The 104655-nt window shown below is 29.7% G+C and overlaps 1 protein-coding gene and 1 non-coding gene across 2 annotated transcripts; both read right to left on the bottom strand.

Annotated features, from left to right (window-relative positions):
• Window positions 1–5062: 5062 nt before the first annotated feature.
• On the bottom strand, window positions 5063–82575 carry LOC129916976 (tubulin beta chain). The gene is made up of 7 exons (XM_055997262.1): window positions 81975–82575; window positions 34579–34813; window positions 29609–29838; window positions 14668–14835; window positions 10755–11019; window positions 5889–6211; window positions 5063–5816 (listed from the first exon to the last, which is right to left on the bottom strand). The coding sequence occupies exons 1-7, from the start codon at window positions 82029–82031 to the stop codon at window positions 5727–5729; spliced, it is 1368 nt and encodes a 455-aa protein (XP_055853237.1). The 5' UTR covers window positions 82032–82575; the 3' UTR covers window positions 5063–5726.
• A 7173-nt stretch (window positions 82576–89748) lies between these two features.
• Window positions 89749–89821, bottom strand: Trnak-uuu (transfer RNA lysine (anticodon UUU)). The gene has a single exon. It is a non-coding gene; the product is annotated as a tRNA-Lys (tRNA).
• Window positions 89822–104655: the final 14834 nt, after the last annotated feature.

Genomic DNA, 104655 nt, shown 5'->3' with positions numbered 1-104655 from the left:
CTTTTAGCAAGAAGAAAATTTGTTCGAAAAAAATGTTGCGCATACGCCACAGTGACAGTGAGCGTCAATTTTAAACTTAAAAATTTATACAAAATTTGCAAAGAATAAAATGTTTGTATTTGTACAGTGTTAAAAATGATAAAATAATCGAAAAATTCAATTTACTTTATGTTAAAACCGAAAAAAAAAAAACGGAGGATTGTCGAATTAATACATAGCTATGCAGTGTTGAACTAATACCTTGCCACAGGAAAAACTTTATTCAACTATTTAGTTCATAACTGTTTACCTTACTTCTTCTTTCAACCTAAAAAGGCTGTGTCATTGTTATTATTAAAAATGCGTTTTTGATATTTTTTTACTGGTACCATTTTTATGAATTTCACTTTAAATTTATTTTAAGCACAATCACGATACATGATTAAAAGTTTCGCTTAAATTTGATTATTTGTTCACTCAATTGTCTCAATTTAACGATATTTCATTAAAAAAAAAAAAATTGCTTCAAAGTGTTCACTTATAACAAAAAACTAAAATAAAGTAAAATCATAAACCAAAGCCTATTTCTGGGTAGGTATATAATTCCATTTAAACTTAATTATGTATGCTCACTATTAAAAAGGTCCACTATTCACAACACATGGAATATGAAAATCCATTAACGATACCCCTGATACACCCAAAACCATAGGCTATTTTATGCAAAGTAAATTTTGTAAGTTCTCACATTTAAAGCATTTTATTCGGGTCAGTTAAAAAAAAAAAACTTTAAAGTAGGCCAAATTGATGTTGGAAAATAACTCAACTAAAAGGTTTCATTTACCTTCATTCCATATTTTTACCTACCAAAATGAAAAACTCAACGTGCTTTAAAACTAACCTCCTACATGAAACCATTTTATACACAAAAAAAAACTGCTCATTTAGTCGTACTTACCTTTTCAAAAATTGTGTAGGTTACTCTTTTAGGAAGGAACATAAAACATAAAAAACAAAAATAAATTCCATTCATATTTTCCCTGAGATTAGGCCTGTCTCGTTATTTATGAAAACATTTTTCAACTCAAAGCTAAATCTCTACATAACCCAGAAAAAAAAAATAATTAATCAAAACATTTTAATTACCTTACACTCGAGTCTTGTAAAAGATGGATTTTTGTATGGCTCTGAAACACACATACCATCTATCTCTCTCTTTTGAATATACCTTGCCATTGGACTATCAGGACCATTTATAGGAACAAACGACTACGACCGACGCACTACGAGACAATGTCAGAAATTCCTTAAATATTTACCATGACATGCGGTGCGGGTTTTAGGCTTCAACTTCAAGGCGTGCAGCCAATATTTTGTGCGTTGGAGAATTTTAACAACGCTACGTCCGAAAAATATCCTAAATTATTAATGAACATTTTTCGTTGTTTCGCCCTCGTTCAATCATTGGGCGTTCTTTTTTAATTAAGAGGCCTTTAAAACTTAAGTATTCATGTTATGCTCTCTGTGTTTGGGGAAGTAGCTGGAAAAAATACCAAAACCCGTTGAAATGTTGCTTGGATTTTAATTTTACTTAACAGTTTATGTAGTTATTTTATGTTTTTGTAATAACGGTTTTGTTTTTGTATATAAACTTTTTGGCAGGCTGAAGGATATAAGAACGGGGAAGGAGCTAAATTTTAAGGGGGACAGGTGCGGTATGGCTTAGTTTTATGTATATACGAAGGATGGCCTACATTTTCAATGCGGGTGAAAATTAATTAAAAAACGCTTTAACGAGCAGGATAAAAGGGTCTTAAGTCTTCCTCGAGGACAAGTCAGGCAGTAAATCTGCCATTTATGTTTAACTTTTGAATTAATCATTGTTATCTTAAGTAAATCATGAAGAAACTTTACGCAGCTGATGGAAAATTTTGCGAGAGGGTTGTTGTCGTCGTTTTTGTTATTTTCCAAAAGGGTATGAGTTTTCACAGAGAGAGACACTCTCAAAGTCAAGAGATTTATGAATTCTTTTTGGATTTCAGTATACGCATAATATTTTGTTAAATCTTTGAAAGTAAATATTTTGTGGTATTAATATTCTTCATTGACTTTCAAATTAAAATATGGTGGAATGCGTTTGAAGTGCTAGGGGCTAAAAAGTTATGGAAGAAAAGATACACCAACTTAAAATTCTATGAATGCTATAGGAAGAGGCAAAAATTTAGGATATGAATTCTTTTTCCTTGAAATATTTTAACTTCTTATAATAACAAATTAGAAGTGTAATTCAAAAACGTGGCAGTGATATTCGGATTTGATGCTCTGATAATAATCTTTTACACAAATCACGAAGTTTTTTCGATTGTGTTAGGAAAATCATCATCATCTACGTTTATGATTTTAAATAGCTACTGTACGGTTGGAAAAGAGAAATGGGTGTCAGAATCTCAAGACCATGCAAACAAAATATAATGATAGTGCCAATTATTTGCAGTAATATTTCCTAACTTGGATCGAGTCTCGTATAGTTTTGACATAAGCCATTTATAAAATTTAAATAAACTCAGATTCTGGAGAAGTAATAATAGCCATGTTTTATTTGGTAACTTAGTACTTAGCTCAGTAAAATTTTGCACAGGAAACAACAACAAATGATTGCTAAGGATAAACGAAAGTTATTTATTTGCTGTTTTACAGAGAAAATTTTTTTCTAAACTTATACATTTTTGACCCTTAAACAATGAGGATTATTAATAAATTAAAAAAAGTATTCAATTGTTGTTGTAAACAGCATAAAATATTTACTCAGTAAAATACTAAGTACCAATAAAACACGGCTAATGAGTGAAATTGTTGTAAAATGTTTCCCTCCCATGTTTTTCAACAACAGATTCAAGAATGGGATCAGGGATCTATGTCGTTAGTTTCAAAAGGACATTAGTACTGATGACGTATTGTTTTCAAGATGAAAATGCGTTTTTTAGTTATCCTTTCTCAAAAACGTTAAGCGTTAAATTTAGTATCTTCAAATCTATTAGAAAAATTTAATTTTGTTCAAAATATGTTTATTGCAAATAAAAAAAATTTGCATTAAAAATAATATTTCAATTAAAAAAATTAATGATTGCAACTAAAAAATATTTGCATTAAAAAAAATATTTGTTGCAACCAAAAATATTTTGCATTGAAAAAAATGTTATAGTTTCTTCTGAGCAGGCTATAGGTCTTAGTTTCGTTTACGTTTCTCGTGTAGTTGCACGCTTTATCCAAAAAGGTCATGAAAATATTAGTAACAATAAATAATTTTAAAAAATGTTCTTGCAACTGAAAAATATTTGCATTGAAAATAAAATTTTTGTTGCAAATACAAATATTTTGCATTATAAAAAATTTTATTGCAATAAAAAAAATTTCTGCATTGAAAAAAAATCAATGCAAAATGTGTGCAATAAATATTTTTTTTTCATCGGATTTCTTACAACTTTGCCTATTAGATATTCAACTATAATATTCGACCTAATTTATGACCAAGTAGTCAAAATCGAATAAAATTGTACGAATACTAAAAAAAATTTAATGCATTTGCATTTCATTTTTTTTTCAATGCAGAACATTTTTTTTTTTGCAATAACATTTTTTTAAATGCAAAATGTTTTAATCGGCAACATAAATCAAGGCTTAATTCGGTTAGCGCAAATAGTAGTATTTCGATCAAAACCTGGACAAAATTATTTTTTGAAGTAAAACAATTTATGTTTGCTAGAAATTATTATTTATGCAATGAAAGGCGGTTTTATTTAAATAAGTTGAAAAACTTTAAAACGGATGTGATAAGAAAAACTAAAAAAAATAGTATGAAATTTAATACACACAAAATGTGAAAAATTCAAATATCTAAAATATTAGAGCTTCTAGAAAGAAACCATTGTGATTTTTAGGCTTAATGAATCCAAATGCATCAAGTTCAATAACAAAAATTTCTGGAAAATGTTAACAACCAGTAAAAAAAAAACGTAGGGCGTATGAGTGTTTTTTACTCAAAGTGAAAATTTCATTCGCAAATTATTTTCTTAATCGCAAAAATTCGCACCCAAATTTTTGATATTAAAATAACAGAATAGTCAAAGTAATCATAAATCTATGTATCGAAGCAGAATAGTAGGGTATACTTTAACAAAGCACTTAGACTTTAAAAAAAAGCAATAAAAATATGAATATGTGGCAAACTCTTTTCCCACTGTCATTTAATTGAACAAAAAACATTAATTATTCACAAAACTACTCTTTAATTATTATTCAATACCTGCAATTGTATTTTTCATTTGAAAATTTTATGTTTAAAAGCAAAATCTCTCACAATCAATCTCCTTAGGTTCATTTTCTTCACTCGGAGTTGAACAAAACTTGAGAATTTTTATATTAAAAATTCTCAAGTTATGTTCAACTCCGAGTGAAGAAAATGGACCTTACAATACTCACCAAATCACCAAAAATTACAAAAAGAATTCCAGAAAATAAACAGCTGACTTTGAACTTGCTTTGTCACACCAAACACTTTACCACAAAAAAAAGAAGTGCATCATATGAGCCCATGTATAAAATATTTACCATCCACTTTGTAAAATATTTAGGTATTTCAAAATTTTGATTTTTAGAAAATCGACTTTTGTCCAGATTTTCGATCAGAATACTCCTATGTGCAGCGAAACATTTCTTGTGATAAATCCTTAACTTTAGGTTATTTGTTCTTGTATGCCAGGTAGTGGTTTGTTCTAGGTAGTAATCAGCGAAAGATTTGCTTCATTGTTGTCCCTTTTACACACTTTTGTATTTTTTAATGGGAGATGCTGAAAACTTACGACTTTTTCGTTGGTTATATAGTTTTCCGGAATCTGCAGTCAAATTTTCTTGAAATCTTATATCATCCTTATAAGCTTTGTAAACACTGAGGCGATTTAAATTAGCTTTGTGTTGACGAGCACGAGTTTGTGCTATTTCTTATACAAGTTCTTAAATGCAGCTTAATTAAATGTTTTGAAAAACCTTTAGCCTTAATTAAAAAAAAAATGAAAACAACTCCAAGTATTGATATTTGTTTAATGTTTTATTTGCTCTTTTAATCTTGTCATATTATATAAAATAATTTTTTTGTTATACTTAAATTTCTGTTTAACTTTTTACCTTGCTGCTGTAACAACTTTTTTTTTTGAAATAAAAGAAACTCTTTTACAATAAAACAGTATAACAGTTATTTAACAGTAAAATTAAGGCGAGGAAAATAGAAAGAAAACAATGAAAACAAAAACGGTATGAGAAAAAAAAACGAATCATATCTAAGTGTATGGTAGGTATTGGTTATTTTGAACAAAAAATAAATTAGACCATAATTGTAAATGTCATCGGAAAAATAAATTATAATTTACATTCTTATGATAGTCCATTACCATTCATATAATACTCAAATGTATTATTTTGAATTACATCTTCGATTGTGGTAATAATAAATCCATTGTTTTAGGAACGGGGGAAATTAAAGTCAAGTAAGTTTGAATGAAGGATGCATGCAGGAAATATTATATTGTTTTTTGTTTCTGTTTTTGGACTATTTTTTATCGACTCATTTTACACACACACACGCTCACAATTTTATAAAACGGTGGAGGCTCTTCGCATATTGAACACTGGAATAACGACGAGTAATGAACTAAGGATTGAGCATGAAACGATATGGATTACGGGGGGCCAATTTACAAGCCATTTTGAATTTTATCATCGAATGTATCATGTTCTTCTTCGTGTTCCTCATCAAATTCAACATCATCATCAGCTGTTGCCTCCTGTTGAAAAGAAAAACAAAAAAAGTCATTAAAGAAATGGTACACAAAAAAAATCGAGTGTTATTTTCATACTTGATACTGTTGATATTCCGAGATCAAATCATTCATGTTGGACTCGGCTTCAGTGAACTCCATTTCATCCATACCTTCACCGGTATACCAATGGAGGAAAGCCTTTCGGCGGAACATAGCAGTAAATTGCTCAGATATCCTTTTGAAAATTTCCTGAATGGCGGTTGTGTTACCAATGAATGTGGCTGACATTTTAAGGCCACGTGGTGGAATATCACAAACGGCAACTTTCACATTATTCGGAATCCACTCGACAAAGTAACTGCTGTTTTTGTTCTGGATGTTGAACATTTGAGTGTCGACTTCTTTCATTGACATTGGACCTTTGTAAAATTAAAAAAAAGAAAGAAAAAAAAAACACAAAGTGAAAATGAATATATTTAATTAAAACACTTGTTTTTTTTTTTTTGTATTATTTAAGATAGAAGCTACAGAATCCACTTGAAGTCATTTACAACTACTAAAAGGGCATTTTTTTTCCATACAATGGTGATCAGTTAATTTGAGGGTGGTTCGTTACAAGTGTTTCATCTAAAAATGAAATGATTTTTCTTTTTTATAAATTTTGGAAATTTGCAAGAGTTGTTTAAAGTTTCAACCCTACTATACATAAAATATTTATTATATCAAAAAATAAGGGAAAGTGAAAAAGAGTAACAAGCTTTGATCAAAATTTAAAAACATCCTTAAAAAACAGGAGTGAGTGCATCTACAGTGAGTAAAATGTCCTAACCTTCAAAATTATATAAAACGTAAAAACCATTTTTTTAGAAAACAAATTTTGAAAATATGTAAATATTGGACACTTGTTAAGTATCCAAAAAAGCAAACTGCTGCTTATATTTTAAAAAAGTAATTTTTTTTTTATTTCAATGAACAAGTTTTGAAACATCATCTCTCATATTAAGGTATATTTTTAAAACCTCTAGTTTGAGTGTATATTTTTTAAAATTTATACAGCTTGGATGCATTTTATGCTATTTCAATAAATCAAAAAGCAAATTACAAAGAATTAAACCTTAATTGCCAAATACGCTAGTAAAAGTTAACACGGCAGTATCAATAATCCCACTTACGGTTTGTGTATTTATATATTAATGATAACATTAATAAATTGTTCAGTGATACAAAATTTACATTAACTCTTTTTCCTAAAAAAAAAAAAAATATTACGTATACACCACAGTGACTTCTTTTACTACAAAATAATTTCAATTTTATGTGTTGCACTAAGATGATAGGTGTCTTCAGTCAATGCAATCTAGGAATTTTTTTAAACGAGTACTGAAAATATGAACAGTAATAAGGTTGATTTTTCAACCAAACATGAAACTAAGATGGTTAAGAATGTGAAAAAATAGGTCAAAGTTGCCACCTACATTTTCATGCAAATAAAATTTACCATCTTTCAAATCATTTAGATGGTAACTAATTGTTTATTTTTTTTAATTAAATGAAACCAACACGATTCCAAAAAATGAATATTCGTGTTGAAATCATCAACCTGTTGACAAATTTTCAAACCCGTCAAAAAAAGCAAAATGACAACTTTAATTAATTAACAAGTTGTCAAGTAACTAGAAATTACTTCCCAAGAAAGTAAGTCCTTTTTTCTCAGAAAAAAAATATTTCATTTTTCTTGAGTTGGGTATACAATAACCCGCTTGCCATATATGCAGACAGTAAGTAATTTGCCATTTGGTTGATTTTATACAACAAAACGTAATTTTGTCATTAATTTACTCTGATTAATAAGCGTAATTTGGTTGATTAAAATCTTGTGCTGGTGGATGGTTTCTCTTTCTATCAAATTTAACCCAAGTCAACTTAACAAACCAACCCATAGTCTATGCTGCTGTTGACCATCTGGCTTCCCAATCATCAGGGTTGGCATTGGCATCATTTTTTTTTAGTTATTTTTGTTTACCAAATTTTTGTACTGTGGAAATGTAAGTATGAGTCGGACGTTCTTACTCTTACTGTCAAATTAATTGAGAATTATTTAAGAAGTTGGTCATTCCTATTAAATAGTACTATTTTAAAATACTTTTAAATTCGAAATTCGTTCATTTTCTGTACCAGACAAAATTTTGGGATCAAAATTTAAGGTAAAACTTCAGAAAATTGATACTTTGCACTTGTTTGTATGGCAACTTAGAACTTACTCAACGACTTCACTTTATTCCAATTAATTAAGTTTAAAACTTTTATATTAAGGATTTTCATCCCTGGTAACAAAACCCTTCAAGTGAACTCATTTCCATTTCTTACATTAAAAAAAAGCAATTCGTTAAAATCTAGAAGATTCTAAAGTATATCCTGTTGCTTTTAAACATTTAACCCCCATGCTGCTTTCTGTTAACTACTCTCCCCTAAAGTTCCTGGAAAAAAGAAAACAGAAAAAAAGTATTTATCTCACGACTGCCATCTTAGCCTTGTTTGTTGTGTAATTTATTGTAACGCAGCGCCTATGCTAACGACCCTGTCTTCCCGTTCGAAGCTGCCAGTTGACGGACATTCCTGAATTGTACAATTGTCACCAGTTGTAGTGGCGTTTATTTTTCATTTCTCTGGTTCATTAATCATTTTCTATTTGGAGCATGAGCTCTGAGCTTAACAGACAGGGTGCTGCTACCTTATGTATTTAGTAATAGCTCGTTAGTATATAAAACAGAAGTTACCTATACCTTTTGTAGATATACAACTTGACATAAGTTGAGATACGCACTTTTAACTATTTGACTGCATTAAAGTTCATGCAATGATGGGGAGGGGGTGATGATATTTCTGGTTTTAGTTAGGTTGTTGGTGACATTCTGGAAGCTTTCGTTGGGTCACCATGTTAAATAAATTAGTTTTTAAGGTAAATCTACTATTTACGGACTTTAAAGTTAGGTAATCAACTTGAAAGAAAATGCGTTCTAGAGTAGTATCGTGCACTTTGTTTTATTTAGCTAATTAGGGAGAACTCACAGCGAATATAAGGGGAATAAGACGGGGATGAAAGGTATTATTGATTGCGGTCGTTTGTTATGTGCCTATGGTGCTACGTGATAAGGTTAACTACCACGATTTTGTTAAAAGTAATTTTGTTATTGTTAAATTAGCTTCATGTTAAAACCATCAGTCTTTTGGAATTTTATTCTATTCAAGGCAAGGTTTTTAAGAAAAAAAATTATTATTATTGCATAAAATGAGTTTAGGAGGCTCGGAAAGCAAAAAACGTTCAATTAAGTTTTGTTGGATAATATTTGATGGTTTAGTTGCTGACAATAATGCCAAAATAGAAGTTTTCATATGTGAAAAAAATGGGCAAATAAAATTGATATTATTTAAGAACAGAACAGCTAAATAATGTAAAGATATATTTGAGAGTTATCAACTTAGGGGAAATATTCATTTATAGCTAAAGGCGAATCTGAACAAGGCATCACTAGACTTATCGGCAAGGCAAATGCTGCTTTCGGGATGCTGTTCGCAGTATTTGGAAGGACGATTCTCTCAGCATATATAAAAACCAAGCTAGGACCTCTTAAATATGGTGTCTGTTCTGGGTGCTGAAAAAAGTGTGTGTTTTGAGAGTTTTTTTTTTCAATTGAAAGAAAGTTGGTAGCAAAAAACTTCTTAAGTATGTTTTACTAGCCAAGTACCTATTTAACTCTCAAAAAAAAAAAAAAAACGCTTTGTATGAAAATTATCTCAAGAGCCCGCATAAGTCCAGCTGTTTGGAATATTTTCACTTGAAAAATGATTTTAAAAACCCAATATTCCGCATAGAAATTTTGAAAATATTACATTGTCACGCATAACGTTACTAGTTGATTTTTTGTTTACTCACAAATAGAAAACTTCATTATTGAGAAATAAAGAATAGAGAGTAGAATGAAAATTGGTTTTTGGAATAGTCCAATTCTTGTCGTTTTTGAATAAAGTTTTTGTTTCAATGAATTTTGTTCTAACAATGCCTGAACACACAACAAATCAATCAAAATTTTGAAGAAATAGTTTGGAAATTCGGTCGTATTTCAGTTAAATACAATTCCATAGCTCAACATTGCCGAATTTGTGGCTTTCAAACTGTTCTTACAATTGATTCAATAAGACTGAGGTCAAGGCTTTATGGTGGTCACGACATAATTTGATTTCCAAAGCAAGTTTTGAGAATTTTAACGACTTTTTTGGGGTCCTCATTTTTCTGGAAAGTGAACTCAGCCCAGAATTCGGTCTCCAAAATTATATATTCATATCATAGTTCTGTTTTTTAAAGGGGGTGCATATTTTTAAAAATACCAAAACAATTTTTCTTCTACAATTTTCCTAGTTTTAGGATATAGAATTTTGAAAACCGAATGTTTTTCAGAATTTTTGAAAAATAAAAATTATGGTTTTACAGAATTTTAAGTCACAGTTTTTCAGATCTATAGTATTTTGAAATGCATTATTTCTGATTTACAGAATTTTGAAATAATGGAATGCAGAGTTATTTTCATACCGAAGTTTTGCTGCAAATACAGAATTTTGGTGATAATGAGTTTTTGAATATTTGTTGGGTTGGGGTAATAACTCTCTAAGTGGCAAAATTTGTATTCCAAAATTCTGCATAACATAATTCTGTGTTTAAAAAAGCTATAAATCCAAAATTCTGAAAAATTAAAATTGGACATTTTAAAATTCTAGAATAAATTTCTAAATTCTGTAAGTCCATAGATATTTCGTATTTCAAAATTGAATAAAAAATGTTTTGGTTTTGCGTTTAAAATAAAAAAAATATATACTTTAAAAATTGATTTGGAACAACTTTTAAGGATATTTCAAAAGCTATGATTGCAACATATTTCAATTTAAACATATTTTTGAATAACTTACCTCTGAATATACAGGCAACTGTAAGATAACGTCCATGTCGGGGATCGCAGGCAGTCATCATGTTTTTGGCATCAAACATTTGTTGAGTTAATTCAGCAACAGTTAGTGCACGATATTGTTGTGAGCCCTTAGCTGTGAGTGGAGCAAATCCGGGCATGAAGAAATGAAGACGTGGGAATGGAACCATGTTAACAGCTAATTTACGAAGATCTGCATTCAATTGACCAGGGAAACGAAGGCAGGTTGTTACTCCAGACATTGTGATCTAAAGTTAATTAAACAAAATTCATATAAATACCATTGATTGATGATATAATTGAGATTAAAGTAAACATTCAAAGTGGTTATTTTTTTTTATTTCTGATATGTAAGTATCTTCTTTAATATTTTTTTATAAAAAAAAACCTGAAATGTAACACTTCTATGGAATGTCCATAGGTATATATATATATTGCAGTGAATTGATTAACATAATTATTATTATTTGTAGTGTGGTCTATTCGTGGAGTTGACACAGTTTTATCACCAGGTATTATATATATTTTTTCTCATAACAAAATAATATTGATAAGTCAATTTATTGATATTGATACCTGGGTTATAAAAATAAAATTTAATCTCATCCACAACCAACCACAACAGGTTCAGCTTCAAACGATGTGGATAAATAAAGTTATTGATTTAAATACAAAATTAAAAAAAAAAAAAAAAACAATTACCTACACATAATTCAGAAGCAAGAATAACCACTTTAAACGTAAACTATAAATATAATGGATTAAAGTAATATAAAGTAAAATAATTGTGTGCTTTAAATTTGCATTACACTTAAAATAAACAAGCAGAGCTTTAAAAAAAAAAATTATATTATTTTCATTTGCTGTCAGTAAGTTTCTTGCGTTGCGTTGCATTGCTGGTAGATCTGAAAATAGTAAATATAGCTAAGAAAAAATATTATAAGAATTGTATAAAAACAAATATAAATAAGCATGAAAATTGCTAGGTGAAAAAAAATTAGATTTCTTCTATGGGAATGTTTCCCTCCAATCGATACCATACTATCATAGAATTGGATAAATTAGATAAAATGAATATTATGTAACACTAGGGTTTTGTTAGAAATTACCAACAAAAAATTCCCTTAAAATACACGGAAGTTTGCATTTTTTAAAATTTGTTCAGGCTTGCTGAATTTTATGCTCAAAAAACAAATTACTCAAAATTGATCGACCTATAAAGTCGTCCTGGGAACGTTATTGTAACTTCCATTAGTGAGAGAGAACAGGTCACGACTTCGGTGTTATTTTCGAAACGGCTAATTTTACAACAAAATTTTCTATGACGAAGTTGTAGAGCATTTAATTTCCTACTAAAAAGTTCTGAAAACAGAATCTATATTATTTATATTTCTCGAGATAGAGATAAAAAGCTTAGATTTTTCCATAACTCTCAAACGATTTGCTAAATTTCAACGAACTTTTTTAAACAAAAGTTTTTAAATGAAAATTGAGAAGAAAATAATTTTTGGATTTGAATTTTTTTTTTGAAAAATCGATTTTTGTTTTAAGTTTTGGTTTTGGGTGTTGAATAATAATTGCTTTTTTTTTCAAAAAATTATACATACAAAATAAGTTTTTTTTTTTAAACGGCTCTTAAGATTTTGAAAATATGTTTTTTAAAATGCATTTTTATAAAAAAAATTAAAGTGCATACTTTGTGCATTTTTCATAAACAAAGAGCAAAATATGTCGAAATTAGACTTTTTTGCAAAATACTTTAATAGATTCCATTACATATGTACTTTAAGGGAATTTTTTCACTAATTGTACAATACATAATTTTTTTCTTCACGAAAGCAGAAAGAATTTTGTGTACGTTTAGTTTCAACATATCACCTGTAATTAACCATCTAGATTCTAGATACAGCAACAGCATCTAGTAGATAATTTTCATTACCAACAAAAGAAAGTATTTAATTTAGCACATGTTGCAAATTATAGTAAATTTTATTTACTTTTAATCTGAAATCTCTGAATTTTAAACACTGCAGATGTTAACCACCTGAAAATGTAATCAATTTAAAAACTAAAATTTGAAAACAAAATTCTTTTTTTTGTCCACCTTAATCGACTTTTAAACCATGGAACTTTTTTTCCGAGGTTCATTCGGTCTCTACTAAAGCTTTTTGTGGTTACTGATGTATGTAGTTGATGTAGAAAGCTAATACACTATTTGTATAATTTGAAAGCGAAACAATAAGATCATTGAAAAAGTTTTCTAACTCGATAAATTGTCTACAATACAGAAAAATGAATTGTTTTTGTGTCAGTAAATACAAAATTTATTAATACTTTTTTATTTAAAAAAAAAATAACCGCTCTCAACCATGTCTGCTGCTTGAAAACAATCAACAATAAGCTTAATTTTTGTCATTCTATTTGCTTTGCACCATTTTCGAGTTAACTTTGTTTGCTAAGTTCAATACACTCTTGTTAGAAAAAATATTGTTTTCTTTATATTTCATTTGTTATAAATGCTTTTAAACATTCATTAATTTTTTTATTTGCTGACATGCCTACAAAAATTTTTTTATGACAAAGTTGTAAAGAATTTTTGTTTTGTTTACTCAATTTTTTTTAATATTTTCCTAACGTATGTCAGTAATTTTTAAATACATATTCCGAAGCAGTTTTAACTTATATTTAAAATTATTTGATACCAGTTTTTTTTCCAAAATTTAATTAATTGTCAAAAAACTTGTATAAAACTTATTTATCTGCATTTAGTTTTGTCAAATACTATTTTAGAATCAACAGAACTGTACAACTGTCTCTTGCAATGAACTTTTACTAAAATCATCATAAATTGTTTTAAACATTTTTTCTTCGTTTTTTTTCTGATTTTTTTTTCAAAATTTCCTGTTTTAAATCTAAAAATACAATCCTGAGAATCATATTATAATCTTATATTCATTCTGTTATTGTTTTGTCATTTTTTCACTATTTTTTTGCCTATTTCTCCTGTTTGTGAATAAAATTCAGAAACAATAAAATATTTTTCAAATCCCTAACAAATAATATTCTTAAAATATTTGTCTTTTATTCAAAATCCTTATTCAAAATTCCTTTCTTGTTTCCTATCTGTTTTTTCGAAGCAATATCTCAACATAAAGATTCTTCAAATATATTTAATATTTCAATAAAAAGACATCAAAACAAATCTAAGCAATATCAAAAATTCATTTTGTTTATATTGAAACACATAAAATACCAACGTTCTTATGGCTTGCGAATAATCATAATTCCAGATATGAAAATATGTAGGTATTGCTCACAAAATTAAGAACGTGCTGAAATAGTATAGGTACAAGAGAAAAAGGAAATATCTGGTTTTGGCAATTAGCTTATAGGAATTAGTCGCAAAGCAAAATTGACAAATCACTGGAATACACTCATGCTATATTCGTTTTGTATACACACCTACATATACAAAAATAGATATGTCAAACTACCTACACAGAGCGAGCGTATGTAGGTAGAGATGCGTGTCTGTAGCAAAAAGCTATATTAAGCAAGGACGACAATTTTGTAGACCACAAACAGAATAAGAGAAAGCTTGTGCATCAGCATCATCATCATCATCCGAAGAACAACACTAACTTCAACAACAACAACAACAATTGAAACTTACTGATAGCAAATGATTGAGATCATTGTAGGTGGGTGCAGGTCGCCGCAACTGATTGAAACATATATCGTACAGTGCCTCGTTGTCGATGCAAAATGTTTCATCTGTGTTCTCTGTCAGTTGGTAGGCCGTCAATGTGGCATTGTACGGTTCAACTACTACTTCAGATACCTGCAAATAGAAAGCACACACAAAGGTTGTAATGAGTTTTTGTTTTGGCACTTACTGAAACCAGGTGATTGAGGTCACCATAAGTGGGCGATGAGAGCTTCAGCGTACGGAAGCAGATATCGTATAGAGCCTCGTTGTCAATGCAGAATGTCTCGTCCGTATTCTCAACCAGCTGATGGATAGACAATGTGGCATTGTAGGGTTCAACAACTGTATCCGATACCTGTAAAATTATATAAAGGGATGATGAATTAGATGATTAGTGGGTTAGTTTTTTTTTCTTTTTTTAAATAAGCATTGAGCATAGGTTATTTTGAGAAAAAAAAGTTAAGTTAAAGTTTATTTTGTAATTTGGCATTTTTGTAATATCATCGCTTGATGAAATGCGTTTTTTAATCTAAACTTTGATAAATTGAAACGAATTTACTGGAGAAAGCTTAAAGGTTTTAACTAGATGATTAGATATAATTATAAAAAAAATCTTTCCAAATGTCATAGAAAGCCATCACGTATCTTAGTTAGCGCCCCCTTTTATTTTGAATTAGCTGAAAATACGACTTCTCAAGAAATTTATCGGCTTTAAACCAGTGATTGCTTTTCAGATACTGGTCTAAAGAACTGACTCATTTCGGTTCCGGATAAAATAGAATGGCTATCATTTTTTTTGTTTCATTTACATTTTGTGTAAATATTTTCTCCAGGTGCGGAACTATTACCTATTAACAATTCATTATCTACACAGGATGTCGTTAAATATTTTGTATAAGGCTTTCATATCCAAGTTTGGAGATCCAAAATCAAACTTCTTATTGAATTTGTAACTTTTTTCTTTTTCATAGTTTCCATGTTGGTTTTGTCGTTCTACCATTTTTTTCTAGAAAGTTTACCACCAGTTCTTTTTTTTTTTTTTCTTCAGATGAGATCATCGAATAACAAAAAAAAAAAGAGAAACAATTATTCATTTCAAAGATAAATGAGTTTGTTTTTCCGTTTTTGTTTGAATGACAAATCTTCGCATTGCGTCATAATTATGTATTTGTTAGGTTATTGCTTTTTTAAGGTAATAATATCATCATGCTAACCTGATTTCATGTGTAAATAACTAAAACGAATTTTGGACATTTTTATATTTGAATAGTAATAGTGTATTTTGTTGTTTCCGGGTTTTTTTTTGTACCAGGAAAAGTGGTGTCATAATTGTTTAATTTGTCAATTTATTAAGCTTGAAATAGTTGTTGTATATAAATGACAATAATAATAATAATTTATACAAAAAAAATTATTTGAATTATAAGCTCTAGGCTAAAGCCCAAATTTGACTCACGTTTTAATCTATTTGAGAAGATGTGGAATAGTGTGAATATTTAAAATATTGTGAAAAATTTTGATTGATTTTCAGCTTAGTTTGGTGAAAAATATTCATCATGGAAGAATTCTTTAAAAATTTACTGTTATCGAAAAAAGGTAAAGATTTTGGAAAAGAGATGTCAATCATTGATTTTAAGGCTGCTTAAATGCCCAACCTCAGATTAAAAAAAATTTTTTTTGAATGATTTGGTTTCTACAGTTGACCTTTGCAAAATTTGCCGTTTTATATGTAAGTTAGTTTTATGATTTTCTTATTTTACATCTCCTGAAAAATCTCGTGTTTTTTGAGTTGTGGCACTTACTTTCACCATTATTGGCGCTTTCAAGGTTGTTTTTAACTATACAAAAATCCCAGTTTATTATTCAAAAATGCCTAGTTAGAACAGAAACCTTAGTTTTATTTCTTTATTTTGAATTTTTATGTTCACTGTGGCGTGTACGTACTTTTTTAGAAAGATTTTTTTTTAACTTATCGGAATTGAAATAACGTAAAATAAATAAAAAAAACTCTTATGTACCTATAGTGTTTTATGTAACCTATCTTTTAATCTGTCCTTTTATTGACATGAGAGAAAAAGGGAATCCTTCGATTAACGTGAATCGAATAGCAAAATAGGGCTATAAAAGTCTTGCAATTTTCCAATATACCAAATAAAGAGCGTTTAATGTTAAAAATCACAATTGGATTAAAACTAGAACTAAAAAAAGAAATAAAAATAATATTTTTGGTTAATTTTACAACATTGAAAAAATTTCATTTGGTTCTATTCTACACTCCTGCTCAAAATTAACGCACACTTTTTTCTTCTTTAGTTTAAAATGGTCTTATTTAAAATGGCTTTGAAATTCTTTGATGTATTTTTTTGTGTTTGCTCATTGTTTAGCAAGTCGAAAAAATGCTAAACTTCAACGGTGTTATCAACCAAAAAAAAAAAAGATAAACCAAATTCAAGGTCTGAAAACTGATATTAAAATAATTTTTGTTTTTTATGAAAAAAAAAAAAAAAAAATTTTTAAATGGAAGCAAGTGACAGTTCTTTCCAATAATTTTATGCAGTACTTCGTATTGTCTCTTCTAGGATAGCGCATATGACAACCTGGAGTCGTCTGTTCATTCCACTAATTAATTTTTGAAGGTTTTGTAGTAACACTTCTTTCACTGTAGTTTTCAATTGATCAAGACTGCTTGGAGGTGGATTTCGGTGGCGAATGCATCTTTTCAATATTTCAAATCCAGATTTCTGTGTGGTCAATCCAAATTGAAAATATTCTCAAAGCACTCTAGCATGCATTATCTTGCATCAGACTAAACTGTGGACCAAATCTAAGGGTGATTGGAACCGGATGCTGATCGAGGACATCAGTCAAGTATCTTTGGGTACTTAACGTAGGACTAGGAGGGCTCACTAACTCCGTAGGTGTTGTAAAGCAGAATTTACTCCATGAAAATGTACGACTTTTCTCTAAAAGGTTCGCTGGTTAGCAGACAGACTTCAGCAAATCTCTCCCCAAATCTTTCCCACAGTCATTTTATTCCATACCTTGAATTTAAGATCACTACTGTCTCATTTGAGAAAATAACCATGGTACTGTGGCATAAGTGCGTTAAGGAGTGTATAAGAATAATATTTGACAACTCCTAGTTCTAAGACCATTTAAGAAATCGAATGATAAATATTAAAATTTTCAGTTCATTGGTTCAGATAAATAACCTAAAAGCAAAAGTAATTTATTTATTAAAAAAAAATTTCCAGGTATGGTATTAAATATTATTTTCAGATAATTGAGTTTCCCTTAAATTGAACTCCGTAAACACCAACAGAGAGTGTGTGTCGAAGCTAAAAGCTATTATGTGTTTAATTATTCATATATTCATTCTATACGTCAAAAGTCCGTATAATGTACAAAAGGATATCAACTTGTTATTGTATTACGTTATTAATGATTATGATATAATTTCTTCATCATCCAAAATCAAGAATATTGCTGTGTTTTGTGTTTGTGTAGATATGTATATCAAATAACGTAATTATTTCTCATCATGCAACACAGTACCATAATTAAGAAAACCATCATAATGTATAAGCAAAGCAAGAATACCAAACAAACTGTCAAAGGATTTTCATGGCATTATGGATGACACATGACTATAAGCCAGCCGCCGTTTACTACTCTCAAATGCAACTATTATAGAAGGTGCAATGCTTCTTCTATTTAAATAATTCAACAACAATTTGATTGGATTGCTTTAAGATGCACTAAGTAGACTTCCTTGCTCTTGTTAGCAATCATTTACCTATACACAGTTGATATAGCACAGTACAATTGTAAGCAAATGTAACGTCTTCGTTAAGCTTAACCTTTAATTGTGAAACATCGTTTTCGAGAATTCCAGATGAATATTTGTAATTCCATTGATTTATTTGCATCTGTCAATTTTGTTGGTGTGATCCTTTGTCTTTAGTTCAAAATGTCTGCAGCTGTAGGATAAACAATTGCAAGTAGCAGCTTTGTCGGTTACAATGCGTTGTCTTATAATACATTGAAAGGGTCGGCCATCTGAGGAATAATATTTGATTGTTCGATACCGAAACAAGTTTTTACAATTCAGGTTAAAATATTTGATACACTCTATTTTTTTCGACAGAAAAAATTGCTAAATTAATTTATTTAGCAAATAAAATTATTTGGTTAAATAGACCTTTAAAAAGGAGAGAAGTTTAAGATTTTGATTCAATTTTTGAACTTAGTGTTCGAAATTATCCAGAATAAAAAAAAAAACTTAAAAAACATCATTTAAGATCTATATCTAACCAACTGAATTGTACTGTTTATGCGTGTTAATTCAAACAGGATATAAACACCAAAATAAACTGATTTTACATCTACACAAACACAAGTTCAGTATGCTTGTATGAACAAAGTTTTGAATAATTTGGTTAATACATGAAAGGTGACCGGTGTTATACTAATTGAGAGAGAGCTAGCCATTCAATGTGAAACAGCTGAATAAGTTTGTATAGAGATTATGAATGCTATTGTACGATGAGATGTATTTTGGACACGGTGATGATAGCACGAAGATAATATGTAGATTTGATATGAATGTGTAATAAGTACGAGTGTACTACTCTTGAAAAGATGACCTTAATCTGATTCATATAGAGATGCTTTTTGTCTGTGATTATTTGACTGTGTCTTTTTTGATTAAAATGAATGTTTTGATTTGAGAAACATTTTCGAAAATTAACAATTGTTGAAAGATATAATTGATAATTAACACGAAGGAGTTCTATAAGTGGCTGGATGTTTCACAAATTACAAATTTTCGAGAAAATATTATTGTTTTAGACAGAAATTTTGATTACTTAATTGATTTGTTAAATTTTAATTAATTCTACTGAAAGATGGTTTGATTTATTAGTTTAAACACATAAAACAAAGAATTACATATGTATTTCTATTTTCGTGATCTTTTTCTTAATATATTAAATTCTAAGCGGGTAAAACAATGTGTTTTTTTTTTAAGTTTTAAGTTAAAGAAGTTCGAATGACTTGAAACTAAAAAGTTTTGGGCCATTATTTCATTTCTGAAAGTGTAGAAGCCACTAGGTACATTTTAAATAAGGACTTGGCAAACAGAAGTCAGATTTTTGTTAATAGTACAGACGAAAATTTTGGGGTACATCGAGCAATAATTACAATAATTACACTGGTCAACAAAATTGAACTTTTTTTTTGCCACAAGAACCAAGATATACTTTTCTAGAGGTTTTTGACGTTGTGAACTCGAATCAGAAGTCAGAAAAATTTGATTGGCCTCCGTTTTTGAGATATTTTCGTTATAAAATGTTAAAAACGTCATTTTGGCTGTTTTCGAGCTTCTAATTTTATGTGGGGTAATTCATTATAAAGAAATTCGTGCCGTTGATTATAAGAACAGATATTCTTCTTTCAAAAACTGTTTAAATTTTCCCGATATCTTTTTTATTGCTCGAGATATCTTAAGTTTCAGTTAGTAAGATAAAGAGAAACTAAATTTAATCTAAAGTTTAAGTCCCTGGGCATACAATTTTTGCCACAAGAATCAAAATATATTTTTCTAAAGGTTTTTGGGGCGCTAAACTCGAATCCACAATCAGAAAAATTCTATTAGCTTCCGTTTTTGAAATATAACAGTTATAAAATAAACATTTTTTTGCATTTTATAACGGTAATATTTCAAGAACAGAGGCCAATAGAATTTTTCTGATTGCGGATACGATTTCAGCAACCCAAAAACCTCTAGAAAAGCATATTTTGGTTTTTGTGGCAAAAAATTGTATGCCCAGGGACTTAAACTTTAGATTAAATTTAGTTGCTGCTTCTGAGTCAAAGACCGGTATTTAAATGTTTAATATCTCGGGCAGTAAAAGAGATATCGGAAAGATTTAAACATTTTTTGGAACATAAAAACCAGTTATTATAAACACCTTTATATTTTTTTTCTAAATGAATTACCCACATAAAAACATAACCTCGAAAACAGCCAAAATGACGTTTTTCGGCATTTTCTAACGGTAATATTTAAAAAACGGAGGCCAATAAATATTTTCTGACTTCAGATTCGAGTTCAGCACATCAAAAACATATAGAAAAGTATATTTTGGTTCTTGTGGCAAAAACTTTGTTGACCAGTGTTATTATTCACGGGACTTTGTATGTATTTTATTTTCATTGATATAAAAAAAAAACATTACGCTTTTTTCCCGCACTCTCAGTTTTTCAAATCTAAATTCCTATAGATGATAGAATACAAAATGCTCGCCTAAATTTTCAAAAATTTTATGTCAAAAATAAGTTCTTCTGTTTTGTGGGCTATTCTTTTCTAATTATCCTATTTTAACAATACCAGTCGACGTTTCGGGTATGCTTATTCTGGTATTATAAAAATAAGATCATTAAAAAAGACCTAAAGCCCACAAAACAGAAGAATTTATTTTTCTTAAAAAAGGTCACGCAAGAAGAAACAGTTGTTTTATGTCAAAGGTTTGATACTCTGTGTTTTTAATGTTAAAGTGAGTATTTTTTATTTTTACACTATTTCCCTATAGAGGAGAAAGGGCAAGAGGCAAATGGGGACAGGAGCGAATGTGTACATAAACGTTTTTAGTCCACTGGTTAAACACTTAGATATAAAATTTCCATATCAAAATGATTAACCAGTACGTTAGAGAACATTTTGATAGGGCAAAGCCATATCAGTGTGGAACACATTCGCTTCTGGTCTTTCAAAAAAAAGTCTCAAGAATTTTTACGGCAATAAATAGCATGCTCTTCGGGCATTAGTTAACCTGTGAAAAAGTCTTGACAAAAAAAGTTTAAGTTTGGTTTTGCCGTTTGCCAGTAATATAATCCTTGAACACAAACGAAGTTGGTACGTATATCAAGTTAGATTTGAACCTACTTTCGGTGTGAGATTCCACCCTTAAAAACCATTAAATCAAAGTTAACTATCAAAATACCTATCAAAATGACTCTAAATTTCAAAAATACCATTTTGAATACTATATTCAACGACACACAAAGCTTTGGGGGGAAATCTATATAAAGCTCAATCAAATTGAGGTACACCTCTAACAAAACAATCCAAATCTAAATCATAAACAACAAAAACTCCATAAAGTTGCGGATGAACAAACCAATGTTAGGTAATCATACTGGTCAAAATCGAATTGTCTACATCATAAACAGCAGCATTACTCGAAAGCGGGGAGGTGGCGGGCGGGCGGCTGAGGGAACATCACAAACTCCTGGCGTACTCTACATTGCGATACAACTCTACTCTGCAAATGTGTGGCACATGTGCCCATAAATTGTTATACCACCATATGCAACCCCTCCCACTTTAGGATTCTCAATCTTCTTTATCGATGGTACAATATCAACGGTTAACCCCAAAACTGCATATTCACAAACATAAAATAGCAAATTATGCAAAATGCGGATAAGCTCGATAATTGAAATTAATTACCGTAAACATTTTCGTTACGTGCGAATTGAATATTTTATGCTTTATATGTGCTCGCATAATTTAATTACGTTATCTAAATTGACCGCCATCCGTGAATGAGTGGCGGCGGCGGATGGCCTTAATCATTTTCAGCAGAAAATCCCTCCACAAATGCCATTTCCATTTGATTTTATTTGACTCAAAATTTATTATAGCCCCGAGTATTGTATCTCAGAATTTTTTTCTTTTCTAATTTTATTTCCACACAAAATATAAATTATTATGTACAATTATTTGGAAAAGCGCGTCATATTTCCCATTATTATTTCTATTATTATTATGATTATTACATTTTGAAATAAATATTTTATATTGAATTTGTTTTGTTTTAGCTTTTTGCGTTTTTGTGTGTGTGGAGGTGTGCAGACCCAAGACCCTATGTCACGTTCGTAACCAAAACTATGCTGTGTTAACCACAACCACACTTGACCAATATTTAGTAATTTATTAGAGGAATTAGACGATGTCAAATTAGTACAATTAGTAATATTGTTAAATTAAATCAAATCAATATAAATATAAATTGTTCATGTATGTAGATTTAACATGAGTTTTCCATAGGTATACATGCCAATAGGAATTTGAATTGCATTTGTGGAGTAATTCGAATCGATCATAGAGTGTGTGAAGGGTATGGCGGAGATTAAGGGAGAAAATTAGAAAAAAAACACAAGCACACGCGGATATTGTGTGTGGAATTATTGATATTATTTTGAATTTGTTATTTTTAATAAAGCCTTTGGTTTTAATTTTGTTTTTTTGATTTTGAAAAAAAAAAAACTTAACCGCAGGCGGTTTTGTGAATGTGAAATGCCTCAAACTCATTAATCCTTAGTACTGGAGGTTATTTCAAATTACAAGTGGATATCATGTGGAATAGAAAATATAAAACAAAGTATTGCCAGATGCAAGCAAAATTAGCCTTAAATATTTGGATTTGTAATTTGTAAAAATTAGAAGCATCTTAGTTTTAAAAAAATCTGTCACAAAATCTCAAGAAATTTTATAGTTTGAAAGTTTTTGTGTAATATTTCGAAAAGAAACTTGCAGTGTTTTTAAATTCCATAATAAATTCCAATACAAATCTATATAAATCCTTTTGCTACTGCACCAACATTTCACTTCTCACTTTTCAATCTAAGCTTTTCAAAACTCGAATATTTCCATTTTTTTATGATAAAATATAAATTTTTGGGAAAGGCTAGTTGAATACATTTTGGCTATTTTAAAGTCCAGTGACTGTTTGATGTCTTTAAAATTGGTGCAGTGCAAATGTTTTCTCCAAATTGGATGTAAGCAGATAGAAAATGTTGCATTTTGGCTAGGATTTTACAACCCAAAGGATGAACTTTTGTTTGTTGACAGGGGCGTACGTTGAGTTGTCGGGGCCCCGGAGCAAGACTAAATTTTTGGGGCTCCTTTGATATAGAAAATAAGGACAAATAAAAAAGTACGTATACGCCCACTTATTTTTTTGGGACCCCTGATGTACCTATCATTTGTTGGTCGCTAAAATTATGTAAGTAATATTTTTTGGGGCCCCAAGATAATATGAAATTTTTCTTTCAAAAAAGCAATTTATCTTTTTGAGACCCCTAAGGTGATACTTTTTTTTTTTGAAATATTATGTGGCTGGCTAACAATTCACTGAAAAATATAATTTGTCTCTCTTGTGTCCGAAGTGATTCATTTCAAGTATCTTATCTTTTTGCTTTGATACTTTTATAACCAGTTGCCTTCTCTACATTGTCTCCTTACAGGTTCCTGGCGTATTGGGGGCCCCGGGCACCGCCCCACTTGCCCCAATGGTGTTTACGCCCCTGTTTGTTGATAGAGATTTGAATGAACATGTCGGGAATGGCAACAAAGATTATGAGATTTGGTTTCAAAAATGGTTTCGGTACGGAGCTAGAAATCTTCCTGGTAGAAAAATTCTAATTATGTACTTGTACCGGTCACATGGTATTACAATCCGATTTCTTACAAATCATGCACTTAGGTGTACTTCTGACAGGTAAAAATACTCCAATTTGTATGAAATGGAACAAATTTCGGGAACGTCGGATACTTCCATAGGGCCGAATATGTTTTTCAAACCAAAGGAATGGAAATCAGATCAACTACCATCTGGTATGTTGTATCATGAAGGCACTAGTAAAAGATTGCAAAGTGGTATTGGGATAGAAGCGATCGCTCAAAAATACTGTCTTCAAAAATACTGGTCTATCTGAAAACGGTCTCAGGTTATAGTCGTATTGTTTGCGAATGCATCGAATGCTTTCCTTGAGGAACTTTAAAAGAAATAATTTCATTGGTGACAGATGCATCTCTTTCTTAAAGAATTTTCAGAAATTTTTTTTAGAAAGACTTAACTCAGCGAGAACCAACCCAGTTTTCTAAAACGTTATTCCATTCTTCATAACATCTGCACTCTTACAAGCATAATTCGTTTGATCGTACCTACTTGGAAAGTTGCAAAAAACTCTATCTCGCTGGATGTTCTCATATCAGGTAAGAAAATTCATTGTAAGTTTATTCAACGCCATTGGTTGTTTTTCCGCGAAAAAAATCCAAACTGTAAAACCTATCGAAAATTATAACATACAAAACCTGTAGATCATTTTTTTCCTTTTTTTTTTCCTACTGAAGAAGTTATAATATCGAACGTAACTTAAATTGACTAAAATATCAATTTCTGCCAATGGTTTATACGCTTTTTGTTGTTAATATTCATCAACGATGTGTATCTAACAAACGTATCTCCTATATTATGGCATTAAACTCTTAATACTTAAACAAACTACTACATACATAAATGAAATCTACTCATATACAAACATTAATTCAAACTTCTATTATTTCTGAAGAATCTCTTGTTTCGTTAAGGTCATATTGACTTATTCAAACATCCATTAAATTAAGTGTCACTTGAATGTTGATTCAGTCATTTGATAATCTTTATCATCACACTTTTCACTCGTTAACTTGTTTGTCATCTTCAAGCAAATAGTAAATATCTAGTTTTTTTTTTTCAAATTTATAATCTAAATTTATTTATTTAAAAGCATGATTGTCGTCAGTCAATGTTGTCACTGAATATATTTAACTCAATCATAGTATAGTTTAGTGGCTATGAATTCTTTCAAAACAAAAATAATTCTTATCAGTATTGATAACAAAAAACAGGTAGGTGCCAGCAAAATTTTATATCAATTTCCGTATTTTTGATAAGTTTGTGAAATATTATTGCATTTCAGGGAAAATTAGGTCAATTCAATTGAAAACAAATCGAAGGTTTCAGGAAGATATCCTGAATTCTGATTTGACTAATAATGAAATTAAAGTTTAAAGGTTTTTATAACTCTGTTAAAGGAGTGCTATCAAAACGTAAGCCTTAAGCCTCTTCAAAATTTATAAAATTCTAAAAAAAAAAAACTTCCATCGCTAATTCCGCAAGTATAGTTACTATCACGAAATGTTTTGATGATTTATTATGCGGACCGCATAGCGTTACCGCATTTCACCCTTCATTGGTTACAAATGTGTTTGGTAATTGTAAAATTTGTTGACGCTAAATCTCATACGACAGGTGGTGGCAGGCATAGCAATACAATGATGGGTTGTGATGGAGCATTGACCATAATTTATAGGCCACCCATCGATTGTCCAGGAATATAATATCCAACACAAAACCACTGCGGATAAACATAGAGATACATCCAGTGTACGCGTTTAACCACGTCCTCCAGTCGTCGTTATAGTCGCTGTATAGTCGTCATCGTCATCACCGCCGCTCGCCGCCCGTCATGATTGTCGTCGGTCGATTGGTCTCAGCAGCAGTCATTGTTATTGTCATTGATCCCCTTTAGCTATACACTACACAACGAGAAATGTCATTGGGATTGTCTTGCGGTTACGTAAGGGTTGCGTACTTCATAAATCAATTGCAATTAACTTATCACAAATTGTAAGATTTAATGTTAAGCTTCTTGGTTGTCTTATAATAAAACTGACTGACAATCGAGAAAGACACAAAGGAGAGAGAGAAAGAGTGTCTGATAGGGATGGGGAATGGGGTTGGAGCCGCCCACTTTGATGATGCTCTCGCTATTTCTATACATAAAAATATAGTTCACATTCGTGACACAATCCATTTAAGACTTTCTCAATGGGAGCTCATAAAATTGGGTATTTAAACTAAGAGAGAAGTCTTCCTACTATATAATATAGGGAATGTGGTGGTCATAAATCATCGTTTAATTCAATTAGATAAAGTATACAGTACCTACATTTTGCTGCTACTGTTGCTGCCATGGCTCTGGGTCAATTGAGCGTTAGGTCAAAGTTAGGTAAATGGAACGTGGCGAAGTTGACGTTTAATAGGGTAGGGTATATAGCACTCTTACTCTTGTATATTTTAAGTATTCTGTTTTTGCATGATGATGGTATTTAAGAGTAAACTCGTAAACTATAGTCTTTCGAAAATTTCTATTTTAATTCTTTTCCTATATATAGCTTGTGCTGGCTGCGTTGATTGATTTGATTCAAGAAAAGACAATGGTTTTTTAGGATGGGGGACCATTTAAGTGACGTCAGATAAATGTTTGAGCAATTTCATTTAAGTTAAAGCAATTTTAATTAAGTATTGGTTTTATTGAGACTTATTTGGAGAAATTGTCAAAATTGTTTTGTTTTAATTGATTGTTAAATAATTTTTATTTTTTTTTTTATTTTTCTAGTATAGCGTTTAGGATTTGGGGGCAGATGTTTTACTTAATTAAGATTCTGTAAAGGTTCTCAGGTTATTTGATTAGAAGCGAAATAGAAGCTGTAGTTTTTGCTTAGATATGCTCATGGGTACAAAAAATGTTTCAATGTTTTTCGATGGCAAGTCTTTTTTTAAGCGAAGCAAGTAGTAAAGAAGAATGAAATTTAGAATTCGTATAGGTACAAAAATCAAATTTGAGACAACAATAATATCAAATATACAGTTTTTGGCTTTTACACTGCCTTAAAAAATTGAATTTTTTTTGTTGTTCTTTAAGATTTTCTTAATTGTTCATCACTTAATTGAATTTGATGATTAGGTATTCTTTCTGACTTTATATTCAGGAGCTCAAGTTTCCAACATTTTCCAAACTAAAAGTGTTGTTTTTGCAATTTTCAAATATCTTTACATGGTGCTTAATTTGTTTCCTTATTTTAAGCTTTCATAGTTTAGTTTGTTTTCTGGTATTGACATATTTTTGAGAATGTAAAATAATATAATTGGCTAATATATTTGCTTTCAATGGATTCCCAAATCTAAAGTTGGTACTTATGCTTATTGTAAACACCATTCCACATTTTGAACAAGTGATGACGCAATCATTACCTCTGAGTTTGACAATCGAATTTGTTTAGTTGGAAATTTCTATTTTATTTTATATTTTTCGATTTTTCAGTTAAACAAATAAAATTTAAAATGTGAAAAAAAAAAAATAAAATGTTAAAATGGTTGTATTGGTGCTGTATTGGGATGTTATCATTTTTCAAAAAGAAAAAATAAATAAGGAAAAAAATTAGATTTCACTATTTTTCAAAGTGTCAAAAAATAAAAAATAAGCTACTAGGTTTTTTATTACAAAAATGCATTCCAAAATGCTTCAAAGCGGTCTGGCGGGGCGAAAGCTGTAAAAAAAACTTCTGGTACCCACATTTTGAAATCAGGGGATTTTTTATGATTTTTTGGTGTATCATTTATTCGGTTAATACCTAGCAAAACGCCAAAAGTTGATTTTTTACTGCACTTTGGATGCGTCTGGCAGAGAGAAGGCTGAAAAATAGCTGGCTCAAACTTATATTTTCTAGACCTAGAATAGTCATAGAATGTTAATTTGTTACCATCATACGGTTATACCTTACAGAAAATAAGCTATTAGGTTTTTTATTACAAAAATGCATTCCAAAATGCTTCAAAGCGGTCTGGCGTGGCGAAAACTGAAAAAAAACTTCTGCTATCCACATTTTTGAAATCAGGGGATTTTTTATGATTTTTTGGTGTATCATTTATTCGGTTATAAAAAAACGCCAAAAGTTGATTTTTTGCTGCACTTTGGATGTGCCTGGCAAGGGAAAAATATCACTGCCAGACTTTTTCCGTTGACATACTGTGGTGCATATCTAGATATGTCCACACTCGAATTTCGGTTATACCAAAACTGTCAAAATATGCTGCCGGCTCTCGGTCTATAACTTTTTAAAAATACTTTAGTCAGGACCTAGTAAGTTTTGAAGGAATGGTTGAATATAGTAAAAAAGCTTTTTATTTTTCTTTAATAAACCCCCAATATCTGGATTTAGGAAAACAAATTGATTTGACTTTCAGCCATGGCAACAATTCTAGCATTGGAAATTTTCAACAAATTGGAGTGTTTTTCCATATTTTAGAAAGAAGACATTGCTCCACTTTTCAAGTCTAGAAAAAGGCACCACAAGTAGCAATATTAAAATTTTGTCACACAATATTTGTTTAACATGTTTAAAAAATTCACAGTATTTGTGAATTTTTTTTTATACATAAATTAACTCCGGAAAGTGAAGCAAAGTAACCGTAGATATCAGTATAAGACATTATGCAATTAATATTTAATGGGTCACTGTGCCGGTTGTGTGTTTTTTTTTTGTATTTTTGTTGTAAAAGTTTTAACCTTTTAACTAAAATGATGCAAAATCAGGGTACTGAGTTGATTTGGTAGGTACTTTGACTTTACATGTTTAAAAAGCTCGAAGCAATTTCAAAATTTCCCAAAACGATTGAAATGTAAACCGTGGGCAATATTATACAAACAAAACAATACAATAATTTTAAAAAGAAATTGACGGGGAAAACATAGATTTGGCTGTCTGCGTATTATGTATATCAAAAAATTGTGTAACCCGAAGACAACAGTTTATACTTTGCCTCAAATAATATAAAAAAGAAAACCAAAATTGTTAAAAAAAAATGTCTCCCATTACAAGTTTCCTTCGACTTGATACTAAATTTATGTTTTATTCAAACCCAATTCCAAGACATTTGTTCTAACCAAAAGCCCAATTGAATTTAAATTAAAACAAAACAAACAACTGATGGAAAACCACAATTGAATTGATTCATCTCCAGAAGGCACTACACACTCCTCCTTCCTCCTCCCTCCTCACACAAATACAATTGCTGCTTCTGGATATTGTTACTTACTTTATTATACTCGTAGTCATATACTACAACTGCTGTACATTGTTCACAGAAAATCCAAATCAATTTGTTTTTTGAAATACAAATTTTAATTCAAAATACAAAACACTGTTATAGATTGTTAGAGAGAGAGAGTAAGATAAAAACAACCATCAAGAAAACGATAATCAAAGATAAATAAATTCGTTTCAAAATTTCAAAGCTTAGTATAAGTATAAAGATATAAATTCGTACAGTATAGAGATGAATGGACAAGACATACAAACAGACGGACAAATGTGTATCGGTACCGGTACCAAACCAAGAGCGAACAAATTTTCGTATATCTTTTGTGAAATTCAAAGTTATTATCAAACTCACCTTCGGGGATGGAACAACAGAGAATGTATTCATTATTCTATCAGGATACTCTTCACGTATTTTCGATATTAACAGTGTGCCCAGACCAGATCCGGTACCACCGCCCAATGAGTGTGCCAGCTGAAAGCCCTGCAGACAGTCGCATCCTTCAGATTCACGGCGAAGTACATCCAATACGGAATCAATTAACTCAGCACCCTCCGTGTAATGGCCTTTTGCCCAGTTGTTACCTGCAAAGGATAAAATATTGATTTTGTCATCATGTGTTTTTTTTGTTTTTTTTTTCTGTTCTGTTTGAGTTGTTTCTTTGGTTATTGTTGTTGTTTTTAACTCTGAAAAAGGTTATAGTGAAGGTATCAAACTCAGAACAACACACATTTATATCTAACAACTAACATACCATAGGTATATGAGATTGTTAAGAACTAATTGAAGATTTCAAATTTTTCCTGTTGACATGGCCAAATTTGAAGTCTTCATGTGAGTTAGTAATATACCATGGTTAGCGAAACATATGTTCACTTCCACTGAATCTACCTACCTACCTCTTCTATTAAACATTCGCTATTACTAGGGTCAGCTTTTTTTTTTTTAAGTTGAAGCTGAATTTTACCAGGAAAATTGCTTTCAATATCAAGTTGGGTTTTAAGGGAATAATCGTTTTGACAATCGTTAGTGTCACCTTTTATTGTAATGGTAACAAAACTACAATAACACTGTGCAAGTTTATTCAAAAAATTTTTTGACACAAGTGCGGTTTTGACTGTTCCCCCTTTTTTTCGGAAGTTTTTTCAATAATTTTAGGAATTTTGCCCGGTTTAAAGTCATTTTTCTTGTTTGTATTGCTATTTATTCGACTCAAACGTAAATAACTATCAGCATAAAACAAATAAACACTTTTATGCAATTTATTTAACAATTAAGCAAGTTTTTGTTGAAAAAATTAAAAAAATTTGGATTTTTTTGCATTGTTTTCGTTTTATTATGTTTTAGTGGAGTAACTAAAGCAAATTACAGATCCAATTCTTATAATTACTGTTACTAAACGTCGGTAATGAAAAATACTTCAAAACCTATGTGTTACAAATTGCCGGTGTTGCCGTTTTGTTTTTTAAACTAAAACTAATTTTTTTTCAAAACTTTTTTTTTTAAATTTCATAAATAAAACGATGTACGATTATTTAGATTATTTACAGAAAAAAATTATATGGGAGTGAAGGATAAGAATAAATCGTTTAGGCGGTAGAAGCAATTTTCTCACAAATCGGCTTAAAATGTATAAAAAGGTATTAAAACACAACGGCAACGGCATTCGTCACTAAGATATACATTTTCAAGAAGCCAGTAGTTTATGCTGGTAGTAAATAAAGAAAAATGACTTTAAGGCGGGCAAAATTTTTAAAATTATTGAAAAAACTTCCGAAAAAATTTTTTTTTGAAGTCGTACCGACAAATCGAAAAACTAATGATGCCAATCGATTTCTCAGGTCCGAAATAGAGGGAAACAGTCAACAGCGCATTTATCAAAGATTTCGACTTGCACAGTGTAATTATTATAAGGGGTAATTTTCATTCACTTAAAAACGCAAAATATATTTGTATAGAGTAGAAATTTATTTCATTTCGAGTTCATAAATGGAATTTTTTAGAATTATTAGTGTTTGTTTTAAAAAAATTAATTAAAATTGCCCAGAATTGGGAGCGGGTCATAATTCTGCTTGTCAAAATTCTGTACGACAAAATTCTGTAGGGTCAAAATACTGTAAGACCATAATTCTGTACGTCATTACATTATACTGTAAATTATACAAAATTCTGTACGCCAAAATACTGTATGGACAAAATACTGACTTGCAAAATTCTGTTTTGTAAAATTCTGTACGGAAAAATACTGTATTTTCAATACAGTATTTTTAAAGAAATTTCCTTTAATAAAAAAAACACTAAATAGTAACTTTAAATATATGTAATTTTTGACAGCAAAGTTGTAATTTTATACAAACATAATTATTAAAGTAAAAAAGTAAATCAATTCTAGGAACACAAATCAAACTTTTCTTAAACATACAAAATACATTTTACAAACAAAATGTCAAAATCAATATAAATTTAATTTTTTTTCAATCCGTTTTAGGTATGCAACGTGGTTTAATTCAGATTGTTTTTTTTTTTTTTTTAAATAAGTGTAGTTCTATTTTCTCTCTCTTTTTTCCGTAGCTCCTAATAAAGTACCTTGATTAATTAGCATTACAAGCTTGCCTCTTTATTAAGTTGATCTCTTAGAAATGCATAGTAAACCCTCTTTTAAATATATCTGTATTTCAAAATTCTGTAAAAATGCTGTAAAAAATATCAAAACGATATTTTTTACACTTTTTTACATAATCACTTTTTTACATAATCAAAACGATATTTTTTACAGCATTCTGATATACAGAATTTTGATGTACAGAATTTTGAAATACAGTATTTTGACCAACCAGAATTTTGCTATACAGAATTTTGACTTTCAGAATTTTGTTCGTACAGCATTTTGCACATACAGAATTTTGACATAAAGTATTTTGACATACAGTATTTTGAATACAGAATTCTGCAACATACAGAATTTCGACCCCAACCCCCCAGAATTTACTGGTAAAAAGCCAATTTATCATTTGATCGTATTTGAGTTCATTTTTTTATGAGTTTTGACAACGTTGTTTTGTCAGTTTTGTTATTGTTGTTCGGCTCTTTCAAATAATCATACTTGATGGCGCTAGTAAAAATGCAAGAAGTCTATTAATTTGAAATGTTGATAATCTAAAAAGCCTACAATTGGGTGAAGCTAATCTAATCACTGTACTGGCTTCTGAGCTCGTATGGTCTAGGTTCAATACTCAACTGTGACGGAAAAAGTTTTTCAAATTAAATGAAAAATTACTAGACTAAGCACCACATACAAATAGAACTTTTATTGTCGGGGTATTTCGCGAGAAAGTTAGCTGTAAAAAAAACTATTCAAAAATTTTTATTTTGGATTGCTATTTACTAACCATATAACAACTAATAAATTTTAATCTATTTCGAAACTGACTACTTACGATAAGATTATTTCTGAAATGTCAACCTGTAGAATTAAGAGATAAATCAATCAAGTTTATAATGTTTTAGCGGACACAGAAAAGTAATTGGAAAGACTCAAAACAAATGTTATGGTCAAAAAAATTAATTTTTGTTACAGAAACCACTTTTAACTGATTTCTCGAAGAAGATAAAAGATATAGATTGACAGAGAATTTGTCAACCTTAAATCACCTCTTATTTTCTAATTTTCGTTACCCAGTTTTCGAGATATTTCGATACTAAGCTTTTTTTCGAGACTCTCAAAATACCAAGAATTAAATTTTCGTCGTAGTACCTACATGTTTACGTTGAAATTTTGTCGATTCTCAACTTAAAATTGTATAAAGATTATAATTATTCAACCGCTTAAGCTGCAGTTTTATATATTACGTATCTTAAAATGACAATTTATCTATGTAGGTTTTTGTTAGTAATGTCATTAAAATAAATTTAAGCACTTAAAAAAAACTGATCGTAAACAAGTGATTTAAGTATCTTTATGGTTTGCTTAAACTCTATTGATATTCTTTTAACTTCGGATTATCATTTTTTCTGGACTTAGGACCAAACAGTTTTTGTTGGCAAAAAATTCCAGCTTCTTCAAATTTTTACCAATTTAAGATTTTGATGTTTTGGAATGTTAGAAACATGTGGTTAAGGTTAATTTTCTTGACTGTATAAGCTGAAAAATTTATCGAACCTTATCTGTAAGTTTTCAACCAAAATGTTCAAATTTGTACCTAGGTTGAAATGGTTAAAAAAAATTCTTATCTAATTTTCAACCGATATTCATAAAAAAAACGTCGTCTGGTTTGGAAATAAATATAGAACAGCATGTTGTTTTTCAAACATATGATTTTAATTGATGTCGAAGTTTAGTAATACCAAGGAAATTCTATAAATTCCAAAATATTAAAACAAAAAATTAAATTGGTGAAAATTGGTCAGGTAAAATCTGTGTAATTGCTACTTTCTATTAAACTGTCCAGATACCAAAGGATTTAGATGATACAATTTCGCATGAAAAGGGGTACTCTTAAATGCTTTCTTTTCCATAAGTTTCAGTTTCCTTAAAAGCTAGGAAAAGTTGTCGATTTGTTCGTATTTTACTGGTAAAATTCTCCTTTCCATCTGTTCTGCTTCAGAAAACTAAAACTCTCGGTCAAGATTGTCCAGATAGACTCTGTCCGTCCAACTTACTATAAGCAGATGTGTATATAGTGTTGTATACGTTATGTACACTGTGTACACAACAAACAACAAGACACACACAATGTAATTGTCCTGCCATGTTCCTTGCAGTGGACAACTTTACCGCCTGGAGTTAACTAACCAGAGGCATAATTATTCTGGTCATAGATGGTACCTGGTTTCGTTAAAAGGATTCGAACGAAACTCCAGGACTACTGGTTGCCTCAGCTCTGTTATGAACCGTCACAAGCATAAGGAGGACAACGACGATGGACGGTTTGTGTGTGCGAAGCGAAGGTTTTAGTATACATGACCGAAATTACAAAGCTTCTTTTTTTTTCTATATATCCCAGTTAGCTGATTTTTTTTAATTCTCCCCATTTTATCTATCTTCCTATAGAGCTGGCTTCCCTAGAGAAATGGTGGTGGCAGAAATGAACACGTAATGTTCTTTTGTTTTTCAAACTCACCGTCATCGTCGTTGTCGTCGTCGTCTACGTATAATTATCGTCCTTGTTGTCGGTAGAGAACAACAACAGAAAAAAAAATAAAAATAACAAAAATTATGCTTTGAGGGCTGAAAATTAGCTAAGCTTATATACGAACGAACCAAAGACACACACACACATACAATACACAACATAGTACAACACACAACATCAAAGTGCACTTACCAGCTCCAGATTGTCCAAAAACAAAGTTGTCCGGCCTAAATAATTGACCATATGGTGACTGGCGAACGGAATCCATGGTCCCGGGTTCGAGATCGATTAAAACCGCGCGTGGTACATATTTGCCATTGTTCGCTTCGTTGTAATAGACATCAATGCGTTCCAATTGCAAATCGTTTTCACCATGGTACATGCCATTGGGATCGATACCATGCTCATCGGATATGATTTCCCAGAACTGCAATTTTATTAGAGAAAAATATTAGAGAAAAGAGAGAAATTGGTGTCTGTGTGTAGTAGATTAAAGCTGATTACATACATAACATTTTTATACAAAATAGTTTGTATGGTAATTAGTTTTTTTTTTTTTTTGTTAAATTATTTATTTTTTTTTATATAGGTATCACATTTTTTTTTTGCAGAGCTTTTAATTAATTAACTGATGGATGCGGATGGCAATTGAGACCATTTAGTCAAAAAAAAAAATATATATAATTACTGAGAAAAGTTATTTAAAGTTATTTTTTTTTTTCAATTGTTTTCAATTCTACGTAAAACATGAATATTATTATGTTTTCAAATGGACCGGATGACCGACCTTGTTACATTTTCTGCGATTGGCAATTGCATTCATTATGGTTTTTAATTTATAAATAAAAAGAAAAAACCTTTCGTTAAGCTGAAACAATTTGATTTAATTTTATCAAAATAATCGACCTAGGTGACCTACAAACACGCTGAAAGTAAAAAAAAATTATGGGCATGGAAACAACAAATAGTTAATGGGGACAGTTTAGGATGGTTGATGACGTTACGGCGTCATGGATCCTTTTTCAAAAATAACTAATAACATCTGGCAACAAGCAATAACAACATAATTCATCTAATTTCGAAATTGAGTTTTTTACACAATCTGATGAACAGTAGATTTTTATAAAACAAAGCGATTGCCATTTATTTTTTGAAAATGGGTCCATTATTCCAGTGGTGACGAAAGTCCAAAATTAAAAAAAAAATTTTTTGATGAATAACAAATTTGACAAATAAAAAAAAAAAAACTAAAAAATATCGCCCCTAGTATGTATTTTATAAAACAAAGCGATTGCCATTTTTTTTTTTTTGAAAATAGGTCCATTATTACAGTGGTGACGAAAGTCCAAAATTTTTTAAAATAGTTTTTTTTTGATGTTTTTTTCGTTTTTTGGCCATAACTTTTTTGTTTAGACAAATAAAAAAAACTACAAAATATCATCCCTAGATTTTGATTAATCGAAACGATTGCCATTTATTTTTTGATAATGGGTACGTTTAACAGTGGTGACGAAAGTCAAACAATTTTTAAATTAATTTTTTTGTGTTTTTTGGCCATAACTTTTTTGTTAAGACAATTAAAAATAAAAAATATCGCCCCTACATTTTGATTAAACGAAGGCGATTGCCATTTATTTTTTGAAAATGGATCCATTATTACAGTGGTGAAGAAAGTCCAAAAATTTTTAATTTAATTTTTTGGTGTTTTTTGCGTTTTTTGGCCATAACTTTTTTTTTAAGACAAATAAAAAAAAAAACTAAAAAATATCACCCCTAGATTTTGACTTGACGAAGCGATTGGCTTTTAATTTTTTTAAAATTAGATGAGTTTTGCTACTTTGGTGGCTGTCCAAACCTCAGCAGACAAATTCTCTGCAAAGTTCAGGATCATAAGTATCATCATTTAGTCAGATATTAAATTTTTGTATAAAGAGGTCTTAAGGTCATGCTATTTGCTTCGTGAATTCCTGATTCGTCATGAAGACTTTTTGCTTTTATAAATTCGTATTCTTAAAGAGATCTTGAAGTCATACTTTTTGGTTCTTAAAGTCCTGATTCGTCATGAAGAATTTTTTCTTTGATAAATTCGCATTATGTAACTTTCCGTAATCATTGTTATTGTATAAATTTTTGAAACCATTTTTACATGCAGAGGTTAAGTCAAATGAAGCAATTTTAATCCTTTTGAATTAAAAACCAGAAGGTGCTAAATTAAACAACATACCAATACATTTTAACACCTTGCCACACCTTTATTAAGGTCACACAAATTCGTTTGAAAATTTATATTATCTCTAAAATAAGACACCTGTTCCTAAGTTATTTCTATTAGTTTTGTCAACTTGTAACTTAAAAGCCTGCTTAAGCTTCTCAAAAGTTAAAACAATAATTTTGCAACTTTTGACGAACAGTGTTATATAACATTCTCTCTCTCTCTCTTTCTTTCTCATATCCAATTTTACGTGGGAAAACTAAAACTAAGTATTCGCGTTTTGGCAACATTCTCTCGCTCAGTATCAACTTCGTCTTAGAAACACTTCAAAGTAAATTAAATTCACGTTATCAATTTGGCAAAGCTATTTACAAGGTATTTGCTAATTAAATTCGTCTCAGGTGCATTCCGTGAAAAGCAGATCAAGAGAGTAATTTACCTACCCAACAATAGCTCCAGCATACCTTACACCTGCCGCACGTCTTGCCACCGACCACCGAACGACCGCCCGCTCCACTGTCATTCCTTGCCACCCTAACAGCCCCCCTAAAAACTGTGTTTTGTTGCTTTATATTCTCTTGTTGCCTCATCATGTTGTCTTGAAAGATAACAACTAAGCAAGAAGGCATTTTTGTATATAAGATAAGATGAGAAGAGTGAAAAATGAGACGTTCCGACACTTAAGCATCTTTTCAAGAGCAAACACACTGCTCTGATGAGATGATGAGTAGGGCATAGTATTAGTTGTATATATTTATATATAAATTTACCGCGACACAGTTTGGGGGTCGATAGGTAGATATATACGGGGAAGTTCGTCGTCGTCAGCGCACAGTTTACCCACTTCACAACATATAACAAGAGTCATCGTCGTCATATTCACATTTAACGATCGCATTACATAAAGAGGTTTTTCTTTGAAATACAACCTTCAGAGTTAATCCAAAGTTACACGAGAAATGCCTCCTTTTAAGACACTTGAAGAATTAAAAACAGATTTTTGTTTTCGTCAGCTTTGGAGAGGGGTAGTAAGTTGGTTCTCTAGTTTGGTTTGTTTGGTTGTTGGTTTGGTTGCTACAGAGAGGATGGGGGGAAAGCCATTGTGGAGAAAAGGCCTTTTGAAAATTCTTAAGTCGGTCGTAACTAGGGAACAGATTCTTCTGTATGTAATTTCATTAATGATGGCGGAAATTAGATGCTTTGTGTATGGAAATTGGTGTAACAAGCTTACGAGATTTTTTTTATACCTACTTTTTTTTAAGTTTTATTTTATTTGAAGTATGAAGAAGTGTAACCCATTTTTTTGTGGGAGACGTTGCGTTGTTGGTGGATAGGTATACTTTCTATTTTTTTGATTTTGGATGTGCATTCGTATGAAGAGGTATCCTCACGAAATTATTTTACTCATTAAGATTAAATCTGGTTTGGAAACTGGGTCAATTTTTTTCTAAGTGAAAATTTTAGTCAAAATATGTAACTTTAAACATTTATAGCTCAAGTTGAATTTTAATAATATACGAAGAGTTTTGACTGTATTAGATTTTTTTTTTTATTTCAACTCAAATAAATTTTCAAAAATTGTAAGTGTGTAGAAATTGATTGTATAGGTAATCATTATTTCAGAATATTTGTCTTTTCTTGGTTTGTAATTTTTTGTAATTATTTATCAATCAACAATCAATTCTATATTTCTAAAAAAAAAATAATCATTTGTCAGTTTTCGAAAAAATGTATTTCCATTTTTTTGTTCAAATAAAAAAAATCTAGGATAGAAAAAAATATTATTTACAATTTTGTTTTTAAATAAAATACTTTGGATCGTAAAAAAAACTGTTTAATTGAAAAAATTTGGAATGAAAATATAAAACAATTTAAATAAAATCGTAAAATTTGCTCTTCAAATAACTTAGGTCTTAATTTGATCAAATCTTAAAATATTACCTATTTCTTCAATAAAGACCGATTTTTAGAAAAAAAATTAAATCGTTTTTTTTTTTAAACAAGATTGTTGTTGTTTTTTTTTTTTGTTAACCAACTTTTAATACTTTTTTAAATCTCTTTTTGCGTTCTCAAAGAAAGGAAACACTTTTTGACAAAGGTCTTTGCAAAGCAGAATGAATTTAGCTTTTGCCAGATTTTGGCACAAAATTTGGAAAAAAAAATCTATTTACTAGGATTACTTTAGCTCTGAGCCCTCTTGTCAAGGGGCAAGGTAGTGTCTACCCCAGTTCTCTAGAAATTTTGGCACTACAAACTTATTTACAGGATCCAACTCAGGCCATTTTTAACCAACCTATAATTTGTATACCAAAGAAGCCAGAGTTTCTGAACTGGTATTTACTTGTTGTGCAAGCCTAAAGGAATCACTTTAGGAAGTTTCAGCTCATAAGTAGGTTTTGAAATTTAGGCTTAGCAGCCACCCATTTTCTGCACTTCTGATTTATAGCAGAATTTTGGAAAAAAAAAATGCAAAAGAAAAATATTCAACGAACATGTGTATTTAAACATTTGAAATGTATTAAACGAAAAGGAAAAAAAAATCTTCATAATCGAATATTAAAAGAAAAAATAATGAATTTTTAAAAAATCTTTTAAATATACATTTATACAAAATATTTTTGTATACATTTATAAAATGTCAATATTTCGATCATACTAATATTTAAACCAAAACACGATATACAATAAAAAATTTGCCAAAAGCCATTAAATCCTCCCCATTCCACTGAACAATTTTACCCGTCCACGACAAACACATATAAAATAAATAAAAAAAATAAAAACCAACATCATTGCAACTCATCCTCATATCACCCATATTCGACATCTGGGGAAAAAGAAGAATCCATTCAAAAACATAAAATGAAGAGCTTTGGGAAATTTATGAATTTGTACACCTGCGATTCGCAACGACATAAAATAAAAAAAAAAAAATCAAAAAAAAAAACTGATAAATGAAAACAATTTCAGAATCCATATTTATTAACACATTTGAAAAGCTGATGAATTCAAGATACTTTTTATATTTTTTTTTTTTTGTATATTCTGTTGCTGTACTCTCTCATGGTTAGATCTTGAGGCTATAAACCATTAAATATGGAAAAAGATTGTTCCTATTCATTCGGATACCAGGTATATGAATTAAAAATAAACACAAACACAAAAAAAAAAATGAAATAAAATGAAAACATTTCGTTTTGGTTTATCCTCGATTTATGCATAGAGTTCAGTTGAATAATTTTGCTTACCAATTCATGATATGGAATCGATGATGGATTTACGGATTTTTTTTTTGCTTTCTTTCATTTTTACCTGAAAAATTATTCGATAGACGAATGAAGTTGGTGAAATACGAGTACTTTTTTTTTTTTTTAATATTTTTGGAAAACGAGAACAATAACTGATGGCGATGATGGGTCATATTCATAGATCAGTAATCTAACCTAAAGATACATCTTTGAAAGATTTTAAGCTATCTGAATTATTGATGCATATTGCATATGCACCAGAAAAACTCTACTCGTGTTCCGGCTTAAACTTAAGGCGATTTTATTGATACCTCAGGTTCAATATTTTATTGATAGAAGGTGCATTGCATTGCTCAAGGCTCATTTCTTTGGGTATAGTATATTTTTATATTTTTTTTATAACAAATACTAATTTCGTAAAAAAGGACATCTGGTATTAAGTTTTATGAAGTCGCTAGTGTCGCTGCTAAATTAGCAGTTTCCCATTGTATTTCGTTTTTTTTGTATTTTGTATTTTATACTTTATATTTTGTATTCTGTATTTTGTATTCTGTATTTTGTATTTTGTATTTTGTATTTTGTATTTTGCATTTTGTATTTTGTATTTTGTATTTTGCATTTTGCATTTTGTATTTTGTATTTTGTATTTTGTATTTTGTATTTTGTATTTTGTATTTTGTATTATGTATTATGTATTATGTATTATGTATTATGTATTATGTATTATGTATTATGTATTATGTATTATGTATTATGTATTATGTATTATGTATTATGTATTATGTATTATGTATTATGTATTATGTATTATGTATTATGTATTATGTATTATGTATTATGTATTTTGTATTTTGTATTTTATACTTTATATTTTGTATTCTGTATTTTGTATTTTATACTTTATATTTTGTATTCTGTATTTTGTATTTTGTATTTTATACTTTAGATTTTGTATTTTGTATTTTATACTTTATATTCTGTATTTTGTATTTTGTATTTTGTGTTTTGTATTTTGTATTTTGTATTTTGTATTTTGTATTTTGTATTTTGTATTTTGTATTTTGTATTTTGTATTTTGTATTTTGTATTTTGTATATTGTATTTTGTATTTTGTATTTTGTATTTTGTATTTTGTATTTTGTATTTTGTATTTTGTATTTTGTATTTTATATTTTGTATTTTGTATTTTATACTTTATATTTTGTATTCTGTATTTTGTATTTTGTATTTTGTATTTTATATTTTGTATTTTGTATTTTATACTTTATATTTTGTATTTTGTGTTTTGTATTTTGTATTTTGTATTTTGTATTTTGTATTTTGTATTTTGTATTTTGTATTTTATATTTTGTATTTTGTATTTTATACTTAATATTTTGTATTCTGTATTTTGTATTTTGTATTTTGTATTTTGTATTTTATATTTTGTATTTTGTATTTTATACTTTATATTTTGTATTCTGTATTTTGTATTTTGTATTTTATATTTTGTATTTTGTATTTTGTATTTTGTATTTTGTATTTTGTATTTTATACTTTATATTTTGTATTCTGTATTTTGTATTTTGTATTTTGTGTTTTGTATTTTGTATTTTGTGTTTTATTTTATTTTATATTAATTAAAATATTTAACTAATTTGTTCAAACTTTTTCTCATGTTAGGTATTTTTTAATGTATTTCCTGTTACATATTCCTGTAGAATGAGTCTTTGAATCCTGATGAAACCTTAATTAACTTATTACTCTAATATCCTCATTTCTAAACTAACAAACAAAAACTTGACTTTACCAATATCAAAGAAGTAAGAAAAAACCAATTCCTTTGAGATCCAATTTCCGTATTTCCATACAAAAAAAATCTAATTTTCCTGAATTCTTAATAAAAGTATTTTAATAAAAGCCTTTCATTGCTCTGAATCTAGCAAATATAATAAACTCTTAGTTATTTTGTTCCACATTGGTAATTTGTATTGTCTTTGTCACTAAATGCAGGTGTGAGTTAAAGAGTAAATATATAGAAGAAATATATGAGAAAAAGAAAAACACATTACAGGAAGTAGTTAGTTACAAAACAAGTCCCTTGATTCGAATGAATATGTCGTCCCGTCTTTTTCTTGACACAAACTTTGTTTCATTAATTTGTCCATCTCATCTCTTTTTTTGTTTGTGTTCTATCCGCATAAGTAAATATTCGATCTCTGTAAGTTTCAGGTTAAATATGACAAAGAAAAAAAATATCTACTAATGATACATCCTAGCATCATATCCCAGGACACTAATGTGATGACATTAGTTAGGTATGTGTGGACTATACGATCTGAAACAACTCGCAACCGCACAATAATGAAAAACTAACAGAAGCCATGAGAAAAAAGAAAAGCAAAAATCAACAAAACAGAAAAAAGTAAAAGAACAAAACAAAAATAATGAGCTTCACAGAACTAAATGTTAATAACACCACAAATTATGGTCATTACTCGCAGTGGCGAAATTCTTCCAAAAAAAATACAAAAAAAAAGGACATTGCATGATAATACCTCCTCGAGTACAATTAGGTAAAATTAATTACACAGTACGAGAGATTGAGGCCAAATTATGAAATTATGAAAACAAAAACTTTACTTTTTCTCACAGAAAACTAAAAAAGAAAAATAAAAGAAAGGTCGAAACGTTATAAAACAAAAACAAAACTAAACTTACAAAAAAAAATAATAAAAAATATAAAAATCTATAAGAAAAGGATAAAACTTTTCCGTGTTATATACAGAAAACTACTGATGGAGGTACAGAGGGGAGCCTACTCTCTACTATATATTTTTTATGCGATGTGTATGTGCTTTTTCGTTTGGTTATTTTTTTTTTCTATTTTATTTTATCCAACGTTTAAGTTAAAATTAAAATTCCTGGAGCGCTTCCAACCCGACAAAAAACTTAAAACTACAAAATTATCCCCGTGAGCTATGGAAAGGGAGAAAACCATTCGAAAAGAATGATGAAGAAAAATGCCAAATGAGAGAAACAAAAGAAAAATCATACATAACGTTAGCGAGGTCGTCCTCGTCATTAAAATAAGGGTCCTCGATTCGTGTATAGAGTATATACACAGCAGTGGGATATCTCCATGGGTTAGGGTGGTTTAAATTGCAGGGTTTGAGTTGAGTTGAATTTGGGTTTGAGTTTGGTTTGGATGGTTGGTTTGTGTGTTAGTTTTTTTTTTCCAATGGCAAATTGAAAAGTTCACACAAAGCGATGCTATGACAGAAAGGACAAAATGTGTTTTTATATTTTTTTTTTGTTTCTTTTTTTTCACTGTATATATCCCCAGCCTTAAGTCTTTCAAATCTACCCATAACAGGCGGCATGGATGGCGCGGCATACAGTGCATCGCTAAAAGAAAAGGACGACACAGATGAAAGAATATAAGTTAGACAGTCGAGCGAGAAATGAGGGAAATGCATAAAATTACATTCTCGCAACTCGAGTATAAGACTCACGACCAACGACTGACGACGACGAAGAGGTTTGGAGAGAAGGATGTAAATTCAGTCTCATTAACATTTCCATTTTTTTCTTGCATTTGTTTTCTTTTCTTTCTTTTTTTTTAAACTTTTTTTTGTGAAAGTGAAATTCTGAGCAAGAAAAAAAATTAATGCTAAGCCAAACGTTTGATGAGAACAAAAAAAAAAAAACTGTCAAAAGATCAACGTTGTTGTAGGGAGAATACTTATTTAATTTACTTTTGGGCGCCACATCTGTCTGCCATAATGACATTTTTTTGTTAGTAGTTAGAAACTGTTTTCACATAATACACTACATCTGACTAAAAAAAAATAATTTTGTTAAATTTAAAACTTCGTTTCTAAATTACAATCTCTTTTTTTGTTTTGTTTAAGATGAACTTTTTAATTGATGAATTTTTTTCTTAAAAAATTCATTTAACTACTTTTTAAAAACCTTGGTTTTGGTAATTTGCTGTCGGCGTTAAAAACCTATCATAGATAGTATTGGCCCACGGGAGGGGTCTTGAAGGTCGAAAAACCTTAATTAGTTTCGGTGCTCATTTTGCTAGTAAAATACTGCAATCCATCGCGGATTCGGGCTCTCTTCAACTCCTTTGGCAAATAATGTGAAACTTTTTCAAATATTTTTCCCTTAAGAAAAATCAAACTAGTGTCGTAAAAAAATCAATTCAAAAAATGCATTTGAAATAAAAAAAAATTATTGCAAATAAAAAAAAATGCATTAAAAAATAAATATCTATTTGAACTGAGAAAAATTTGCATTGAAAATTAAATTTTTATTGCAAATAAAAATATTTTGCATTAAAAAAATTCATTACAAAAAAAAATTACTGCATTGAAAAAAAAAAAAATGAATGCAAAATGTATGCATTCAATATTTTTTTTTTTAATATTTGTCAAATTTCTTAAAATTTTGACTACCAATTTGACCTTATATTAGCTTCAATATTAGCTGTGTTTTATTTTCCTCGTGATTTAGATCAGATCATTGTATTTAGTTGCGAAACAATAACAAAACAAATTCCTGCTTTTGTTGTAAAGCTAATAAAAACAATAATCTGATCTGGATCACGAAGAAAATAAAACACAACTATATAGTTGAAATAGCTAATGTCTGCTAATGCTAATAAGACAGAGTAGCTTATGTCGACCTAAGAAATTTTTGAAAATTTCTTTTTCAATGTTATTTTTTTGAGGTTTTTAATTTTAATTGAACTGAGATTTTGTCTCTACATTTAAGCGTGAATCATAGCTGCATTTCTGTTATTTTGTTTTTAAATTAAAACTCATATGTAATGAGTACATGCAGATAAGAGTTGATTGGTTTTCAATTTTTTTGTTTTGGACTTAAGCTACTCTGTCTTAATGCCACAGATGTATGGTCAAATAAATTTTTTATTTGCATTAATTTTTTTTAATGCAAAATATTTTTGTTGCAATAAATATTTTTCAAAAGAACCAGTTTCAGTTTCAATAAATCTTTTTTTAAAGCAAATATTTTTTCGGTTGCAATGAATATTTTTTTTTAATGCAATTTTTTTTATTTGCAATACAATTTGTAATGAAAAGCAAATACTTTAATAATAAAATGATTTTTTACAACCCTGTCTGTTAGGGTGCTTCTTATATGGTCGAAAAAATTTGTTTTCGATTTTTAATGAGACACCCCTGCATTATGTTCTACCATATAAGCATATGGTATTTTTTCCGATTTTATTATTAAAATTCATTAAAGATTTAAGTAAAAACAAAAATGATCAATTTCAACAAATTTTTTTTTCAATCATTAATAGTAGGGCAAACAATACAAAGTACCCTTAAGACCCAATTTTTCAATCTTCTAATAAACAGTCACTTAACTGTCTGACGAATAAAGATATGAGGCTCATAAGCAATCAAACATTGAATTTTTCAATCAAGAAAAATCACTCAGGTATTCTACAGAATAACAAAAAAAAAAAAAATGTCAAATTCAAAAATATGCCAAATTAAACGTCATTTTTATTCCGCTGTATTTTTATCAAAATTTCTTTCAAAACAGCTAAAGATTTAATAATATAACGTATTTAATTATAATTACAAATTTAAAAATTTTCTGAGAAAAAAAAATAAAAAACAAAATTTGCTGTTTTTTTCAAAACTTTGAATTGTGGTAGCAGTCCTTAGAACGTGTTTAAACTGGACCAAATTTTAACCAAGGGTGTCCCATTAAAATTGATTTTTAAGTTGCACCCTACTGTCTGTTTTGAATTGAACCTTATTTCCAGAAAAGGTTAACTATTTCCGTAAAAAAAGGCCCAGGGGTCTCAAGTTTAAAGAAATAAAGCTACATAAAACTACCAATTTTATTTCAATTTTAAAATTTTATTATTATTTAAAACAAACCCTTAAGTTCTTAAACTTTATAAGTTTCTTTACCATCAACCAGTCTCAATAAGCAGAATCAACCCGTGGTATCTTACCTGAAATGAAAAATAGAAGACAAAAATTACATACATTTTCAAAAAAAAAGCACATCAAATAAAATTTGTCACTTCAAGAGTGAAGGCCTTTATCATAATGGCAGTAATAAGATGTCCAAGAAAAGTGTGTTCAAACTGTCCAAATATTATTGTACAAATTTGGCATGGACATGACATGTGACTACTACCAAAGATTATTTCAAATTTTGCGGTAGTAATCCAATCTCGCCAGTGCAACACTTAACTTAGAGTACTACCTAAATTTTGGGTTTCGTAACAAAAAACTAAGCTCCATATTCCCAATGAAATGTGTTATTTTATTATCACAGTGGTGACCATCATTTCTCTGTCAAATCAAAAATCCCACAAAATAATATAAAAACCAAGTTCCACACAGTTTTTTTTAACAAAAATCTCCCTCCATAATAGTTGTTAACAGAGTACACCTCTGTAAAACTGAATGTCACTTGCAAGTGCTTGAATAAAATATTGACTCTTACAAAAAAAAAGTTATGAACAAGACACGATATACAAGTAAAAATAAAAAAAAAAACATAAATACAAAAAAAAATCAACGATAACATCAAACCTCTACCACAACCACTATCAATAAAAAAAAAAAAAAAAACAGGACTCAAATCCTGAACATCGATAACCAAACCGACTATCACCAGAAAATATGTGTATTTTATTTTTTAATCCAACACTCTCCTCCCCCAAAAACCATTATATTCTACCAGCATATACCCCAGAATGGCGGCTATGACAATGTTTTGTGTGTGTTTGTTTTTGTTTTTATTTTCCAATTTTACTTGGGGTATTAAAAATTGATGAAAATGCACTTTGGATAAATTTAATTCCACCACCACCCCATGAGTGGTGGTCTGGTGTAATATTGGGTTTGGTGCAAAGTTAAGCCACAACATACGAAAACGACCCAACCAACTGGGGACAACTTGCAGGTGGGCTAGGCAAACCCAATGTATATGTATGTTTATGAGCATAGGGGAATATATATTGGAGCGATGGACATTGGTCGATGGTGTCATTTGTGTTGTGCACTTTTTTTTTTGCCGCCTCTTTTGATTGTCGTCCTTTTTAATAATATAATAAATTTTCACGTGTTATACTTTTACATACATATACACCACAAGAGTGTCCCTATATGATATAAGCGGTAACGATATTGCCTCAAAAGCGAGTCCTTTGGTATCTGGCCCTTTCGTTCACATCTATCTGATTAATTGGGGGATGCATATAGGGTATCTATATATGCATTTACGTTTATACTGGATGATGGTGTGGTCCTAAATGAATATTTCAAAATTATTAACAGTATAAACAAGGATGAGATAGCGATGGTCTTTGATGAATATAAAGGTGTGATGAATTGTCCGTGGTCAACAATGTGGACTTTGTATATACAGTGTAGGGAAATTTTGGATCAATCAGGGTCGGGTTTATGTTAAATGGCGCCCAACGTCAGATAGAACTCATTTACACAACGCTTAAACAATTATTATTTATTCGGTATTTAATAATGGTTTTTTCTAGAACACAGACAACTCATCCCGATTCACAAAGATTGATTAAAACAAGAAATTCAGCTCTTTTTTTTAATATTTCTACAAAACGCATGTTTAAGTATCATAATTCCCAGAATCCACCACTGAAATCCACAAAAACCGAAAAACAGACGATGAAAACAAAACAAAATACTTTGCATTAAATCATTTGATTACAGGCATATTATCGGTTAAATTTGAAATAAAAAATCCTTTTTTTTTGTATCTTCTTATTTATTCATCAATGTCTTTGTTCTATAGCTGTTGTGTGTGTTTTTTTTTATTATGCATTTCATATAACAATAACGAATTTATTGTAACAAGATGTAAGCACATCACAGACACAACAAATTGAAATAGATTTAAGAGTCCCCTTTTAATATTCCAATGTTGTTCTAGTTTAAATCTGTTTGAAAATGAGAAGAAAATGCAAAACAAACACACACTGGATTTGCGAAATATCATCATTTTTTATGAACTGCGATATTGCGACTACGGGAATACACAAACAGAGAGTATTGTAATTTTTAAGTCAGTGGGGAGGAGGATGATATCAGGAAAATATGTTGTCGATTTTTATATGAAAACGATATCTAAACATAAGAGAATAGATGCGCAACATGTACACAAAAGGGTGTTTCGCAAAATGTGCGTTTAAAATTGTGACTTGTACCTTGTAACTTAATTTGACTTAAAAAAATCTTCTTTTTAGAATCTATTGTTCATTCATCTGCTTGGCATTTTCGGATTTAAATGAGAACCTTCATCGTTACGGGTGTGACACTTTTTCCAATATTTTTATGATTTATTTAGCTTTCTATTCATCATAAAAGAATTCAACTTGAGTAATGGATGAAAAGTTGCGTTACTTTCAATAAACTTGATTTTTTTTTAAATAAATCCAATTCGTAAAGCCGAAAATGTTGCATGTTTGTGTTTGTTGAGCATTTTCAAAAGCTTAAAAATCATTTTTTTTAAAGAAGTAGGAGGAATTTTGAACAAATTGTTTTGACATAAAGTATTAATCTATTGAAAAATGTATCAAATTTAAGAAGAAACTTTTGTGTTTCATTTATACTTAATTTTTTTTTTTAAATTACTTCTATTTCAGTCTGATTGTTTGGAAGAAAGTTTGAATTTAAATGAATAATGAAAAGAGAAAAAAGCATATGTTTTTTTTCAAAAGTTTAGGAGCCGTTTTTAAGAAAATTGAACTTTTTTAAAATGAAAGTAACTTTTAGGTTTAGGCTTAAGCTCTTTATAAAAACGGAGAGACAAAATAACAGTCAGGGAGAGGCTTAAAATTCGGATTTAATTTTGCTTTTCTACATTATGATTTTCTACATTATCATGGTTGTCTTCAAAAATTATAACTTTCTTTGTAGGTGTCGTAAAGATATGGTTGATGTATATTTTTAAAGGATAAATGTTAAACTTTCCAATTAATTTTTTCGCTTTTTTATGATAAGTGTGTGATTTCAAGAAATCATTTTTATACTTTTAACTAAACATATATGCTTTTAACTACAAATTTATTATTTACTTGTAAGTAGATTTACAGAAAATGCAAAAGAGTGTTTAATTTATTCTCTAGACAGGATCAAAAAGCCTCCGGAATGGAATCGATCACCGACTTTAGAAAAAGAGGCATATAAGCAATTTTTTTGTATGTTTTTATTTATGAATAAAAAAAAAAACACCCTGTTTCAACTAGGTTATCATGGTTTTCCTTAACATTTGCTTTTGATAGCATCCAATCATTTCTAACGACTGAAATGCCTAGCGTTAGCGATAAGTTTTTGAAATATTCATACGAAATGGGGATAAAATATTCTTTATAATATCAAAAACCAAACAATAAGAACAACAAACGTCACGTTTCTGGAGAATATCAGGACTTTTTTTTTTGAAAAAAAAAAAGAAAAAATTAATGTATTGCGCTTTCCGATTGAAAACGAAGTGTGAATGATACTCACAAATTCATAGATTTATGCGAATGAATCTGTGTCTCTTTTATATTATTTTTTTTTTCTTGCCAGGGGGAATGCAAACCTACACATAAGAATTTCTATATTATGTTTTTGTGATAATATTTCTTTTGATTTTTTTTTTTTCAAGGGATTGAATAGAAGGTATATTGGAAAAGAATCCTTGGAAAAAAATGCAAAGAAATATAGAAGTATGCAGATATATTTTTTTTATTTATTGTTCTAAATGGGATTTGAAATATTTATTGAATGATTTGTGATTTTTTTTTTTTTATAAATTATTTAAACGAAATTCTTCGAGATGTGTCTTTTATTCTATAGAATGGATTTGATAGGAAAATTTGTATGGAGAGAACATACCTACAGATGTTTGAATATGTTTTTTTCTAGTTTTTGGTAAAATTACTAAAAAAAATAGAGCATCAACTATAAATATTAATTAAATGACCTTTAATTTCGGCGAAATGTAAAAACTGCTAACTTTATTTTCACACTTTTTTCAAAAGCCTAATTGAGGATTTTCAATAAACCCAAAACAATATAAATCCTTACATTGCATTTCAATTTCATACCCTCCACTAATTCACACAAAAAAAAAAAAAAAACCTAATTGACGAACTCATAAACGGTATTATTTTTCACAATAAAATTCATTAAAAAGTTTTTTTTTTCAATTTTTTTTCTTGATCAAATTGCTTCCAAATATTATTGCAATTTTAAAATACCTAACGTTTAACTGAAAATAAACATAATTTACAAATCCAATAAGTGTTTGATGAATTTTAAAATACAACAATATTTATAAATGCATCAAAAACACGCCACAAAAAAGAAAACATTTACGTATTATTCAAAAACTACATAAATATTGCACCTGACTGGCTTCAAAAATTTATACACATATAATTTTTACCCTTTATGCATTTATGTATGAGAGTGTAGGTATATAGTTGAACCAATGATGCAAGCACTCACATACAAACAAGTACACATACATCTCTCTACATTATCATCTACATAAATTTTAAATAATAATTTTATGCTTAATATCCTTTCAAATTAATTTATTTCATTTCCCTGATAGAAATTGAATAACAATTAGAGAGAACCTCTATAATCACGCGTGCATTAATTGCCAATTTCCAATTTTCAATTCACCTCCCCCCTTTTCACACTTTTCAATAATAATACTCTTTTCCATGTGATTTAAACTCCTGTGAGAGTTTACCTTTCATTTGCAGAGGACCTATCAGGACCTGGACCACCAACAACGATTGCACGATTTGTGGGAAATTTTCTGCTCATCTATAAAATAATTGCAAATTTATTTATGTGCACGTGAGATGATTTGCTTTTTGCAAAAAAAAAAAAGAAAAAAATTGTTTTTAATTTTTTTTTTTGTGGAATTGTTTCAAAGTAGAATTATTGTGGGGGAAATTAAAATCAATTGGAATGAAAACTATGTTATTAGACTTAAAGGTAGTGTTTTGGGGGATTTATGTGTATCGATTATCTCATTATCAAGTAAATAATAATGAAAACCTTTAGTTCAAGTGAAAACTTCGTTATTGTTTGCCCAGAACTTTGTGTTTGGTGAAGTTGGTTGCAGCTAAATTGCATATAATTATTGCCTTTTTATTTAATAATTATTGTTCTTTTTTTTAATAAATTGTATATAGAATTTCAAATAAAACAAAAAAAAAAATTAAAGAGCTTTACTCATTTATTGATATTTCATTAAAAAATTTAACTGAACAGTAAAAAACTTTTTTTACAACGTCTAGATTTGCTACAAAAAAATCTTATATTGTATACGAAATGAAATTTTTAAAACGCCTTCGCAGAGTGGGATGAGACTTTTACAGTTGAGAAGTGTTTCATTTTATATAACAGTAAATTTTCATAAACGGAGGCTCTGGATTCGACTTCACCACACCTAAAACCTTCAGAAAAGAATACAATTTTGGTTCTTGTAGCAAAAATCAGTGTTTTATGAAAAGTAAGGAATATTTTCCTATTTTTGAGTACGTATTTCTCCTTTCACAAAAGTTTTCGCCTACTGCTTCAAAAGACGTTTCTTATAAAACAATGTGTACCACATTACCCGCCTATACCAAATTACCAGAACTCACTCTATACAACTTATAAAGGTTTTTGCTATCACCTGTCTCTCAATTTAAAAAAAATCTTAAAAACACACTTATTTACAGCCTACCTATAGAGTCTAAAATGGCCCACCAAAATAAAATGGTTCGCTTGCTAGAAACAGCAGAATCAAACAGAATTAGAAGGTTTTGTGGATACAATTATTTAGTTTACCTGCACTATTATAGGTATACGAAATGTCATAATGCCATTATTTGAAATTTGAAATGTCAAACTGTCTCTAGCCATCTCAAAAAGTAGAACCACTATAATTTTGACAAGAAACCCTATAAAAATCATTGAATTTTGAAGGGAGCAGTTTTTTTTTATATTTAAAGTATTCCTTTTTGATTTACTAAAATAAGTTATTAAAACTTAATATAAAAAAACATAACGGGCAAAATGGCCTACCTAGCACTCGGCTAAAATGGTATAGTTTATCATTTTATATTAATAATGGTTGGTAAATATAAATGATCTACGGAGACAAGAGGCAGTCCTGGACTGAGGACGTATTATCATAAGCTCTTGATGCCGTCCAAAAAAACAAAGACATGCACTGGAAAAAAGCATCCAAAACATTACCTATGAGATCCAAGAAATATACTAAAGAGAAGAGCAACCAACAAGAAAAAAAAGTCAGAGAGCAACACCACCAAGCAAATGGAAAAGGAGCTACATTGACTATATTTTGCTTTTAAAATCACGTAATGCATTTTAACGAATTTTGACTTACTTTTTAGTCCTTAAAGTTCCTGAACCTATACTTACTCTAAAAGATTTTTTTAAATTCCTCCTAAATATGAGGTACCTAGCGAACAAAATTCAAGATTTCATACGCTGAATTTGAGTCCCAGAACCGACTGCGACAATCCAACGCACTAACCATCACCCACGTGGTACTATACAATACTTCAAGATATCTATTTGAATTTCACCAGTTACAAAAGAATTATTACATTGGCTGTTCTTGTAATGAGTTTCCACGTGAATGTTCAATCAAAAGAAATAATTTAAAACCCTCAAGGTTGTAATTATTGTCCTGATGACAAAAGTGTGAAATTTATATTAATCAAAAGGACCAAACGCACAAGGGTTCACAATGAAGTTCGAAAAATTCAACCTTCATTCTTTTTTTTTTTTTGTCGAGCAAGGAAGAAAAACAAAAATTGGGTCCGTTAACTGATCATGAAAAACAATAATGAAAATAAAAACCCTTTAAACATCATTTCGTCCTTTGAAGTAAAATGAAGTCTCTTTTGTAAAGAGGAGATTGGTCGAGTATAATTCAAAAATAAAAGGTTTCTTTCAATTCAACGTATTTACTTTTGTGCATGTGGCATGTCCATGTCCAATTGTCCCATTTTCATAAATCTTGATACAGGGTGACATCGATAAATATATCAATTTTTTCAATATCTTGAAATTAGAAGTGTTAAACGAAATTGAGGTCTGGCTAAAATCTACGGCAAGTAATTAAAGAAATTTGTCTTAATCCTTTTATCACTTTTGATTTCCACAGTTAATGTTTAAAAAAAAAAAAACAGAATATTTAAATATAAATAATACATTTAAAACACCCTGTATAGACAGACGGAATATTATTGCTGTTGAAGAGATAACAGTGCAATTACATGCATACAAGGCTTTCTTTTTTGTCGTTCCATTGTATCATTTACAAAGGTGTTGAAAAACAAGGTCGAGGAGTTCTGTACCTACGCTCTTTAGTTTTGTTGGTCCAATATTATGTTGGGATGCTGTAAGCTTGCAAGCCTTCGTTAAATATGTCAATGGTGGGTGGACATTGTTAACATTCAATGGATAATCTCATTTCATTTCGTTTTACATGTCGTTGATGGTTTTTTATGTTGTAAACTCTATGAAGTGATTTTTTTGGGCCTTCCGTAGTGTTTGTTGTTGGTGTGTTTTTTTTTTTCCTGAGAATGAATCACGTATTTTTACGTGAAAATTAAAATTTTGTGTTTGGTAATGCAATGCAAAAAGCTGTCCAATAAAATTTGGCAACCAACTCAGGATATAGTCAATCGCTTTCAAAATTATAGAGAACTTTCAATCTCTCAAAAGCGTGTTACCTTTAACCCTGCAGATGTAAAAAAAAAAACATTTTATTGTATTTTTTTTTTTTTCAACTAACGGCAATATCAAATATACGGCGACAAAGGAATTTACCATTGTACTGTGTAAAATGCACGCAAATCTTTTACCAACAAACGGAATGCCTGCAATAGCTTTTCAAGAAGTCTAACTATATTCACCACAAGAAAAAAAAAAAAAAAAAAAAAAAAACTCAACGACACGATGTGAAAAGAAGAAAAATCTATATAGTTTCCTTGTTATTACCCTTATTAGAGGGTAGCGACAGCATTAGCATGGTTAGTATAGTACCTACAATCTACATATAGTATAGCTGTGCATGGTCTTGTAAAATTAAATAAAAACGGAAATGAGGAAAGGTGCATTAGGTTATGTTGTGTTGACGATGATGTTGGTGGTTAAGGTATTGAAGTTTAGAGGTATTATTATTTGTGATATAAGTGGCGCGGCGCGACAATATAAAAAAGGGTGCATATTTTTTTTTTTCTTACAAGAATAAAGGGTGCCTTTAATTTAATTTAAGATGTTTCTTTACACTTAAATAGAATTATATGTATAATAAGATATTGAGGGGCTGATAGAGTTTTTTATTTTTTTTTTTTTATTTTGAGTGAGCATAAGTTCCAGATGTTTTGATCTGATTTTGTTTTATTAACCGACTTCCAAAAACGAGGAGGTTATCAATTTGTATATATTTTTTTTTTATTACGTTTGTTACCTCATAACTTTTGATTGGGTAAACTGATTTTGATACTTTTTTTTGTATTTGAAAGGTGGTGCATGCAGTGTGGTATTATTTCATTTATTCCAGTGCTGGCTTGTTCATCCTTGGGAAAACCATAATACATATATGTATTAGGGTGGGTCAAACAAATCGAAATGAATTTTTTTGATTTGGTACTATAAAAAATCGATTGCTAGACACCTCTAGAATATACACAGCAAATATGAACTCTTTATATTAATGGGAAGGTCCTCCGCTTCGTAATTTTCCATTTTTACATCAATTGACTTTCCTTTACATAATTCTTGTAGGAAATTGAACGCTCTACAAAAAAGGCCTTCTACACTTTTTTCGTTTATATTACCGTTTAATAGATATTTAAGGTCCAAAAATCCAGAAAATCTTTAAAAATTCGTTTTTTGTTCTTAATTTTGTAACAAATTGAAAAATTATAATAACACTGTGATAGTTCAAAAAACCGACAGAGGGCTCTTATGTCTACTAAAGATAATTCGAGTATGCTGAACACGATGGCGTTCTTAGTTTTTCTGGATTAGGTCAAATAAGAAAGATTTTTGCGTTTGAAATTTTGTTTGCACATGCCAAAACTGAGGGTATAAAACACCATATATTTTCCAATTTTTGATTTTTATCGATAAAAAAATGATGGAAAATCTATTTTTTGGAAGTATTATTCGTAAAAGAAGTTATTTGAAAAAAATCTGTCGAATGACTATTTAAATCATTATTTTTTGGCAAAAAAACGTCGATTTTTCTTCAAAAAAAGATCTTATTAACTTTTTTCATTTATCTAACCATTCTAAAGATATTCGAGGTCAAAGTTAAAAAAAATTATAAAAACATTTTTTACTATCCAGTTCACTAAAAATTTATTATTTTCAAATTAGCAAGTTGTATTCTTGTAGGAGCTTAAACGTTCTACAAAAAATTCCTTGGCATCAAATTGATTGCTTTAACCGTATAGAAGATATTCGTATCTTTATTCGTAATTTTTTATTAACGGTACTTGCCATCGAAGCATTTTTTTTTTTTAAACCTAAATTCTGCCCCAACTAATATTTACTTATACTAATTCTATTTATTATAAAAATTCATTCTAATAAAAGAAATCAATATGCAAACTTTTTTGGAGCTCAATTTTAATCAAGATGTTGATTTTGTTTTAAGAACGAGTTTAGTTGTCTTCAAAAATAAGAATTTTTAATTATTTTAATTTTTGGGGAAAAAATTTTCCGTAACACACTTCATTTGCAAAATGTTCTCAAAAATATTTACGAAATATCAAGAAAGGAAAACTTCCCATATGCACAGGTCACGTCCCTACTGTGGGCTTGATTGTTACTTCATTGATATGATCGAACTTAATATTCGATTTGCAACACTTGTTTTTTACTACTTAGTTAATATTAGACAATGAAGTTGAGTTACTGCTTTTTTATTTCACCTATATAGATTTCTATATACCAGCAAAAAATTTATTTGCAATTTCTTACTTAATTGTGTTAATTTTAGTTTATGTGAGAAATTTTTGCAATTTTACATTGTCTATCAAAATATCAAAAGTCAACATTTTACATAGCAAGCATTGAAAAATTAATAGAAATGTTGAAAAAATAACTTAATCTTTTGGCCATCAGTGTTTTCACTTTTCACAAATCGTCTACATAAGCGGATTTCGTCAGCAAAAATTCGTAGTACTTTTGTACTTAATGAAGTAGGCTCAAAGAATTTCTTTAAAAAAGGTTTTTTCTAATTTTGATTATTTAGGAGTTGTTTTCGAAAATATTTAAAAGAACAAAAGCATTTCTGATACATTTATGTACTTTATCCAAAACTTGGGTTATGTATTGAGGTACCTCGATTACATTGGGCCCAAAAACTGCATCCTTCATTTTTAAATCAAAAATCCGATGCTGGTTTGTAAAGATAAAAATAGAAAAATTGTACTAGTGTGTTTAATATAGGGCATCGGCTAGTGGCAGTATGAATATGCAAACTCTCACTATCTGTCTACAGAATACATTTTTGTATTAACTTTGTTTTCTATTTATTTGCAAACTCTCGAGTGCTGTTTATCAAGTGAGTACAGTACACATATTCGAAACTACTGCAACTTACGTTGTGTGCGTCTATTTTTAATCGGCAGGTGGTGGTGGTGGTGTTGTTGGGCCATTAGAATAGTAAATACAGACTAAAAGATGCATATTTGTTTAACAATTTCTTTTTTTTTCTATTTTGTTTCAAGCTGGTAACATATTTGAACAATTTTATGTATTGAAAAAGAGAAGAAGGTAAAACCTTTGCTTTGGGCAAATTTATTGAAAAAAATATAAAAATAAACAAAGTGAAAATAACACGGTGTAACACTCAAAATATACGCGGGCGGAGACCTATCAGGTTTTGTAGAGCTAGTCGCACTGAATACGAAACGGTATTTGAAAATCCCCTAACACCCCCAAAATCTGAAGTTACGGGCAAAAAACGGTTTTGTGGACCTTCACCCATTGAAAAAATTCTAGCTTCGACAATTTTTTACCCATTTTCGATTTTGTTACAGTTTCTGATAGAAGATAAATATACCTTTTCAACAATGTATAAAACATGTAACTCGGTTAAACCACTTAGAATTTATAAGCTGTCAAAATTCAAAAATTCCATTTTTTTCGTCATTTGCCCAACTTCGGCATCAGTTTAAAGTATATGTTTTCAAAACAACATGCTATTTAAAAAATATATTCATAAACTATATCTATTTCCCAATCAATCTAGGTATTTTTTATGAAAATCACTCCAAAATTGACTTAGAAAAAAAAAAATTTTCGATTTCAACCCAGATACAGAAATTCGAACTTTTAGGTATAGAACAAAAATGTTGTTTCGGCACGTAGTAGGATAACCTTGGCGCCAGGATTTGATAACGGGTTTTTATAGAGGAGCTCAGTACAAAAATTTTTTTCTTTGGGAGGGGGGTCTATCTCCCCCCGTTTAGGTGGGAGGGGCAGTTTTCTAAAAAAAAATTATCAAAATAAAAAAAAATTATTAAAAAACAACGGAAACACTTACAGTACTAAATGATACCATTCCCGAAAGGAAAAATTGTACATTTCATTCTAATTTTTAAATCAATATAACATAACCAATAGTTTTTGAAATAATCGATTTCAAAAATAAAAATAGGCAAACAAATTTTTTTTTAAACTCATTTTATACTATTTTTGTCCAGACTGTGAATTTTAGTAAAAAAAATTACTCACACAGAAAACTGCCTTAATTGATTCCTTATCGAACAGTGAAAATTATATGTTTCTAGGTCTTCTAGTTTATGAGAAAATTGAAAAATTATTTTATCAGATTTTTCTTTTTTCAAAATATTTTTTGTTTTTATTTGTTTTTATTTTTCAATTTTCTCGAAAACTAGAAGACATAGAAACATATAGTTTTCACTGTTCGATAAGGAATCAATTGAGGCAGTTTTGTGTGTAAAATTTTTTTTTATTAAAATTCACAGTCTGGACAAAAATAGTATTAAATGAGTTTTTAAAATTTTGTTTTCGCCTATTTTTAACTTTGAAATCGATTATTTCAAAAACTTATGGTTATGTTATATTGATTTAAAAATTAGAATAAAATGTACAATTTTTCCTTTCGGAAATGGTATCATTTATTACTGTAAGTGTTGCCGTTGTTTTTTTAATAATTTTTTTTTATTTTGATAATTTTTTTTTAGAAAACTGCCCCTCCCACCTAAACGGGGGGAGATAGACCCCCCTTCCAAAGAAAAAAATATTTGTACTGAGCTCCTCTATAAAAACCCGTTATCAAATCCTGGCGCCAAGGTTATCCTACTACGTGCCGAAACAACATTTTTGTTCTATACCTAAAAGTTCGAATTTCTGTATCTGAGTTGAAATCGAAAATTTTTTTTTCTAAGCCAATTTAGGAGTGATTTTCATAAAAAATACCTCGATTGATTGGGAAATAGATATAGTTTATGAATATATTTTTTAAATAGCATGTTGTTTTGAAAACATATACTTTAAATTGATGCCGAAGTTGGGCAAATGACGAAAAAAATGGAATTTTTGAACTTTGACATCTTATAAATTCTAAGTGGTTTAACCGAGTTACATGTTTTATACATTGTTGAAAAGGTATATTTATCTTCTATCAGAAACTGTAACAAAATCGAAAATGGGTACAAAATTGTCGAAGCTAGAATTTTTTCAATGGGTGAAGGTCCAAAAAACGGGTTTTTGCCCGTAACTTCAGATTTTGGGGGTGTTAGGGGATTTTCAAATACCGTTTCGTATTCAGTGCGACTAGCTCTACAAAATCTGATAGGTCTTCGCCCGCGTATATTTTGAAACCTCATTTTTGTAACACAGTGTAATGGTTTGAGATACTTTTTGAGAATTGTCAGTCTCTTAATAAAAATTTGTTATGACAGTTGTTCAATCAGAACCTTTTAAAAAAATTTTATTCAATTTTAGGTAGTTTTTTTTTTATTGGAAAGCATGAGTGCCAGAAAAACTCACCGCCGAAAATTTGAAAATTGGAAAATATACCGTGCAATTTTTCAATTTTGTAATATGGCTTTCGAGTAAATTGCTTTCTTTTAGAGAAAAAATATAAACGCAAGTTTAAATGATTTGCCTGTATATTTATGACCTATTTTTCAGGTGTCCTTGTTTCTGTAACAAAAATAAAAACCACTAAAAACAAATAACCAGCGAAATAATAATCCAAAAAAATAGGTATCACATCTGTGGCAAAACATTTTAAAATGAATTGATTCCAGTCATTTGATATAGGTTTGTGTTAGTATAAAGTTTCCTATGTGTGCCTTGTACAAAGTTAGATGATATCTGTATAGAAATGTTCAAAATAAAAATAAAATATTTAATAGTATCTGTGTTGAAAAAGAAGACGGTTACGGTTTTTTTTTTCTTCAATTTTATGAAGTCAATTTGTTTTAAAGCTTATAGCATGTCATAGAACACTACTCTTGTACATAATAACGATTCCTCCCAAAAAAAAGTGTCCATAAACCACTGTCCTTAGATTGGATTCCATTCGATTCTGAACGAAACGACAACGATGTCGTCGTCAAATAGTTTTTTTTTTATCTTTTTTTTCCATATGTGTGTGTGTGTTTATATTTAAATAAATAAATTGGAGACTTTTAAGTATAACTGTCATTGGTAGTCATCGCCATCAAACGAGGACATCATCGCATGAATGTGTGTGTGTGTGTGTGTGAAAATGCTTGTGAATGGCACAAAATATATACTATATCCTTGATATCCAATTTCCTAATGGACACATTCATGTTTGGTCGTCCGACAATTTGTTGAATTGCTAAGAGCTAGTTTGGTATATTCTCATAGGGATCTACCGTACATACATATATTTACCTTTCTACACACTCTTTAGTGTTATTTTCAAAAAAAAAAAAAAAAAAAAAAAAAAACTTCAATACGTTTGAGGGCAATAATACTTCTTTTCTGCTTTTTTTTTCTTTTTTTTATCATAAAACCAATAAAAAAGAGGCAGTTGATTCTGGAAACGAAAGAGACATCTTTCACTTAAAAATATTCATGTGGTCTTCAAAAGTGATAGAATTATTAACATGTTTCATCTAAAAATGTACATGTACACTTATTTGATGCTTTGAAAGGATATCATTGGTTACACTGTCAAAATTTGCATTATGTAGTTTGTAAACTTCAAAGTAGCTTTTTAGTAACAATATAATATTTTGAGCATCAACGACAAGTTGTGAGAATTTTGTATGAAACTTTGAAAAGAAAAGGTGCGAAAATAGTTAATTTTTTTAACGGATTTCTCTGTTTTTTTTTTTTAAATTTACCCCTTTCATTGGTAAATTCATTGGTAAAATACTGCCAATAGTATTATGATATAATTTGATTCGCCTGCGATAAACCAGTTTCGTTAGAGATTAAAGAACTTTAGCAGCTAAAGTTTGACTTAATTATAGCAGAAAAAAATAACTAAACACATTAATTGAAAAGTTCAAAAGTGCATGGGACCAAGAAAATGCTTTGCGATTAAAAATGTCAACTTTTTGTGGATGATCTAGATTCTAGACTTTAGAGTTTCGTCGGAGAAAATATTATACATAGGTTGGTTGCTGCCCATTAATGCCACGGATTGATCCGTTAGGGTAGTTTCCGAAAACCTAAAATGTTTTAATTTTTGGCGAATTTAAAAAAAAAAAAAATTATTTTTTAAATGTTTAACTTATTTCTACAAAAAAAATTAAGTTTCATTAAAAACAAAAAACATAAACAAAATTAGAAAAAAAGAAAAACAATTTCGATGGAGTAATTTCCAAGAAACACTTAAAAAAATAGGCTTGGCAGTGGTTTAATTTTTCTAAAACTATTTCTTAAATCAAAATCAGTGAAGACGTCAAAAGTCAAAAAATTCAGCCCAGGCGTTTTCGAGTTCATCATACATAGATAAAGCAACTTTATTTTATTGTATTATTTTAGTGTGAAATTGTATCTGGTTCGTTTGGCATTGGAAGCAATAAGCTTTCTCTTTTGCGGCTCACTATGTTATGTTCATACATAAATACTAAAATCGAGATTAAATAAAATGCACGACTGGGTCGCACGAACTTGCTCTTAGAGTTCAAGTTGCTTAAGTTTTTAGGACTTTTTATATAGTAACTTGGGAAATGTAGGTTATATAAAAACAAAAAAATAAAACAATATCTGAAATCAAATCGCCCCACAAAACAGGTATGCAGTTTTATTTGATATATTAAGGTGCATTTTTAGAAAAAAAATTTCAAAATCGTTAGAGCCGTTTTTAAAAAACTAATTTTTTATAAATAATTTTTTGAAAAAAAAGTTTAAAAAAAAAATTGGTATGCCATCTTGTAGAAATCACTAATCAACATCTTAAAACAAAATTTCAAAAAAAATCAATGTCCCGTTTTCGAAAATTTGATTTTTCAAAAAAAAAATTTTCAAATTTTTTTTTTAAATCCAAAAATTATTTTTTTCAAAATTTTATTTTTGGCTTATATTTAAAGTATATACATGCTTTTGTATAAAAGCAGTTTTGCAGAAAATCCGATTTGAAAAAAAGCGGTCCTATGGCAGGTACCGTTAAAAATGATTTTCAAAAAAAATTTTTTTCTTAAAAAGATAGACCTTGTTTAAAAACTAACATTTGAATTTTTTTAACAAAATCGTTGGAGCCGTTTTCGTGAAATTAAACTTTTCCGAAATTTTTGTATGACAGGTACCGTTATTTTTGGTCCAAAAAAATTTATTCCAAAAAACCCTCTGGAGAGTCGCCAAAAACTGCTACATAGCAAGTTTGGAGTCAATCGGTCCATCCGTTTAGGCTTTAGTTCCTTATACAGACGGACAGACTGACAGACTGACAGACTGACAGACTGACAGACTGACAGACTGACAGACTGACAGACTGACAGACTGACAGACTGACAGACTGACTGACAGACAGACGGACAGACGGACTTCCGGGACCCACTTTTTTGGCATTCTCTATCATCGTAATGTCATGGAAAAATGTTATCTCAACTTTTTTTTTGTACGATATATATATATTTGATATAAAGTACCTATTTCGCAAGTAAAAATAGGAGGAGGGAGAGATTTCTAAGACGAACATTTTTTGGATTAATTTCTCAGTTTTCTCTTTCTTTAATTTTGTTTCTTTTTTTTGACGTTTGTTTTTTGGTGGTGTACAGTTATAAAAGTGCTAAAAACATGAAAATTTTAATGAACATTTGAAGAAAATGTTATAATTTTGAACTTTCTTCACGAAATAACTTATTTTAAAATAAATTTTATCACAATTTAATATTTCAAGAAAAGTTGCAATTGTGTGAAGTTGCAGTTGAAGTGTTGGATTTGAAAATAAAAATGGATTCATGTGAGAAACTTGTCCCACAAAATTATTTTGCTCCCTTTCAAAATGAGATCAGAGATTTTTTTTATTGAAAGCAACGTAAATGTTCTTTATAAAGTTTCCTTAAAACGAACTATTGAAGTCAAAATTTGAGAATTTGGTCGAAACGCAGAGATACAAAATGCCTATAACGCAGTTTATTGACTTTTTTTTTCTACAAATGTGTGAAGCTCTTTTAAAGCACTTTTTGTTTCATCGAGTTCTGCATCTCAATGGTCGCCGTATATAAAAGGGATCTTATATGAAATCAAAAATGGTTAATCCCATTGTGATAATTAAGCTGGAATAATTTCTACAATTATTTGAAATCCATTAAAAAAAACTGTACTTTGTGAGTTTTTTTCTGTAAACAAAAATTTGAATTAAAAAAATGCCCAGATTTTGAATTGGGCTGAAAAATAAACTTTTTTTTTAAGTTTTACTTAAGGAAGTGTAAAAAGAGGAAAATAAATTAAGAAAATTAGACGCACACACACAAGCTGAGATATTTAACAAAAATGATACTTTTAAGATAGTTTTGTGTATTGGGGGTCATTTATAATTCTGTATTCCAAAAATCTGCATTTTAAAATTCTTCAAATTTGAAAAATCTGTATTCTGCAAATTTACAATTCTGTGTTCCAAAATTCTGAATTCCATAAATAAAATCATTATCCTGTTTGAGTCTTTAAATATCCGGTTTGGAATTTTATTCCTATTTATCTGCCCATGCAAATTTTTGATGAAAAGTTCGTGAGCCTCAGATATGAAAGTAATTTCAAGAAAGCTATGTTGTAGACATTGTTATCGCATACATAATTAGAAAACATTTAAATTATAATCTCTAAAGTACCAATGCAAACAATCTTCACTTGAAAAACATTAGATTCCTTTTGGATAAGCATACTCATCACTTAATCATTTAAAATATTTATAATAAAAGTTCACCAAGCAACAATGTTTTTTTTTAATTATTGTAATGCTTTTAACTAATAACAAACAATTTCCTCGGCCTCAATAAACCTACTTGAAATAGCTCTAACCTAACAACGCCAACGTATAATTATAATTATTTACATCAAGGGGTTAATGTACTACTTCATTGAACGTAAACGAACAGTTCATGAAAGGCAAAAGGCATACATCTATTCATACATAAATATGCATAACGTTTATAAGTTGACTTAAGTTTTGAATGAGTTAATCGGGCGTTTATTTCAATTGTTTTTCTTGTTAACATTTAAGTAGCATTTAGATATAATTTGAATAAATAAATAAAATTAGAATTATTAAAAACTTAACGCAATGCAATTTGTATAGAATTATTTAATAGATTGATGTGAAAACGTGCATATAAATATTTGATAACAAAATTTATTATATAATATTGTGATTTAATTTTTCTTTTAAATGAATAATTTAATTTTTGAATTAAAATGAAATAGGCTCTACAAAACAAAAAAAAAATAAAATTTCAATAAAAGCTAATTTCAAATATAATTAAAAATAAAGATAGCAAAAAAAAATAAAATGCATTTGATAAAATAACACGAAAAACAATTGATTAAAATTAGATAATATTTTAGATAATTACATAAAGCCTATTCGACTGACAAGAATTGAAAACAAAATAATCTAATTAGCTACATGCTAAAAATACCAACATTCAAACATACTCTCACGCATGTAGCTAATTCTTAATGAATGCATTTTAAATTTATAAAACGCATTTTTCCATGTTTTTTTTTTTTATTTTGTATAGATTTAATTCAAAAAATTGTGTGCAAAATGCCTCCCATAATAACTCATACGCCCCCTCAGCCCATTTCATGTAGGTAAATACTGTAGATGTTATTTATGTATCTAAAATAGATTTAATTTTTTTTTGTTTTAAATATTTTCAATTTTAATGCTGAATACATAATTTGTTATATTTTTTTTTGTTTCAATTTTTTTGTTGATAAGACAAAAAAAAATAAAAACAATTTTTATATGAAAATTTAATCACGTATTGAACTAATAAATAAAAATACGCATACATTTGTTGAGTTTTACAAGAGCATTCAATGGGAAATTTTAATTAGTTTCATATCAAAGAATTTAAATTAACTATGGTAATTGCGTATTCTGCTGGGGACACAGACGGACGGACGTTTTGAGTTCGTTTCGATCTTTTTATGCACCGCAAGCATTGGTCTTGTTTGCAGTTTTTTTTGTTGCATTATTTTTGTTTTCGTTATTCAACTGTATAACTTTTCAATTTTTGTATAGATATCACAATATGGATGACAAGTGATTTATTAAATAAATGTTTTTTTTTTGTTTTTGTTTTTAAACAAAATTAAACCTAAAGTATGTATTTGTAATTATGGAGTTATTTTACTTTTATAAAAAAAAAAAAATATTAAATATATTTTGCCTTATGATGCAATTGGAATATAATAATATCATTTTAATTGTTTAAAGAGTATAAAATCCATTCCATGTGAAAATGTGGTTTTATTTAGACAGTGTTGTGGTAAGTATTATACCATAAGCCAAACAGAAGTCAATTTACCTGAAATTAAAAAAAAAAAATAAAAAATATATTAATTAATTTATTATCAAAATAGATTAAGTTAATTATATCTAGTGTTTTTTTTTTTATTTGTTTGAAAATAAACCAAATATTGCAAAAATTTTATTTATTTTTGTATAATATAATTTATTACAGTGAAATTAATTAAAAAACTTTGCGGGGGATGGCATGAAAACCAATTGTGGTTGTTTTTAATTATTATTTTATTTTGTTCTAGAAACTGATTGGAAAAAAAATTCACAGCAGGGGGCAAGTGCCTAGTGATTAAAGGCGCTTAGTTTTTTTTTTTTATTTTATTTCATTTACACAAAATGTAAATTTGTTCAAACGAAAATGCAATTTTTCTTGTTTTAAAAACTTCAACGGCTTCTTCAAAACTTCGAACAATGTGCGCTTCATTAAGCTAAAATCATTTGATTGAACAGTAAAATTGTTAGAAAAATCTTTTTTTTGTTTTTTAAAAAATTAAATTAAATATCATCAACCTGGGGTCGAATTACGGCATACGATTACGATCATACGTTAACGTTTTTACTATTTCTGTCTCTATTTAATTATTAGAAAACGATAGGGACACATAGCAACCATTCGTTAACGAACGTATGCGGTAATTCGACCCCTGCTTTTAAAAAATTCATATATTTCTTTATCGTTATTTATTTTGATTTTAGAAAATTAGAGAATATATCGTTGGTATGCTGCCAAAACGCACTAAGTCATATTTTAAGGGTTTTTAGATTTAAATGCAAAACGGTTCAGAATGATGATATCGATCTAGTAAAATACCACACTAAGAAATATTTGGCGTACTTTATGAATTATTTGAGGTATATTTTTGCACGAAGTCAGAAAAAACAACTTTAATACAGGCACAACGCACTAAGTTGACTTAGTGCTTTTTACCTGTAACGCAAGAAAAATTAAATCAGTACTAGTTTATAGCAAGAGAAAGCATTAATGAGACTAAGTGCATTTTTCCTGTCTTCAAAACAACATTTTTAAATTTGAAAAATGACTTACAAAGTATCTTGTGAGGTAAATGTAAGAAAAAAGCGGTCAAATGTAAACAGATTAATACAAATTGTAAGTTTATCAGCGAGTAAAGACGACTTGAATTTTCTATATGAATCTTAATAACCTTTTAAAAATGAATTAGAATTCTCGTTCTTAACTGGCTTCAAATTAAATGTTTTCGATACGAAAAAAATAAACCGGAAATACTTCAAACTTAATATGAATTTGACCACAATTTTCGAAGCTTGAACGTTTTTAAGAGCTTTGTAAGAAAGGTGTTATTCCTGAAGTTTATCATTCTTGTTTTTCATCATTACCATCACAATGTTAGACAAAAGATTTCCTTCCAGAACTAGATGTATTAAGTGAAAGAGATCATTTTAAATTGCTTCCATTTTTAAAGCCTTCTTTTGTTAGTTACTTGTTTTTTATTCTTCTGCGTTGTAAAATTTCTGATTTAACTAGGTATAATTGAGATTTAGTCTTTACTTTTGTGCTATAATGTTGTTTCCTTTAACTTCATACATATGTCAGAAAAGTATTGATTACGAACAAATAATTGCAAATCATTACAGGTAAAAGGCACTAAGTCATGGCTTTTTCTACTTTTGTTCACATAATTATCATTATGGTTTTTCAAAAACCAAAAAAGTTTTTGGAAACTAATGTCAAAATGTTGAGTTTGTATTTAAAGTGATTATCTGACAAATAACAGTTAACATTGAATTTTCACAAGAGAAATAATCTTAAAAATCGATTTACTCAAAACTATGTTTTTTCACTTAGTGCATTTTGGCTGCAGAGCAACGATATGGTCTTAATTAGTGTTGGAAGAATAGAAAAAAAGCTTACACTGTTTCTTTTTAAAACAAGAAACAAGACTCACAAAATAGTTTCAGATGTTACAAGAACAAAATTTGGAATGACGCTGTTGAAAAAAAATTCTGTAAATTAGATTATTTTTTCAAATGCCAAAAAATGCTATATTGAATTTATTATTTGTATTTTATTTTACGTTTAGTAACTACTGAATTACTATAAATAACATTTTTGACACACTGCTTACCAATTTTCAAAAATGTTTCACTATTTTGGAGTCAAATTTTTTAGCAATAAGGTTTTAAATTAAAAACTTGAAATATTATTAAATTACAATGGTAAGAAATATTTATAATTTAATTTAATTATGCGAAAATTAATATGCGAAGTCAAAATCGGTAAAATTATGTGTTCAAATATAATTACTTTGGGGAAAATTTTTGGGCATTCCGCTTTCATTATATTTTTTTTTGGAAATTTGTTAGAAATTCGTTAAAAGCACATCTGTTGGGTTTCGTTAGAGAAGTTCAGAGCGTTCAGAGTTCAAAACTAAAACTAAAAATTTATTGAAAATCTTATTACATAGAAAACTGCAAGTCAACCCGACTCAGATGCGTACTTTTTTTGCACGTTTCGATCATGTTTATGATCGATGTCGATGTATACCACTCATTTCACGACATACAATGTCAATTCCAATGAATTTGATGGAATATCGTAGGTATATGAGTGAGAAGAAAGAATGATATACCCACATGTTGAAGAAAATTTATTGTATTTTACAAGGAAATATCTAAAGAATGTTACTAATAAATTATATATGCATAAAGAAAATACATGTCGGGATTGTCAATCATTAATGATCGCCGCCGCCGCATCATAGATGAATTTTAAATACTAATGTCACTTTTAACAGAAACATGACAAGCGAGGAATTCAATAAACCCATTTAATTGGAATTCTTAGAACTAATCTACATTGTGGAATTTAAGCTGAAAACAGCCTTTAAATAGGTTAGTGAAAGGTTTTTTTCTATTGAAAATCGTCTTCACTAGTTTGTAAGTGCCTTTCTTGTTAACTTCTAAGATCTTAATAAACGAAAATATTAGTTTTTGTAGTTATGTAGGCTTGTCAAAGTTAAAAAAGAATGGTTCTTTTTCTTTGAAAAATCATTTAGAAAATTAAAAAAAGTTTAAATCTTTTTAAGCCTCTAGCTTTTCTATGCATCAATAACACACATAACAAGCTTTTACATTTAACTTAAAACCATCAACTTTATGCCTTAGAGGCTAAATGTTCTCATTTTGATTGAATGCATTTCCAGTCGATTAGATACAAGTTTCAAAAGTTAATCAAAACACATTAAGGTTACGATGACGATGACGACGACGGGGACGACTACGACGTACGGTGCCTTTTAAATGATACAAAATAATCTTATTGTGTTGTTTACCCTCCTCACAAATAAAATACATTATCGAAACACAAAATTTGTGTTGATTTAACCTATGATGAGGCATTAAATAAAAAATCAAATATTCCCATACCATATGCCTATTATCTTCTTGTGTAAAAAGAAATCAATTTTACCATCGCGCTTTTCTTAAAAAAGAGAAAATATAGGAAACGGAAATTTCATCAGCTATCAGGGCATTATTTACTTAAAAAAAAAGGAAAAACGAAAAAAGAAAACAATTTTCCTTAAATCACTTTCCTGTGCCCATATTGTGTGCACCATATTGGGTCTACTATCTGTGTGGCGCATCAAAGGCGGCAATATGAACACTGCCGGTATTTGTGTGCTAGCTAAATGGATATATATGTATGTTGGTTTAAAGTGGGGTTCGATTCATATACAACACCCCTTTCCTCGTCATTGAAACTTGAAACTCCGCCGCCACCGCGTCGTCTTCGTCATATCGTCCTGGGCGCTTCACTAACACTGTTTGTGCATCATACAACAATTGAATTTTTGCATCGTTATATCGTTCATATCCTTTTACCAACAAAAAATACCAAAAATGAAAGAAAAAGAAAGTAAAATGATTACACAGACGACATGGGGGAAGAGGCGGCCGCGTGGAAGTATAATAAAATTCAGAAATCCTCCTCCTTGAAGGCATCATCATTTTTAATTTCCCAATTCTCCAGCCAGTCCCTATATATCAACCAACACACAAAATAAAAAAAAAACAGTAACTTATCTTTACTTCAGGAAAAAAAAAAAACCCTTAATAATGTGACGCTGCATACAGGGATGCATATGCAAACACAGGGCCGGGCTTACTAAATAAAAAACTAGGCTAGGCGAAAACTATTAGACAATTCCTTAAACTCCAACTAAGGCTCTCTTGCCGCTTTAAGAACAAATTCTCGATGACTGAGCTTATCGATAAAGGGCCTTGGGCCAGCTGGGCGGCTTTGGCGGTTTTCCGACTTACGTTACATTTAACGTGTTCCATTCTTCTAACGCTTTCAAAAAATACTTTTTGGTGAGCAAAGTGTGATAGTAAAAAACTTAGTTTTCCCTAAACTCTTAATAAATTAAAGCGCCTTCTTGTAATCCAATCAACACATAAATAACCGTCCCTGGGCTTTCGACACTGCATATATGCATTATAGTCCTCGCATACTGTTCCTGTTTCGAAAAAAAAAAAAATATAGAGACAGAGGGTCTTTGGGGGTTTTAGGACTTTGCGTTTCTTGACTGTTTCTTTTTTTCTTTTCTTCAATGCACATTAAAAATAGAGGCAGCATTAAAAAAGTCAACCTTTTAGGGGTATAACAATTTTACCATACGATAAGTTTAAATACATATATGATGGTGGAGTTTTTGGAGGAAGTGGGGCGAAAAAAGTTTACAAAAAAAAAAATCGCGTGCCATAAATATGGAAATTGCTTTCTTCATGGCCTGACCCCATTTGCAATATATTTTCATGATATCTTCTCCATATCGCATTTACATTAATTTTTCTTTGGTGTTTTTCATTTTTTTTTTGGTTATTTTTATCTTTTTTTAGTAATACATATTATTATTATTATTTTTTTTAACTTTTTGTATAAATTTTGCCGTTATGGTATGGATTTTTTTTTTCAAGTCTTGTTCAATTTAATTTTTCAAGTGACTTAACATCTTCTTGTCTGGGGATTTTGCCCTTGATAGAGAATGGCATTGCATTTTTGCATAAAACAAAAAATTAAAATATTGATTAAATTTAATTTCTTAAGTGGTTTTATGCTATATGTAATACAAACTGCATAACTGCCTGAATAAATTCAATAAAAAGGCATATGGAGAACGTGCATTCTTTTTAGATTGTGTCCTTTTTCATAAAAATGTTTGATTTAAAAAGTAAAGAAAAAAAATATTTCAAAGAAGAACTTGCTTTGATAAATTAAGATTTTTTGTTTAACGTATTTAAAAAAATGTTTAAAAGTTTATGAATAAATATTTACATATATAAACCACAAAAGTCAATATGCTTAACAAAAAAAGTGAAATAAAAAAAAAGTCTAATGGAGAGGAAATAAAGAATTGATATAAGGTATTTAAATAATGTTAAGCATCACGCAATCAATCAATAAAGGTGTCGCTAAAACCAAGTAGAAACCTGTTAAATGACCAACTTCCAGGAAATAAAAATTTCTATTGATTGAGTGATTGAGCATAGCAGAGGTATTTTTATGGTATTCAGACTGAGAAAAGAAATCGGTTCGAGTTAAATTCATTAAGTGCGTTTACATTCTAATGGAAATAATGAGGTTGAAATATTTTTGTTCCTGTAGTAGAAAAATAAAATACACGTCTGCGTTGCAAGTACCTTCTCTTATGATAAAAGAAGCTATTATTTCAAAGCTTTTTATGTAAATATTTTTAAGAGAATAATTATTATAAATTTAATTTTAAGGAATTTTATTAGTAGGTAAGCTTTTAGAAGGTTTTTTGGCAAGTATTTAAATGTAAAATTTAAATTTTCCGTGAGAAGCCAAATTGTTTTTTTTTTTTTTATGAAAAATTAGTTAGGTACCCTGTTTTAAAACAAGACACATAAAGCTGCCTTTATTCTTTTACAGCAGCAATAAAATACCCTTTGAAGATATTTTTAGTATAGGTACAATCAAATGTCTATTCAACCGTATTGGGTCTGTGGTTTTGTGTTTTGTTTTTCTTTCATTTGTTATTTCTAGTTTTTCAAAGTGTTGAATCTATTTGAAGATGTTAAACAAACAAAACCTTTTTTGTAATCAGTAGTTGTTGTTATTTTAACAATTTTCATACCTGTTACAAAAAACAAAACCTTATTCTTGCCGCCTTTTAAATTGAAAAGATTTTTTTTTCTGTTTTTGTCTTCCTTAATGATAAAAGAATCTATTTTTAATTACAATCAACTTATTTTAGAATACTTGGTTACCTACCTGTACCAATGATAACAAAAATGTTAACAAGCAATAATACCTCTTTGGTTCCAAAAAACTAACAATTGATTTTAGAAAACAATAACTCAAAAAGTTTTATTTCCTAAAATAGCAACATATATGTACTCCAAAACAACTCTATAATTCTGACATGGATTTGAGTTTATGATTCATCATAATATAAATCCCTCCCAATTACTATATATCTTTTTATTTTTCAACCAATTTAACGCCATGTTCGTGCTCCATTAATTTTTAAAAACAAACTTTTATTTCGATAGCAAAACTATTTAGAATAATTTGACTTCCTTTTATTTTATTTTAATAATATTTTGCTGCTGAACAAAAAAAAAATAATAATATTTAAAACTAATTGTTCCAAATATCAGTAAACTGACATCAGCTTTCATAACTTTCAAACACCCAAACAATAATAATAATTATTATTATGAACGAAATATTATAATAAAAATTAATAATATCATATTTATAAATATATCGTTGACGTCATTTAGGTTTATTAAATGCTCTATCACTATTGTTAATAAAACTATATATGAAAATTCATGTCATGAAGGTATGTGCACTTTTGTAGGTAACTTCAACTATATCATTATTATCTGGTAGCACATTTTTGTGCTGTATAGTCAGAGTCACGGTATTGAACCTAAACTTATACATTCACAGCTATAGAAGGTATCTACATAAAGCAGGCTAATGCTCGCTCTTCCATATAAATAAAATAATTTTAAAGGCAATTAACTCAACTATTCATGGACTTGCTGGAATCGGATCAGCAACTAACGAGTGACGCTGATGATAAATACAGGTTTTATATGTGTTTTTTTTGTTGTTGTTGTTGTTGTTTCTATTTGAGTTGTCACATGAGACGATGATGATGATGTGTCAGTTTTACACACATCTAATAGAACCTTGATGTGTATCTTTTTTAGTTTTTTTTTGTTTTTTGTTTTATCTGATGAAAACGATAGGTATATCAAACAAAACGACAAACCATCTGGGATTACTTTTGTCGAAATGAACTTAGACGAACTGTGTCAGCACTTTTATTTTTTTGTGTGCATTATAAAGAGGTTTTAATGGACAATGAGGACGGATCCATGGAGACTTTTTTAAAGTCGGTGTTTTATTTGAAGAATAAAAAAAAAAAATTTAATGTAACTGTTTACTAGGTATCGGTGCAATATCCAGTTAAAAAAAAATTAAACACATTTTCTAAATATGTGTATGAGCCAAGACAGAAAAACGAATGAAAAAGACATATTTTAAAATAAATGAACAAAAAAAAAAAGAACACAATTATGAACATGAAGTGAAATAAGGCAAGGCGAAATTCATACAACAAAATTTCGCTTCTTCCTATGGTATCGAGTCTTTGAGAGAAATTTTCAACTTTAGACAAGACCCGCATTCAGATTCCAATACAATAATAAGAGATCAAAATTTCCGGCTTTGGGCACGGAAATGATAATTCCGACTTTATAGAAATATTAGCTGAGATACCACAAGGTAGTGTTTTAGGACCAATGTTGTACATTTTGTTTATACGCGATATACATAAAATAAAAGAGAATGATTGTAGCTGACTTAAAATTAAATGACTTCTTCACAATATTATTCATTAATTTCCCTCGTGGGAGAAGCATTTAAGCAAAAATAATCAACTAAACCAGACTACAAGAGTTGACGAATAAAATGCAATTTTGATTTTATTACTTCGAAACAGTGTTGCCAGGACCGGCTATTTATAGCCAAACCGGTTCCTTCAAGTTTTCTCCGGCTCCTTCAAATTCTGATTTCCGATTTATCAAAATTTGACTCCTTAAGTTTTCAATTTGGCGATTTTTGGCTCCTTCAAAATTAAAAACTTTTATAATAAAAGAACTTGATTATTATGATCACGCCTTAAAAGTCTTCGAAGTAGAACTAAACTTCTTCAAAGTAGAATCTCACGTCTTGCTGAAAAGCGCAATTTTGAATGTACTTACCTATACTTTCATTTTCATTCATATATGAGGCGTTCAGAATTATAATGGGTCAAGTCACTTCTCTTTAGGTTGGATGTTTTAAGGTCTTAAAAATTAAGGGTTTCGTTTTATGTCAAATAAAATAAAAGAAAGACTTTGGAGGTATAGAGCTATCGATCTGTGAAACATTTATTTAAAAATTTCCTTTAGTTTCTGAGAAAAAGCTTCTCAAAGTTCAGAATAATGCACTAATTTTAAATGGACTTGACCCATATTATTCTGAACGCCTCATATTTTGTTTAAACTTTTTTACAATGTATATTTGTTTTGTTATTTATTACTAAAATAAAAATTAAAGAATCTAACTTGAAGTCTGATAAATTTAATACAGAGTATTAATTCCTTTTTAATTTTTTTTTTTAAGTTTTTGTTTATTTTATCATATGTATATCTAAGTTAATTTGAAGTTGGAAAAAAAAAATGATGAAAAAATTTAAAAAAAAAATGGTACAAAATACATTATTATGAGTTTTTATGAACAATTTTTTAAATTGGCGATTTTTGGCTCCAAGACTTTTAAAATTCGGCTCCATGCCTCTAAAATTCTCTGGCAACACTGCTTCGAAAATATGTATGTATACCTATCAACTTTGGAAGTTCTGTATTTCAAGATCATTCAAAGTACAGATCTGCCGTTTTACTCAAATAATAGAACATTTTTTCCTCATTTTTATTTAAACACACCATTTGGAATAAATAATTCAAAAACTGAAATCGATCTCGAAGCTGCAAACCAGCAATACAATACAGTAGATGACGGATATAAGAAAGTCCAAAAAAACCAGAGAATTCCTTTCTTATATCCGTGTTTTCTTATAGAAAAAAAGTGTATATAAGAAAGAAAATTTCTAATAAAAAATAAAATATATATAAGAAAGAAATTTTCTTATGTAAATACAAATTGCATATAAGAAATAAAATTTCTATTATAAGTCATAGCATATTTATTTCGTTTTTATAGAAAATGTATTTTTTTTTTAGATGACATTTTTGAACCACAACAAACGAACACAAACAATGTGTGGGCGTTTTTTTCTTTCTTGCTCATCCTCAGTTTGTCAATTTTTTGGCAGCTCAATGAAGCTGGATTTAAAAAGTTTGTGGAAGTTACACTTTGCATCATTTGCATGTTTATATACTGGAGACTTTCTTATAGACGTTTAAATTTCTATGTAGTGAATGAGATTTTATATCAGAATAGGTTTCTTATATCAGTGTTTTTCTTATAAACGTTTTTCTTATATGAGGTAAATTTAACACACAATTTTATGAGAATGTGCATGGTGTTTTGAAATGTCTGTCTTATATGCGTGTTTTTCTTATATGAGACTTTCTTATATCCGTCATCTACTGTACCAGTTTTTGCGACTATGTTAACTGGCCTATTTACATATTTGAAAGTTTTTTGTACATATTTTGTCAGTTGGAGTTATTTAAAAACTTTAATAAAAGACTCGAAATTCCTGGAAAAACTTTATATCACATTCAAATAATAAACCGAGGTCCCACCAGTTTTTCTACCAACGCATTTCCAACAAAAAGTCGGAAGAACTCGAAGGAGTAGGTAGTCTGTGGGAACCTAATGGAAATTCTAATGCCTCAGCATACATCCTGGAGAAAATTCTGGTACCCGAACTGGCAAGAAAAACCTATATCCAACGACCCTCTTGAAGATTAACTCGATAATCTGTTGGATTCTAATAAAAGACCTTACGTTATAAATTTCCTACTCGATAGATTTTATCGTTACAAAAGTCCAAGAAGAGTTCTCTCTAATCGGCATGCCCTTTTCTGGGTCTCGTTAATTTCTGTACTCAAGATTAAGAGTGTGCTAAAGAGCGATATTTAAAGAACAATGAGCAGCATATAAAAAGAGCAGATATTAACAGGTGTTATTTAATCACTCTTTAGATAGCATTTAAAACCGAAAATTACTCTTTAAATTATACAATGCAAAACAAATAAAATGAAAGTGATCATTTTCAATTTTGTTTAATAAGAAATAATTCCATGAATGCCTGCACTGGAAACAATCATATGTAGGTATTTCTAATTGAAGAACAGAATGGTCATAAAAAACAGTAAAATCTTCAAGAACCGATAACATTTTTTGAGGAAGAGCAGTGAAGTTACATAAACAAATAGCATTTTTGTTTATAAGTTATAACTTTTCTCTCTGTTCACTTGATCGCTTCATGTTCATCATTGTTTAAAAAAATAAATTGCACGACTGGGGTCGCACGTTCTTGCTCTTATGCTTAAAGTAACTATAATGTTAAAGCTTTTTATTCAAGAAATTTAAAATTTGATATTTTGAAGAAATTTCATAAGTAGTATAAAAAAATTAAATCTGTTTTTATAATTAATAAAACTCCGTTTTAAAATATCTTAAAAAAAAAAAAAACAAATATGCCATTTTATTTCTCGTATAAAAAGGTATTTTTAGAAAAAAAATTTTGAAAATTGTAGGAGCCGTTTTTTAAAAAAATAATTTTTTATATATAAAAATGTTTTAACATTTTTCAAAAAAAAAAGTTGGTATGCCATTTTGAAGAAATAATTAATTTACACATAAAAACTAAATTTTAAAATTTTTCATTGATCCGTTTTCAAAAAATTGATTTTTCAAAAAAAAATTTTGAAATATTTTTTAAAAAACCAAAAATGCGTTTTTTGAAAATTTTCTAAAATTGTAATATTATCTTTACTTACACACTTTTGTATAAAAATTTTCATTTAAATTATTTAAAAAATTTAAAAAAAATTTCAATTTCCCCTCTAGGGAATCACCAAAAACTGCTAACTACCAAGTTTGAAGAAAATCACTTCACCCGTTTAGGCTGCAGCTCCAGATAGAGACAGACACACAGACAGACAGACAGACAGACAGACAGACAGACAGACAGAATTGCCGGACCCACTTTTTGGGCATTCTCCATCATCGTAATGTCATGTAAAATTGTTATCTCAAGTTCGATTTTTTTTACGAATCCTAAACTTGCCCTATAGTACCTATATCGCAAGTAAAAAGAAGATGAAAATTCTATTGAGTTCGATTTTTGTTATGCTGAGGACTGAGCAGGTGAGCAATGAGCAGCTACATTGAAGAGCAATCGCAACTGTTCTCTGTTCAGTGGAAGAGCAGAGTGATTGAAAGCAGATATCGCAATAGCACCCTTAGCTTTCTTATAATATTGACAATTTTGTCACAATTTTTGCCTCCCCATTTAATATTTTTGGGTAAGGCTCACTGTGATTGAAATTTAAAATTGAAAATTGTATGTAAACTTCGTGCCCCTTTAAATACGCTCTTATCAAAAAATGATAGTGGCATAAGGGCATAAATTCTCCCTTACCTTATAAAAGAAAAAAACTTATTGGCTATTTCCAAATTCATGGCATGTATTTTATTAAGATGTACAGTAAAACCCGGATAAGTACCTCACCTTAAATGTCCCGTTTTGTTAGGCACTAAAGCGGGTAAGTTACTTACAAGAACCCGCTTAAGTGCTCATAGGCTAGGCACTTATCTCTATATTTACTTAAAAATAAAAAAAAACATGTTTGATTTATTAAAAAGAGAATCTTCACAAACAAAATAACTTTGAAAGTTTAAAAAAGCTAACTACTTAGTTTCTACTTTTAGTAAAATTTTTGAATCTTAAAGCGCTTTAGCAAATGAAGTTTTTCTTACTATCTATGTATGTCTTGAAACTAAGCATTAGAATGAATTAAGCTAATGACCTTCCAAAAATAGTTACTCACAGTTTTATAAGAATCTAACCACAAATTCAAACACACTCTACAATCTAAATTCCTCACCACAAAATTCTTCTTTGAAGTTACCTACATCTTCTTGTTTGGTAGAACAAGTTTTACAAAAAAATATTTTAATCATCTACAACTGCTAACCTGCTATTTGGACAACCTGATTCACACACAAGGTTTGTATCACCATGATAGAGAAATAGAAGGTATAAAGCTTTGACAGCTTGTAGATCTAAGATCTTTGAACTCATTTTATAACTTTAACAATTTTTTTTTGTCTCCGTCTGGGGACTGGAAGTGAGGCTTAAAATCCAACTTTCTTTCTCTTCAAATGAGCAACACTTTTGTGTCTAGTGCCTTTTTTGGTTATATTTCACAGTCACACTAGTTGTGTGAGATCTTCAACGTATAGCTGTGCGATCCAATGTAATTAGGTTAAAGAAATACACTTTAATCGTTTTGAAGAATGGCTACAGTTATAAATTGGAATTTAGAGGTTGGAGAAATGCTGGTTGAGTGTTTGAATATCATTAACCTTAATTTTAATTTTACACAAACTATACAAAGGATAGTTTTGTGTAAGTATAAAAAAACTACCTACCTAATCTCTAAGATGATAATGACTTGACCTTTGTTTAAGAATAAGAATAAAGAAAACAAAAAAAGGTAGAAAATTAAGTAGGTACCTAGATAAATAAATTCCAGAAAAGAAAATGAGTTGGAAAAAAATTGAATTGAAAAAAAAAAGGAGAAAAATATCTTATTTCATTCCTAAAAAAAATAACATGTTTTGGAAACAATTTCAGCTGTCCATGTATCTTATTTAAGGTAGAAAGAAAAGGTGGTGTGAAATAGATCAAAAATAAGGTCTGAGATTTTAATCTATTGTTCTTTCTCGTGCAAATCATTCGGACAAATTTATAAAATCTTCAGAAAATTTTCCCAAAATGCAAAAACTTCTAAACTCTCAAGGCTTATAAATTGACCTCACATTTAATACATTTAAAAATTTCTTTAATTTCTTTTTAATTTAGATGTTCTGTTCTCCCATGCATGATTTCCATTTAAATATGATGTCATAATTAATTTATTCAAATCACAACCCATGAATGGGTACGACCGACGACGACGAAATACACGTTAACATTGTGCAGCTTTACCGGCCATATCGTCATGCTTCATTACAATGCGCAATGAGCAATGATCAAAAAATGCCGGCTCCAGCTGAATGAGTAAGTTGTTCGCAAATAAAAATGTAGCGGTTTACGTTACGTGGGCAAAAATCTAAAAAAAACTAATCAATTTGATCGTGCAGCTGCAACTAGATATAACATCAATATAATAATAATAATTACCTACTCGTTTCAATGCATTTTTTTTTTTTGAAAAAAGTTGAACAATTTATCAACGAAAGTTATTGATAAATTAACATTTAAGATTAATAAAATTTAACCAGTTTAATTAAGCACAGTTTAGGCTTTTGCTGATTGGATATTTTATAAATAGTTATATGCAATGCATTAACAGCTTTTATTTATCGTATAATAAACGGGAGCGGAAGTGGACAAAAAACTTTAGTTATTTATCGCGAAAAAAAGCATCAGACGAATGTTCCCAAAATTGAGATCTCTTCAAAATGAATGGAGAGATCTTACAATCCGACTGTATAGATCTAACAATTGTATCAATTTGAATGACGCATTGTATATGTTGGTTACCTAAATTTAAAAATCTCAGTTTTTTTTCGAAAATGTGTATTTTTCGGATCAGAATTGATTCCAGTTTTATCATCCCATTAGCAAGCAAAAAATTATCAGAATCAGTTCATAAGACCATGACGCAAGACGCATAAGCCATGAGTGGAAGGCACAAGAGCAGTGATTTGAAAGAAAAGTCCAAAAACGTTCCACACAAATGGAAGTGTTCTGATGGTCACTTTTGTCTTTGTATACAAATTTTATAAAACTCAAATTTAACGCAAAATAATTTTTTGCATATTTTTTTTCAATTTTTAGTCCCTTTTTACAAAACGGTCCTAGACCAAAATTTTGAGTCTTAGAACTTGCGAAAATCATCTTATGATCACCATCTTGGAATTTCTAATACATATCTCGATTTCTATTTTTCGATTTCTTAAATAAAAATTGTGGGACTTTAAGGGCCGGTTTGTTCACACTTGATTATCTTTAAATCAAGGATTTTTCTATGGAATAATCCTTGATTAACAGATAATCGATTGTGAACAAACTGGCCCTAAGTGTAGCAAATGAAATTGCCTATACATTTTTCATAATATTATCAATATGAAAAAAGTTAGAAAAATTGAAAATTATTAATTTTTCAAGTAATTTTGAAAATTTAGGACATTTGTTATCAAAATATCACTAAGGGCCATTTGTTGAATCAAAACTTAAATAATTTATGTTGAACATAAACTCTTGTTCCCTACTTTTTCCTCTGCGTAAACTGTCACATAAGGATTTATGCTTAAACGGGTCTAAAAAATTTACAAAACCTGTGCTTAGCTTAAAGTTCTATACAAATATGTTAGGAATTTCTTTTTCTAATTAAAAAACACTATTTTTTGTGCCATTAAGTTGAAAATGATATTTGAGTTAATTTAATCCTTTCAATTTTTTTTTAAGCTTAACTTGTTTGCTACTTTAATGCCTAATTTTGTACAGCAGATTTGGCCCAAACAAATTTTGTAAAATGAAATCCTACTCATTCGTAAATTTTTATTTATAGGAATAGACCACAAATGTTTAACACATTTTCTTTAAACAATTAATAATTTTTAACTGTGTTAAAATTTAAATCTTAACATTGATAGGTAATACGAAAAAATTTGGTATAACATAAAATATGGCAAATTATAGAATTAACATAAACTAAACCCAAGAAGACGGCCAAAAGGTGAATTTCACATCAGTGTTATAGTTTTTCACCTAATCTCCATTATATGAGAAAATAATGACGCAAAATTAGTAATTAGTAACGAATTAGTAAAATGCTAAAGCCATATTAATAATTTACTAAGTAAAGTAGACTAATTTTTTAATTAGAAAATTTATTACATTAACTAAATCGTTTAAAAATTTGCGCTAGTTCTTAAGTTAAAAACTGTAGTTTTTCGGAAAATGAGGTATAAGTTTGAGAAATGCATGGAAATCGATAACTTTTTGATTACTGACCCGCTCTGGACTAATAGGTAAAACTCTATTTTGTATGGAAATTAGATCTTCCAAGTTCCAATTCTCCAAAAGTTGTTACTGTGTCGGGAGAAGCTCGGTGTAGCATCTGTTTGTAATCGTGAAATAGTGAAAGGCAACAATCATGACTTGTTATTGAAAACAGTTTGTTTTCTGTGTATTATAAAGAAAGGAACAATCTCAAAAACCATGTCTACAAAAAATAAATCCAACAAAAATCAATCCCACTTTAATATTGCATAGGTATGTAGGTAGGCATATTTATCAAACTCCCAATGTCCCAACCCACAGTTAACATTTTTGTAATAGTCATTCCCTTTTCGTTAAAAAGAGCCCAAGTCCCAAGTGAGTAGGTAACTACCCACCTTTCAAAGATTCTTTTTTATCCAAGTTGTCCAAGTACCTATACTGACTTTGAAGTCAAAGTAGGTACCACAGTACTTTTCCATCAATGGAAAATTCTTCATTATTCCTTATTATTCTTTCACATTGCATTTTACACATTTTGCAGGGAAAAGGCATGCACATAATTATTCCAATTCCTCTTCTTCTTTTTTAGGTTTTTCCCATATGTACATATAAAATACTGTAACATGCCTACATACTTACTTACTTTGTATGTAGGGTACATATACATTCTTTGTGGCATTCAATAGTTTGTTTAATAGATATATCTTCCTCTACCTACCTAACAGACACTCAACCACAAAAACAGATGCGTACAGAAGAAAAAAAAAAACAATAAAGAGGAAATTCCAATTCAAAAGATTATGACAACAATGAAGCTTCCTTTCTTTTGAAATTTTTTATTTCAATAATTCAAAATTCTATACAAAATTTCTACCTACTTTGCAACATGATGCAATTGAAACCAACTAATAAAAACCAATCAATGAGATCAGAGTGTATACATATAATTCAAACGATCAATAATCCCATAAACAGCTGATCGAATGACACAACAGGCGCCCAACGTAGGACCAACAAAAAATAACCCTCACACATATACAACAATGTGTTGGTATATCTCACGTTTTATCGCATTTTTTAATTCAATAATGAGGTTAAACACGACGTAAGCGAAAGACGACCCAAAAAAGCAAGTGACTAGAAAATCGAGAAACGACGAACGCTCTTGCGTAATCTAATCAGCCACCTCCCCCAAAATAACATCCCACAAAAGCCAACCACTCTACCCCCTTTAGAATCCATGCTTAAGTAAACCCCCAAGTTCTTCTTTAACGAAAAATCATTCAACGACTACGTGACGACGATGACGATAGGGAAGCTTCTTTTTTTCGGACATAAAACACCACACAGTAGAAAAACACGTGGAATTTAAAGCGGCGCAACAGGGAACTAAAAAAACAGCACACACAAAAAAAAAATACCGAAACACAACATCGAAAACGAGCGAGAAAGAGCAAAAATATATAAAATTCGAATATGGAAAAACACACGAAATCGAAATAGAGAAAGCTTCACCTTTTTTTTTTTAACTGAGAATGAGAGAGAGAGAGAGAGAGTGGGTTGAGAGGAAGGGGTACCAAAGACGACAAGGAGGAGGAAAGAGGTGGAAAAACGAGAAAAAAATAAATCACCAAAAGAAGAAAACTAAACGAAGCAAGGGTGACACACACAAAATGGTCATAATGGCATTTTTTTCTTCTTCCTACGAGAGAAAAATAATATTCGTTGAAAATTTTAATTGATTTATCACAGTTTTATTTATTTGATTAAAAATCAAAGATAAGAGCATTTTTTTGATATCAAATCACCAACCTTTGATCCAATTTGGTTGCCACATTGACCGGCTTGTAGATGAACGATTTCCCTCATATTTTTATGTTTTTTTAAATAATTTTTCTCTTATCAAAATCACCAGAAATTCTCTGCACTTTGCACTAAGTTGTGAATTGAAAATTCTTTCTTAACGAAGAATTTACACTATCCAAATCACTTTATTTATTGGGAATGGAAAATTTGAATTTTTCTTCTACTTTGCTGTTAGAAAAAACACAGAGATACACGAGGAGCAATACGAGAATATTATAGAAAAAAAAAGATGAACGACGTGGTACTTTATAAGAGAACAGTCAATTTGACAAGAAGGCAGCAGCGACACGGTGCGGCAAAGCGGATATGAGAAAAATATTCTTCTACACAAGAAAATACGAACAATTCGACGAGAAAAAAAAAGAACTGACGAACGGAACGTTGCTGTTTGTAATGTCGATAAAAATAATCTGTGAGACCAATGCGGCGGTGAAGTGATTCTTCGTTCTTCGTGTAGGTTTTTTTTTCTTTTTTGTGTTGGAATTTTTCAATGACCGGTATTTTGCTGTTGTTGTTGCTGTTCCTGTTACCCCTTCTCTTTTTTTTTTGTATTATAAATGGCTTCAATTGAATTTAGTCGTCTGCTTTTGTTGGCTTTGCTTATTGTTGTTTCTTCTGTCGCATTGGTTTTTGTTTTTGTATTTAGGCTAGCCGGTGTGAGTTTTTGTTGTTGTTTTTGCTAATTATGCTGAAGGGGGGAGACAGAGATAACAGTGGTTTCAATTAGTTCGGTTAACGAAATTAATTATAACGAAGAGAGGAGAAAATGAAAAAAAAAATAGGAAAAGAGCTTTTTTTCGTCTCATGATGATCATGCGGTGATCATTTTTAATAATTTATTTCAAAGATAGATGGCGTTTGAGATTATTTAAATTTAGTATACTTTTAGGGGTGATATAACTTTTCTTGTTAGCCCTACAGTAGTGGTCATTGATTGACTTTCAATTTGCTTCTAGTCAGCTGCTGCTGCTGCTGCTGTGAGAAATTTTCTTCTCAGTCAGGCATATGCGCAGAGATTTTGTATTGATTTGGCGTAGGTAGGGAAATGAAAAGAATCAAGTTGAGTGGGTGCAATTCTAATATTTTTATAGGCAATCTGATATAGGAAGTTGTCTACAGTCTACTTTCCTGCTTTACAGGTACATTTTAAGGAAGTAAGTGTTCAATGGATGAAGTTGTATGTGCTTTTTCAGAAATCTACATTGAATCTGTCTACATCAACCAAAGTAACGAAAATCTGGGTAAGAGTTCAAAAAGAGACCATCTTTATCTTGGTTGTTGATTTAAAAATATGCATCAAAATGCACAATTGCTAAGAATTATAGATTTTTGAATAGTAACGTATTGTTTTAATAAAAGAACACAACTGTTAAAAGAAGAGAACTCAGGTGTTCTTACTTTGCATTAGCTCTGCCCGCTTTGCTTCTATAACGCTTTACAGTTGATTCTGTTGCTTCTGTAAAGTTTTACAGAAGTGAAATTGTTAATTGGTGCATAAAGAACTGAGTTATAAAAGAAAACCAAGTTCTAAAATTTAGTTTTTGATGTTTATTGTAATAAAATGTTGGATTCTTTCATTTGACAAAAACTAGAGTCTCCTGTTTTTAAAAAAGCTGTTTTGAATTGTATGGATCAAACAATTAAAACCAGTCTTATAACATTTTATGATCGCTCCCACACAAAAAAAAAAAAAACTACACCAAATCCGTTCTAGGGTTGTTGTAGGAGTCATGACCCATATAAAAAATAAAAAAAAATTAAAGGTGAAAACAATCAGGCTCTTATACAGGGTTTCATAGTTGTAGCACTATGCTTTAGGCTTTTGTACACTGATTCGTGGACATATGTTTGGATAAAATCGTTTTCAGTAAGGAAATGTTTTAATTTTTTAAGGATACACACTGCGCGTCACATGAATAGAAACACCATTCTTAAGCAGTAATTATAGAGCGTAAAACCCTTGATAAAGAACTTTCAAAGTTTTAAGGTGAATATTTTTGCCACTCACACACACTGATAGAGAATCATTTAAGGAAATTGAAATAAACCAATTTGAAAAACTACCCAACAAACATTTTTTGAAGGTTCAGACTTTCATCACCAAAAATGATTCCAAATAAGTGAATGAATTGTGAATGTACTAAAAATTCATACCCAAAACTCAGTTTTCATTTATTTTTCTGAATGAATGTGAATTTTTGAGTCTTTATATAGATATTTTTTCGTCCTTTTGTCTTCTTTTACAAGGGTGATGATAACCTGGACTCGCCACAAAAGTTTGGTTGGGATAGTGAATTATCAGTTCTTAAAATATGTTGATGAAAGCGGACGAAAGTTTAGGTAGGTATGCCCAACAAACAATATGCCTTCTATAAAGCTTTATAGGATCTACATTACCACCTGTAAGGCTTTATAGAAGCAAATTTGTTAGTTGGGTGTGATTCAATTCTGAATTAAAATGTTTGCTGGTTAAGGGAGTGAAATGAGGGAAATTTGTATTTGTTTTTTTTTTTGTTTTGCTCTGAAAAACCTTTTCTTGTTGAAATTAAATTGTAATATTTTTCGGTTTTACATTAATTATCGAAATTTAACCAGATTCAGAGAAAGCAAAATAGTGTTGCAAAGCAGTGTTGCCAGAATATTTTAGAGGCAAGGAGCCGAATTTGAAAAATCTTGGCGCATGCCATTTTTTGGTATGATTTTTTTTAACTTTCACATAATTGTTGCTTACCAGAATTTTAATTTAGTAGTTATATTTGAAAGTGATATAAGTCGCATTTTCCATGCTTTTCAAAAAATGTCAATGTTTTATTCACACACAATTTAACGGTTTTTTTTTGTTAATATATAAAGTGGAGTAACTCACACATCTATTGAATGCAATATTATATTTAGAAAAGAGATACGGTTCAAGTGTGATTAATTTGAAAGTCAATTTAATCGTTTTATTTACATGGACTTATACCACTTTTAAATATAACGCCTCAATTTTTTTTTTTTTTCATTTTGTTGATACTTTTTGGATCTCATACTAATAGGGCGTAAAATTGAATTTGTAATACATACATTAAAATGAAATATGTAATAAAAATTCTATATTTTTGTTCAAACTTCAGGGGGATTTTTGCTGTAAATGCTTTAATTTTAAAGGAGCCTTAAATCAACAAGTTCAAAATTTAAAGGGCCAAATTTTGATAAATCGGTAATCAAAATTTTAAGGAGAAAGTTAAATTTTCGGGGAGCCTGTATGGCAATAAATAGGTGGCTCTGGCAACACTGTTGCAAAGTAGGGATTTTTCGAAATTTCACAAGAATTGCATTTTATCGAAACTTGTAATGATTTGGGATGAACATGTTGCCAAATTCTGAGAGCTTTTAAGTTGACCTATCAACATATTTCGTTTGAACCATTACCGTTGAGACACCCAGTACAGTAAATTTTATAAAAAGATTTCCTATGCCAGCGAATATGATGGAATTTTTCTTGAAACCAGAGAATCAGTAGTTTTATTTTGAAAACTCTCCTACACCCGGTATCTTGAAAATGATTCATTTCTTTCCTTCTTTTTTGTCATATAAACTATATGTAAGACAAGACTCAACTCTGAATTGATACGATTTACCCACTCCATTTATATGATTCCTAGGACCAAATTATTTTTGACACGCCAACCTTAAGAATAACATGTTAAGGCAAATATTTGTATATACTATAATAAAACTAAGAATAGAAACAACTCAAAAGTATCCATTTTCGGAAATAAATAAATTCTGAAATCTAAACAAAAATATCAACACCTTTCTTCATACGAAAAGTTGGATTAAATTACACTATACCTTAACATTCCTTATTAACATTATTATACAGGGTGTCCCACAGTCACCGCCCCAAATGAAAACCATAGATTCCTGAGGTCATTTTAAGACGAAAAACTTAAGAGGTAATTTTCTCGTTTTCGTCCCGTTTTCGAGTTACCACGGTTTTTATGATTTTTGCTCTCTTGTCCTTTAACTGGCCTTATCTTTGCCAAACTACGTTTGATTGAAAAGATTTTTTTTACAACCAATCAAGAATTTATTACAGTTTAAGTTTGTCTCAAAACTTTTTTTTCTGCGGACAACCGTTTCTCCACAATTTTGCATCAAACACAATTTTCTTCGTTTTTTAAGTTGTTTTTTACACTTTCATATCATTTAAGACAAAAAAACACGTTAATGAGTATTAATTTTTTGTGCTTTTTATTAAAGCCCAGTTTATTTCCATAAAAAAAATAAGTTTTATTTCATAAAAAAGGCTACTGAAAGTAGTTAAAAAAAAATAAACAAACTGAGTGAATTTAAAAAAAAAAAAATTTAAATAAAAAATTAATTTAAATGAATTAAAACTTTTTCTGAGCTTTATCTATTTGTTCTTTTCTTAACCACAATAGCTCAGAAAAAGTTTATAATTCATTTAAATTAATTTTTTATTTAAAAATTATTTTTTTTTAATTATAAACTTTTTCTGAGCTATTGTGGTTAAGAAAAGAACAAATAGATAAAGCTCAGAAAAAGTTTTAATTCATTTAAATTAATTTTTTATTTAAAATTTGTTTTTTTTTTTAAATTCACTCAGTTTGTTTATTTTTTTTTAACTACTTTCAGTAGCCTTTTTTATGAAATAAAACTTATTTTTTTTTTGGAAATAAACTGGGCTTTAATAAAAAGCACAAAAAATTAATACTCATTAACGTGTTTTTTTGTCTTAAATGATATGAAAGTGTAAAAAACAACTTAAAAAACGAAGAAAATTGTGTTTGATGCAAAATTGTGGAGAAACAGTTGTCCGCAGAAAAAAAAGTTTTGAGACAAACTTAAACTGTAATAAATTCTTGATTGGTTGTAAAAAAAATCTTTTTAATCAAACGTAGTTTGGCAAAGATAATGCCAGTTAAAGGACAAGAGAGCAAAAATCATAAAAACCGTGGTAACTCGAAAACGGGACGAAAACGAGAAAATTGCCTCTTAAGTTTTTCGACTTAAAATTACCTCAGGAATCTATGGTTTTCATTTGGGGCGGTGACTGTGGGACACCCTGTATTGGCAAAAAAATATTAAAATTTTTTGTTTGCGTAGATATAGCTAGCTTTATAAGAAAAGGACTTCAAAGATCCCTCTTTATTACCCTCAAGGTCTTTTTTCTGCCAAGATTATAACCGACTTAGCTTCATGTGAAGAAAAAAAAAAAAAGAAATCCTCTAAAAAAATCATAGAAGAAAAAAAACCTATCACCCAAAATAAAGCTTCTCATAAGATAAAAGGCAAAAGTAATCTGATTATGATATCTTTGGTCACCCTAAACAAAAAAATTTCTATCCAACCAACATATTATTTTTTTTTTGTTATATTTTCTCTTATTTTTTGTGGTGAACCCTACGTTTATATTAGACCATCCCTTGGGGACATATTTTCGTATATATTTCTTTACCCTGATTCAATTTATCAATATATCCCCTAAAAAGATCTTCTTACAAAGGTATACGAGTATAGCGCGCAACAGATGATGATGATGATGACTGTTAGAGGGCGAGGATATACAAAATCACATTTCGTGTTCGCTCGCCCTCTCTCTGTGATATGTTTTCTCCTTATGAATGGATAAACTTATACAAAGGACAAACAACAACAAACAAAAATCACACACATTCCAGGGCAGACTGTTAGTCTTCATCAAATATATCCAATAAGATTTTTTTCCAAGGAAAATATAAAATAAAAAAATATAAATGGAAGATAGATTTTTCCTTTTCCGATACCAATATAATCCATGTTCAGATAGGTAGTGGTAGTGTCTGTGTCTGCAAGGACACACTAAGTCCACTGCCATTTATATATGAATGCAAACACCTTTTGCTAGACACATTTTTATCGATATATTCGATAACACATAGAGAATACACATAAGAGAGGAAAAATACAGGGTGTCCCAAAAGTAATGGATCAAACAAAATATGCTTATAGGCCAACTTAAGGGCTCTCAGAATTTGGTAACTTGTTCATCCCAAATCCTAACGGTTTTCAATTTAATGCAATTTTTGTGAAATTTCGAAAAATCCCGACTTTGCAACAGTATTTTGCTTCCTCCGCTCATAATTGGTTTTTGTTTTTTACAATTCTTTCACTAAAACATTGCCTAATAATAAGAATTAATTAATTAATCAAAATATTTTTTATTTCATACGCCATTTCGCTGCAAATTAATTAACAGTTCCATGTTTTATAAAAACTCAATTTCTTACTTTTATTTCAGAGCAACATCCCGAAAAAAAATTGTAAGGTGTGTCACTGGTTTATTATTTTAAAAACTTGCCCTGTTATTGCAGTTTTCAAAAATGTATAAAAGTTTCCAAAATTGAAGTTAGAACGAAAGATATTACAATTTGAGTGCTAAAAAACAGGGGTTTTCAGAGCAAAAAACAAACAAAAATCGAGGCTTTTATTCAAAAAGAAATAAACAAACAACAGTCGACAAAATTTGTTTATTTTTCTTTGTTATTTTTCTCTGAAAAGCCCTGTTTTGTTGCATTTAAATTGTAATATCTTTCGTTCTAATTTCAACTTTGAAAATTTTTATACATTTTTGAAAACTGCAATAACACTGGAAGTTTTTAAAATAATAAACCCGTGTCACACCATACAATTTTTTTTCGGGATGTTGCTCTGAAATAAAAGTAAGAAATTGAGTTTTTATAAAACATGGAACTGTTAATTAATTTGCAGCAAAATGGGGTATGAAATAAAAAATATTTTGATTAATTAATTATTTCTTATTATTAGGCAATGTTTTAGTGAAAGAATTGTAAAAAACAAAAACCAATTATGAGCGGAGGAAGCAAAATACTGTTGCAAAATCGGGATTTTTCAGAATTTCTTAAAAACTGCATTAAACCGAAAACCGTAAGGATTTGGGATGAACAAGTTACCAAATTCTGAGAGCCCTTAAGTTGGCCTATCAGCATATTTCGTTTGATCCATTACTTTTGGGACACCCTGTATAATTCTAAATGTGCTGAGTCGTGCTGATTTCTTATCTCTTTATTAATTTTTCATTACACTCTCGTTTATATGTGTGCTTCATATCAGATTTCGCACTTCTTTTTGCAGTTCCAGCTTAGTATCGGAATTCAGAAAGAAAATTGATATTTTTATTTCTTTAGAAAATGTGTTTTCTTTTTTTTTTTTTCCTTTTATTTCCTCTATTCACTATCTTCAACTAAAAACATTATCTATGGGTGTGTGTGTTTTGTAGAATAAAATAATCTAAAACTGACAATCGAAAACGTATTTTCAATAAATAAATTGATGATCTGTGTGTATGTTTTGGATGCTGAGAAGAGAAAAAACATTATTTGTCGCCTTCACTGTAGAAGGTTGCTGCACATAAAAGTTCAAGCTGTGCAATATATTGCATACTTTTAGGAAAAATGGTTAAGAGAAATCACTAAGATTTGGTTGAAATGATTGTGGATTATTTTTTTTTAGTTTGTTTCTAATGGACACTTTTTTCATTCATCTGAAAAAAACTATTTGTAGGCATGAGAGGTTGTCAGTTGGAAAGTTAGAATGTTAAAAATCAATTGATTTTAATTAATTTTTTTATTTTTCCACTATTGGGTGAATAAAATAATGAAACTTCTAGACAGGAGCAACTTGGCCTGAATTGATTAATAAAAAAAAGTACCGCCCGAGCAGGGACTTGAACCCTGGACCGTTGGATTAAAAGTCCAACGCTCTACCAACTGAGCTACCCGGGCACTTGTTAGTTGTCTGTCTAAACATTTTAATGAAATATGAAAAATAGATCATTTTAACAAACATTTTGTTTTGTTTTTATTTATTTCACCATCTGTTGAAATTAACATAATATTTAGATAGCTAACTAAACCTATTTATACCAACGACTTGAGGACTATAATAAGTTTGCCTTTACTATACCTAAGTCTATTTCAATTTAATTTTAGGTAGGTACTTTAAGAATTAAGAAAGAAGGTAGGTAAGTTGGTAGGTTCCTATCTTCAGTCATTGTCATTCATCTTACCCACGTTTATTACGAAAGTGAAACGCAACTATATAGTTAATTTTTTTTATTTTTTTGTGATAAAGGGATAGGTAATAGGTACCAACCTACGTGCAGGCTCTCCTACCAACGAAAGTAGGTAGGTATACGGTATACCCTACCTACCTTCAAACTTAAGATATCATAAAAATAACAACAACGAATGGTAGAGACTTTAAAAAAGTGGGTGTCACAATCACAATGATTATGGCTGTTCGAGTGTATAAATTCAGATCCAAAATAAGTTTATCAACAAGTCGGGTTGGGTGTAAGTGATCATGGCAGAAGATATCATGGGACAAGATATCGCACGCAACTTATCATGAGACACCTGATCATGAGGTTCGATTGCAACAAAATATTCATTTTGAGTTCATTCTAAAAAAAGAGGAGGTGACTTTCAAGAAAAGACTCTTGTTGGTGGTTGTTTTTATTTATTTTTATTTTTGAGGTTTAGGTTTAGTTTTTTTTAGACGGAATTTTGCGTTGATTGATATGTGCGAAAGGTGTTTGGTTTTTTGCAATTTTTGTGTGTGTTTTCTTTTATGAAGGGAATGAGAAGTAGGTAGGGACATAGTTTTTTTTATCTTCTATATAGGATGTGATTATGTACCTTACGGCTTTTTTATGAATTTAGGGTGTGTGGTCTAGGTGGTTTTCGTGGGAAGGAAAGACGTATGGTGTATTAAGTATAACTATATAGAGCGAGGGAGAAAAAAATGTGTCAAGATCTTTATGCTTGCTTTTTTTTGCATGAACAAAATGAGAGGTAACATATGTATATAAGTAGGGATATACTGATTTTTTTTGCATTGTTTTCCTTTCTATGTGGGTTATTGCAAATATTTTTTTATGATTTTGGGGTGTGTGGCTTAGAAAAAAATCATTCGAGACGTATGGTGTGGTGTCTATTGTGTATATATAGAGTGAGGGAGAGAAAAATGTGCCAAGATCTTTATTCTTGCTTTTTTTTGGCATGCAGAAAATTATATGGGTACATAAAACATTATATAGAAAGGGATATACCTACTTACCTGTTGTTGATTGGATTATTGCAATTATTCTTTTTATGAATATGGGGTTTGTTTGTTTATGGTTTAGGTTTTTTTTTTAATTCGGTGACGTATGGTGGCAAGTGTGTGGGTATATTAGGATAATGAGAAGAGAGGCAGAGAGGGAAAGATAGGTACCTATGTGCAAAGATTTTGATTCAATTGGTTTGGTTGATTGTAGGTAGGTAGGTACATAGCATAGGTAGGTAGGTAATTCTTTTCTGTCAACGCGAAAGGGATTTTGTGATTTGATTTTTTTATGCTGAACAGAATGAGATGTAGCATGAAGGTACCTAGTTAGGTGTGTAGGTACTTATATAGTTAATGCTCTTGTTTAATGATTCAAGTGATAAATAAATTGATAAAAGTTCAAATTAAATATTAAAAAATTAATCATTTTATAAAAGTTTTAGTGAATCGAAACTTAAGCATTTAAGTTCAACATAAATCTTTCTGTGACAGTTTAGGCAGAGGAAAAAGTAGAGAATAAGAGTTTATGTTCAACATAAATTATTAAAGTTACCATTCAGCAAATGACCCTTAATCGTTAAGAATGATGATAGGTAGTTGGCATCCGTAATAGGGTTAGGGTTGTCTGGTAGGTACCTATACTAGTTTTTTAATTGGTTGATGAGAGAGAGGAATAAAAAACTATCGTAGATATAGATAGGTACCTACTGTTAAGACTAAGAATAGGCACCAATCGGCAAAAATATTTTTAATGGTTTAACCCTTTCGAACCCAAGCTATGAAAATCAATATTAAAAAATGTTTTTTCGGTATTATCGGGTCAAAAACATCACAACTACGAGATATGAATAGCAAAAAGTTATTTTCCAAAATAATAAATAGCAAAACTAATGTGTTATTCTCATGTTACATGTAAGTAACATGCACTGCCTATGACCACCAAAAAACGTCGGAGAACTGAGAAAATAACTTTTTATGAATCTATAATGTATGCTTCTTCTTCTTAGCAAAAAAGTAAAACACTTTCTGCATTAACATTTTTCATAGGTTTCTTTTTTTCAAAATTATGACCATGTATAAAAAAGTTTTTTTTTGCAAAAAAATGTGAATTTCAGTCCCTTTTTCGATTAAAAAAATTTAAAGGTAGGTATGATATTTGACTAACTTTTTGTAATAATCCAATAACTAGGCATTATTATCTTTCAATTAAGCCATCGAAACCTAAAAAATTGTTTAATTTAATATTTTTGTAAGAATTTTTAAAAAAATGTTACATGAGAGTAACGCTGGGTCCGAAAGGGTTAAAAGAAGGTATAACAAGAAAAATGTAAAATAGGTTGGTAATAAGAATAACGGACAAAAAATGAAAATGGCTTTTTGTGTAGCCATATCCCTTCGTAATATAGACATTATAGGTACCTAGGTAGGTATTGTACAATGAAAACTAGTTGGCCTTGGATTTCTGTCTTTCAAACATTAATACAAAATCTGTCGTGTGTCCAATAGAATATATATAATAGAATATATATAGTCGTGTGTCCTATGGAAAAAAAGAAACATGTAGCTAGGTAAGTGTGTTCCACTTTACAAGGCAAAACAAAAAAAATTAACCATATAAATCATTAGTTAACCACCTATTATTTTCGCAGACACATCAATACCTACCAACATATGTTCTGAAAGTCTTAAGGGGTCTGGTCATCCTGATTTTTTTTTTTTTTTTTTTTTATGTAGCTTAAATTAACCCCCTAACTATAACGAACATTTGAATACCTTTTGCGTATCGAAACACTCAAAATTGACGAAGTAAAAGGCATTTTTCGACAGGAATATTGAGCCAATTAGAGCGGTAGACTCCATTTATTTTACAATTATCTCGAAACTACATTTTTGACCGGATGCCATCGAGATCTCGGAAACTATCCGTCCGATTGCTTTCAAATTTTTACTGAATATTTTTGAAAGCGAAGTATTTTTTTGATAACATAATAAGGTAGCTTTTTTTTAATAATTTTTTGCTTCAAAAATCTTGGTAAAAAAATGAAAAAAATTGTTTTTCTGCTCGCCATAATTTTTCTAATGGTCCAAATAAAAAAATATTCCGGCTCACAGTTTCGGATTTAATAATTCAAAAACAAAAAAAAGAATATTTCGCTCCACCAGGGTGGTCAGACCCCTTAAGTTTTGGGAAGAGGGCGCTCATCGGCTTTGAAGTATCAGATTTTGTAACACCTATTATCTGATGGTATCGTAATTAGACATGTCTTGAAGTTGGAAAAAACGATTAGTTTACAAGGGCCCCATAACCCAGTTAACAAATTTCATCTTTTTTTCGTGCCGAGTTACACATTTTGAATTCATAAATTCTTTTTTTAATTTTGAAAAAAAAAAAATTAACTAACGGTTTTTATAAAAACGAAAGGCATATCATGAAAAACTATACCTACCTACTAAATCAAAACTAACTTCACCAAAAGTTCATTTTTTTTTTAAGTATGGGCACCTGCCAACAACATTCAAGTAAAAACTTTCAGATAAAAACCTGATATTTTACGTATTTAATACATAAATAACAAGATTTTAAATCGGGAACAACGAAAATTTGAAATCCAAAAAATTGGACCACCCTAATGTAGGTAGTTATCTACCGACCTTATAAAATATAGTAGGTGCAGGTAAAATAGTATCTATATAAAATCAAATAAAAAAAAATTGTTACACTCTTGAAACTTGCCAAAAAGTTTGCTCTGGGATAAGAACCAAGGATAAAAAAGTCTATAAAAAAAATTTAATTAAAGGGTGTTTTTTTCGCGGACAAGAGGGAGGCAGTGGCGTATCCACCGTCACCGTCACCGAATTAAAAAAAAACCTAAACCATAAACAAACAAACCCCATATTCATAAAAAGAATAATTGCAATAATCCAATCAACAACAGGTAAGTAGGTATATCCCTTTCTATATAATGTTTTATGTACCCATATAATTTTCTGCATGCCAAAAAAAAAGCAAGAATAAAGATCTTGGCACATTTTTCTCTCCCTCACTCTATATATACACAATAGACACCACACCATACGTCTCGAATGATTTTTTTCTAAGCCACACACCCCAAAATCATAAAAAAATATTTGCAATAACCCACATAGAAAGGAAAACAATGCAAAAAAAATCAGTATATCCCTACTTATATACATATGTTACCTCTCATTTTGTTCATGCAAAAAAAAGCAAGCATAAAGATCTTGACACATTTTTTTCTCCCTCGCTCTATATAGTTATACTTAATACACCATACGTCTTTCCTTCCCACGAAAACCACCTAGACCACACACCCTAAATTCATAAAAAAGCCGTAAGGTACATAATCACATAGAAGATAAAAAAAACTATGTCCCTACCTACTTCTCATTCCCTTCATAAAAAAACACACAAAAAAATTGCAAAAAACCAAACACCTTTCGCACATATCAATCAACGCAAAATTCCGTCTAAAAAAAACTAAACCTAAACCTCAAAAATAAAAAATAAATAAAGAAAAACAACCACCAAATAGAAGTCCTTCAAAAAAAGGAGGAGTCAAATAGAATGAACTAAAAATGAATTTGTTCGAATCAAACCGTATGATCATGATCAGTTGCGTCATGATAGGTTGCTCATGATAACTTGTCGTATGATGTCTCATGATAGCTTGTCCCATGATAACCTGGGCAGGGATGGGACTTTTTGACAAAAAATGTCGAAGTAGATTTGAACAAATAACGCAGTAGATTCATTTTTATCGCAGTAGATTTTTATATTTTTAGAATTTCATAAAAAATAACAAAAACTAAACATTCATTTCTTTTTAGAAAATATAACAAAAACGGAGCAAAACAAAAATGTATGCATTGTTGTATTAATTATACGTAAAAATACACGTTACGCATTAGAATGAGATTGACTGCATTCGATCAAACAAATAATATAAATAATATCGTCGGCACAAAGCCAAAACCGCGAATCTGCATTTTTGGACATTTTCACTTTAATGCGTCATTAAACTTGTTATCGGTCCCTCTATCCACTGCTTCGACCCCAATAATCCATCTGTTGATATGCTGATAATATTTTTACATGAGATTCACGTGGAAATTTTCCACACGAAACATTTTTGTTGGCATGGAATTTTAAAAACGGCAAAACAAGTTCTTTGTTCGCCAAAAAAACTTTAAGTGAGAAGAGATCTGTCGACTACCTCGCAGAGTGTTGCCAGAATATTTAAGAAGCAAGGAGCCGATTTTGAAAAATCTTGGAGCCAAAAATAGCCTTTTTAAAATATGGCCTAAAAAACGCATACAGTTTTTTTTTTGCTATGAGGTTTGTTGATATTTGTATATTCTGGTTTTTATGCTCATTGACGGGCATGAAATTAAATTAGTAGTAGTTAATAATGAAAAATGTATGCAAATTGCTTATCTCTGTTCACATTTCTAATGGATTTTTTACCGACTTCAAAAAGGAGGAGGTATTCAATTCGTCTGTATTTTTTTTTTTTTTTTTTTTTTTTTTTTTTTTTTTTTTATGTTTGTTACCGCATAACTTTGAACTGAGTGAACCAATTTTGATAATTCTTTTTGTATTAGAAAGCTGGTGGCTGCAGTGTGGTCCCATTTCAATTTCATCTACATTTAGCCATAGGAACTATTTTAAAAATCATAAAACCCAGTTTTGAGCCATGGAAGTCGGTTCTGTTTTTTTGCTAAAAATGATTATTTTTTTTTTTTTTTTTTTTTTTTATGTTTGTTACCGCATAACTTTGGACTGAGTGAACCAATTTTGATAATTCTTTTTGTATTGGAAAGCTGTTGGCTGCAGTGTGGTCAATTCAATTTCGTTAACTTTAAGCCATAGGAACTATTTTAAAAACCATAAAACCCAGTTTTGATCCATGGAAGTCGGTTTTGTTTTTTTGCTAAAAATGATTATTTTTTGTTGTAAAATGCTTTGATTTCAAAGGAGCCTTAAGTCGCCAAGTTCAAAATTAAAAGAGCCCAATTCCGATAAATCGGAAATCAAAATTTTAAGTAGCCAGTGAAATGTTCAAGGAGCTTGTTTGGCAATAAATAGCCGGCTCTGGCAACACTGCCTCGCACATTACCTGAAATAATCATTTTTATCAAAAAAAACTTTTATGGTTTTGCTCATAGTTTTTATAGCCAGAACTGTACAAAATTGAAATGGGACCACACTGCAGGCCCCAGCTTTCTAATACAAAATGAATCATCAAAATTAGTTTACTCAGTCCAAAGTTATGAGGTAACAAACATAACAAACAAACAAAAAATACAGACGAATTGAATACCTCCTCCTTTTTGGAAGTCGGTAAAAAATACGGGGAGCTATCCGAACGTCGACAACTTTTTTCACGGAACTCATAATAGAAATAAAAGTAAAATTCAATTTTTTCGGGTGAAATCTTGTTCACATGAAATTCACAATAGGCTGATCATTTTTTTTTTTGTGTGCAGTAGATTTTATTTAAAGGCAGTAGATTTGTTTCTTGAAGAAAATGCAGTAGATCTACTGCAATTGCAGCAAAGTCCCATCCCTGAACCTGGGGTGACCCCCAACAAGTCAACATACAGACCAACAGGTTAGAAGTTGAGTGGATTTAAACCAAACTTGGCATGTTTTGGAGACTGAAGTAAATGGGCACTTTCAAAGAGCTAACATAAAGCTATCGGATAGCTTTTTGTTGTTGTAAACAATGTTAAAATTTAGCAAGGAAACGAACCATTTTCTGTCAAAAAATAATCTGAAGGTATCCCAGAATTTCTGGTATACCTCAGGTATCCGAGTGATCAGCTGGCTTTTTTTTTAGTAGCTATCTGGATACCTCTTTGTTCAAAAAGATATTCCAGGTACGGGTATCCCAGATAGCCTATCCGATAGGTGTTTGAACGTGCCCAATGGGTTTTGTGGTTTTTGGAATTTAATTTTTTGGATTAAATAAAACGATACGAAGGTATGAACCAACAATTGAGGATACCTAATCATATTAGTCGAGGCGCAGGCTTTAGGTACCTTACCTAGATAGATACCTATAAAAAAAAAATACATAATTAAAAGAAATTATCATCTTTTTCCATTGGAAATCGTGACCGCGTCATAAGTTATTTAATGACTATTGTCGAAAAAAAATTGATTTACAATTCATTCACATTAACATTAGTTAATATTAGTTTATTAGTTTTATCTCGACTAGTGGGTTCCTAACTTGCCAGTCTTTTCTGGTATATCACAATGGACCCATAAACGGCTAAGTGAGTCGGGTCTTTGCCCGACAGCCACTTTAACCTTACCTAACCTTAGATAAGGTTAGTCACAAGACTTTGAGAGCCTAATTTTAAGAAATTAAAGGAATTTTTTAAAACAATGAATTCATTTTTACCATTTTATTTACAGTACAGGTAAAATAGGCACTTAAAAAATAAAAAATTGTTACACTCATGAAACTTGGCAAAAAGTTTGCTTTTATTTGTTGATTTTATGTACCTATTGTTTTACCTGTAGGTACTATTAAAAAATAAACAACATTGAATTTATAAAGCCATAAAACAACTACCTAACTTGTTGAGAAGTTGACATTATTCAGAATTAGTATTAAAAATGTGTTTTCGAAAATGTTTCTCTTTTATACGGTCACTAAAATGCATTTGTATGAAAATTTTCTATAAAATTATTTTTTACGTTAAAAGTATACAGCCTTATTTGCCAAAGAAGTACATATCGTCGGCACAAAGCCAAAACCGCGAATCTGCATTTTTTGACATTTTCACTTTAAAGCGTTATTTACCTTGTTATCGATCCCTCTATTCACTGCGTCGGTCGCCCCTATCCTCCATCTGTTGCCTAGAAGCCTAAAAGCTAAAATATCAATTTTCGTTACTCGAGTTTCCATAAGATTGCATGTGTTTCCAAAACTTTGAAGCCGTTTTTCTCAAAACTACAATTTTGCAGATTCGTGGTTTTGGCGTTGTGCCCACGATATGTAGGTTAGGATGGTATAAGAGTGCGCTGTTGATAAGAGTGCGCAAAGCGATTTTCTACGGTTTGAAAGGGAATATAAGACTGAATGCTTATTTTGGAAAGATCTAAACGAGTTTGATCTGCTGTCAAAATTTCTTGCAAATGTGTTTGCAAACAGAGGTGCTAGTTAAGTTTAAGTTTTTTAGCACTGTTTTTTCCAATTTTTCTTGCCAAACAAATTAAATTTTCCGCTTAACAACAAAAAATAACAATAAACAAAGTATGGGACATTGAAAAGTCGACAAAAAGAAACATTTGAGGAACACGTAAGATTGGTCATAAAGTACATTGTGAAATACATATATATTCTTCGATTATATGTCTGAACGTGTAAGAGTGCGCACCATGATGATGTATAAGAGTGCGCGGGTTATAAGAGCAGTAAATGCTATCCAAGGCTTCAAAATAACTGGCATTTGTCCATATCAGCGTTGCCGCGAAGAAAAAAGCAGAGAGGGCCATTTTGAATTTTTTTGAGGGCCATTTGACAAAATTGTGGGCCAAATATTTTACTAACAAAATTTTCCTAAAAACATAAAAATTTTATTTATTCTTTTTTATTTGTTTAAAGCATTAGTAGCCGATTTCATAAACATTTAACAGGCTTTTTGTATGGGGCACAAAAAACGATAAATATTTAAAAGGCCTTTATTGGCCATACATTTGTTAAATCTTATTAGTTTACAAAAGAAATTAAAAAAAAACACAGATGTACATTTTAAACTTTTAATTCACAGACATCTTTTAGCTTTGAGCCACTTATTAAAAATAAATAAATACAACACTGAGCCAAAAAACAACGTAAAATCAATCTAAACCACTTTGAATCAATGGAAAATCACTACAGTTATAGCCTAAAGTGGAAAATGATTGAATCAAAGTAGCACACTTTAAATCAAAGTTGTTCACACATTAAATCAAAGTTGTTCACACATTAAATCAAAGTTGTTCACACATTAAAAAAATAAAAAAAGTAAAACTAGCATCCGCTGGGGATCGAACCTGCTATACCTGGGTTGACAAGCTTGTGCTTTACCACTGTGCCATCTCACTTATAAAAATTGATGTGACAAACTGTAACTTAAGCATAGGACGACTTTTTAGAAAATTAATGAATATATTTTTCACCATTGATTCAATGTAGAACGGATTAAAAATTACTATGCGTTTTTTCTCTGGGTGAACTGACGTGAGAAAAATCAAATTACTAAACGAGATAAATTAATGAATTCAGTATACATAGGTACCTATTTATGTGTGGTGAATACACGTTGTAGTTGCGATGCATAGCGATGATATATATTTAATTTTGTGAAGCCTTTTAATTATTACTAAGCACCATATGAAGATGAATCTACTAAAACTTGGATTCGTGGGCCATTTGTAATTGGCCCGGGCAAAGGGCCAAAGTATAAGATAGGGGGCCAAATGGCCCGATCGGGCACTTTGTGGCAACGCTGGTCCATATACCAGCAAACAGCAGCTAGAAAAAGCAATTCCAACCAAAAAGAAACAAAATACAAGTTTTACAAAAAAACAATCGAATGAAAGTAACTAGGAAATATTGAAATTTTCTCGGAACCATTAATCGAAGACTAAATTGATTGTTCTTCATGCAAGGAGTGATGGGTTGAAAAATACTCTGTTTATTTAAAGATAGGCAGTTTTATTTGCGACTTTTGTGCGAACTTACACCTGTACGCAGCTGCGCACTCTTACAAACTAAAGCCGCACACTCTTACACAATAGTGTGTATAAGAGTGCGCAAATGACCTTATGTGGTATTTTCTTTACAACTATTGAATTAACACATTTTTGTTACCAGTTTTAAGTTTTTTTCGTTGCTTTGATTACACTGGTCAACAAGGTTTTTGCCACAACAACCAAAATATACTTTTCTAGTAGTTTTTGATGTGCTGAACTCGAATCTGAAGTCAGAAAATTGTTATTAGCCTCCGTCTTTTAAATATTACCGTTAGAAAATGTAAAAAAACGTAATTTTGGCTGCTTTCGAGGTTATGTTTTTATGTGGGGTAATACATTGTGAATAAATTTGTAACGGTGGCTATAAGAACTGATTTTATTCTTTCAAAAAATGTTTAAATCTTTCCGATATCTGTTTTACTGCCCGAGATATTTAAAATTTAAGCAGCGGTCTTTAAATCAGAAACAACACTGGCCAACCAAATTAAACTTTTTTTGCCACAAGAACCAAAATATACTTTTCTGAAGGTTTTTGGGGTTGCTGAGCTCGAATCCGCAATCAGAAAAATTTTATTAGCCTTAGTTCTTGAAATATTACCGTTATAAAGTGAAAAAAAGGTTTTTTTTTATAATGGTAATATTTCAAGAACGGAGGCTAATAGAATTTTTCTGTTTGCGGATTCGTGCTCAGCAACCCAAAAACCTTCAGAAAAGTATATTTCGGTTCTTGTGGCAAAAATTCTGTGATCAGAGACTTAAGCTTTAAATTAAGTTTAGTTTCTCTTTGGCTTATTAACTGAAACTTAAGATATCTCGAGCAATAAAAGAGATATCGGGAAAATGTAAACAGTTTTTGAAAGTAGAATATCAGTTCTTATAATAACCGTTACAAATTTGTTTCTAATGAATTACCCCACATAAAAACAGAACCTCGAAAACAGCCAAAATGACGTTTTTTAGCATTTTATAACGGTAATATTTCAAAAACGGAGGCCAATCAAATTTTTCTGACTTCAGATTCGGATTCAGCACTCCGAAAAATACTAGAAAAGTATATTTTGGTTCTTGTGGCAAAAAAAAAGTCAAATTTTGTTGACCAGTGTTATTAACTAAAAACTATATATAAAAAAAGTAGTTAAATTCTCTTTGTTATTGTTTTATTTGGTGTTTTGTCTAAAATGCGCACTCTTATACTTACCACCTTACCCTACATACAATTTTTTGAATCAAAATCCTTAGAGCTAAAACCGAAAAATTTTAATTTGATTTAAGACCATTGCAAAATTTTTTTGAAATAGTAGCAGAAAATGAGTGATGAGGGAATTTCGGATTAATTGAATTTTTAAGGGGAAAAATAGATTGAACCACAACAAAAAGAAGTGAGATGTATCTATCTGTATTATAAGAATAGTTGGATTTTTTTTAAATTTTTCACTTAATATTTTATAATTTTTTAATATATTTTCACTTCATAGCTATATCTAAGTCCTATACAAACAATACTGATAGTGAATTAATTTGTTAAGTATCTTAACTATGAATGCAGATACATCATATTTTCTCAAAGCAGTTTGCCACATGTTTTCGACTTTAAACCATACCAAAAATTTAGTTGAACTCTTTATCTTTATTTTAGCAAAAAAAAAAAATATACATGTTTTATCATATTACAAAATGGCTGAATTGCACAATTTACATAGATATGGTAATGTAAATTTATATACATTTTTTAAAGTGAAAAATTGATTAAATTATAGCCGAAGGAAAATTTACTAATAAAAACCTTCATTCAAATGATATTTTAGTTGAACTCGAACACGATATTATTAATTAATATAAATTTAAACAGTATTTAACTCCAAATCCAACTATATTTTTTTTTAATAATAATAAAAATTTTAACTATATGCCTGTAAGACCTAAGGTCTTTTAAATGCATACTGCACGGCACTAGTTAGAAAGAATAGAAAGATAGGAAGGACTTTTTTTTTGTTGGTAACATTGAATTGAGAATAAGATGATTTTAATGAAAATCGGTTTAAAATTGGCTGAAGAATTATTTTTAACGATTTTTCACCGTAGAAATTCGAACATTTGAAAAACAAGTTAGTTAATGTAGGAGTAAGATAGACTGTAGTTTTGCAAGAAATGCAGCTTTTATAATATACATATATAATATATCACATTTTCGATTGTGGTTCAGTGGGATTCCATTTCTACTGCGGAAGCCAACTTTTTTATATAAAGTTTTTCAAAAGAAAAAAAAAATTACGTATACGCCACAGTGACATAGCTTTGTTTAACGTGTTTATGGAATCACTATTTATTATTATGTTATAATATTTTAATTCCCATTTTAGTTTTATAATTTCCTTAAAAAAAACTAATGCCTGATGGGGCTCGACTTTTTGGCATCAATTAAAGGATTAGCGTATTTTTATTAACACATTAGATTACTAATTACTATGCAATGCACATGAATATTATGTCTCCATATTAATTGCAGGCACAATTTTTTTTTAAACATTGAATCCTTCTCGGATCAATTCACAATATGTAAAATTGAATAAAAAAAAATATACATGAATACTCGGATTAAAATAATTTTTTATTGTTTAAAATATTTGCGTATACAAATATAATCAACCAATATTTTTTTTTTTTTTTTTTTTGAGAAAGAACAAAATTATCATTAAATGAATCTGCATCAGTCAAACAAAAGAAAAAAAATATCTGCCAAAAAAAAATATCGCACAATATTCCCTAATCGGTGATTTAAATATAAAGAGCCACAAAAAACCAGATCAGCCGGATGATTCGCATAAATTCCTTGATTATTCGGAGCAGTAGTTCTTACTGCCTGGTTGGTTCCATTTGCAGTTCAATTTCAATACCCATCCGCATCCCCTTATGAGAGTCGGCACAAAAACCATTCCAAATTTGCACTAGAAATTCTCTATATACATAGTCTCGCATCCTCTACTCTATACAGATTTTCCAAAGGGACCACCAGAATAGTTAACCATCAAAATGCAAATGTCGAATTGAAAAACAGCAAAAAATTCGAAAACACAAAAAAAAAAAAGAATTTTCCGGAGTTTGTTCGATGACTGCAACAAAAAAAAAAAAAAATGGCAATCGGAAATTGTGTAAAAAAAGAATAAAAGGGTCGAATTTCGAATAAAGAAAAATGCTAATTTTACAAATGCATCGATTTATATGGACACTCTGCTGGATGCCGGAAGAATTTTGTGACTGGGATGTTGAATCAGTTTTAATGTCTATCAATATAGAATTTGTGGCGGCCAAATCGGCGACAGTTTTTTTTTGTATGGATCGGGTTGGGCATTGTCTTATAATTATTTAGGATGTAATTACATCCGACTTAGTTGCGATAAGAACTTTTTTGTATAGTTAGTTGGAAAATGAAAAAAAAAAAATCATTTTTTTATTGATCGGCAGAAAATTTATTGAGGGATTTGAAAAAAATATCATAAATAATAGAGGGTTAGTTTTAACAACCAAATTTTACTGGCGTATTTTGGTCTTTAATTAAGCGTAATCTATTTTATCTTTTTTCACATTTTCAAATAGAATAGCATTTAGATTCACGCTTGACGTTGTAGAGCGAGTGCGGTAAATATGGGCCACCCTTAAACATACATACACATTGATTGAAAAAAAAAAATAAAGTTTATTTTAAAACGAAAACATAAAGGAACTTTAATTCCTAATTGGAAAATAAATTATCGCTAATATGGCCCATCCTGGACTATTTTTTTTGAGGAAATCTAGTCTTATTTATTCTTCAAAAAAAGGAAAAAAAAAAATCCAAAATTAGAGAGCCCATATAATATGGCCTACTTCGCATATCCGGCAACACAAAGGGTATGCCATATTACCCACACTGTAAGCATTTCACTTCAATTAGGTATATAATTTTCAAAGCTATTAATTATTTTTTTACTGTTACATCAAGAAAATATTTTTCAGTTAGCTTATTTTTTAAAAAAGTTCCCATTTTTTTTTTAAATTTTTCTAAAAAAGACTATATACCATACTTAAACTATAAGTTATAACTTTCATTTAAAAACGGTCCATTAATGTATTCCACCTCCCTTGTTGAATATTAAATAAATTCATTGACATTCTCAACTCAAATAAATGCTGTATATTTTAAAATCAAATAACATTCAATCAAATCTTGAGGTTCATTATTTTCAAAGTATTCCCCCAGATGAGCACATTTGATTCTTACAATAGTGTTGGAGTACTGATAAGGCAATTAAAACAAACTAATCTATCCCTTTTTTCACTCAGCCACAACACGTATTATTATAGTAGTGCCATCCTTTGTTTCTTTGGGAGGAATATATTTTTTTTTTTTTAATTCACATTCAACTTTGAGAGTATTACAGATGACGTTTTCTAAGATTAATGTATCTCATCACCCTAGCATCATCAAGCAGAAGTAGAATCAGAGTAACTAAAAAGTTTACCCAGTCTAAAGTGAAGAAGGGGTGTGTTTTTTTTCTGTTTTTTTTTTTTTTTTTTCTATAAACTATAGCTAATAGCTACCCTTTTTCTTTCAGGGAGTTTGAACTTAAGACGTTCACTTATCCTAGCTAATAATTTTCATGGATCCTTCTCTTCAAGTGTTTGTTCTTCTGTCTTGAAATATATATAAGATGTATAAGAAAGTCTGCATGCACATGAGTCTTAATGTGAACAGGGGTG

This window comes from Episyrphus balteatus, chromosome 3 (genome assembly GCF_945859705.1).
Source record: "Episyrphus balteatus chromosome 3, idEpiBalt1.1, whole genome shotgun sequence".
NCBI lineage: Eukaryota > Metazoa > Arthropoda > Insecta > Diptera > Syrphidae > Episyrphus > Episyrphus balteatus.
This window is presented reverse-complemented; position numbering and strand designations above follow the sequence as displayed.

What these genes read in the sequence shown, in the direction of transcription:
- LOC129916976 (XM_055997262.1), bottom strand. Translation starts at nt 82,031, where the DNA reads ATGAGGGAAATCGTTCATCTACAAGCCGGTCAATGTGGCAACCAAATT. An exon ending in GCAACCAAATTGGATCAAAG is followed by an intron (nt 34,814 to 81,974) that starts GTTGGTGATTTG and finishes ATAAAATTGCAG; the next exon opens with TTCTGGGAAATCATATCCGA. An exon ending in AGTTGCCTGTATATTCAGAG is followed by an intron (nt 6,212 to 10,754) that starts GTAAGTTATTCA and finishes AATTTTACAAAG; the next exon opens with GTCCAATGTCAATGAAAGAA.